At 55.9% G+C, this 129,104-nt stretch overlaps 2 protein-coding genes and 1 long non-coding RNA gene across 11 annotated transcripts; 2 read left to right on the top strand and 1 right to left on the bottom strand.

Annotated features, from left to right (window-relative positions):
* The first annotated feature begins 30,925 nt into the window (after positions 1-30,925).
* On the top strand, positions 30,926-97,551 carry SFSWAP (splicing factor SWAP). 5 transcript variants are annotated; one of them, XM_032471730.1, is made up of 18 exons: positions 30,926-31,293; positions 33,845-34,014; positions 34,596-34,727; positions 38,702-38,787; positions 44,099-44,324; positions 45,274-45,386; positions 46,346-46,481; positions 59,693-59,933; positions 60,926-61,057; positions 61,611-61,704; positions 62,500-62,671; positions 69,440-69,670; positions 70,710-70,900; positions 81,283-81,548; positions 87,287-87,412; positions 95,493-95,645; positions 96,757-96,829; positions 97,191-97,551. In XM_032471730.1, the coding sequence occupies exons 1-18, from the start codon at positions 31,076-31,078 to the stop codon at positions 97,254-97,256; spliced, it is 2,826 nt and encodes a 941-aa protein (XP_032327621.1). In that variant the 5' UTR covers positions 30,926-31,075; the 3' UTR covers positions 97,257-97,551. The 5 variants fall into 5 exon arrangements, with proteins under 5 accessions (XP_032327621.1, XP_032327619.1, XP_032327622.1 ...); XM_032471728.1 differs by having other exon boundaries at positions 95,490-95,645; XM_032471729.1 differs by having other exon boundaries at positions 30,927-31,293; positions 59,696-59,933; positions 95,490-95,645.
* A 5,938-nt stretch (positions 97,552-103,489) lies between these two features.
* Positions 103,490-123,478, top strand: MMP17 (matrix metallopeptidase 17). 5 transcript variants are annotated; one of them, XM_032471473.1, is made up of 10 exons: positions 103,490-103,697; positions 112,779-112,911; positions 113,622-113,751; positions 114,261-114,544; positions 115,445-115,621; positions 116,666-116,765; positions 118,281-118,363; positions 118,472-118,624; positions 119,518-119,775; positions 120,543-123,478. In XM_032471473.1, the coding sequence occupies exons 1-10, from the start codon at positions 103,554-103,556 to the stop codon at positions 120,866-120,868; spliced, it is 1,788 nt and encodes a 595-aa protein (XP_032327364.1). In that variant the 5' UTR covers positions 103,490-103,553; the 3' UTR covers positions 120,869-123,478. The 5 variants fall into 5 exon arrangements, with proteins under 5 accessions (XP_032327364.1, XP_032327365.1, XP_032327367.1 ...); XM_032471474.1 differs by lacking the exon at positions 103,490-103,697 and adding an exon at positions 104,995-106,271; XM_032471476.1 differs by lacking the exon at positions 103,490-103,697 and adding an exon at positions 105,002-106,275.
* Positions 123,479-123,616: 138 nt separating this feature from the next.
* On the bottom strand, positions 123,617-128,903 carry LOC116660905. The gene is made up of 2 exons (XR_004316552.1): positions 128,514-128,903; positions 123,617-128,095 (listed from the first exon to the last, which is right to left on the bottom strand). It is a non-coding gene; the product is annotated as an uncharacterized LOC116660905 (long non-coding RNA).
* Between the last annotated feature and the right edge of the window lie 201 nt (positions 128,904-129,104).

Genomic DNA, 129,104 nt, shown 5'->3' with positions numbered 1-129,104 from the left:
AAGAAGAGCTAATTCCTATCCTGCTCAAACTATTTCCAAAAAAAAATTGCAGGGGTAGTAGCATGCAGCTGCCCCCTCATTAAGATGCACTGAGATTGGTAAGGGGGGTGTGTAAATCCTCCAAGGCAGTAACCACAGGGTGGACAGTAAAATCTCAGGGAAGTGTCACCCGTCCTTCCCTGGCTCGGGCGGAGCAGCCCGGTGGGCAGTGCCTCAACGTGTCAGTGTTTGCACAATACTGACTCTTACCGAATCAGGTTTACGGCGCTCTCTCATCCTTCATGGGGATTAGCTGACGTTTGACCTCAGGGACGAGTCGGGGGACGTGGGCCAGAGGCCATGGCAATGCGGCTCCTGACTCCCCGATGAAAGTGTCCTGCCCACGGGGGCTGCAGCTCAGTCACCACAGTCCCCCGCCCATATCGCCTGCACGCTGAGGACACGCATCCCTGCCCCAGAAGCCACAGGGGTCCCCTCCCCTTGGCTGGAGTCTCGGTGTCTCCTCATGCCACCCCCGGGCCCCACACACACTCCCCTCTGAAGTTGGAGACAAAGAGGCCCTTGGTGGGGATTCTTAGGTTCCCGTCCCTGAACGCAGTTGAACGTCTAAGGAGCAGGCTTGGCGATGCACCAGGTATGTTGATGTCGCAGGAGAAATTACCCCCCTGCTCAGCCAGCTCTTTGCCTCCATTGCCCGCGTCAGATCAAGGCTGGGCAAACAGAGCAGGCGCCAGGCGTCCCAGGGACAGTCCTGGTGGAGAACCCACCACAAGAAATGCTGCGCCAACTGACAGAGGAGCCAGGAAGGCCCGTCCTCAGAGGCCCGTCAGGAGGCTCTGCAGAGAGGATTCTGGGCTGAATGGAGCCTCCATGGCCCTGAGCAGGTGCCCCACAGGGAAAGACACGGGGCGACTGAGCCCCACGCTTTGCTCCTCAGCCTGGGTCTCCGCATTCCCAACAGCTCGTCATAAACGCAGACTCCCAGGCTCCTCCCTCCACTTCTGCCCCTCCAGTGGGTCGGAGCCTCCAGTGGGATCAGGCACGTGGCTGCAAAGACTGCAGTTCCCAGCCTCCCGTGCAGCCTCGGGGACCTCGTGACCAATGGACTTGAGTTCTGACCAGCGCACGGTGAGCCGAGACCAGGAGAGCAACTTCTGGGTCTGACAGGATGGAGGGGACCCCTCGTCTCCCATTTATCCCACCCACTGGCTGAGTGCAGCCTGGTCAGCTTCAGTCAGCTGCTTCCAGGAGGACCCGAGGGAAAAGGGAACTTGTGCGCTTAGGAGAAATTTAATCTCTTTTTCATGTGGTCATCGCTTAGCGCCCAGTGGCTGAGTTTCTTCAGCTGTGAAATAGGGATGCTGGTGACGACGGTGGTGTTGATGCTGGTGATGAGGGTCACGAAGAAGATGGTGATGCTGATCTTGTGAGAGTCAGTGCGGTGGTGATTATGTTCATGACGATGATGATGAAGGTGAAGGTGACGATGGTGGTGATGGTGATGAAGGTGATGGGGATCTTGTGAGCATCAGCCGAGCGATGGCAGAGATGCAGGTGACGATGACGGCGGTGGTGATGGTGGTGATGACAGCGGTGCCTCCTTCCAGGGAGAGGAGGGTGTGGGGAGGTGAGGGCAGGGCTGGGCGCAGCCCCAGGCTCGCGGCAGATCGCAGTAAACCGTGCCTGCGGCTACTAGTGTCATCACTATTGAGCTCTCCTGTTCTTGCTGAGGTACAGGCGCCCCCCTCCTGTCCTGAGCCCCTCATTACAAGGCAGGAAGTGAGTTCCCCTTTAGAAACCCTCCCTTCCCAGCTTGCCCTCAGCGGGAGTCCCCTGCAGAGGCATAAATGTCCCCCCAGACAAGGAGGGGACACAGGTGGGCCCCCCAGACCTGTACCAAGGGCCCACCCTGCCCAGCGCCCTGAACGTCTCACTGACATAACACAGCCTGCCTCCTGCATCAGCACGGTGACCAGTGGTGCTCCCACCGGAGTGGCTCAGGGGACTCGGGAACGGACAGCGGAGGACAGGCGCCGGGTCACCTTGCCGACGAAGCTGGGGTGCCCCCTCCCGGGACTTTCCAGGGGAGGCCCTGGCGCGGCCGCAGCGAGGAGGTGGGGCGGGGGTCCCGGGCTGCTGTCTACACTCCAAAGCAGGGCAGCATGGACCGGGAGGCGGGAAACGTGCCAGATCTGCCGCGCTCAGTGTCTGGCTGACCAGTGGGTCGGGACGTCTGTGCTCGTGTTTCATTGGGGTTTTCCATCCTTTTCTGTGAACGCCTGTTCCTACAACTGCCCACTCTCCTGCCGGGTTTTCTCTGCTGACTGCTGACTTGGGAAGCCCCTTAGATGTTCCAGACACCAAACCTTTGTCTACTGGGCGCGAGGCTAACGCCCTCCCCCGCCTGCCCTCTGCCTCCTCCTCGCGTGTGCTGGTCGGCGTGTTCGCTCACTTCTGCAGTTGGTCGCGGGGCTCTCGGAAATGAGTTTTCTCACCTAAATCTGCACCCTGCTCTCTCCAGCGACCGGCGGAGATTTCTCCACTAAGCTGAATTCAGGGCAAGGCTTAGTAACAGCAGAGACCCTTCAGGAGAAAGAAGGCCTAAATACAGAAAATCCCCTGGCAGAGTTTCTGTTTTGACACATCCCCCTCGCCGCCCCCGAGACAGAGTCAAGCTGGAGGCGCTCAGAAGGAGGCTGACTTTGCCCGGAGGCTGGGAGGGGTCTGCCCCGCTGGGGTCACTGGGGCCCTTCCCAGTGAGGAGGAACGGCTGGAGCTCGGGGAAGTCTTGGAAGGACCCTCAGGCACACAGGCTCTGGGAAGGCCAGAGGGGGCATTTGGAGGGAGCCCCGCAGACCCCGGCTGCCTTCTGGGCAGTGGCCTCCCTGCTCTGGGCTGCCCTCCGCTGAGCCCCTGCCGCTGGGCTCCGGGTCTGGGGGTGCGGCCCCTGGACACGTGTGGATCCTGGAGGGGCTCAGCGCTCGGGTTGCTCCTGGGGAACCCAGGCGGCAGCAGCCTTTCCCCTCCCGCCTGGGCCACTGTCTCTGTGGGATGAAGAGAGCTCTTCTCTAAAGCCCGAGATGGAGGGTGAAGGCGGAGCGTGTCCCGGGCTGGGAGCAGACCCCCTCCCCCACGTGCCCACCGCGAGCCCTGGGTGAGCAGCTGTGACTGGGCTCCCTGTGGGCTGGGGGAGGAGGGGAGGGCCAGGGCCCCAGAGTCCACGCAGAGCAGGGAGCTGGTGGCCTCCTAGCGCGTGTGGGTGTCCCCTGAGGGCTGCTCTCGCCCTGAGGGTCCCTGTGCCCCCGAGCGCTCCGGTTCCACACCCGGGGACCCCCTGCCTCCACCTGCCCCGGGCCGCCCCCCGCAGGCCCCCTCCAGGGGAGCCGCAGACAAGATGTGTGCCTTTCCGCTGACTTCCCACCCGAGTTAGATGTTCACGTCTGCATTTAAACCGTTGTTGTAAATATAAAAACGAGCGGTAAAACTTACGCCAACAACTTGAAATTTTAATTTTATTCACATAGAACAATAAAATAAAATAAATGGCAAATACAAGCGCCCACGGCACGCCTGGAGACACCAAGGGAGAGGGAGGAGCTCATATTTCAGTGCCGTTCACAGCACTTTTCCCTGATTTTGGAACAAGGGGCCCTGAATTTCCTTTTGTGCTGCCCCACAAATCACTCGACCTGAGAGGCCCTGTGGGGTGTGTCCTGTCCCCAGGCTCACCCTCACCCCCAGGCCTGCGCTGGGCTCTCAGGCGGGGGTCAGCCAGTCCATGCTTGAACAGTGTCCTGGACACCCCACTTCTCCGAGGCCCCCTCTGCTGGCGCTGGGGGTGGGGGAAGGAGGCCCGTCCAGGCTGCTGGGGAGGAGCTCTGCTGTTTGGGGCAGGTGAGACCCCAGGGAGGCCGAGGGGCTGAGGGTGGATTGCTGGGGGTGTCTTGGGGGCCCCTCCAGCCGCCACTCCTCACACTGAGGTCTCTGTGGGGTCCCGGGACTGCAGGTTCCTGGATGTCAGGCGGTTCCTGCAGGAGGTTGAGGAGGCCCTTGGGGGCCCTTGGAGCCAAGGGCAGTGCTGAGCCCAGGGCCGTGGACACAGGTGAGCAGAGAAGCTGGCAGCCTCCACCCCAGGGTTCGGGCTGTCCTGTCCCAGGATGGACACTCAGGGACATCATTTGGGACGAATCACCCAAAGGTATTCTCAGGAGGGGGGCCCTCCCAAGTTCCTGCCAATCCCGCACTTTAAAAAAAACAAATTCATGAATTAAAACATTTTGACAAGCGGAGGAGTAATGCACATGGTGCCCGATGAATTAGAAAAGAAACTGGAAAACGCACGCCTTATTTCCTTCTGTATCACGAAAATGAATGTGCTGCTCAGGCTCATAAATTTTAGAACGGGATTTTTATCATAGAAATGCCAGCTTCAGAAACGTTCTCTGGCCCCACCGCTGGGACACGACATCACAGCCTCCTCCATCAGGGAGAAAGTCCACGCGGCCCCCGGAGACACCTTCACCCGTGGAGCCGTGTGTCCGGTGGCCCCAGTGCTGGGACGGATTGAGTTTAAGAGGTTTCCTGGAATCCTACAATTCATAGACAAGCTCGTTCAGCGGGGGGAGCCGGAGGAGAAATGGTAGGAAAACTGGGGGTGCTGATAGGTGACAGAGGGGCTCACACTGCAGGTAAGCCGTCCTAGGAGAGTCAGGAAGGCGGGGCTGCCCCGGTGTCCCTGCTCTGAGTCCTTCCCACCCCCACGTGCGTCCTAGGCCTCCCTGCACCCTCCCAGGGCCCCCACATCAGTTCTGGGGTCCTCCTAAGAGCCAAAAAGGCTCACACTCAGGACCTGTGTTAGTCAGGGTTCTGCAGAGCCACAGAACCAAGAGGTCATGTATCTGTGGGAAGGTTTATCATAAACCGTTGGCGCATGTGATTGTGGAGGCTGGTGTGTCCAAAATCTGCAGGGTGGGCTGTCTGGCTGCAGACCCAGGAGAGTCACTGGTGCCATTCAGCCTGAAGGCTGTCTGCTGCAGAATTCCCCCTTGACCCTGGGGAGGTCAGTCTTTTGCTCTATTCAGGACATCACCTGATTGGACGAGGCCCACCCACCCTAGGGAGGGCAATCTGCTTTACTCAGAGTCCACTGAGTTAAATGTCAACCTCACCTAGAACCACCCTCACAGAATATGGATCAAAGACCTGGGCGCCGTAGCCCAGCCAGGTTGACACTCAGAACTGCCCCTCCCAGACCCCTCCCTCACATGTGCAGTAACCACCCGTGTCTGATGTCTCTGCTGGGGAACCCACTCCCGATGTGAACAGCAGGACCAGGAGTCAGGAGGGAGGCAGGGACTGGGGACGGTGGGGGGCAGGACTGTTCCTGGCGTCAGGGTGCGGGCAAAGCCACGCTATGTCCTGGGTCTGCAGGAGGGGAGAGGTGAACCAGGCCAGGGAGAGGGCCGGGTGCAGATGTGGGAGGAAGCTCGTGGGTGGGGGTCCGTGTGGACGTCTGCACCTGCGGCGGCCGAGCAGAGGGGCCCCTTTCCAGGTGCTGTTCTCATTCCCACCCCCCACTCCCCATTCATGGTGGACGTTGGTTCTTCCTGTCCACCCAACCCCGTGTGACTCAGGTCTGAGCACAGGGCTCACCCTCCTGCCACAAGGATGGTTTCCAGTGGGACCAGGTGACCCAGCTGAGCCCATCAGTTTCAGGCAACATTCACATTGGAACCTGCGGACCCAGGTGAGCTCTCGCCCGAACACTCGGGAACCTGGAGGCTGTGGCTGGAGCTGCTGCCACCACCTCATCACCTCGTGAATTTTTCAAACTCATTAATAAGTTTTGGGCGAGAAATTGTGTTTCCTTTTGTACTGACAATAAACACGAGTCCTTTAAAGCCCATTATCAGATTAGAGTAGAGACAACCTCCCATCATGAGGACAAAAAAGATGGCAGTTAGATTTTCTACACTACCAAGTGTGTAAACAAATGTGATGATCATCATGTTGTACCAAGACTGTTGCTTATTTCCCGCCATGGCTGTTCACTTACAAGGGAAACACCCCCTCCCCGCCCTGTAACTGGCTGCAGAGGAGACGCCTGCGGTCTCTGCCTGAGAACTTGCAACGTTGTTGTCACAAGGTGTCGGTCTGCCTCATGGTGCAGACACTGGACTCAGAGTGAACGGCTTCATGTCCACCATATATGATCAGCTGGCTCTGTATCGCTTGCCTTGGAGGAATTTTAACAGTGGTAACACAAGTGGAGAAATGAGATGCTTCCTGCCCTGCCCCCACCGCCTATTGCCTCCCACTGTAGCACTGAAGTCTCTACTTAAATCAGTAGCCGCTCCTGGAGGACCCGCATCCTCCCCACCTACCCTGGCTGTGAGCCCAGGAGATGGCTTTGGGTAAATTAGAAATGGACCCCTCCTTAGACATGTTACTGCCATCTGCTGGGAGACTATCCCGGTGACTGCAGTAACTCTAGAATGACTGTGATGCAAACTGGGCTCCTAGCTTTGGACAGTGCACAACCTGGACAACCACACCTGGCAGCCCTGCTGCCTCCTCCTCGGCCCTCCGTGCTCCTTCATCCTCCCCTAGAGCTCCAATCATCAGCCAACGTTGTATATTTTATCTAATAATGTCTGTGTCACCCTTTGAATATATCCTCCCTGAGGGCTGGGAGTTGGACCTGTTTTATTCAAAGTTGTGTTTCTAGTGTACGGAACTGTCCATCACTAAGTAGGGACTCATGGAACATGTGTTGAACGAATGAACAAATGAAGAAACGGCTTCTCCTTCCTTCCGCCCCCTCTACACTGCCGCAGTCACCAGGAGAGCCGTGGGCAGGGATCACGGAGCTACGTGCTGCCCAACTAGACTCAGGGATCTCGGGCTTGGTCCAGGGGAGATGCTGCGAGCAGGTTTCAGTTCGATTCCGCTATTTCCAGAGGCTGCGTCTGGGCACAGCTGCCGGGTGCTGTTAAGTGACACCTAAGAAAGCGAGTCGAGTTAGGTCATCCCATCAACGTCTGAACAACTGCCCAGGTGCCGGCAGGCCGCCGGTGACAATTCAAGCTTTGCCGCAAGTTTTGACTTCTGCAGAATTAAATGTTTGCTCTGAATATTAAATTTCAGCAGAGGCAGGCGAGGAGCGGTGACGTCCAAGGCAGGAGATCCTTTCTTAATCAGAGGGAGGGAGTGCTGGTTCCACCTCGTGGGACCGGACTCTGAGAACTCAGTTTCTCCCCTGTGACCTGGTGGCTGTGCAGACCTCCTGAGGCAGCTGCTGTCTAGCTCCCTTGTTTTAAAGATGATAAAATGTATGAAAGAGCCCCCTCTGGCTCTCTGAGCAAAGGGTCCGTCCCCTCCTCCCAGGTTTATCTGTAGGGTTTTGCACACACGGCGGCGGGGGCTGTGAACCCTCTGCTCGCCAGTGCTCCATCGTGAGCCACAGCAAATCACACCCAAAGTGACGTCAGCCCCGAGGAGAGCTCTGTCCCATGAGCGGAGCTGCAGGGGCTCATGGGCAGGACCTGGGGCTCCAGAGGATGCCGTTAGCTGGCCTTTCTCTGTACCAGACACTCTCTCTTGTCTGTGTGTCCTCATCTCAGGAGCCCCTCCCCCCGGAGCACAACGTCCACTCCCAGCTGAGGACTCACCTGCGCTCTGCTGCCCAAGCCTCTGATTGTCCCAGATCCTGGAATCCTACCTCCCAGCCGGACCTGGATGGTGTCCCCTCCCCGCCGAGCCCCTCCCTGCGACCTGGGCCCTGGGCCACCTTGTAGCCTGGCAGCAGGCGTGCGGGTGCGATGCTCAGCCCCCCCCCCAGCCCACGTACCCAAGGGAGGGTCCCGCAGGGACAATGAGAGTGGACGGCAGTCACAAACCAGGAGACGCCAGCACAACCCCAATCCCAGGTGAGCAAACAGAGCTCTGAACAGGTGACTGAACTGCTGGGCCCTCGGCTGGTAGGAAGCAGAGTCGGGGTTCCCACCAGGGCTTCTGCAGTCTGTCTGTCTGTCTGTGTGTCTGTGCGCTCCCCAGGCTGCATGTAGAGCAGCCGGTCCCGCTGAGCACCTGTCCTGCTCCCTGGGCTGGAGGTAAGAAGTCTCATTGACATTCTGCGTGTGTGAAGGTAAATGATTACATAGACCCAGGAGGAGCTGGGCGGGCTGCTTCTCAGAGATAATGAAACGACATCTGATCACAGAGAGAAATGGACACACGGCGCCTGGGTCAGTGCAGGGACCCGCCGGCCGCAGTCCTCTGTCTCAGCTGGACCTGTACCCCCCGTCTCCTGGGGTGCAAGGCTCTGAGGGGGGACATTTTTCTGGTAGAGAAATGACAGCTCCTCACTGTCTGTGGAGGCAGAGAGGAGGCAGAAGCCACGGCAGGACTTGAAAAACAGAAATTCAATAAGGACGCTGATAATAAAGGTGTGAGGTAGCTGAGAGCCGGGGAGGGACGCCCTGAGTTTGGCAACATTGGGAAGCTGCTGCCACCCCAGGACTGGGGGAGGAGTGGGCAGAGCCGGGGCTGGGCCACCTCTCGAGTCCAGAGCACCAGGCACAGGCATCCAGACTTCTCCCCTGGAGTCATGCAGGATGCTCTGAGCTCCCCAGCAGGTCGTGACAACACCTGTGATGTGCTGTCACCAGGGACAGTCACCAGAGACTCTCTCGGTGCCAGAGTTTCTCTGGGGGCTGGTCCGGTAACCACCCTCTGCCCGGCACGTGCCCAGATCTCAGACTCTGAGAGGGAAGCAGGTGTCCAGCATCAACCACGTCATCCATACAAGCGGCTTGGACGCGGGAGCCCTCTCAGCACTGAGGGAAAGTTCCAAGCAGTGTGGGGAACTGCCTGCAGCCAAGCTCCCAGACCCTCACCCAGCGACAGCCTTGACAGCAGCCTTTCTAAGACTCGTGGTTCACCAGCCAGGGTGACCCTCTCTGCATACTTTCTCACAGGGATGCTCAGGCAGCAGGACTGAGGTCCAGTGTGCTCAGGGGCCACCCCACGAGGTGATCCTGGTTGAGAGTTAGGGCGTCCCAAGGTGAGGGCAAGAAGACGGAAGAGGTGGACCCTGCCCTCGCTCCCCACAGAAAAGTCAGCTTGACAACAGCACACGGGCCACAGCCTTTGTGAGACAATTATTACTGTGCAAATGGACACAAAGTATAAAGAGATGTCACTGTAACATCGATGATATAAAGTAGGAGGGGTGTAAAAATGTAGGACTTTTGTAGGTGACGGAAGCTAAGTTGTTATCAGCTTAAAATAGATGGTTCTATATACGAGCTGTTTTTTGTAATCCCCTCAGTAACCACAGAGAAGATACCTATGGAGGATACATAAAAGGAAATGAGAAATAAATCAAACTCATCACTACAAAAAAAACCCAAAACACAACAAGCAAGAGGAGAAAACAACTAAAGACACAGAAAACGAGCAGAGGCACTAGGAAGTCCTTCCCCGTCGGTAATTGCTTTAAGTGTAGATGGATTCACCTCCCAGTCAGAAGACAGTGAGTGGCTGGTGGATGAAGAAACAAGCTCCAACTGTACGCTGCCTGTGAGACTCTCACTTAAGACACTAGGTCGGACACAGGCTGTATGCAAAGGAAGGAAACAGACCTTCCAAGCAAACGGCGACCAGAACGGAGCAGGGGAGGCTACACTTGTATCTGACCTGACAAGCTAGACTTTAAGTCAACCACTGTCACAAGAGACAGAGAAGAACCTCATAGGATGAAAGAGGGGTCAATTCAGGCAGAGAGAACAATTTTAAATATTCATGCACCTGACAACATAGCTCCAAATTCCAGGAAGCAAATGTGACAGCACTGAGGGGATACAGACGGTAACACACGGATGGAGGAGACGCAATACCCACTTACACTAGGGGCTGGATCCGGCAGACGAGTTCCAGAAGGAAACCCAGGGCTCACACGATGCAGCAGCCGCCCCCAGAGCACTGCGCCCAGCCACAGCGGGCACACTCTCCTCCAGCTCACAGGGGGCATGCGCCAGCAGAGACCACGTGTTAGAGCGCAAAGCAAGTGTTAACAAACGTAAGAAGACTGAGATCATGCCAAGTGTCTTCTCCGGCCAAAATGGAAAGGAGCTAGAAAGCAGTAGCAAAGAAAAGCCAGGAACTCACAAATACAGGGAAACTAAGCCAGTCTCTTGAACAATCAGTGGGTAAGGAAGAAATCACGGGGGAAATTAGAAAATGTCTTGAGAGAAATGCAAATGGAAGACCCCATTCCAAAACTTACGCGATCCAGCAAAAGCAGGGCTAAGAGGGAAGATTATAGCAATAAATGCCTGCATTTAAGAAGAAAGCTCTCAAATGAACAGCCTAACTTACACCTCAAGGAAACGAATAGAAAAAAAAAAATCAATGAAATTCACATTGTTTTTTTAAGGATTAATAAAATTGACAAACTCTTAGCTAGACCAAGAAGAAAAAGACTCAAAAATCACAAATGAAGCAGGAGATATTAGAATTGACGCCATAGAAAGAGCCATGATCGTTAAGAGACTTCCTTGAACAATTACACCCACAAATTGGACAACTGGGAAGAGATGGATACATTCCTAGAAACACACAAGCTACCAAGACTGAATCAGGAAGAAACAGGAAATCTGAACAGACCTGCGAGGAGTAAGGAGACTGAGTCACTCACCAAGCCTCCCGACAAAGGGAAGTCCAGGCCCCGGTGGCTTCACTGGTGAATTCTACCAAACAGCTGAAGACTTAGGGCCAGTCGCTCTTAAACTGTCCCAGAAAATTCTGGAAGAGGAGAGAGCACTTCCAACTCATTCCGTGAGCTCAGGGTTACCCTGCTACCCAAACCAGACACAGATGCTTTAAGGCAAGAAAACCAGAGACCAATATCCCTGAGGAACACTGATGCAAAAATTCCTGCAGCCCCTCTGACCCCCCAGACCCCTCAGAGAGAGAGGCCGGCAGTGAGATGTCTAGGACTGTCCAGCAGGAGCCTTCGGCCCCCTCCCCTGACCTCACAGGACCCCGAGGGCCCCTCGTGTTTGGTCAAGAGCCTGGCGTCTGAGGCTGATCAGGGCAATCATGCCGCTGGAAAGAGTCTGATCAACTGACGAGGGTGCGGGCCCACACCTCCCTTCTCATTAGCGGGCTTGACGAACCTGCGCCCGGGGAAGTCCATTTCAGCGAATGGTCAGAACTAATCAAAAGGACGAATCACCGAGGCCACCGGACACGCAGCATCGGGGGGGGGGGCCTCCCTCGGCACCGTGGGGACGTCTCAGATGTGATTAAGCAAACGCTCGGGGACAGACAGGGTGGCTGTCCTTTCCCTCCCCCATCTGGTCTTCCAGAGCTGGGGTGTCCACAGAAGTGCCCGCGTCCGCTGGTGCTGGACTTGGCCTGAAAAGGCAGGGCTGGGAGGCGGGTGGTTTCAAAGATCGTGTCAGCTCCCTGCCCAAAGCCCTCCAGGGCTTTCCCAGCATCCTCAGGACAAAATCCAGGCCTGCGCCTGGTCTTCCAGGACACACAAAGGGCCCTCTGACTCCCCCAGTTTACTTCCCTACCCCCACCCCACCCCTGTGGTGCCTCCACCTCAGGGCCTTTGCACCTGCTGTGCCCTCCTCTGGGAAGGCCCTTCTCCATGTCCTTATGCGACTCTGTCTTCTCCCAGGCGTCTGCCTAGTGCCGTCTCTCAGAGGGCTCTGCCCTGACCCTCCGTGGACACAAGGCCCTGCCCTCACACCCAAGGCGCGGTCACCTGGCCCCTTCCCGATTTATCTCTGTTCTCTCTCAAGTGAGTGTATCGCTCTGTCTGCTCCCTGATAGGGCAGCTGTCGTCTCCAAGGTTCCTGGGGTTTCTCAAGATCACCCTCGGGAGCTCTGGCACCAGCACCATGGTCACTGTAGTCCTTTTCTGACCATGGGCCTGGGGGCCTTCCCTCCAGCCTCCTCAGGCTCCCAATCAGCAGGGTCTCCTGTCTCCCCTGCCACCTGCCTCGGGGCTTTTCCATCCCGGCTGCAGGAGCCAGGGCTCACCCTGCACCTCAGCCTCTCCTGCCTCCCTGGGTCCCAGCCACGATCAGGTCTGCGCTGTGGTCTCTCCCCTAGTGTGCTGGCCCTCAGCCCAGGTGGCAGACCCAGCAGACACCTCCTCTCTTCTCTGTCACTTGGAGACGGGTGAGCCCTCCCACCTGGCTGGGCCTTGTTCTTCCGTTGCTGGGAGATCATGCAGAGATGCTGAAAAAAAACGCAGCAGCGTGGAGATGGCCTGACTGTGTAGGCTAAGATGCTGACGCCAGCGGTGGCCTTTGATGGTGTTTGATGTCCATAAACGTTCGTTTGGCACAAGGGGCCAGGCAAGGCCTGTGTCCCCTCACAGCCAGGCCCAGGGTCGTCCCCCTGCTCTAAGAGCCCACACAGAGTCTGCCCTCCTGGGAGGGCTGTCACCAGGGCCGTATACCCTGTCCTTAAAGAGCTGGAACCCTGCCCGCCCCTGCCCGGGCCAGCACAGGGACAGTGCCGTGCACACCTCCAGGGGGCGCCATTCACACGCTCATCCCTCTGCTCTCGAGATTCCTCCCTTCTCGGTGGAGAAAGGACCACAGGGCGAGCTCCCACTGCGCCTGCATTAATGCTTGTTCATGCCCTCACTTTGAAATTGTAACACGTACTCGTCTTACTGCTCTGCGTCCATTCCTGGTTTCCAAATTACTCTTCAGAAACTCCCCATCCTGTCATTTCCCTGCCCCGCTGTTCTGCATTAACGACCGCCCACAATTACAGAGCGACGCTGGATTAAAGTCGTAAGGAGCGGAGCTGGTGTGACTGGATCCCAGAGGAGCTGTTCGGTGAGTGGACGGAGCAGCTCAGGGAAGGGCTCTCGGTACCGGGCTTCTATGTGGGGAGGTTCAGTCGGCTGGTGGAGGCGCCGTTTCTGGAACTCACAGTTCTCACGTGGGTACCCAGGGGTCTCTTCAAGGATGGTTCTGGATGCGGGGGCCTCCGCAGCCCCTCTGCCCAGCTGGCAGACTGTAAGCTCGGGGTCCCAGGACTGCCCTACAGGCCGCCCCCCAGCTCCTGGCGCCCAGCCAGCTCGCAGCAGGTGACGGGGGCTCGCGGGGAGGCCGGGCCCCGAGGCTGCTCCTGGCTGGCCCCGCTCCCCGACCAGAGCTCAGCTGACCCGGCAGAGGCTCCTCGGACACCCTGTGACCCCACCCACTCTCACAGGCGGGGCGGACACATGGCCTGGGTTCGGCCACGCGCAGGGCATGTTCCCGGGTCATCATCAGTCTTCTGTCCCGGGCTGTACACAGGACCAAGTCAGAGCCGTGAGACCCTGTGCGGAAACGTTTGCTGATCTCCCGTTGCGTGGAGGCTTTGCTTTCCGCAGGACTGGAAGCTGCCCGGATGCCAGCCCAGAGCCGCAGCGTCCACTCACCCCGGGGTCGGCGCAGGCGGCCTGCGCACAGAGACGAGGGGGTCAGCCCGAGCTCAGCCCGAGCCTCAGTCCAAGGCCGCTGTGTCCGTGAGCTGGTTGTTATGAGACAGCGCTCGCTCCCTCTGGACTGAGCTAGTGTGAGATGCGATTCCGTGACTTGCAACCAAAAACTCCTGACACTTTACCATTTTTAACTTTAACAATAATATAAGCTCTACCTGAGCCAGGAGAATGGAGCTGAGACCAAAACGAGGAGGGAAAGCCCTTCCCATCCCCCAACCCCACCCTGTGAGCCAACCCCCCGGGCCCCCCTCCACGCACTCTGGCGTGTCTCTGCTTTCAGGCAGCAGCAGAGACAAGAAATGCCTCTTCTCCAGATCCTCTTCCCAGCCCGTCACCCCTCAGCTGGCCCGAGGCAGACCTTCCCGACTCCCTCGCTCACTGTCACGGCAGGTCAGCCTTCTCGTGAGAGTTGCCAAGCTTAGAGGAGGGACAGGTTCCCGGGGGGGCCGGCTCTGACCCCGCCTTAGAGAGAGGCTGCCAAGGAGGGCCTTGCACGGGGCCAGATGCGCACCCAGCGCGGGGGCTCCCACCAGCCTGATTATTAGTGTCCTTGCTTGGACCGGGGATCCCGCCTCTTCACAAGTGAACCACCCGTGTTCCTTTTAAAAAGGACTGAAGCATCAGAAAGGAAGAGGCGACCACAGGAAAGGGGAGTGTGGTTCAGGACGACTTGGTCAGACCCACTGCTGTTCCTTCCGGCTGTGGCCCTTCCTGGCCTGAACTAGTGGCATTTGGAGATCAAAGAAAATGAGACGGAATCTGGGTCACAGAACCAGAGCCGGGACACAGGGCAGTTGAAGGCTTTTCCTGTTCAAGTCACCGAAGCCAGAGCCACTCTTGGAAGAATGGAATTCACTGATCTCTTCTATGGTTTATCTGATAAGGCTTGTAAGTGTTTGAGTGAGAATTTCATCAAGTATTAAAAGAAAGAGATCAAATTTAATACAGTTTAAATCAAAAAGGGCAAGAGAGGAGGGCAGAGCTCAGTGGTGGAGCGCCTGCTTGGCATGCACAAGGTCCTGGGCTCAATCCCCAGTACCTCTGTTAAAAATAAATAAAAACCTAATTACCCCCAAAAAGATTTTTTAAAAACTTCCTAGCCATTTCATTTTTTTAAAAAGTGTCTTAATGGGAAGATCCTGTGCCCCCTCCCCTCACCTTTTGGTTATGACATACGTGTAAAGGCTGGCGCCCCAGAAGCTCCCTTGGATGGTGACGGTAGGGCCATAACCCAGGCTGGCAGAGGGGAGATTCGGAAGACCTGCGTCCTTGACGACTGAGCCTACCCGACATCTTTTCTGTGAATTAATTTCTGCTTTAGGTCGCCCACGCCCATTTCCGGTGCTTCCCACCAAGGTGCGGTAACCCGCACACCTGGGTTCATCGCCTGGGAGGTGAGCCCCGTGGCACCTGCAGGGGGTCTGGATGCAGCCGGACGGAGCAGTTGTTAAGTCCTCTGGTTAATTCAACACCTGGAGCTGCATCGTTCAACAAGGGGTCATTAAGATGGGGGGCAGGGGGAGGAGGACGGGGGAGGGGAGGGGAGGGGGTTGCAGGGGCAGCAGGAGCCTCCTCCCCTCCCTGCAAGGGGAGCACGGAGACAGCTCACGGCGGGTATGTCCTCACGGCCCTTTCTGCCCTGTGAACGCAGAAGCTATGTTCAGCTATATTGCACTTTAAATAGAGCTTGAAATGTGCCCAATTGAGGAAATGTTTACACATGATCAAGGAAATGTCGCCGGAAAAGATGTTCAGTTGCAGAAAATGGCCCTCTCCTTGGAACGGGACCCAGACGGGAGAGGAGGCGCGGAGTAATGAAGCCGTTACAGAGTCTCCATCTGACACCCTCCCTCCCCTGCCTCTGAAGCCAGGTCCTCAGGAGCCTGCTTCCTTCCCTCGGGGTGGAAGCCTGGCTGCATGATGGAAGAGAGAAACAGACCCGGGAGACGTGGCCACAAAGCCCCTCCCTGACGTGCCCTCTGTTTCCCTGAATGCCCAGCAGGCGTGCACCGGCCCCGCCCTCGGGAGCCCCAGCCGAGGACGGAACACAGCCTGGTAGGCGTTCTGTCTGGGACCCTGCCAGGTGAGGGGTGAGGGGCAGCGTGGGGATGGGTAGGGGGTGCTGCAGGCCAGGACCCTTGTGTGGGAGGAAGCTCTCCCCTCCACTTTGCCCAGTTATCAAATCTGCGCAAGAAAACCCCTGTGCCCTTCCCAAGACCTGCCATGGGTCATGGAACCACGGCTTTCCCCAGGCGTGCTGGTGACACCAGACGCCTCGTTTATGCCTGCAGATCTGCCCACGTCTCGTGGTGAGCTGGCCAGTGCACCCTCCCCGTGTCTAGAGGACATGAGGCAGCTCTCATTGGAATCACAGGTACAGGAGATGTCAGGTATGCAGGACCAGATGTGCCCCGAGGGGAATCGGAGCAGGACTCACATCACGGACCTCCCAGGACCCCAGGGGTGGCCCCTGCGGGTTGACACGGCCAGAGCATACAGGAGGTGGAAGTGAGCCTGGACCCCAGGCGGTGACGGGGAGGGAGGACCAGGGAGTGGAGGCATGGACGAAATTCCTGGGAGGGAGCGCTCCCAGCCCCAAGCTCAGGGGGCAAGATCTAATGCACCTTTTCTTTTCTGTCACCTGATTTAATTTCTATTGCAGCCCAGTGCAGCAGGGGGCACTCTCTGGGCCAGTGTCCTTTGGGTCCTGTATCACATGACAACCTCCCTACAAACCAGGAGACGAAGCCCGCGGCTCACGGGGATGGAGGGGGCTTGGCCTCGGTCTCTCTGACCCTAAAGTCCCTGAGGTGCCACTTCCCTCTCCGGGCAGGGGAGGAGGGACTGGACGTGGTGGGTCCATCTGTCTATGCGGATAACTGGCCAGGGCTCCTGGGGAAACGTGGGGCACGCACAGGTGAGTGGGGAGCACCTGGCCGTACAGAGATTGAACACACGCACACACATGCACGCACGCACGCAGGCACACGCACCCGTGTGCGCTATCACAGGACAGGACACATGGTCCCTGAGAAAGCACTCCAGTGGCCAACGTGGCACAATTTGAGTGACAAAATAAAGTCGTGTTGCCTCATAACTCAAAGGACGAAGGGCACGTCACCTCTGTAAACCCATCTCCCCGGTCGAATCATGATGGAAACATCAGACAAATCCCACTGCGGGACACCCTGCAAAACACCGACAGCGCTCCTCGAAACTGCCCGAGTCATCACCGAAACAAGGAGAGCGAGGAACCGTCTCGGCCCAAATAAACCTTAAGGAGCCACGATGCCCGGACGTAGTGTGGCCCCCGGATGGGGGCCTGGAACAGACAAGGGACATTGGGGGAAGTGAGGGGCCTGAGTTAACAACATACCGGTGTTGGTTCATGGATGGTGACCACTGAGAGATGCCGACGTGTGCAGAAGCTGGGTTTGGAATACAGGGGAACCAGCTTTGCAGTAATGCTGTAAATCTAAGACAATACTAGAATTTCAAGTTTATGAAAACTGATATGAATGTACCCAGGGCGGGCACTGGGACTGTGGAAACAGGGTGCAGACCCACGACCCTCAAATTTCATATCAGCATATGAATGCTCAATATCCAGCAGCTGGATATTGGCTGAGAACCCCAGGGCCCCACGGAGCTGCTCACCTCCCCAGGGCAACCGGGTGCTCTCAGCACATCTCACTCACTCGTATATTAGTTGAGGCTTCGTTTACTTCCTCCCTGAATTAAGGCTCGTGCAACGGTTTTAAAGTGTAGAGTACAAAACAGGATCTAGCCGGGGGGGTGGAACTCAGCAGTAGAGCGCGAGCTCAGCGTGCACGAGGTCCTGGGTTCCATCCCCAGTCCCTCCATTAAAAAAATAAATAAAATGGAATCCAGTTGGGGGAGTTCCTTCTTTGTTACTTTGGCCACAAGGCCTCCTACCGGCCTCACTGGAGGAGGTCTGAACGCCAGCAGTTTTATATATACATATGTGTATCGGTACGCACGGCTTGTCCACAAGGGGCAGCACACTTACATACTTTTTTTTATAGCTTACCACCTTCTTTATCAATGAAAAAAGATCTCAGAGACTCTTCCAAATCATTGGAACTGCAGCACCCTCACGGTGGTTGAAGGCCCCGAGTGTCCCGTGTACAGACGCCCACAAGTCAGTGAAGCGGTTCCCTCTCGCAGACGTTTATCTCAGTCTTCCGTTACAACAGACAAGCCTGCAGTGAGCACCCTTGCCCAGACACCCTTGTGCGCATCACGGCGTCGCTTTTAATGCCTGCTTGGAGAGCTGGGAAAATATTACACGACAGTTTATTTATGGGCCCCTATTTTTAAACATTTAGATTGTCTCCAATTTTTCCATCATTATAAACAGCACTGCTAGGATCATAATCATGGCACATACCCCTGAATACTTCCCTGGAATGAATTTCTAGAGGGAAGTGCTGGGCAGACACATTTTAACCTCAAATCTGCTTCAAGCTCACTTCTCGAGGCCTGGGTCAGGGCTGCCCTGCCTGGTGGTGCAGGTTGCGCACTGCTCAGAGGTCCCAGAAGGGGCAGGAGGGGGCTGAGAAGGAGCCTGTGGTCCACCCACCAGGTACCCAGGTGTCCCCTGGAGCCGGTAACTGTTTCTAGTCTGCACAAATGTTACAGAACGCAAGTCTGTGCACTTAACATACAGTGAGGTCATACAAACCAAAACATCAGAGTTTGGAGCAGAGAAAGGTTTATTGCAAGGCAAACGGGTGGCTCATCCCCTCAAAAAACCCGAACTCCCCCAAAGGCTTCAGCAAAGCGATATTAAAGGCCAGTGTGTGGTCCGCTGGTGCACAATTCTCTGATTGGTTGGTGATCAGTCCTTATGCGCCAGGTCTGCTCATGACCATCAGGTAATCAGCTTCTTCCACCTGGTCGTGGTTTTTGGCACCTGACTCAGGTACTGTATCTGGGTACTTCAGAGAGGAGCTACAGCAGAGGACCTGGGGGGAGGGAAGGCCCCGTAGGCACTGGAGGTGCCAGCAGGTACTAGCTGAACTGCCAGAGGAAGAGTCTGGGGTCAAAGGAGCCCCCCACCCAAGTGAGACCACACACCTGGGGCCCCAGACCCCGAGAAGTGGGGTCGGTGCCAGCACCATCCGGTCTCAATCAGGTGACCCCGTGCATAGCCCAGGCTGAGGGGCAGTAGGATCTTCCTCCTGTTGACAGCCAGGGGACCTTCCACCACCAGCAGGCACTGATTCCCCGGCTGGTCACAGCTGAGTGATGCCCGTCTGGGTCCTGAGCCCCCGTAGATTACCCCCCAGGGACCATCCCTGTCCCCTGGCCCTGGGAGCCCGTTAACCCCCAATGGAGGGCAGGGATGGTGGTGGGAAAGGCTGAGGAGGTCCCCGCACCTGACAAGGGGGTCGGGTGGACCAGCCGGGGGCCCCTCCATCCGCATCCATGGGCCCCCTGGCTGTGCCCAGCACAGGGCGGGATGTCGGCGTCTGGACAGAGTGTGTGGGAGGAGAGACACGGCTGTGAGGGAGCCGCCTCAGCCGTGGGAGCTCACACCCCTCTCTGGGGACGTTCGCGGTCCCTGTGAAATCCTCGGTCCCCAGGCCCGGGAGCAGCTCTGCCCCCGAGCGCGGCCTGGGGCTGAGCAGAGAGGAGCCCCCTGGTTGCCCCCGCGCCTCCGTGTGGGGAGGGGGTTTGAGCTGAACTCTCCCCAGGTTTCCCCAATTACACTTGACTGTGAGATCCTGGCAAGTGACAGCCTCCGGCCACAATGAATGACAGCTGTCCCCTCGGAGCACGCGGGGACCTTAGCGGGTGGAAACACACTCAGAGTGACTCTCCTGCGACAGCGTCCCAGGCAGAGGGTCGCCCTGTCTGAGCGGAAGCGGCCCCTCGCGGGGACCCTGCGGCGGGAGAGTCAGAGGCGGCTTCACCGCAGGGACAGCAGGGGGTCTGAGGGCGCCCAGCCGCCTTTGTCTGCGGGGCTAATGCGCTGACCTCCGGCAATTTCAATTTCAAAACCCCGTTTGGGTACAAAAGCAGCTCTTTTGAGATGATGGACTTTTAATGAGCACGCTTGACCCCGTCAGCTCAGGGACTAAACCTACGAGAGAGACAGAGACAGAGAGAGACGGAGAGACAGAGACAGGAAGACAGAGAGACACAGGGAGACAGAGACAGAAAGAGACAGGGAGACAGAGACAGAAAGAGACAGGGAGACAGAGACAGAAAGAGACAGGGAGACAGAGAGAGACAGGGAGACGGGGGAGGAAGCGGTGTCAGGCCGCCCCCGGAGGCTAAGGCTGGCCCTGGGGGACCCTGCTCTCCTGTCCTGTGAGGTGGGGGCCGGGCAGGCGGTTGGCGCTGGGTTCCCTATTTCCTTCCTCTGCAAAGAGACGTGGAGCCAAAGCAGAGGAGGGGGGAGGGGGGGAGGGAGGAAACGACACGTGTCTGCTCGGTGACTGGAAGCCCTGCTCCCAGCGGACACGTCCGCGTGATGGTGTCAGACCCGCTCCGGGAGAGGCGGGAGCAGCTGTGGGGGCTCGGGACGCGGTCAGCCACCCTCCCCACCCGCCCCACCTGGTGGCTCTGAGCTCACGGTGGCCCTAACAGTCCTTAGTGTTTAAGTATGAGAAACATGTCTGTAACCGTGGTGAGCAGGCACCACCCAAGTCCCTAAGTGTCCGACCCTCTCCTAGGCTCCCCCACAGACCCTCAGGACCCGGTGACTAAGGTATTAGCGCCTGGCAAGGCTCAGTCGGGGGGTGGGACGGGAGAGGGACATGCTGAGTCCTCAGGGACAGCCACTCCTGGCCCCAGGACAGCATCTCCATGCCAGAATCCCAGAATCATGACCCAAAGGCCCAGACATTCCAATTCTTCAAGAGAAGTATCCAAACATGTAAATATTGCTTCGGATTTTTTAAAAGCCCTCAGCGGACCACACTTGACTCATCCCAGACTGAATGGAAATACATCCCACAGGTGGCAAGGAGAACTTCCCAGTCCAGAACCCACCTCTGTCCATGCCCCCCAAATTCCGCAAATCTGCAGGGCCCGTAAATCCACTAATTTTCATTTATTTACACATGGGGCACCAGGGGATTCGGCCCTGGAAGCTGGGTGGAGCTCAGGCCCTTGGCGACACTGACCAGGGAGCACTCAGGTGGGCTTTGTCCCGGTGCCTACCCCCTCACCCCGACGACCCTGACTCAGGCTCCCAGAGCCCGGAGTGGACAGATTGATCCAGCACTTGGACGGAGTGAAAATGCTCCCTGAGGTCTAACTCTCTGGGAACAAAACAGATCCTCGGCACAGAAAACACCACTTGCCAGCGCCATTTGTATGCTCATCACTCACCAGCCATCATTTAAATGCGAATCAGCTCCTCTAGCCGGTTAGACTCAAGAGGACTGCTCCCCGCACTTGCGTGTCTGGCCCCAGCACTGAAGTCGCAAGGCCCCTCCAATCAGATTCTCCTGATTCAGCCCACGCCCCGCTGCTCTTTCCCACCGCGAGGTCAACCTGTCGGGGTGCCCCACGGAACCCCCGGCCGCCAGCGCCCTAGGAGGGTGGAAGGTGCTTCCCTCTGCGCCCACCCGACCCCAGGCCCCGGGAAGCCGGAAGCAGGAGCCCGAGCTCTGTGGACTGGGGCCGGACTGCGGAGGCCGCCCTGCATGCGGCGGCCCGCCACCTCCTCTGCTCAAATGCGTCCCTCGGATCGTTCCCAGCCGTCAAAGGGACTCTCTAACGGGTTCTCCTAACCGTAGAACCATACAGCTCTGCCGGGTGCCGAAAGGGAGTGACGCTGCCCGTAATGCAAAGCGCCAGAGTGAGTTTCAGCGGGATCGGGGAGTTAAATTTAGAAAGAACCGTGCATTCGGATGTGGACGCACTATCCAGCGAGCGGGGCCCACAGTCGGAGGCAGCCATGCTGGGGGGGTGGACATGCTCCCTACAGGGCACGTCTGTGGGGACCGTCACCCGGCAGAGGCTCGGGATTTTCCCGGGGTCTGAGAAGCCCTGTGCTCCCCAGGCCCCCCTGCCAAAGCCCCCCCATTAAAGTATTACTTTGCTGGCTCACATCACATTTAAAAGCACACAGAGCAGAGACTGCAACATGCTGGCCTGAGGGAAGGATGGTTTATTTGGGCTGCTGCTTCCAAATTTAAAAAGGGGGAAACGAGGTTCACGGGAAAACCCAGACTTCCACAGACATGCAGAGAAAGCTATCCAATGACGTCACTTACACTTGGAATCTCATTTTCAAAAATGATACAAATTCTATTTACAAACCAAAACCAGACTCACGGACACAGAAAACAAACTATGGTTACCAAAGAGGAAAGGGCGTGGAGGGACAAATTAGGGGCTGGGGATTAACAGACACACACTACTATATATAAAATAGATAAACAACAAGGACCTACTGTACAGCACAGGGAACTATGTTCAATTTCTTGTAATAACATATAATGGGAAAGAATCTGGTAAGAAAAAATATATATATATGGATGCGTATAACTGAATCACTTGGCTGTACACCTGAAACTAACATTGCAAATCAACTACACTTCAATTTTAAAAAGTTCTTTTCCTTTGGAAAACCCACACCTTCAGCTTCTCATCTGTGCCCCCAGGCTGGGGTCCCTGTGGGGCGTGGTCGTGTCCCCTTCCAGCACTGCACCGTCCTCATTGGCATTACATGCCTGGCCCCTTTAAGCTTCCTGATTTAGAGGAAAAGACTGTTTGTGGACTCTTAGAGGGTCAGGTTGCTCTTAGGAGGATGTAAGAATTCTGAAGCTTAGGAAAGGGAAGTTTAACACAGGGCAGGTCAGCGGGTTGCCAAGACCACCGGCTGCTCCTGTGAGGAAATCCACCGAGAGCCGGGCTCCACCTCTCCAGGAAGAAAACGATTTCCTGCTTCGTTTCTGCCTCTGGTTGGGAGAATCTTGGGTGTAGGACAGGGTCATTTGAAGACGCCCTGGATGAGGACAGTTTGATGCCACCATTTCCATTCTGAGTCCATTCCGCGCTCATTTGACAGATGGTAAAGGATGTAACTTGGCAACAGCCAAAAATACTAAATGCTCTCGCACCTGTTTCACAAATCCCCAGTGCAGCCGCACACACTTAAATCACGGTGTGCGCCCCCCAGTTAAATCCCCCACACGCAGTTGGATGCCTTCTGCAGTGGTACTGGGCGCAGAATAGGGACTCAGCAGACACTCGCTAACTCGTCTCTGCACCAGCTCTGGTCTCTCTTCCCAAACCTGGTCCTGGTTTCCCAGTCTCGGCACTCACCTGTGCTTCCACAGCTCAGATGACAGCGTCGGCCGCACTGATTGGCATCAGTGTCACCTGGGAAAGGCTCGGGGACTAAACAACCTGGCCCAGATCCGTACACCCCAGTGGAAATGCCTGGAGCACCCACTCAAGCTTAGCGCTCTACAACCCATCACAGACATCCCCAGGAATACACCTGCCACGTGAGTGCCGGAGTCTGTAACCATGGGCGCCTAAAGGCACACACCAGCACGGTCATGGCAACACTAATCTCAGCAGCCCCAGACTGAAACTACTCAAGTGCCACGAGAGCACAGCGGAGCACTCGGGATCCTTACCTCAACCCCATCTGCAAAGCCCCTCTGGCCGCACGAGGCCACAATCGCAATGTGTGTGTGCAGGTTTGGATGTCCGGAGGCACCTACGAGGATGTTCCAGACAAACGGAGGCAGGTGACGGCCCGGGATCAGCCATCAGTGGATTGGACACAGGGAGCGAATTTCCTCCTTCTTAGCTCACACGGAGCACCTCAAGTTCCGACCCCCAATTTATCACAATGGCTCAAGTGAGATGAAGCGGTTTGTGAATGGTCCTTGACAATTAAACCAGAACGTAACATGCAGGGGTGAAATGACGGCAGGGAACAGTTCGGTCTATTTATTTATTTATTTAGGGGTTTTTTTGCGGGGAGGGGATAATTACGTTTATTTACTTTTTTTTTTTTTTTTAAAACAGAAGATACTAGGGATTGAACCCAGGACCTCATGCATGCTAAGCACACACTCCACCACGTGAGCTGGACCCTCCTCTCCCCAGTTTGGTCTATTTAAAATATTCTCATTTCTTTTAACTGAAGTATAGGCAGTTACAGTGTGCCCATTTCTGCTGTACAGCATAACATCCCAGTCATGCATATACATACATATATTTGTTTTTGTATTTTCATTAAAGGTTATTACACGATATTGAATAGAGCTCCCTGTGCTATATAGAAGAAATGTTTTATCTATTTTTATATACAGTAGTTAGCATTTGGCAAATCTCAAACTCCCAAATTTATCCCTTCCCAACTCCTTTTCCCTAGGAACCGTAAGATTATTTACTACGTCTGCACGTCTGTTTCCGTTTTGTAGATGAGTTCATAGCGTCTTTTCTTTTTTTTTTTTTTTAGATTCCAACATATAAGTGATATATGCTTTCTTTCTTTCTCTTTCTGGATTATTTCACTTAGAATGACATTCTCCAGGTCCATCCATGTTGCTGCAAATGGCATTATTTTATTTTTATGGCTGAGTAGTATTCCATTGTATAATTACAGCACAACCTCTTTATCTAGCCATCTGTCGATGAATATTTAGGTTGTTTCCATGTCTTGGCTGTTGTATATAGTGCTGCTATGAACACTGGGGTACATGGATCTTTTTGAATTAGAGTTCCCTCTGGATACATGCCTAGAAGTGGGATTGCTGGATCATAGGGTAAATCTATTCTTATTTTTAAATGGTGAAACTGTGCAGCTGATAAATGAAGGCGACCAGTGTGGGGTGTGACTTGGCTGAGTCGCACAAGGTCCAAGAACCTATCCGTCCGGGGTACTGCTGTCAGGATTACAGAATGCCAGTTACACATCTGCGCCGAGCGCTGGCCGAAGCAGGGGAGAAATATGAAGCTGTTTCCAAAAATGCTCCATAACTCTTCAGAGGTTTTCACTCTGAAAAAATTAGATTTCAAAGAAATTTAGGAGAAAGGCTGGATTAACAGATATATTAGATATGAAATAGGGCAGGAAAAATTGGGAAATTGGGGAATGTATTGCTTATCTTGTTACTGTATTTTTGTAGTTGTTTCTGAATCTTGAAAATATTACTGGTGAGGGGAGAAGAAAGAAAAAGCAGAGATGTTTGGTGGGAGTTTGGGTTTTTGTTGTTGTTGTTATTCTTGTGCTGAGAAAGTGCTTCGCTTCCTGAGGTTCCAAAGTTTCTAGAAATAACAAAATGGGAGGCGGGTGAGGAGGAAGATAAAAAGGCACGCGTTAAGGATGAAATGTATGGTATCTTTTCATCTTTACCGTAAACACAAAATGCCCTTTACCAACCGACGCACACACTACTGTGTTTGGTACAACTCGATTTTTTTCCATCTTCAAACTAGGCTGTTAAAATACCGAGTTGAGGGCAACAAGCCCCTGTCACCCTGCAGCTGAGGTGATTTTATGTTGAGAACATAACAGCATAGGTGGGCTGGGGAAGGCCGCGTTCGCAGCGTACAGGCTGAGAAAACGTCCTAAAAAATTGCTACTTACAAAATATCCCAACAGAACAGATTTATTTTTCGACGTCTGTCTCCCCAACTTGACCCTGAGCTTCTCAAAGACAGGGACCAGCAACTCGTTTCCGGCGCTGAGCACCGCGCACCCAGCCGGGGGCAGGATGGCTGCCCTGGTGGGCAGCACAGACCTGGCGGCAGGCAGCCAGGGCCGGTGACCTTGCACAAGCCCCCAAGTGAGATTGCAATCCCAGAGCATCTTCACGAAGGGGCTGTCAAAAACCAGACTCCAAGTGAGCAGACCTTGAAGACCTTACTGGTTTTTAATTCAACAACTCGTGACTCCAGTGTAGCATCTAATCTAGCAGACAGAAAGAAGCTCCAAGGAGCTGTGCAACATGGACGTCTTGTAGGCAGGCGGGAGCGGGAACAAGGAAGTTAGACAAGAGGCTGATTTCCTCTAGGAGGTGGCAGGGGTCTACCAGGCAGATGGCTTAACTGGCACTGGATCCTGATTCAGCAGTTTAAGATTCCGTCCCTGGGACAGCCAAAGCTCTGAGTTAGGTGGTGCGGGGCTCAGCACAGTCAGCGCCAGCTGGGGTGTGCTGCCTTTCAGCGGGGCCCCGCGTGGACTAACTGGGTGACACCTGTGCTCGGGGGCACCGATGCCCCTCACACCCGCCGCACCGTCCTTGCTCTCCTAACTGGACCCTGACTGAGTGTCGATGCTGTGAGCCATTATTCTTAAGTTACGCATTTTCAGATGCATAGGTCCACAGATCTCGTGCCCCTTCAGTAATCACGTCTTTCCATGCCTCCCCCCACCATCTGGTTGTGTATTAAGAGTAGGAACGACGTGCACTGCAGCAGACATTGCTAGCTGGCCCACAGTGCCCTCTCTCCCTTCTTCGTTCGCAAGACCGTATTTTATTCAAGGAGACAACGCATCCCACTAAAACCGCAATACCCTCCAGTCTGTCTCGCTGCTAAGGGGCCCCCACGTTACTTGCCACTGGACGGAATTTCCAAATGACAGACAGGGCACTGTCACTCATTTCTGTCCACCTGGGGATACAGATACAAGTTTTCCACCACCCAGGGTTTCAGTCCTATGAGAGGCATTCAAGTGGCTGAGCTGCAGCAGGTGTTCAGGCGAGGTGGGTCGACCGACGGGCTTTTTCATAACCCTGAACCCAAGCTGGGACCCGTGGCTCAACAGAGGTTTTTTCCTCATTCACTGTATCATTCATAGGAACTCCTGCAAATGTGTAAAAATCAAATGACATTTGGTTGAAAAGGGCAAACTGTATGATGGACCTAGAAATCTAGACCACGTAGACCCATCCTCTCTATTTATGTCCAAAAACAGACCACCTGTCACAGCCTCTGCCTGCCAACGTGGGGTGATCCTAGGAGAGGCGTTTCCTCTGTGCCCTCCCCCAATTCCACTGACTAGTTAGCGTTCACAGTGGGGACCTGGCTAGGTTCTCAAGCCCCACTGCACAGGCGAAATAACTGGAGGTCAGAGAGCTCAGGTTTGACTGGACAGAGCCATTGACCCGACATGAAAAGGGCTGGCGGGCCTACGCGTCACCTCCGCCTGAAGCCACCAGCACGTTAACACTCCAGTTGCATTAAGAAGCATACATTCCTGTGTGGGAAGGATGCTCATGATGGGAGCTACTGGCCATTTCAAACTACAGACTAGGGAGGAATCTTCCATCTAACACAAGCAGCTTTCAAACTTTTTTTTTTTTTTACTGTGATCCACAATAAGAAATGCATCTTATATGATGACCATGTGCGTGTGACTGAAATAAAAATATCAGAAAATAGGACCAACTTACACCTGAGGTGCCCTTTTCCCTTTTTAGAAACATTAAAGAGAAACGCACCCAACAGTGATGAACACCCTTGTAACTGTCACCCAGCTCAGCGAACAGAATGTCTGCAGCGTCCTCAAGGCCCCTCGGCGGCCTCTGCCTTTCCCCCTCCATCCCCAGGTCACCCCTTTTATCAACATTGCTCTGCTTTTGTTTGGACTTCACCCCCTGAACATTATAGCTTCGTCGTTCCTGTCTGAATTCTAGGATCGGAATCACAAAAGCTCAGAAGCTCCATTTGCACATTTCCGCCTTGCTTCCTTTGCTCCAGATTACTTAGGGTTCAGCCACGCTCTCGCTTGTACCGCGGCCCAGCCCCTTCCACTGCACTGCGTTCCGCTGTGCGTACACATACTGCGGTGTTTATTCTGTTGTTGATGGGCTCCTGGGCTGTTTCCGGCTTGCGGCCATTCAACTAACGACGCTACGACACTTGTGTCCAGGTCTCCTGTGACACTTGGGGCATCATGGGAGGGTGTCCAGCGACAGGTGGAGCTGCTGGGTATTGGTCAGTATGTCGAACTTTACTAGATAGTGACAGTTTTCGAAAGTGGTTGTACCAATAAACAAACTAGATAAACAGAATAAGTAAAACAAACCAAAAAGTGGTCGTGCCGATTAACAGCCCGCTAGCAGCTTTCAAGGGTGCACACCGCCCCAGATCCTCACCCGCTCTTACTGATGCTGAACTTAACATCTGTGTCCATTCAGCTGGTGTCAAAATGGTATCCCCCTGTAGTTTCCTTTTTTTTCAATTTTTTTTTAATTTTGGGTTTTTTTCTTTGTTGTTATTGCTATAAAATTTTTTTTCCTTCCGTTGCAGTTTTAATTTTCATTTTGCAAATAATAAAGTTAAACTCCTTTCCAAATGTTTATTACCATTTACGTTTCCTTTTTTTCATGAGAAGTCTGTTTATCTTTTACCAATTTTTAAATCAGTCTTTTTCTTACTGGTCCGTACAAACTTGTTAAGTGTCCCGGCTGGCTGACTTCTGCCAACTACCCACGTCTGCTCCTGCTCTGTAGTTTTGTCTTTTGCTGTCTTCCATGAAATATTTTGGTGAACAACAAAAAAGTCCTAAACAAGACATTGGCCAGTCAAATCCTGCAATGCACGTAAAAACTAAAATACCATGACCAAGGTGGGATGACCTTGAACACCTGGCAAAGGGATCCTCCAAGAACTGACACCACACACCACGCCCAATGGTGGAGGTGGGGCCTTTACTCTGAGACCAGGAAAACGTCTGCACATGTCAGAAACCCAAACCAACCTGCAGATAAATAACTAGAAATAATGAAGCTGAGCAAGGCAACTGAATACAAAATGGTTTTTGAAATTGTATCCCTAACAACAAACAACTTGCAAATGGAATTTTAAAAGGGGGTAATAATGGCATCAAAAAGTGAACTGTCTGGAATAAATCTAATGAAAGACGTACAATCTTTACAAGGAAAATTAGAAACCTTTATGAGAGGCTTTAATATAGCGGAAGAGCAAATTCTGCAAAGATGTCAACTCTCCCCAAGTGACCCCAGCCAAAACACATGCGGGCTGGTGGGAATAACTCGCCGTGCTAATTCTAAAACTCACCTGACAGGCAAAGAACCAGCTGGGAACATCTCTCTTCCTTTCAGGTTTTCATGCTGGTTGTGAGCCTCGAAACTGACTTCATAACCACTAGTGGACTGCAAACCACAGTCCAAAACACACTGAGCTAGTTCAACATCTGCCCCCCTCCCTATCTCCCCAACGTACACGCTCCAAGGGTTCCCACTGCCCTTAGAATTCAGTCCACCCTCCTTCCCAAAGTCTACAAGCTTCCAGCCTTAATTCTTGCCACGGCTTCCCTACTTGGCCACATCCTGGGCTGCGGCCACACTGCACTGAATCTATCACTCCTTGAAAATGCTCTGGTCTGTCTCACCCCAAGACCTCTACTTAGGATTCAGCCCGCCTCTGGCCTGGCTCCCTCCTCTCCTGGCTGCTTAAACACCATCTCACCCGCTCAGCACCCACTGTCTTGAGATCAGACTTACTCCTTCCTTTATCCTTCCCCAGCCGTCGTCTAAAAACACACCCGGGGCAGAACAACGGACACCCTTGAGTATCGACTCCAAGATCTCCATCAGCTTTCTGAAGAAGGTCGTGTCCTCGCTTTACTATCCTCACTTTACAGATGAGAAAACTCAGCCTCCGAAAGAGCACAGGACCAACGCAAAAGCTCCACTGGAACTGAAACCAGTCAGGAGTGCAAAGTCAGTCTTTTCAGTCTCAAGCCGGGCGGAAGGGATGCTCTCTCAGAACCCCTCTGAGGAGTCGCAGCAGCAGGTGGGGGTTGACTAGGAACGCTGGGCCTCACTCCACTCCCTGAACCCAAGGGAAAGCTTGAAACCAGCCAAGCACCTCAACAGACCAGCACGTGCCCAGAGGCAACCAATGTGGGACCAACCGAGTAACCAACAGAGACACCCCGTACCCGCTCTGGCGTAGCGGGCCGCCATGCAGAGCCGGACAGGAAGCTGCCTGCCCCCTCATTCAACAGACAGTGACCAATCCGTGGCCCACAGTGCGCCGGGCGCTATTCTAGACACTGAGGATGCTCCAGGGAACCCAACAAAACCCCTGCTCCCCTGAAGCCGATCCTGGTGAGGGCTACACGCAGGGTGGTGGTGGTAGGGCAGCAAAGACAGTGCAGCTGGGTCACACAAGCTCAGTGAGAAACTCTCCCAGCCTGGACAGCTAGAACCAGGCCGAGACCGGGACGGGGCTGGACCAGGACGGGGCTGGACCAGGGGCCTCCCACACGAAAAGCCAGAGAAATCGGAAGACGCGAAGGCCCTTGGGTGGGAACCTCCTGCAGCTTCATCTTTTTAAACCTACTCATGTTCATGTACATGATCTGATTTCAACCTTACTAGCAGAGAAAAACGTATCACTGATTTACAGACAAGTAATGCGGCCCAGAAAGGAGACTGTCTGCCTCACGGCCCAGTTTCCAGTCCCGGGGCGGAAGGGGAGCTCCGGTCCCCAAGCCAGGGCGTTGCAGGCCACCCCGTGACTGGGGCTGAAAGCTATAGGCTGGGCGAGAAGGCCCGTTAGCTCCTAGTGGAACCACAGGTGGGAAACCGGCCGTGAGGAGCTATTTAGCAAAGTCACCTCGCATCCAAGTGACTGGTCTCCAAAAGCGGGTCCCCAGCCCCGCCCTCGGTCACTTCTCCCACAGGGGCCCCAGGACCCCCCAAGTCCCGTAGCCGTGAGGAGCCTCACAGCTTCCTCTGACATACGCCAAGGAAACCCTCCAAGGTAGGCGAGACGAGGGCCGTGAACCCCAGGACCGAGGAGATATCAGGGCTGCAGAAAAGCCACAAGACCCGTCCCCTGAGCACCGGCCCCCACGACCCAGGACCCCACAGCTCCACAGCCCAAGGCTCCCGACCCCACGGCCCCCTGCCTCTGACCCCAGAGCCCCCAACCCCAGAGCCCCCGGCCCCACGGCCCCCGGCCCCAGAGCACCGGACCCCACAGACCCCAACCCCAGAACCCACGGCCCCCGACCCCACGGCCCCCAGCTCCACAGCCCCCGGCCCCAGATTGCACGGTCCCGGGCCCTGGCGGCGTCGGACAGGAAACGTCGCCCAGGCGCGGAGAGCACCCGCCCCGCCGACCGCGCACTCGGCCCAGACAGCTACCGCCCTCCTTCCGCGCAGCTCTCGGACCCGCCCGGGCGCAGGTAGCGCGCGATCCGGCGCCGCGCTTTCGCAGCTGCTCTGGACGGCCGCCGGAGAGAACCAACGCTAAAAACGCGCTCTCCCCGGAAAACGACAGCCCCAAACGTGGTGGCGCCTCCGAACGCGAAAAGTCAAAGCCAAGTATTTTCTACCGGCTTAGACGGCACGGAGCGGTAGCGAATCTGCCGCATCCGCTCGCCGGAAGTAGGGCCGCCCCTCACCGGAAGTGGCGCTTCCTCCATTTTGTTGCCCGCTATGGCGGCGGTGTCGAGGTTGGGCTCGGGATACGGCGCTTTTGACTGAGGGGGTAAGGCCAGGCGGAGGCGTCGGGGACATCGGCGTGGCTCAGAAGAGGACCAGCCTGGACGCCGGGGACGCTGTCATGTACGGCGCGAGCAGCGGCCGCGCCAAAACCGAGAGGAAAAGCGGCGCGAAGGAGGAGGCCGGGCCCGGCGGTGCCGGCGGTGGGGGGAACCGAGTGGAGCTGCTGGTCTTCGGCTATGCCTGCAAGCTGTTCCGGGACGACGAACGGGCCTTGGCCCAGGAACAGGGACAGCACCTCATCCCCTGGATGGGGGACCACAAGATCCTCATCGACAGGTCGGTTCCTCCCCCCACCCGCCGGTCCTCCCCTTCCCTCGCCCGCTTGATTTCGTCTGATGTTGACTTGATGGCCAGGACTGAAAAGGGGTTTTCTGGAGTCATCGGGGATCCGGGGGAAACCCTCCTCCCCCGTCCGCACCCCCTGTTGTTTTGGGGGGAGGGGGACGGTGAAACCTGCCCTAAGTCTCTGGCTGGAGCTGCGTGCCGCGTCTGTCGCCGGAGGGATCGTCTCTGCTCCTGCAGCCCCTCTCGCGACCCCTCACCCCTGTCGCTGGGTTGCAGTTGCCACTACGGGCGGCGGAAGCTGCCCGCGCCCTGGGCCTCTCCAGACCGGCGTTCTGGGGCCCTCCGTCCCACGGCTGGGTGTGGTGGGAGGGCAGCCCGAAACGCTGCACGCTGATGCCGCAGTTAGAACCCTCTTGGACCGCATGAGTTGGCCTTGTATCTTTCATGCCCCAGCGCTCACTGTGGAGCGCCCGTATTTTGCCGGGATGACATTTGACTCCCCCCGACTCCTCCCCCATCCTGTGTTAATGCGATAAGTTTGACAGGTTCAGGCCGAGGGTGAAGTTGCCCCTCAGCTGGAGGCCAGTTGACTTCCTGCAGACACTGGCCTTGCTCTTAGAGGTAGCGTTCTTAGGGCTGGTTTCACTGTCTCTTAAAGCCAAAGGGTGGGCCAGGGATACAGATGTGTTCTTTTCAGATCAAACACGCTGGAGGTAATCACCCTAGAGTATGTTTAGCCACTTTGGGTAGGGAGCGGGGTCCCGGGGCCTGGAATTTCTAAAGGTGTTTGATTTGAAAAGGATGACATTACATGATGTAGGACGTTTGCTCCCCTCCCTTCCCGTGTTCTCAGTCCCTCCTTCCTTCTCCTTGGGATTTTTGTTTGTTGGTTTGGTTTTTACCGGTTTGGCAACTCTACTTCTGGGGCCCGGACTGAAAAGTAAGAGTGACCAACCATTAAACCGTGGAGTAGTCTCTCCGAGCGAAGGAAGGCCATCGTTTGAGACAATTAAAACTGGATTCTGCAAAGCCCTGGAACGTGACTGTAGGGATGACCTCTGAGCTGACCAGAATGGACACATTAATGACCAAACGTCTTTTTCCATCCCCAACGTTTCCATTTGGAGTTAGATCTAGACAAGAAGGACTCGTGCAGGGAGGGCTGCCCTCTCAGGTCTGGACCCGACAGCCCCGCTCTCTGCTCAAGCACGCTGTACTTTTAAACCGTGGTTTCTATTGAATGATGCTGCCTGAGTTGTCAGCGAGCTTCCTTTTCCAAAGTGTTACTTGTGGTATTTGTTATTATTAAAGTTTGGTAAGCGAGAAAGTCTGAGCTTTTTATGCAATTTCCAATATCATTCTGTACATGATGTGAGTTAGGTCTTCCAAACTAGTGGGGAGCAAACGCCACACATGTACATGTGCGATATTTTAAAATAATGATCTGCATTTGTAAGTTAAGGAGGTTTACATCAAAGTAAAAATAATTCTGAAATTAAATAAAATGCAATAACTTGGCTACCCTGAAATTTTTGGCCTTTTTTCTTATAATTGTCTTTTTTTTTCTGTAGTATTTTTTGGTCCTCATGACAAAAGTCAGCATTTAAAAATTAGGCAGACTTTTGTTTGTCTCTCTCTATTGGTTTTTGCAACCCTAAATCTGAGTGCTTTGAGTAAAATTCTCTAATTCACTCGTTATCTGAGAGTTGCACATTGACAGCATCTACACTGAATCTTTTATGTTAAAAGCATGGCAGAAAGTGCTCTTCTTATTCTAAATTTGCCTAACGTACCTGTTGGTCCATGCTGGGACACATGGATGTGTCTTCGTGTATGTGATCTCCTGGGGGTGTGAAGTTTAAAGGAAAAGGTTGACACTGCGTCTTCTAATAGTTTTACTCTGTTTCCAGTGAACCTCCTTAAACTGCACGTATATGTCACTGTTCCTATGTATGTGTGTCTCTCTATCACATAACCCAGCACTTATTTCCTCAGCCAAGTGGCTAGGGGGCCAGCCTAGCCACGATTTTACCTCCAATGGACGCAAGTTTCTTTGGTGAAGATCTCTCCTGAGAGTTCGGGACTAGCAGAGAGGAGCGAGGAAATTTCGACCGTTTGGTTCTTACGGATAGGTATTTATGTATTCGGTTTGTGTGAATGTAAGCTATGATATTTGACTTTTCAGAAAAAAAAATTTTTCTTTTAATTTTTTTTTTTGGCAAATGGCATTGAATGGTTAACGAAACCATGAACGGTAAGAACTGCCACCGAGGTGGACACCATTTATGCTATTAGAGGAGTGCTTACCTTTAATTATAAGTTTTGTCATAGTGTGGAAAGGAGTGAGACTTTGTTAAGATAACTGAAGTTTAAAAGTAGGTGAGCTTTGACTAGCCAAATTAAGTATAAATCTGGGAAGAGTTTTTATGTTTGCTTTATTATTTGATTCCTTTGTTTTACTCGGTAAGTATACACGTGAAGCCTCGCACACAGCACCGCAGAGGGTGATTCCTTGCCGCTGACCAGCGCGTTCACATTGCAGATACGATGGGCGCGGTCACCTGCATGACCTGTCTGAGTACGATGCTGAGTACTCGACGTGGAACAGAGACCACCAGCTCTCCGAAGAGGAGGCCCGCGTCGAGGCCCTGTGTGATGAGGAGAGGTATTTAGCCTTGCATACGGACTTGCTTGAGGAGGAGGCAAGGCAAGGTACTGCTCAAGACAAACTTACTTAAGCAACAAACTTTTAAAATTTTTTTAAGTATATTAAAAGTTACTCCCATTCATTTTTTTATACTCACTCTTTCTGATATTATCTTGACAGTACCCAGTGGATTGGAAAAACAGGAGTCTTTGCGTTCTGAGAGGACCTCAGGATAGTTTATATATAGAGCCACAGAGAATTTTCCCAGCTTTTGAGGGCAGACTGGGATTTGACAAAACAAAAACCAAACTCTTTAACTGTTCTTCTTTAACAGTATCGTATAAATTAAAATTGATGTTCTTGTCTTTGCCTTAACAATCTTTCATGCAGTTCTTAATCCCCAAGTTTCTCAGCAGGAAGAAATTGTCCACAAAATCGCGTGTTCTGCTGTCTGTGGTAAACACGTGCTGGCAGAAGTGTACACTGATAGATGTGAAGTGTGAATTTTTAAACTGTCTTTGCCTCAAAAAGAGGTTGGAGAAATTGTGTTGTATGCTTTACCGATAGCTACAACTTTAGAAATATGTATAAAATTTTTCTCAGTAAGTTTCTGTTTTTGTTAATAAAATTCTCGTTTTTATTCAAGAGGAAGAATACAAGCGTTTGAGCGCAGCCCTGGCCGAGGACGGCAGCTACCGTGCTGTGGGGCTCACGTACGGCGGTGCCTACTATGACCCGTCCGAGCCCACGGAGGAGGAGGAGCCCTGCAGGCAGAGAGGTGAGGGCCTCCCGGGCGGCGGCGCGGGGGGCGGCCACAGTCACCGCGGCATCGCCGCGGGGCAGGGACAGAATGTCGCTGGTGCTCCTTCTCAGGGCGAAAACAGCTGAGAGCAGGGAAGTGACTTGTTCGTAGAGACGAGAGTGAGTTCAGGCGAGTGGTCTGCCTGGGATCTCGTTGTCTTTTCCTTTATTTCTCTTGGGTTCAGGGAGCAGGAAGTTACCCCCTCTGGATGCTGGTTCTAGACTGACAGCACGTCTGTTGAAATCTCAGTGACTCATTCTTGGGGCGTTGAAGGGACAGGCATTAGCCACCCTCCTGCTAACCTGCTTCTTCACATCCCTCCACGACTGAACTATGGCAGCTGTCCAGTGGAGGGACACCTGGGGGTCGGTTCTTACTGAATAGAAAAAGCACAAGGCCCTGGTTATGCTTGATAGGCCCTGGGACGTATGCTGACCACAGTATTTTAAAATAATATTTACATAAAATTAAAGATTTTAAGTTAATGCCTTTCTGGATTAACTCTGAGAACTTTGAATATTTTTTTGAAAAAATAGTGCTACTGAAAAATCTGGACTCGCATCCACAGGACCAAACATACGAGGTCACTTTGATCGGCCCTGGGAGCATCTTTATTACCGCCCTGCGTGCTGATCGGTCATGAATTGTCAGTAACAGTAAAATGAACCTGAAACACTGAGGTTGCATCACTGGACTCAGGATATTCTGCCTGAAGAGAAGGGCAGCTTTAGAAGCCTGTTCTCATGTTCAGAATAATAAACTGGAGTCATATACAGAGGGATTTAATTTTAGAGCTAACTGAACCTGTGATTTGGGACTTAATTGGCTTCTCCGTCAGTAACAAGCCTGTTAACAAGTATGAAGGAATTGTAACAGTGTAACATTAAAATGCCATCCGCCTGCATGGGGCAGCCGCCCGGGAGCTCCCCCATCCCCTTTACCAAGGGGCGCGTCACGTGGAGCCGTGGGGTGTGGGGGCAGACGTGTGCGAGCACTCTCCTCGCCGCCCTTCCTTTCTTTCTGCTCGTGACTTTGTGGGCGTAAAAATCCCTGCTGCACAGCTCTGTTCTGTGAGCTTCTACCAAGATTTTCCAGGTGTGATTTTAACCGTGTTGAGTTAAAGCCCGGGTAAGGTAGTAAACACCTCTTGCACGGACTTCTGGATCCAAGCGTATCTCAGAGGTTATGATGCGGTGGCCGTGTTCTTGCAGGTTTAAGAAGTAACCACTCACCCCTTTATCCAGAGTAAGTTATCCATTTTAGGATTCTAGACAGTTCATATTTTATTGTCTCATCTCTGAACCACATGCACTGAATCTGCTTTAAACATGTGGCGTCTGATCAGAAGGGAGGAGTGCTCATTGTCACCACTTTACAATCGAAGATTTGAGATTTCCAAAGGCCAGTGCCTTTTGCAAGATCAATCGACTGTCTTTGAAAAATCTAGAATAATTCCTTAACATTTTAGATTAGGCTCAGCAGACTATGACCGAAGGCCCAGTTGGCCTGTGACGGTGAAGTTCTGTCGTGGGAGCGCCGCGCTTGTCTGTCCGTGTGTTGTCTGTGCGGCTCCTGGAGTCGCACAGAGGCAGACCGCGGGCCCAGGGAGCCAGAAGTACGTGGCGTCCGGCACTTTGCAGAGGGACGTTGCCAAGCCCTGTTCTAGGAGTTGAACAGTCGTCCCAGTGTCACTACTGGACTAACTGATGTTAAGCTTGGTTGTGATTATTGGATTTTAGGAACTTTAATGTGACTTCGTTCTCTTTTCCAACTTCTAGTGTACTTTCTCTGTAACATGAAGTCCTCAGTGTTTGAAATGTGTCACGTTTTAAAATGGAGCCACATTCTCAGAGCTTTGCTTTATGTGCCGATTAATTTTATAGAAGTTGGGCCCATATAAAGCTTACAGCTTGACTTTTTATGTTTAACTCATATTAATATAAATTAAATGCCATTTCTAGAAAAAGGAACATAAACACATGTGCACACAAGCACATGTAAACACTTTTTTAATAGAATTCAGTTTGGTACCCGGTACCACTGACAACCACATTTTACTTTAATGTTGTATTATCTTAAAATTAAAAAATTTTTTGTTTGTTTTCCTGAGTCACCAACACATCTGAATATTCCTTGGTTTTAAAAGCTGATGCACAGTTGACCCTTGAGCACACAGCAGTGAACGGTGCAGTCCACTTTTTCTCGGGTTTTTGAGTAATTATGGTCCTGCACTGCCGGGAAACCATGGGCGTGGAGCCCCAGGCGCAGGGCCAGCCTCAGGTCATGAGCGTCCAGGAATCTGGGTTTCCCCTGCGGATACCGAGGGACAGCCGCGCTGTCGTACGTGTTTTAATACTTCAGAACCTTGTGCTGGTGTCCAGAAGCGGCTGATGGCGCCTTTCCTCTGTGTGACTTCACTCCTCGCTGCCTTCTTGCAGCTGTTTTCAGGCCAATTCCTAGCCTTTAGATTTTCGTAGTTTTTCATCGTTGTTCCTTATCTTTTTAACGAGAAAAACTCATTAAGTTTACTTGAGTCTGAGCTAACAGTGCAGTGGTTGGTTTTTATTGGGCGCTACGAAGCCATTTTTCTGTAAATAAAGGTGTGTGTGAGGACAGAGGGAATCTGCGCAGCCCACCTGTGCACAAAGCCCTTTGGATTCAGACGCCTTTGTTTCTGTGGGCGGCTTAGTGCCAAGGCAGGCTGTTGGAACAAAGCTCCCACCACTGTGTCATTTTAGGGAGCTGCAGTAAACATGCTTTCTGCGCACACCTTTGGCCTCATTCTTGGCATGTTGCAAACCGGTGTTCCTAACATTTACTGGTTCTGCTGTGTCATTTGTTTGCTGGAACAGAACGGGGTTGCTGATTACAGCAGTTTCTGGGCCATAGTAAATCTTCAGTTCTTGGGCGGAGAGCAGGGTGTGTGAGCTGAGGGGGCGGCGTTAAGTGCTGACTCTTTATAGGAACCTCCCGTCAACCTGTGTCGTTGGAATGCAGTCCTCAGGTGGTTATGGACGATGAGGCCTGCTCAGAGCTCCCCCTTGGCTTCACAGAATTAGGTTTGATAGGAGACTTTGAAATGGTTCGTCTGTTTTAGGAGAGTCCATCATGTATGCGGGAAACGTTTGTTTGTTTTGATGATGATTTCGTATTTCTTTAATGTCATCTTTTTTGAAAGAAAAACCTAAGATGCTGAAATCCTTTAAACTGATAGCTTCTATGTGTTTTCTACCATGTTTTTTGTGTGTTTCTCTGTGTCCTTTGAGATTGATCATCTGACAGTGTGCAGGGGGCACCTTGGAGTTCAGAGTTACAACGTTTAGTACTTTGTGTGACGTGCAGCAGACAAATGTTTACTGAATGAGCCACTAAAGAATAAATGGAAATGGAAAAAAGTGCACTTGACTATTTGTGAGAGAGGTGGTCTGCTTGAGTAGAGAAGTCTTGGCAGTTGGGTGCAAGGGCTTTGCAGTTCAGCAATGAAAAGTGGTCGTCTTGGAATTGAGCACCTTGCACTGTGCCTGCCACTCGGTGGGGTCCACAGAGACAGTCGGGAGGAGTGCCCAGCAGGCCAGGGGTTGGGGGGAGGAGAACTGGACGCTGTCGGGCGCCTGCTCAGCGCCGAGCGTTGGGGTGGAGGCCCACACGCGAGTTGTCTCAGCCTCCGGCCCCAGGTCCATGCTGCCACCACGTTTGTACAAGGGAGAGGCTGAGACGGAGAGCGGGGGGCACCACGTCCCGCTGCAGCTCCCCGCCTCTCTGGGGTTCGGCGTGGGGGTTTTACCCCCACGTGGTGGGAAGAACAGAAAACAGGGCGCGTTCCTGGAGCAGCGGGCCCGGGAGAACCGTCAGGAGCCGGCTGCCGCCTCCCCTCCTAGTCGCCTGCTGTTGCCGGGTGCCTTCTTTCCAGGTCGTTGCTCTGAAGTTTTTTGTGTTTTCTTTTCATACAGAAAAAAATGAGGCTGAAAATGTAGAGGAAAACGAGGAGCCTTTCGTCGCACCCTTCGGGTTGAACGTGCCGCCGGACGTGGAGCTGGTAGGTGTCCTTCGGCTCCCGATGCTGGCAGCCCTGTCACTGTGTGCTCCCAAGTCTAGTGTGAGACCGTCACGGTGGCGGCTCTTGGTAGTGTAGGTGAGTGACGCTTTAAAGGTATTTGTGAGTTAATGGAGAGGAAAATCACATGCCACCTACTTTCCTCTAGAGAGGAAGGGGGAGTCAGGGCAGGGTCCCTGGACCAGAGCATCGGGGGTGGGGGAGCGCTCGCTCTCAGAGCTCCCGGGTTGACTCCCCAGGTGCTCCCAGCGTGCAAAATCCGAGTCGAAGTTAGCGGTGTGGCCGTTGGCCACGGTTAGACGCCAGAACGCCCTGCCCAAGGCATCGTGGCTCTCGGCAAAGTTGCTTGGCTCTGGCTTTTCCTAGGGTGGTTTCTGTGGGCAGGTAAGATGTGTATCTTTGCTGTAACGCCTTCCTGGCGCTCCTCCACCCAGTTGTCCTCCCCGCGGTGAGTAGGCCCCTTGGTGTCTCCCGGCGGCGGCCTTGCTGGTGGCCTGAGCTCCTGGCAGAGCCGGGACTCTAGCACGTGATCTCACCCCACTCTTTGAGCACAGCGGCTTGGGGTTGCGTCGCAGGGCCTCTCTGAGGGCTTTCTGCGTGCCCTCTGGTTTAATGCTCATAACCCTGCGAGGGAGCTTATGGTTACTATCTCCCCTTCACAAATGAAGGAAAGGGAAGATTTGGGTCACTGACAGCACACAGGACCTCTAGCCCGTGGTCTTAACTGTCATGCCGTCACAAGTCACCACGCTTCGTGGGATTTTTATTTGTTAATGTACGTACTTGAGAGGGGGATTTGTGCTCAGCATAAGCCTTTTCCTCTGGCGTTTTCCTGACTGGATTGCAGGCCCCGTGGGCAGGGGTGTTCTAGATTCCTGTCTGTGTCCTGCTGGGGTCACTAGAGATGTGGTGGATGCTGGAATCTGCCCAGAAAGCCTCCTCCGTGCTCCACATGGCGCTCCTCCCTGCCTCAGCTCGGTGGCGTGTGCTTCATGTGTGTACAGGCGATGGGGGATGCCAGCCCAGCCCTCTAATGCCCGCCCCCACCCCCCCCAATTCCTCTGTTACCAGGCCTCCCTCTCGCTCTCACGCGCATGCGCGCGCTCTCTCTCTCTCTCTCTCTCTCTCTCTCTCTCTCTCTCTCTCTCTCTCGTGCTCTCTCTCTCTCTCTCTCTTGCAAATATGGGTAAAAATGTCTGAATTTTGCAAAGTGAAATTGTGACTTATGTTTGATTCCTTGTTTCTACCGTGGATCAATTTGCTGTAGTTAAAACTGAAAATGTTATCTGAAGATTTGGCATCCTGAGGCTGGTATTAATTTTTTCGTTTGTTTTCTTTATTTGGTTAGGGGAGGTAGTTAGGTGTGTGTATGTCTGTATGTGTTTAATGGGTTCAATCCCCAGGACCTCATGCGTGTTAACTAAGCATGCGCTCTACCACTGAGCCGCACCGCCCCCTGACCCCAGCATTAATACATTTCTGTGGATTGTTACATGTCATGGTCCTATTTGTTCTGAAATAACGCTGTTCACCATGAAAAACCCGTTAAAAATGGGTTGCCCCCCAACCCATATTCAATGCTAAAAGCTTCTGTTTGAGGTTGACTATGTGGAATTTGTTTGATATGAAAGATCATTTTTGACCTTTTATGCAAATATGAATATGGAGGTATAATAGGTTTCATTGCCTTGTTTAATTTCTATTAAAATGTTTAATGGCTGTATGGTCCCGAAGAACATCACTGAGCTATTTAATGTTCTCCCAAAACTAAGAATATTTACTGCCCGTCGGGGAGCAAAGTAAGCCGTGTGGTATAGTGATTTGCTCTCTCAATGTAGAGCTCTTTCTGGTGTTACTACAAAAAGGAGGAAGTCGTCTTGATTATGTGGAAATCGTGTTTCTGTGCAGGTCGCTGGCGGAGGGACAGCTTGCTTTTCCTTTATGGTGGTGTCAGTGTTTCATTCTTCATAGTTACTGTGGTTTGGGACAGTGATTCACTGTGCAAACCGTACACTGTCATGCCCAGGCTCGTGGGGAAAATGTCGGAAGGCAGAGGGGTCTGCATCACGCGCTCCCCTTGGGGACAGCGCCGAGGCTGCCAGCTCGCGTTTCGGCGGACGCCTGCTGCCTGGGTGCGTGGCTTGCTCTGGCTGCGGCCGTGGTGGGTGGGGGGCCCTCTTAGTTAAGACAGCAGGTGCTTCAGAGGAGTCTCGGTTTTTAAACCAGGCTTTAGGCTTAGAACCTACCCACTGCGGGCCCTCTGCGATTTTGTGTGAGGGGCAAGGAGCAGTCAGGGATCGCAGGGCCCTGGGAGCCCGTGCTGGTGCCTGCCCAAGACTGGTCACCGCAGACGCTGCCCGCCCGGGTCCAGGCCCCGCCAGGCCTCGAGACTCCAGCCCCTAGGGCACCTCACGGCCTTACTTCAGTTTTCCGTGGTGACTCTGTGTGCGATTCTTATGTTTCTTGGGATGTAGGACCTGTTTTGCCCGGAATGCGCAGCCCAGCGTCATTTGTCCTGACGTGTGTTCAGTCACCCACCCTTTCCCGGGGACCTGGAGGTCACTTTCGTCACTCCCAAGTGCTCTGCAGCCCCGGCCAGTCTCTGCCTGTGCTGTGCGGTGCTGCTCTGCGGGGAAGGTGGACAGCGGGCCACTTGGCCTGTTCTCTCGTGCCCCTGAGAGGCAACAGACGGCACAGGTCGAGCTCTGAGCCCAAACGATGTCCCGCAAATAACGGCGGCAGGTGCACGAGGTCACAGGGACCCACGTGTTCCCTAAGACCGCGCGTTTCACTGCTGCCCAGCAGGCCTCTGTCTGAATGCACTTCCAGGGGAGCTGTGCTTGTCTGAGCGTATCTTATGGACAAAAGGAAAAGGGGGAAGGGGCAGTGCACGGTCGCGGCAGGCGCCGCGCTTCCGTCTGCTGGGTTGGTGACAACATCAGGTGGTAACCGTGCGTGGACCATGCGCCGGGCGCGGCGCTGGGCTTTCCACTGAAGTGAGGCTCTATTGGATACTGTTGTGATTAGAGCCTGATTCTTGTCGTAAATTCGGCTGCTCTTGCCACAGGAGCGGTGGGAAGAAAAGAAACGTGAGTGACCCTGTGTTCCTGCGGAGCGAGAGCGCTCGCCTTCCCCCAGGGTCTGTGACGGACGACGAGTGTTCCCCTGGCGCAGGACGTGTCGTGCGCCTCTGCCCTCCGGGCGCTTTGTTAACTGTCTGTCTGTCTGTGCGGAACCTAAATGGGTTTACGAAGTTGTATGTGTCGCTGTATTCCTTTACAGCTTCAGGGTTTTGAATCTTGTTTTGGAAGCCCTTTCCACCCTAAAATTTTAGACATTTTCCTGTATTTCCTGGTATTACTTCCACAGTTTCGTTTGTACAGCTGACTTGTGGCTCGATCTGGTGTCTGTCTGGGACTCTGAGTGAAGGCGGTGTCTAACTTCTCTCCCTGGCCGTGGAGGAAGAGAGGGCAGCCCGCTGCCCTCGGGGGCCCCCCTCACCCGCCCCACCTGCCCCCCGTCCTGCTCCAGGCGTCTGCGCTCCCGCGGTTCCCGAGGCTCGTTGGGAGTCTCCCCTGGTGCGGGTTCTCTGACCTCGCGCGCCGTCCCCCCGCTCCCCGGGGCCCGCTGCAGAGTTCTCGGGGCCACGTGAGTGGAGCTTGGGAGGAGCTGGGAGGTGTTAGCTGCCCTCTTGGGCCCAGTCGCTTCTTAAAAGCAGCTCTCCCCTGTGTCCGTCAGTCCTCGTGACACACACGTATCTGTGTGCTGGTTATCTCCTAAAGCCTACTCTGCGGTAGGAATAATCATGACATTCTTCACGAGAAGAGGTTTTCCCCTGAAACTAACGTGACGCTGACGGTGGAGGAGGACTTTCTCCGCTCCGGGTGTTGACCCTGCACCAGCCCCTGGTGGCAGGCCTGAAGGATGTTCACAAGGAGCTTTGCTCTCCGCCGTCACTGTCTAGTCTGGAAGTCACCTGTACACTGCCTTTTGACCACTGTAGCCATAATGCTATTTCCTAAGTAGGCCTACTTTTAAGAAACTTTAGACCGTTAGGTTGATGTGGTCAACAGAGGACACCTCCACTCGGAGGGCAAGGGATTGTGTTTCCTTTAAGGACAATCGCTGTGAAGTGATCGTTCGTAATCGTCGTGTGCATGGGCTGCACTGATTCAAAAGCCAGTCTCCCTGTTGAACCAGAGCCCGTGGAAATGCACATCAGGGTCTGCGCTTCCACGCCTTTGACGTGGACTCTAGCTTCTGTGGGGGTCAGTAAACACCTTTACTTGTGGATGTTTATCCTGTGTGAGTGTGGAGAGCGTTATTAGTTCAAGAATTAAATTTGAGAATTAAGGCATTTATATTTGATGAAGGATTCAACCTTGAAATTACAGTATAAATGTTTTTAATTAACTGCCCATTTTTAGTGAGAATAATTTCCCACTTTATTTGCGTGCAATTTCCTAGCATCAATCTCTTCATTGATACTAGAAGAATTTTAGATGTATGGCTTCCAGCTCTTGGGCTGAGGGCTCCATGTGTGGATAGGAATTGCTGGCTCGAGACGCGGTGGGCGTGACTCAGCATTGGTTTGGAACTCCGTACTTTAAGTGGGAGTGTGGCTGATCGGGGGCCGGAGCCCCGCCTTACAGGGAGCAGGAAGGAGGAGCTGGTGAGGAGGGTGGGTGCAGGAGAGGCTTGGCCTGAGCGCGTGCTTTCTCTGGCTGTACAGATGGGTGTTTTCCAAGCGATAAAGAGGAGTACCAGCTGCGAAAAAGGGAAGAGAAGGGGTTCTTAGGTCCTTGAGAAACTTGTAGGAACGTGTGCCTCTCCCTAGAAAAATGTTCGTGTGTGTGTAAACTCGCATGCCCCTTTCCCAGGGGCTTCCCGAGCCCCTGGCCCCTGGTGTGGAAACCCGCTGAGTAGTGCAGGAAGCCTGCCTCTGGGCAGTTCGGTGCGAAGCTGGAGTAGCACCGAGGTGGGTGCCTCGTCTCCCCACAGAATGCTGCGTGTTCAGAAAGTGACCAGGTGCTTCCAAAGGAAATCACTTCTTCTTCTTTTTTTTTTTTTTTTCACTTATTTTTTGATGGGGGGAGGTAATTAGGTTTATTTAGTATTTATTCTTTGAGGAAGTAGTGGGAGTTGAACCCAGGACCTCCCGCATGCTAATCGTTGCTCTGCTGCTTGAGCTGTGCCCTCCCCCAGAAGTGACCTCGTACGGTCGACAGTGAGACAGGGCTATGTCTGTTGAGCCACGCGGCCGCGGGTGACGTGGGTGTGTGCTCTCTCGCAGCCCCCGACGGCCAAGATGCACGCCATCATCGAGCGCACGGCCAGCTTCGTGTGCAGGCAGGGCGCGCAGTTTGAGATCATGCTGAAGGCCAAGCAGGCCCGGAACTCCCAGTTTGACTTCCTGCGCTTTGACCACTACCTCAACCCCTACTACAAATTCATCCAGAAAGCTATGAAGGAAGGACGGTATACGGTACTGGCAGAAAACAGGAATGAAGAGAAAAAGAGTACGTGACCCTGTTTCTGTCCTGGGCTGGGCTGGGGGCAGGGTCGCCCTGGGAGGGTTGGAGAGGGTCGAGCTTACTCACAGATGCCTGGCTGAAAGGTGTCTGTGAAACCCTGCCCCTAAGGCGCGGTGGTCAAGCCTGCGGGCGCTGTACGCGTGACGCCCATCTTGATAAGCCTTGAAAATATATCAGGTTCTCAATTCGTGCTCTTATAGATGGTTGAAGTAGACGTAAACACTGATGCTGTCAGAGCACAGCCATCCAGGCTGGGAGGGTGCCCTCTCGTTGGGGCTGCTCGACAGACATGGTGCAGAGAAGGCAGCGAGCCTTGTGCTACCAGATCGTTCTAACACACACTCTGCGAGGGCCTGAGCTCCAGTCCACAGGCCCCTGAAAGCGAAATGGTTACCCTTCCTCTGCCTTGTTTTTACTCATCTCTCCTTAAGCTATTTTCATAAGAGTCTAAATTTAGAATTCTTACTGCAAAGGGTTTCGCATTGAGTTCAGAGACAGCAGTCCGTGTGAACCTGCCGTGAGAGCGCGCTCTCCACCGAGACATGGTTTTCACAGCCAGTGGTGTGCGTCTCACCGCACATCTCGTCTTCTCCGTGTCTGTTCGCTGGAGTTTTAAAAAATAGTCCTTGCTGTTGTTTTGCCTTCATAAAGCAGTGAGATTTTTGCCTTTTTTCTAACAAATTTAAAGACAGAGAGGCCCTGGACTAGTAAATGCCAGAGGGAAGGTGCCAGCCGGGCGAGGTCTTGCTCCTTCCACACCTGCGTGGCCTTCTGCTGAACAGCCTGGGTGGCGACAGTGCAGAGAATAATTTCCGAGGGTGTTTTTGGGCAGGTGACCAAGGAGTGACTGCACGTAGCCCTGCCTTTGTCTGCACCTGAGTTCTTGCATGACGTATTGGTGCCTTGAGATCTCGTACCCTACTTTTGCTTTCAGAGGCGGGGGCCGGCTCCGACCACGAGGAGGACGAGGAGGAGGAGGACGGGAGTTACCTGCACCCGTCCCTCTTCGCTTCCAAGAAGTGCAGCCGCCTGGAGGAGCTGATGAAGGTTCTTATCGCCTTGTGGGCCGTGTGTCGCCGTAGCAAAGCTGCTGGCTTCACCTTGGAAATTACTAAGCAGGCGTTTCTTTTGTCCAACAGCTGTATTGTATTTTGGTATCATTGAGGTACATTTTGCCTTTTGGTTTTGCCGTCGTGGCAGAGATCTGCTTCCTGTATTTTTTTGTGTCCCATTTTGTAAAACCACAGGGGAATTGTCTTCATTTTATTGTAGTTTTTACTCTGGGATATTTAGAGTAAGTAGAATGTTGGTTAAGACTTGGAAACTGTTTTTTCATGCAGATTTCATCATAACAGGATTAGATTTTATAGCTGTCCAGAGTACGTGCTGCTTGAAATTGTCTGTTACCGTCACAGGCACCATAATCTGTTACCTAAAGATATAAATTTTTTTTCTGACCTTCCCTCATCCTTATTATAAAAGAGTCACTCGGCGTTGTCACGCAGTTAGTCCGTGCTGCTCAGTCTGCCATCTGCAATGGAAAAGCAGGGGTCTGTGAGACCCAAGCACACCATTTCGCATCTCACAGGGTGGCTCATCCCTTGAGGGGAGGATTGTAGATTCATTTGACTTGGTGATTCAGAATCAGAAGTTGCTTTAAGGATGGACAAAGTTTCAAGTTTTGAGCAAGTCTGGCGGCTCGCACTTGCATCAGAAGCCGTCCAGTCCTGACCATCACTCCTTCCTTTCCTTAGTGTTGTCAGGAAGGTGGAAGCAGTTCATTTATTCAGTTCCTCTGGAACTCCCGACCGGCCAGAGCTCTCAGACACAGCAGTCAGGCCCTCCGTGCGTGCACGTGTGTGTGGCAATGGTGCGCACGCACGTGCTGAGGTGTTCCTGAAGCACAGATGCTGCTCTGAAGTTGAGCTGAGCCTTCCTGCCACAGGAGGGTTCTGCGTGACGTAGATACAGGAAGCGGTGTGACCTCGCGTCCTCTCTGTCTGCAGCCTTTGAAGGTGGTGGACCCGGATCACCCCCTGGCGGCGCTGGTCCGCAAAGCGCAGGCCGACAGCCCCGCCCCCACCCCGCCCACGGCAGACGGCGCGGCGGGGCAGCCCTCCCGGGTGGAGTACGCCTCTGACTGTGAGTACCTCGCTGTGCGCCTCCCGGCCCACAGCAGCAGCAAGGCTTACCCAGCAGGGTGTTGGGGCGGCGTGGAGGCAGGCCTGGTAGGGGTGCCATGAGGAACCCCCTGCTCAGCCGTCCTTAGGCTTGAGCGCGTAGCTTCAGCCCTCGGCCACCTGTGTTGGCAAGACGGCTGCTGTCACCAGCATCAGCCCTACACTCCGGGCGGAAGGCTGAAGAGGAGGGGCAGGGGCAGACAGGAGGTGCTAGCGACTCTGCCCCTCCTCAGAGACCTCCCCGAAGCCGTGCCTGGCGACCTTCTTTAACCTCGTGGGCCTGACGGTGTCACGTGAGAGGCCGGGAAATGGGCTTCCAGTTCGGTGGGACACATTGCTGCCCTAAACAGAATCAGAGCTCTGTTAAGAAGAGCGGAGAGCGTGGACGGTGGTGGACGTGTGCTGTCAGCCACAGTGGTCTTCCCGAGAAAGACACAGCCTGAGACAGCACGTGGCGCGCGCTCGGGCCTGGTCGCAGCTCCTGGGCACTCTCGCTGATTGCCATCTTCTTTTTAATTACTTAAGGTTATTCATAGAAGGCAAATCTTGAAGTTCTATTCAGGAAATCATTTGAAAGTATTTAACCTCTGCCTCACCGTTATCAGGTCTTTTAAAAATTATCTTATTCAGAGGCGAGATGTAGAAAGAGAGAATAGCCCTTGGCAAAGCTGTGGGGCTTGCGTGCTCGGCCTGCGTCGTGGGCACTGTGACGCCGTGAGCCCGTCCAGAGCCGTTCACTCCCAGCAGCGGCTGGAGACTCGGCCTGAGTTTGATTCTCCCTCAGGGTCGCTGCTTGTTATTTGGAGGCCAAGCCTTTGTGGAGGGCGACACCTGCGCCCTTCACACCCCCGTCTCTCGTGCTTTGACACGCTCAGTTCACATTTTTAGACTTCAAAAGTCAGTTGCTTGAGTGAACTTGATGCGTGTGTCCTAAAAACTCTTGGAGAATTTAGGTAATTTACTTAACTATTAAATCAAGTTGGTTCAAATTTCACTGAGTGCTCAAGTCCAGGAGCAGATCTGGCACGGCTCCCCCTCACCTGGTGCTTAGGTTCCGGGCGGTGGGTGGTGAGCTCGGCATTCGAGGCCACGGTCTCTGCGGCACTGAGTCACTGAGAGCACGGAGGGAGTGAGCCGAGCGTCTGCCCCACCTCATGTCGGTCCAGGAACATCACTGAGGGGACATCTCTTGGCTTCCTTGTTTCCTTTACAAACCTGTCATTGATGTTCGTCAAGTTCAGTGCAGTGCCTGTACACCTCCCCGGCCTCCTGACCCTGAGACGAGGAGAAAATCCGAGCTGAGCGGCCATTTGCACCGCTCACCGCTGGTGTACGTGCAGCCGAGTGCTGGGGTCCTTCCTGGCACAGGGCATCCACAGACTCTGCAGGCCTGGACAGGGCAGTGGCGAGAGAGGCTGCCTGTGACTCGTGGTCCTACTGTGAGATCCCACGGTCTGGCTTTTGACCTTGGGCTGGGCTGAGCAACGCCAGGCGGAAGATGAGAGGGGTGGCCAGGTTCCCGGGAGCTCGCTGCAGTGCCCGGAGCCCGCTGACTCCCTCCTGCGGCCCATCAGGGGCCCACAGGCCACGCTGGCTGTAGCAGCCTCCACCCATCCTTGCTCTGTGCAGACTCTGCTGGCCAGTCCACGGGCATGACCCTTGACCCCAGCCGGAGATGCTCCAGTGAGGGGGGCACCAGTTAGTAACCACCTCTTCCCTCAATAAAATAGTCATTTGACAGCCATCTTCCCCTCCACACTTGCAAGAGTGACAGCCTGAGCAGGACAGGGCATTTGGGGGTCATGCCTGGTGTGGACACACACCCCGCGTGAAGGGCCAGCCCCCCGTCTGCCTGTCCAGCCCAGCAGGGATGAAGGAGCGAATACTGACAGAGCGTGTGGCTGACTAGACATGGATTCCAGCCGTGCCAGAGGGCTGGGGCCAAGTTCTAGGTTTTCCAGAGAAGCAAGGAATCTAGAATGTTTAGGGGAGACATCTCAACTCACAGATCTCAGCAGTGACTTCACATTTTGTCAAAATATGAGGCGGTCTACCAGAACACATGGTAAAGCTGATGCTGCTCTTAGGCACCCGTGTCCCACCTCTGGGTCCAGGGGGGGTCACGGGCATGGGACGGGGACGTCACAGTTTCTCTGCGGAGACAGTCCCCAGCAGCAGTCAGCTCTGCCCAGAGGCTAGGGAAGGGGGCTGAAAGTGTCCTTCAGAGTTCACTGTAAACGCATCACTCCCAGAAGTGAGAGCATTTTCATTAAAATGGGGAGGACAAAGCCAGACTCCACCTGGGTGGGAAGCGCTGGGGGGCCTAGAAGTGGAGGCCTGGACACAGACCCTTTGTGACCAGCCGGGAAGAGGGCAGGGACTAGTGGGGAAAAATGTTCCCGTAAGAGCCCCCTTCGAGCATGGCTCCTTGGGTTGCCATGACAACTGCCCGCCCAGCCTGCAGGGGCCATAGTGGGGAGGTGGCCTGGATGTTCCCGGGAAGAGCCATGGGCCTTTGGGTCCAGATCAGAAGAACACCTAGAAGACATAAACCCAAACACCTGGACTCAGGCTCTCAATGGTGATTGTCCTCGTTTGTGGTTAGATGCTATGGTTATCTTAAAAAACAACAAGCAAGAATATGAAAAATTTGAAAAAGAAGCACAGTTAAGGGAGATGTGGCCCATAAAATAACGAAATGAGATGTTACAGTAGAAGTCCTTTAGAGCCTAATGACTGGTGGCTTAAACCAAGTGTGTGGTTAAAACAATGCTACGTACAGGCCTGAAGTATCTTTTAACTTGGAAGGTGCAGGTGTGCCCTCGGCCCGTTTGATGGGGGCCACGGCCCTGCCTTTGGTGGGTGTCCTCACTGAGCCCAGCCAGGTGCTGTGAGTGAGCGGAACCCCAGGCTCACAGCCTGTTACCTCAGGGCTCTTCCTCCTCCGGTTCCACAGCAGGTTTTTGTTTTTGTTTTTTTTTAAGCAACTGGCATTTTATCCGATCTTTCCAAAGGATTCAGTTTTCACAGAAACTGTAAGTCTCTTTTCTCATTCAGATTTCATCTGTTTGCACAAATTTTAATTAAATACATAATTACAGTATGTTTAACTGGAGAAAGTTTAAGTGGAAAAACTGCTGGTAAAATCAGAAAGGCCCAGCCTTCTGAGGAGCTGCGTCCCGGCCTGGTGTGTTAGTGCCTCCAGGCGCCTTCCCCAGCACAGCCCCAGAAGTTCCTCAGAGAGAAAGGTTGGAGGGGCCCTGGAGACGGATTTAAACCAGGAAGGGCTGTCTTAGGAGAAGCTCAGTGATGGGAAAAGCTGTTTGGAGAACAGATCACATTAGAGCCTCACTTTCTATCCAGCAGCAGAACCACTTCCAGATGTGAGTGTTCTCGGAAAGTGAGGGTACTTTAGCAGATCAAGAATCATGTATTTTAAGCCAACAGACATATTTAGCTAATGGAAAAAATAAAATTGTTGAGAAAGCAGAAAAAAACTAACATACAAACAGCTTGTACAGTCAAATAGGAAAAAGAAGCTAATGGTCCAGTGGAAAAGTGAACTTTATTATGCATAATTTACAAAGATAAAAATGGCCAATTTTTTTAAAAAGTTTATCCTTGCTATGCACTCAGATGGCACTGTATCTGCTTACTTTAGAACATTACTTCCAGAGAAAATAAAATCCAGTGTTTCACTTACGTCAGTGTGCAGGAAATGTATGAAGAATATGGGACTTTTTGGTCCAGTGGAAAGGTGTTCAGGAGTGGGAGGAGGGCATAGCTCAGCAGCAGGGCGCTTAGCATGCACGGGGTCCTGGTTTCAATCCCCAGTACCACCTCAAAACTAAATAAACCTAATTACCCTCAGAAAAAAAAAAAGGAAAGAAAAGTTGCACTTGCAGGCACACAAGAACACTTTGGATTTAAGTCTTCAGATAAAATTTCTGGGCCGTGGAAAATTTATTCATGCGTACATGTTTGAATTTCTTAGTAATTGTAGGGATTATGTGAAAGAAATAGAGACCACGCCTCCAGGGGTGTGCCATCTTCAGCTGTCACGTAAGCAGAGAAGGACAAGGTGGACAGGTGCTCCCGCCTTGCCAGTGGGAGCGTAGACTTGCGCACGGTGGCAGGTGGGCAAGCCAGCGGTGCAGACTGGAAGCCAAAATGCGCAGAATTGCACTGACCCAGAACTTCTCCTTCAGTCTCCACACATAGGTGTAAAGACTGAGCTACAGGAGTGTTCCTTGTGAGTAAGATTTTTACTGCTCGCTAAGGACTGAGATGCCCTCTGTTCTTCGGGGGGGGGACTGAGGGAGTGAGTGTCCGCGCCTGTGAGCTCAGGCAGAGTGGGCTGCCGGGGTCAGAGAGGGAGCCCCTCGTCGGGGAGGGCGAGGGCAGAAGGGGAAGGGTAGGTTTGGGGTGAGGCCGTTGGGGTCCGTTCAGAAGAGGGGTCGGGTGAGAGGCCGGTGCCGGCGGTGTGCTCCGAAGAGGACCCAGGAGAACAAGGTGCAGGGCAGGGGAGCCATCGCTCCCTGCCTGCTTGTACTGCTTAGAGCCTCCCCAGAAAAGGCAGAGATGCGAGCTGCTCGCTCGGCAGCGCGGCCGGAGTTAACCCCACGCAGGTCTGCGGTTTTAACGACCGGCCTGTTTTCAGTCCCCGGTACTCTGCCGAGGCTGGAGCCGAGGCCGGGCGCCCGCCTGCGGGTCCTGCAGGGGGCTGCAGTCCCCAGGCTCTTCCGTCTGCTTGTGTTACTCGGTGTTTAGTCATCACCTAGAATGCGCTCGGGCATCCCCTGTTGCTTACTTTCTGCCCATCAGAGATCTCCCTAGATTTTAGCAACCTGGGGAAAAAGCGCCTCTTTTTGTTTTACAGTTAGAAACTCCTTAAATGTGAATGTGTAGAACAGTTTCTTTCACTTACTGGCCCGACCGTGGGCTCTTTCACGCTGTTTTCTGTTATCATTTACTTGTCTTCTGCCGTTTAGCGATTAATCCTTGCGGAAGCGCATAATAAATAAAATTAATGATGCAGGAAGCAGTCATGCTGAGATGCTAGCCACCATTGTAGCATGCACGGTTGCTTTTTAAATAAAATGCCAGCTCCGTTTTTTAATGTTTCTATAAATAGCTTAAGTGAGGTTGAACCACGTGGGGCCATGGTGGGTACTTTCTTGCTGCTGCCCATTTATTTAAGTGTGGTTTTGGCGTTTTTTTTTTTTCCTGCTAAGTCATGACCTTGAAGTGCTTTAATTTACCTGGCAGACTAATTAGAAACGGCTTTATTGTAATTCAGGAGAAGTAGAAGGGAAAAAGTAAAAGGATTACCCAAGACGCCGCCCTCTAGCAATGGCCATTTTTATCATTAGGTGGAAACGCCACTGACACAGTGGGAAAGACTGAGATGATGTAGTAAATAAAGGAGCCAAAGCAGCTCGTAGCTGCAGGACGCAAAGACGATGCTCACGCAAAGACAGGGAGTAAAGACTGACGTATGGGGCGGGGGAGCAGCTCGGTGGCAGAGCGCGTACTTACTAGCACGCGTGAGGTCCTGGGTTCAGTCCCCAGTCCCTCCGTTAAAAAAAATTTGTTTAAGTTCATTATAAATAGAAATGTTTGTGTTAAAGTAGGAATAAGCTTTATAATTTTACTTGAATTTAACTGGAAAGCCTACAATCAAAATCAAAGTAATTCCTGAATTTCAGATAGAGGTTTCTTCTGTACCTCAGGAGTTCAGTTCTGCAGGTTAGGGGAACATCGAAGAGGTTGAATTGTAGGGTTTGTTTTTTTAAGCTGTGTGTTTGTCATCTTATTTGTTATTAATCAGCTAGGAAACTAGAGGAAATTAAGTGCTCATGAAGTACCTTCCTTCACCCCTCCCCTAACGGTTGGTTTTTGAGAGAAACACTATGTTTACGTTGTGGAGTTAGAAGTAATATTTACCTTCTGTAAGTGTGAGTCCCTGGTTGGTTGGTCTTAGTTCCATGGATTCGTATTTTTTCACCAGAGCGTCTCCGTTGGAGTTCTTGGTCGTTTGAATTTCATAAACAGGTTTTACAAGGATTCTGTTTCATGACTTCTTCCACACTTGAAAAGTACCTACCTTCAGCCCTTGTGCAGAGGAAAGCTTGTCTGGGTATGAAACTCGTGGGCTGCACTTTCTGTCCCGAGATCTTTGTGCCCCAGAGGTCACGTGGTCCCTCCCGCCGGGGAACCCCGGTCGCTGGCTTTGGCCACCGCTAGGTGAGTGGGTTCGTCAGCAGCAGGTCCCCCTCAGTTGTTCTGGGCGCTGCTCTCTGAGGTCTCTCACTTTTGAAAATGTCCGTATTGCCTTCGGACATAAATAGCAGCCGGGCAGAGAGTTACGTGCTGCTGCGTCACAGCTGCCTGAGCTCGGGCGAGGCAGGGCTTCCCGTCCTCACCCCCCCCCCCCCCCCGGAGCTGTTTCCCCGACGGAATGCCTCAACAAGTCTTTCTTACATCTTAAAAACTTACTCGGCATACAGCCCCAGCTTTCCCACGATAAATCCTTCCAGTCAAAGACTCAGTTCCCATTACTGGGAAGTGACTTCCTGTTGTACCTCTGAGCGTCTTTTAAAAGACGCCAGCTTCCTTACCTCACGTCATCGTTTTCTTCTGCGCGTCTTTCCTCTTCTGGTTTTTGCTTTCGTCTGTTTCTCGTGCGCACTCAGCACGGTGGCGTCCACCGTCCGTCCCTCTTCTCCTGTGCTGGTGACCTGGTTGTTTTCACCTGCATCTGGTCTGTTCCTTACAGTTTAAGATTCACGGGCTCAGCGGCCGTGGTGCCGGGTCCTGTCTCTGTGCTGAGCTCTGCGGCCCGGGCCGCCTTCCCTTGCAGGTCCGGGTGTGGCAGCGCCTGGCCTCTGCAGTTGCAGCGCGAAAGCCACACAGGCCGTCGGCGTCGAGGCTGTGCCTGGACCCCGGAGAGCTTAATTTCGGGACAGTGAACGTGCATTTCATAGAGTATTTCCATCATGACTTCTTGTTCGGTTTTGTTGTTGTTCCGTTTAAAAACGTGAAGCCCTCCCAGCCCTCCAGGCCGTGCTGGGCCGGCTCAGGCCCGGCAGCTGAGCCTGCTCGGCAGGGTCCCTTCCGGCTCGCTGCTCGTTGTGTTTCCTTTTCTTTGTCCTCAGTTGAAGTCCTGTCTCTCCAGATTCACCTATGGCCCCCAAAAATCTCAGAGGCTCATGGATTCACTTCCTTCCAGCCTGGGCTCTCTGCCGCCCGTGTGGCATGTTCCCCGCTGGGTTCCCTGTGCTGTGCCTTCTCCCTCCTGGCTTCCCCGACAGGTCGGCAGCTCTGGGCTTCGCTGTCTCCCCTCTGGGCGCGGCCTCGCTGCGGAGTTCACTCCTTCTCTGCTCTCTCCTGAGACCCTGCCACGCCCCAGGGCAGAGGTTCTTCCCCAGTCGGGGGTCCGTGGGGGGCATCCTAACCTTGCAGAGCCCCCAGCCCCGTCGGGGTGGGGGGCCCGCGACCGCTCCCAGGCCTCCCCACGCCCCTGTGGCTTCGCCCCTCCTCGAGGTCCCGGCCTCAAGCCTGGGCCATCTCTTTCTCACCCGGGCTCTCCTGGACCTGTTTTTTTTACTAACCTGCCTCCAGAAACTCGATACAGTATTAAAAATTCAAAACTTTTTGCTTTTAGGGGTCACTGCTGAAGACTTTAAGTAATGGTTAGAGACAAGGCTTTTCGAGAAGTAAGCTTCATTTGCAAAAAAGAGCGGTCACTTTTAAACACTGGCCTTTAGGTTGCAGGGTCACACGTCCGTGCGTCTAAAGCTGATTTGTTTGGGGGGCTTTCCCGCTTCACACGTGTCACCGTCTTGCGTGGCTGCAGAAGTCACTTGGATTTCCCTCTTCCCGCTTGGTGATGGCAAAACAAGTCCACTTGTGCCGGGGACTTTTCTTCCTGAAACACTGAGCTGTCGGGAGGTGGCAGAGGACTAAACAAACAGGATGGGCGCGGTGAGCCGCGTGGGAAGCTCCCACCTTCCAGCCCCTTGGCAGCCACCAGCCCTCGCTCTTGGCTGCGGCACCTCTTGGCTGCGGCACGTGCGGATGGTCCCGAGGCTTAGTCTCCATCTGAAAATACTTAGACACAGGGTGTGGTGATCCAAATATAAATGCTTCAGAGTATTTGCGGGGTGGGGCGGGCAATCATATTTTTGCCTAAGAGCTGTGGGTGTAGCATTTTAAGGAGTTTTGGTTGGGCTGTGTTTTTTCCTTTCGATACAAGATTGCAAGTGAGAGGGCACTGATAGTTGAGTACCCCGCCTAAAACAAACCATGGCCAGGAGGGGTCTTTTAGGAATTCTTGAAAATTATCTGGTAAAGCCAGAAACCTTGAGAAAGGAGATCGAGAGACAATTGAGGGGTAAGGGAATCTTAAGGAAAGGGGCAGAGAGAGAGAGAGGTTTCAGCTTTGAGTTCTCTCCTACTTCTCAAGCACCACGAGGTTTAAAATAGCCCTGGGCTTAGCGGGCACTTTGCTCAGCCTTGAAGATGCAGAGTTCAGTGATCAGTGCTCACCACTGAGCTGTGTTCTTCGTGCCTGATGTGTAAGCTCCTGGGACTGACGTCTCCTGAGGGAAGGGTCTTCGGTGTGAGTGAGGAGAGCACAACTCTCAGGGCAGGCAGGGGGAAATTCTCAAGGCAAGGAGGCTTGTCCGAAAGGCCTGTGAAATGAGTACCAGGTTCAGGGGCCTGAGTCTTTGGACACTAATAAAAACTTTACTAAGCTCTATTTTCAGCAAAGGAGTAGAACTGTGGGATTTTACATTAGACAGTGAAATTACCCTGAATGTAACTCATTCTGACGTTGGTCTGCCAGCCAAGGACGGAAGAGGCAGCACCCGGCCAGCCCCGCAAGGTAGCAGTTCTGGGATCATGGGTCCTAAAAAGGATTTAAGGCCGTTGAACTTATTAGAAAAGTCCGGGGATGCAGGTGGTGGAGAGCATTGGCCTCCCGGGGAGGGGCCGGGCCTGGGCCCCAGAGAGCAGCGGGCTCTCGGGTTCACTCCGCTGCTGACACGGTGCTCGTGTGAATAAAATCAATCAGTTTTTTAAGAATATACTTACTTTTCGCTGCACAACTCAGTAAAGCTATTTTCATTTTTAGTACAGACACATGTTTGTCTTCCCGGAACTGAAAGAAGGGATTGCTCACCAGCCCTCCGAGGACCCTTTCCGTGCTCATGTTCTGTTCTGAGAGTTAAATTTATATGAGATTAAGATCACATAGAAATATCAGTAAATTGGCCCTGAGTTTAGCAAGAAGCCGGTTGAGCAGAAGGGCTTTGGGAGGTGATTAGGCAGGCTCGTCTGGCCTCGCATGGCGAGCCTCTGCACGTCTCTGAGCACGCGCAGGATCGGAGCACGCGCCAGGACGTGCCTCCCGCCCCGAAGCGAAGAGGCTTGGCGTCTCCGCCCAGCTGTACTGCCCTTAGGGAGTGCAGGTCCCCGTGAGGTTCCTCCCTGGGCTTCATTTGTAGTAGGCACTTCCGCTACTCGTGGTGTTCATTAAATCACGCGGCATTTAACTTGGGGTGAAACCCAACCCCTCCTGGAAAATTCAGCGTGAAATCCTGAGAACAACGACAGACCGGGGCGGGGGCGTGCGTCAGGTCGTGGAAGCACAGTGGGGAGCGGCAGGCGCCCCGGAACCCCGCGCACCCTGCCGTGTCTCGGACGTGGTGCCGAGGCCCAGGATCGAGGCCGCGGCCTGGCCTGGCCTCCGTCACTCCAGGGGTTCTCGGAGCTTAGTGTTCTTGAGAATTTCTGCGTTGGGGCTGGACATGTGTGCTCTGGTTGCTGGTCACTTTGAAGGGTTTTGAGGGCTGTGTGGCCCCGCTGCTGCGACAAGTGTGTGTCTCCAGAGAGCGTCCGTGATGGGGTGATGTCTGTGCACCTAGCTTCTTGTTCTTGGGGGTGTCTCGGCATGAGGGTGGTTAGAGGGCACGGGGGCCTTGCCATCGGCTGGCTTTGCTCATTAAATGCTGGCCTAGTGCCCGCCGTACACAAGAGCTGTGAAGCTGCCGTTGCTGCTTTTAAGATGCTTCGCCCTCAGGGCAGTAGCTGTGCCAACAGCCCTGATGGCAGGGAACTGCCCCGGGGGTGTGTGCACAGCCCCCAGGAGGGCAGAGCAGCGGCCCCTGAGCCGGCCTGCGGTGGGAGATGGTACTGGAAGTAAAAACTTTTTTTTTAATTGAAATAGAGTTGAGTTGACAATCTCTCGGTCCATCCATGTGGCTGCAAATGGCAGTATTTTGTTCTTTTTATGGCTGAGTAGTATTCCATTGTATAAATACACCACTTCTTTATCCAGTCATCTGTCGATGGACACTGAAGTTGCTTCCATATCTTGGTAAAATAGTGCTGCTGTGAACATTGGGGTGCATGTGTCTTTTCAAATTGGTGTTTTCATTTTCTTCGGATAAATACCCAGGAGTGGAATTGCTGTGTCATTTGGTAGTTCCTTTAGTTTTTTGAAAGATCTCCATACTGTTTTCCACAATGGCTGCACCAGTTTGCATTCCCACCGATAGGGTACGAGGGTTCCCTCTTCTCCACACCCTTGCCAGCGTTTGCTGTTTTTCAGAGGTGAGCTTTAGAAGGGGCTTCACGGCAGGAAAAGACACCGCATGGAGGTGCCAGGGTCAGGAATGGGCCTCAGTGTCCACGAGAGAAAGTCCAGGAAGGACTCCCTAAGATCTTCTCATGTGCGACGTCCCAGGCACGAAGTGAGAGCCGGGGAGGAACAGGGAGCTCCTCGCCCACCGCCGGCACGCGCCGTGCGGTGGAGCGTCCGCCTTCCCCGCTCTCAAGCGGTGGTCTCGCTGCCATCAGGGTGATTCGGGGGTACACGTGGATTTCCACATTCCTCTTCACCTTGGCTCCGTGTGACTAGAATTTGTTGGAAAGGACTCAAGGGTGCGTGGGAAGAGAGGAGAGAGGGCACCGCAGTGCGTCTTCTTTAGGGTTCTCCTTCGAGTCGCTCCTCTGCAAGACCCCCTGGCGCGGTCCCGAGGGGCCCCCAGGGTGTGCGGCCGGTGCCCCGTTCCCAGCGTGTGAATCCTGTCTGGGGTGAGACACGGCTCGGGGCTCGGAGATGCCTGTAGGTGTTGGTTGGAGTTTTGTTTGGTCTTCATACCTGGAAACAGAACCTTTCTCTTTGTGAGCTCGGCTATGCATTTTTTAATTTTCCTTATATTTTAGCAAACATTTTAAAATACTTATAATGGGTGCGTTCCTGAGTTAAGTTAACCTGCTGTTTTGCTGACAGGGCTGTTTTCAGCCCTTTGTTTTGATTTCACTTGACGAATGGCACAGGACAGTCGTGTAGACTGCTGGTCAGTCTGCGTTTTCGTACTGCGCAGGAAGGATGCTCGGTTTTGAAAATAGTTCATTCACCTCTGTTACGTGAAGAATGCATTAAATTGCCATTGCATAGCACATACTGTTACTTGAAACTCAATTGTAAACTGTTTTTGTTTTTTAATTCACATGTCTCGTTGGTTGTGGCTTCGATTTTCTAATGCGTTTGGGGTGTTTTTAGGCAAGAGGCTGGTTGTCCAGGACAGGACACAGTGTCTGTCCTCTCCATGAGATGTGACCCTTTGGGTGGTAGCAGGACTTGCTGTTCCCTCTCCCAGAGACCTGGGGCTGCCCTGGGGAGGGTCTTTGCAGGAAGTGCGGGTTCTCTGGGGGGAGTTCACTGTGGCCTCACTGATGCCACCTCACTTCCTCCTCCCCCTGCAGTGGCCCTGCCTGGGGAGGGTGAGGAGGAGGAGCCCAGTAGCTTGATGTCTGCAGAGGAAGAGTGGGGATGGTGATTCTGTCCTTTCAAGGGTGATGTTGTATCTCACGGAAGCCTGGAAGCCTCCGTCCGTATTCAAATGCCTCATTTGGTTGGTTGGGAAAAGCTTGTATTTGCACTCTGCCCGCCCCCTTCAGAGATGTCATTCGAATGTTTCTGTGCTGAAGATCTCAGTGAGAGGGCTTTGAGGCCACACATCTTAGTTTGAAACTGTAGCGTTTGTGTTAATGTGTAACACGGCTGGTGCGCCGCGCAGGGCTGGAACGTCACAGCCTGGGAGTTCAGACTTGTATAATCAATAAAAAGTAAGTCGTTAACAGCTGCGGATGTGCCGGGCACATATAAGTTATGCAGCGGTTCCAGCCTGAGATGGGAGGGCTGCGATCGAGCTGCTAGTAAGGGGCTTGCAAGTCGCTGTACCGCAGATGTCTCTCCCCCGCTCAGCACGCATTGCTGCAGGCCATAGGCAGTGTAAAGCTTTCGCTGTTGGTAAATGTTTTTGTTTTAAAGTAGCCTAGTGGAAGACCAAAATCGAATTCTTCTATTAGAACAGTCTTTCCACCATCCTCCAATAAAGAAGAAATTAAACCTCCGTGTAGTCAGAACCAGTTGCTTATCTACAACAAGGTTAGAAATTTAAGTCCTTAAATAGATCATTGAATCATCTCCAATTTTTCTGGTTTTGAATATTCCCCACCCCCCAAAAAAAATAAACTTACAGAACTATTAATTGTTTTAAAAAATGGGCTCTATCCTCTAGATATTTGTTTATGTGTCCAAAGTATAGAGGAGGATAATATCCTTCCCTGTTTATGAGAACAAGGCCCCGGGGCGATCTCAGCGTCCATCAGGACTGCTTAGGTAAACCGCAGTCCGTCCGTGTCCTGGGGTAGGGCTTCCACCACGGGTGTTTATATGAGAAGAGTGAGGCGCTTAGAGAACAGAGAGTTGGGGCCAAACAGGGAAACCAGCAAAGGGTGTGTGGTCCCCAGCACGGGTCGGCCCCCGGGCCACACAGGAGGGGCGCTGGCGCTGCGGACTGGGGACTGTGTCCTCAGCTGCACGTTCTGCGCTTGGCGAAAGCGGCCGTTTGTCTAGGCAGGCCCACGTTTGGCTGCTTTGAATGTCCCGTGCCTGCTCACTTTCCCTTGTCCCTGGGTGTGTCCGGACACTACCTGGTTCTTCTCCATTACCTGTCACGTGGGTGGCCTTTCTAGGATCAGAAAAATAAAGAGGGCAGTGTGGTTGGCAACGGGCGAGGGGGACGTGGCACTGGGGAAGGTGCCCCTCCCGCTGCGCCGGGGACTCTTGGCTCACGCCGAACGTGTCTCCCCCAGCAGCGGTGGCGGCCGTGTACTACAGCTACTACATGCTGCCCGACGGCTCCTACTGCCTGGCCCCGCCCCCGCCCGGCGTGGACGTGGCCGCCTACTACGGCTCCCTGCCGGCGGGGGCCGCGCCCGGCTCCGCCCCCGGGGCCGCCGCCGCCGCCCCGCCCCCTCCAGGGACCACGCCCCCGCCTCCCCCGGCCTCGGCGGAGACCAGCAGCGCGGGGACCTCCACCGCCATCGCCACAAGGTAGGCTCTGGCTTCTGCGGGTCCCGCGGCGCGCCTGTGCTCTCGGTCCGCGCTCCTTTACATCGGGGTTTCGTGGAGGGGCTCCGTTGTCTGAGTATTCATTACCTAGATCCCCAGGGTGCAGGGTCAGCAGCGCAACGGAAACTGTCATAGACACGCACAGCGGTGAGGTCTCACCGCTTAGAAGCTCCTACGTGGCGTCCCACGCCGGCCCCCTTAACCCTGCCTCTCATGGGCTGACAGCTCAGTTGGGCCATACTAGGCAAGTCAGTGGGAAGTGAAGCCAGATTTTTTGCAAAAAATTCAGGATTTCACAAAGCTGGTGCAAGCGAATCTCTCACAAGCTGTTGGCAAATGGGGATCTGGCCTGCAATCCAGCGAACCGCTGAGTAACAGAGCCAGCGAGGCTGGGACCGGAGCCCCAGCAGCTGTCACGGGCGGCGTGGAGTGGGGCGCCGAGGTCTGGAGGGAGCAGGCACTTTCTAAGAGGCACTGGAGTGTCTCAGGCTGAAAAGCGGTGCTCTGGAAATTTGATGGACACTTTGGTGTTTCTGCAGAAATGACCCACTTTCTGATCGTGCTAAGAAAGTCAAACATGAAGAGTGATGAGTCATGCTAGCCTGCGTTTTTTGTTTTCTGTTGTTAATATAGCAAAACTCCACACTTGACTTCTTGGTTGCTTCTAAGAATTAGCAGTTGGAGGGAGATTTGAGGAGGGAGAAAATGAACCTATTTTTATGACCTGTGGTGTCATTAGTAACAACCCTGTTTTCATCTTTGGCAATGGTGTCTCGGCCCCTGTTGAAAAGATTGACTGATGGGTTTCCTGTCGTACAAGTCACCGCGGGCAGAAGGCCTCCCTGTCTGTGTGTAACTTACCTGTTGGGGGGCCTGAGCCAGGGGAGCCCCTCCAGCAGTCGTGTGGACCCTCCCACCCGCGGCGATCTGGAGGAGGGCCCGGGCTGTGGATGTGACCGAGCTCTTCTCTGCAGCACACTGGCTCCGGTGGCCGCCATCATCCCTCCACCCCCCGACATTCAGCCTGTGATCGACAAGCTGGCAGAGTACGTGGCCCGGAACGGCCTCAAGTTCGAGACCAGCGTTCGTGCCAAGAACGATCAGAGGTGCGGTGCGGGGCTCTGTGGGCTGGATAGGTGGTGTCGGGTTTAGGTCAGCTTCTTTGTGAATCTAGCTGCGTTAAATGTATTTATTTTTTAATCTTTTTCTTCTTATTTACATAAATATATCTTGTTTAATTACTTAAAGTTGGGGTAGTGGCTTTTTAAATTATTCTCTGGATTTTTGTTTAGTTTGTTTTGCTTTGTCTTTTAAAAATACTGAAGCTACCTAAAATAAAAGGCTGGAATTCATGCTTTTCAAGAATCCACTGTGAAAATTTAGACACACACTGCAGTTTGTTTTGTTTAAGCAGATAGTGTTCCGTGCCTCTGGTGGTAAACTGAAAACAGGGCTTGTGGTTGCAGCGTGGTCTGCGTGACCGCGGACAGGCCCTCCAGTGCCGGCCCATCTCCGGGTCTGTTGGGGGCCGAGGCCACTCGGCTCAGCCTCTGGGGCGTTGGGAGCCCGGGGCTCAAGCAGGCCGGTCAGTTGGGGCTGGGTGGGCTGCTGTCGCAGCGAGCGTGCCTTGTTGAGCGCCTGTCCCCCTTCTGCTCCTAGGTTTGAGTTCCTGCAGCCCTGGCACCAGTACAATGCCTACTACGAGTTTAAGAAGCAGTTCTTCCTCCAGAAGGAAGGGGGCGACAGCGCACAGGTGCGTGAAGCCTGGGGCTGCCTTGGCCTCACACATGCTTTCAGGTGCAGTGTGTCTCGCATGTGCTGGATTTGACTTCTCTCGCCTCTCGCCTTAGGTCTGCTGAAATCTTTGACCCATGTTCATAGTCATTGATGATCATTTGTCCAGCACGTTCTAAGCAAAACATCCCTGTTTCTTCGAGCCTTTGATGTTTGGTCGGCTTATTTTTGACCGTGTTTGCTGGAAGCCGTGCCCTGTACTGCTGTCGGGTTGATGTGCGCCTAGCGCACGAGACGTGGACCCAGGGGCACCAGCACGTGCGGGGGCTGCCGGCGGCTCCCTCGGGACTCCCCAGCGCGTGTGCCCATGCCTGGTTCCTGTGCACCTGTCGGGAGCAGTTGTCCCCACCGTTGTCGCCTTTCCTTCCTCTTCCCTGCCCTCCTCAGCTGGACACCTCATGTTTTCCAGAAACCTGCTTTGGTGGAGAGACGACATAGGTTTGCCTGTCAGTGATCTCTGCACCTCGTGTCTCTGATTGCTCACGCTGAAGAGCGCGGCCTCAGCAGTGGGCACCGGGCACGACTGGTGCCTGGATGTAGCCTCGGTGACCAGCGAGCGCTGGTTCCCAAGACGGTGTAAGAGGGGTGGTCCCCCCTCCCGCCCTCCTTTAACGCTGCTGTGTCAGGAATAGTCCATCTGGGCTGAAGACGTGTTCCTTACAGTTATGCAGGCGATGCCCCACATCCTCGTGTCCTTTCTGACACCCCGTGTCTGTCCTGTGGAGCCGTTCACGGTCACGTTTCCCCTCCGCAGGCCGCATCCACACCTGAGGAGGCTCCTGCAGAGTCTGCTCCTGACACGCCAAGTGACACCGCCGGGGAGGGCACCGTGTCCGAAGACGCGGCTGACGTGGGAAGGGGCAGCTCCTCGGGGAAGAAGGAGGCGCCACCCAGCAAAGCCGTCCCAGACGGGAAGCTGGTGAAAGGTACGCTGTCCTCGCCGCCGGGAGGCCCAGTCTTGACCTTGGCCTTGGAGACGTCACTTGATGTTAGCAAGGAGGAGCCTGGACCACTGACGGTCCGCTGCCGTTGACTGCGGCTCGGGAGGGAACTGGCGCCCCGTTACGTTGCTCCAGCAGAGCTTGCTTATGGCGGAGGGCTTTCCTGGGGTCCAGCTGAGAGTCGTCTGGATACAGGCTTGTCTTAGGTGCACGTTTATGTAACAGCCTGTTGCAGTGATTAACGGGAATGTTTCGAATATTTCAAATAACGTTTGGTGCCCACTCAGTCTTCTGAAACTCTGTGCAAACTGTTGCACCAGCGGAGTTCGTTTTCTTGGGTTGTGAAGGCAAGTCCCTAGAGGATCTCTGCTGGGCAGGGCTCCGCTCGCTCCATCCTGGTGCCTCGTGTGGAGGAATGCCTAAGGAGGAGTGGTCTCTGCCGGGACAAATGTGCTCGAAAAGAGCACATGTAGATAAACAGGGAAATGAAAAGCGGGCATGGCTCGTGGCAGAGAACTCTGCAGTGGAGCCCCACCTGCGGGGAGGCAGGGCCAGAGGGAGGGAGGGAGGCTGTGCCGGGAGAGGGCATCAGGCCGGGGCGGAGCGCGGAGCGGGGCTCCCAGAGGCAGAGCAGGTGTTCAGAGGTGAGAAGTGGTCCAGGCAAGCGTGTCGTTCCCCGCCGGTGTGTGGGCCTCTGCTCTGCCCCCACAGCGGGCGCAGGGCCTTCCCCAGGGGCAGCTGCACACCTTACAGGTCGGAGCAGAAGAAATCACGTCTCCAGTTTGGGAGTTTGTGAAGAGGTTGCGGCAGAGAAGTCACTGGGAGGTTGTGGGTGGAGCTGATGGTGGGAAACAGGACTGCGTGAGGTGGGTAGGGAGCACTGTGAGGAGGGTAGGGAGCATTGTGGGGGTGCAGGGAGCAGAGGGGGTGCCGAATGGAGCGGGAAGGGCTGGGGTGGCAGGAGGCATTTTCTTTGCAGCGGGATGCCTTCTGTGATAGGCTGGTGATCGAGAGTGACCAGAGTGACCCGGGTGAGTGGCTGGGAAAATTCAGTGACTGAGGAAAGCGTAAACGTACCTTTGAGTTTGCCTGAGTGCTGGGGCTGCAGCTCTCCGCAGGGAGAGCTCCCGCACCACGGGCCTGCCCTTACTTGCTCCATTCGCAGTCGCTCTTCGTTTCTTCAGTCACACAGAGTGAGGGCACGTCTTAATGATCTTCAGTCACAGGTATGACTAATTGTAAAGAGAAGCTTTAAAATGTTGCTGTTATAATCGCTAAGGAGAAAGTACTGTTCTCTGCCTTTAGTTTAAATCTGGACATGCTGGTCAATAGTCAAGCATTATGATTCTTTAAATACCACGAGAAGGTAACAGTTCCTGGGTAAGTGAAATGAGATCGACAGCTCCCCCCACAGAAGTGTCTCCTAGCCTCTCAGCCCAGGACGCTCCCTGAGCGCGCACTCTTCCTCTCTCACCCTCCCCAGCCACCTGCAGACGCTCGCCAAAATAAGCGGAAGATTATAATAAAGCAAAGACTGAGAACGGTTATTGCTCCAGAAACAGGAGAAGGTAGTGGTCATGTTTCAGGAGGGCGGGCCAGCCACCCTGGAATTCATAGGGAAGAGAAGGACATTTGGGGGCTCAGTGGTAGTGACCCTCGGGAGAGCCCAGTGTCAGCCAAAGCAGGGGGCGGGCAGCAGAGAGAGCCACCAGGAGCATCCGAGGCCCCAGCAGGGGTGGCCTGGGTGCCAGGGGCCACAGTGAGCTCTGTCCTCACTCCCACGGTTGTCCGGTGACTTGGCGGATGACATAGCACTTAGGGCCCCCTTCCTGCTCCCTGAGCCTGAGGTACCTGAGAGCTAGAACCCACCCCGCCCTCAACTCTGGAAAACACAGGCCTGCCCCTCCCTGTTGGGATGAGAAAACAGGTCACGGCACCTGCAGCGAGGCAGGACCGCAAAGGGACGGGGAGCGGTGACCGAGTCATGGGAGGCCTTTCTAGCCTCTGATTTGTATTCTCTGAGAATTAACTATAAAACTAGTGCAACCCGATAAGCTGACATCTGGGAAAGATTGTTCAGTAACAGGTTGCCAAAGCCTACAATATAATGAAAGCACTAGGATTCACACTGGGTGAGAAGACAAGTTTGCAGCTTTCCTCAAATCTCCCAAGGGAAAGGATAGAGGTGGAAGAGGAAGCGTCCAGACAGGAAAACAGGCAGGTTGTCCTCCACGGGGGCGAGGAAGCAGCTGGCACCTCGGACTCGCATCTGCAGCATTAAAGCCAGCGGTCAAGGTGCGTCTGAACTTTTGAATGAACAGTGTTCTGAATGCTGGAGTAGACATACCCTTACCGACGTGTCAGCACTCGGAAGTAATTAGTCAGAGATAGGGAGGACAATGAGAATGTTTCTTATCAAAAAGTTATCAAATGCAGTGAAAACTTAAAAGAGAAACCTGTAGCCCTATATGCTTCTGTTGGTAAAGAAAAAATAAAACAGTCCTTCAACTCAGGAACCTAGGAAGAAACTATAAAGTGCACATAAGGAGGCAGGAAAGGACAGTTAATAAAAACCAAAGCAGAAATCAGTGAGAAGATGATAGAAGACCCGTAAAACTTACAGTTGTTGTGTCAGTTTAATGCAGGGGAAAAAAGCAAACGGAGATGCACAACATAATGAGGGAGAGAAAAAGCACAGGTATGTTTTAAATACACAAGAGTAAGGTGTGTAACTGAATCCAAATAAATTTGAAAATAACTGAAGAAATTGTCCAAGAAAATAAATTGCTAAAGTTGTCTCAAGAAGACAAACACCCCGTCCATAGCCATGAGAGAAAGCACCTGTCGACGAAACTCCTCTAAACCACGCAGGCTGGGACAGAGCCAGGTCAGGGCACCTCCCTCCGGAAGAGAAAAGCCTGCATGGGGACGCTGCCCCAGAGCACCGGGAAGGGAAGTTAGGAAGCCCTCAAGCCCCCGTCCGCTCGCCCCACACGGCTTGGCAGTCCGTAGCCCACAGTCCCCGAGAAATCGCGATGGCACACCTCAGGCTGAAGCCAGCCAGAAGTGGCAGTGACAGCAGGTATGCGCAGGTGGGGTTCGTCCCAGCAGTCCCCCCAGAAAGCCTCCCGTGGCACTTCACCGTATTTACGGACAGGCACTGAGGAAGCGCCGGCACCTCCTGACGTTTGTGTGGCAAAGCCTCTGTGGTGTGACAGAAATTGATGTTGGAAAACAGGCTTTCCGATTTGAAAGATACTGTATTACCACATCTGACAATGATAGTGGTTCCAGATAATTTATGACCACATCTGACAATGATAGTGGTTCCAGGCAGATTAGGTGCTTAAATGTGAAAAATAAAGCCATAAAAGTGGAAGGAAATAAAGTAGCGTTGTTCTAGTTTAGAGTTGGAAAGGACTTTTTAAGAATCAAAGTCATAAATGATAAAGGAAGACGACTGGGTCTGTTGGGAGCTGGGCCTGTGCAAAGTTGTGAGACAAATACCAGAATGGTGGTGGTCGCTCACATGACAAGATGAAATGCTGAAATCCTTGGGGGGAGGGTATAGTTCAGGTGGTAGAGCGCGTGCGTAGCGTACACGAGGTCCTGCGTTCAGTCCCCGGTTTCTCCATTAAAATAAGTAAATAAGCCTAATTACCTCCCCCTGCCAAGAAAATGAAAGAAAGAAAGAAAAACTAAACTAAAAAAAAAAAACAAACTTAAAAAATGTTGAAATCCTTGCTATGGAAAGAACTCTCACAAATCAGTAAGAAAAGACAGTCATTGCTGTAGAAAAGCAAAGGACATGAAAAGATGGTTCACAAAGAAGAAAAACAGGCGGTCAGTGAGGAAGCATTTAAAGTATGTGCTCATTAGCAGCGCTCTCTCCTGTGCCTCTGCCCTGGGAAAGTTAGACAGTAACGGAGAGGGTGTGGGGCAGCCGGACACCCACGTTGTCCCCGGCGCGACGCGTCGTCAGGAGGAGGCAGTCCCCAACTCTCACTGTGGCTGCCCTCCCCCCACAGACACCCCGCTCACCAGGGTGTGGCGACAAGGCTTGTGAGCTGTCAAAGGTGAAAAATGGAGGACAGTCGTGGGAGACTGAAGTAAATCGACGTGCCCCTGCTGAGAAACAATACTGCCGTTTTTTAAACGGTCGATGCTGACGTGGAAACGCGTCTCTGTGCCGTTGCTTACTAAGTGTGTGAGGCTGCACTTCCTGCGCGTTTAAGCACGCACGCACATACTCAGCCCTGGGAACCATCCGCTGCTTATGTTCAGACGGCTTTTTCCCCAGGTCTGAACTGCTGTTGGCCTTTTATTTTGTCCACCCCTGCTCTTAAAGTATCCCACAGAGAATAGAGAATATATATTACTTTGGAAAGTAAAAGCGGTAAAACTTGATACCTCAAGAATGGGCGCATATTTGATGCAGAGGATGGAGGACTGGGGACTGGGGATTCATTCTCCAGTGTTTACTGAGCCTCTGCGGCCCTGGGCCTGGCTCCCAGCCAGTCCTGCAGGCCCGCCCTCTCCAGGCCCGGAGAAAGCAGACCACACACGGCACAACAGGGGGAAGGGAGGCGTGGAGGGGAGAGCCGGGCAGGGCCGGGCCACCGGGCAGAAGGGCCGTGCAGAGGGGAGCGGGAGAGGTGGCCCTGGCGGCCTTCGGAGGAGCTCGGGCTTTGTCCTGACCCGGCGGGGAGCCGTGGAGGTGCCTTTCACGTGCTGCGATGGGCTTTGCAAGCAGGAGTCTGGGTGGAAGCAGTCACCAGGTGACTGACTAATTCCGGGAAGGACATCATTCCCGACCCCCTGCCTTCCAGCAGGGCTACAGTGGGAAAGCTGCCTGACCTTCCTGGCCTCAGTTTCCTGCTCTGTAAGCGTGGGGGTCTCTCCTCGGCTTGCGGCTGTTACGTGCGGGGAGGCCTGTCCACTCTGCGTGCTGACTAGTCGGTTCTTCTGCTGAACCGCTTGGAAGCGTGTACGGAATGCTGGTGCTGTCTGGCACTGGATGTGGCACGCATTACACTGTGTTCCAGAGGCTTTTGTTTCAATATATTTGTTGATTGCTTTTGTAATTTGGAGGAAGAGATTGTTTGGGAGTAATTGGTTTAAAAATAATTTTGTGATGCAATACTTTAGCCCCAAGTTAACTTGAGTAATTTTGATCAACTTTTAAGTGAAGTTTTCTCTCCTTTTAAATGTTTCTTTGACTCTAGTTTATTAAAGAAATTGTATTACTAGAGGCAGTAAAGAATTAATATTGTGAGGGTTTCTTCTTACGGAAAACTGGAAGCAAGCGCAGAAACGGAGCACGGTGTAATAGTCGCGCCCCGCACCCCGCACAAGCTTGGCATCCCGCTCCCGGGCCAGCTGCAGGACTGACCTTCCTCTGTAACCCTCAGGGCAGCCCAGCCCCAGAATGTTCTGAAGCGTGTCCCCAGCACCGTAGCACTGTACCCATCCCACGTTGTAGCACACGTGTCTCCAAAAGAGAAGGACGGTTACCGTAGCCACAGTAAAGTGGTCCGGGTCGACTCTCCCGGCAGAGCAGAGTTTTAATCCCACATTAGATCTTCGTTTCGGGGTGGTTATGGAGGTAGACCCCATGACCAGGGTCAGTGCGAGTGAGTAACGTCGCGGAGTCACCACGGAGACTCATTTTGCCCCCTCTTCGTTTTGACTTATAAAATATCACTTTAACAGCCTGGGGGTGCTGTGTAGCTTGGGGTGATTATTGACGGAAGATGGCTCTATGTCAGAGATCCGGGTTATTTAACACGCTTCAGGTCGCACTTGGGCTTGGAATCGTGGGGCACTGAAGGTGAGGAAGCTGTAGGGCAGCTGGGCAGCCTCGCCCGCAGGCGCTTCTGGAACCTGCCTTTCCTAGCCCAGAACCCACGTCCCTCTCTGAGTCAGCTGCACTTAAAAAGCGCCTTCGTTGTGGTTTGCTTGAGTATTTTTCATAAATAGTAATTCATGGTTTTTAAAAATACAGTGTCTTCCTGTGACCAGTTAGGTGTTGTTAAGAGCCATTTACCACGTGTCTGGGGAGGCAGGTGAGCGATGCTGAGTGGATGGGAGGGTGGGGAAGAAGACCGTTTCCTTTTGAGCCTTTGTATTTTGCTTAAAATCTCCAAATATTCTAGGGGAGAAAAATTGAACCACCTGAATTTTTATTGCACTAGGTTTAAGTTTTTCTTACAGGTGCAGAGAACAGTGTGACATAGCGCCTAGCACAAAGCGGGCACCTGGTCAGGTGTTGGCTGAGTAAAGGAGCAGATTCTGTAACTTCTGCTGTGTAAGAAAAGGCTCCTTTATGTCGTTGGGGTTTTTTTGAAAGCTCCTTTTAATAGTGGAGTCGCATCTTGTGCATACCTACGCAAACTCAGCCGTCTGCTGAGCCCAGAGAACAAGGAAAACACCAATGAAAACTGACCGTTTACCACTGTGGCAACACCAGCTTGCGCTCAGCGCGGGCACCCTTGACACGGCCCAAGGTGGAGCCAGCCCCGTGCGGGTCCCTGTGTCGGGCTTGGCGCACGTGATCTGCTTCTGAACAGCCCCTCTTTGACGTCCCGGGCACTCCTTGCTGCCCCAGGACCTCCCTCTGCGTAAGATGTGGCTCCACTTGAGACGCTACCCCACCAGCTGACGCTCGCATGGACAGCGGGGCCCGTGGGGGTCTCTGCCCTGGGCTTCCAGACGCCTAAAGCTGTTACCACCATTCTCCCCTTTTCTCAATAGCTTCGTTTGCTCCAATAAGCTTTGCAATCAAGGCCAAAGAAAATGATCTGCTTCCCCTGGAAAAAAACCGAGTTAAGCTGGACGATGACAGTGATGATGATGAAGAAAGCAAAGAAGGCCAGGAAAGTTCTAGCGGCGCTGCAAACACGAGCCCGGCAGTTGCCCCGCCCTGTGTGGTTGCCGAGGAGAAGCGGCCTCAGCTCACCCAGGAGGAGCTGGAGGCAAAGCAAGGTTTGTCAGTATGTTTTAACTGCTTGAAAGAAAAAAGTGCGTAAATACAAGGTTAACCTAGTAAGCCGGAGCTGAGGCTGCCGGTAGACTCCAGCCTTTGCGTGCAGAAGCACGGGGCTTGTCCTCTGCTGGCCTGGTGAGCACCGCCCTCCACTGAGCTTGGGCGCAGTGCCCTGGGCAGTCTGCTTTCAGAGGATGAGTTGGGAGTTGGCCGAGAGTGCTTTAATGGCAGCCTTGGGGCAAATGCTGGGTTAATGTACCGGGCTAGGAGGTGCCCTTTTGTGAGGCTGTCTCCCTGCCGGGGCCCAAGCTGGCTTCCAGGCTGCGGCTGATCTTCTTGGGTCACGGCGGCGTCCCCGCTCGCCTCTGACGCACGGCCAGCAGCGTTCGTGGGGACTGTCTTGTGTTCTATACCTGCTCCAAAATAAGTCATGTTCTGCAGTAAAGCAGCCAATTAACAGTTGCATTTGCAGTTTTTAATCTGTTCTAACTGGTTTTTGAGATTTGCTTTTTCTGTATATACAACAAACAGATCAGGCAACACTTTTAAAAGGTAGTCAATTCTTGGACCACAGCCTTGCCCTGGAGAGCGAGCGCCGTGCTGCATGCCTCTCCCTCAGCACACCTGTGTCCGCGCGCGTGCATCTGCGTGTGCACTTACTGTGCGTGAGCTCAGCCTGTGTCCGAGCATTTGGGAGAAAGCGCTTGTCCTGGTGTGTCCACTGCCTGCTGTGACTCGTAGGCACGTGGCCTGAGGTTTTCACCCTTCCGGGTTCCACTGGTATGGAATCCCGTCAGCCTTTGGGCTCTGATTTTGAAAGTGCAATTTGGAGAATACTGTTAATAAGCCGTATAAACCAATTCAGAATTGCTTTTGCCCAACCCGTTCACCTGCCCTGGAGTCTGCATCGTGTCCGTCTCTTAGAGTAACTGCATCACACCTCGTGACCCTTTTCCCGCCTGTGAAAGTTAAGATAGCAAGATAGTGATAAAATACTGTGTGCTTTGAACGTCATCTTATCTTTGTTTATTCCTTAAGCAAAGCAAAAGCTGGAGGACCGGCTCGCGGCTGCCGCCAGGGAAAAGCTGGCCCAAGCGTCTAAGGAATCAAAGGAGAAACAACTCCAGGCGGAACGTAAAAGGAAAGCAGCCTTATTTTTACAGACCTTAAAGAACCCCCTGCCGGAGGCGGAAGCCGGGAAGGCTGAGGAGAGTGCTTTCACTGTGGAGGTAAGGCCAAAGGGTCCCCGCTAGCGTTCAGGGCAGAGCGCGGTTGGTGGCGGTACCTGAGGGCAGAGTCCCCGTCCGGTCAGCTCCGCGGCCCGCCTGGAGGCCGAGCGCTCCCCGCTGCTCTCCCGGCTCCCTTCTGCAGACCCCTGCTGTGCGGTGTTCCAGGCCAACCTCGGAGATGCCGTGGGCTCCGCTCCGGACCGCAGCAGCAGAGCAAGTCACGTGCATTTTTTGGTTTCCCAGTGCACGTAAAAGTTGTATTTACGCTATACTGCGGTCTGTTAAATGTGCAGTAGCATTAACGTCTAAAAAAAGTTACGTGTCTTAATTTTAAAATCTTTTATTGCTAAAAAAAAAAGTGCTAACCAGCATCTGAGCCTTCAGCAAGTCATGATCCTTTAGCACTGATCACATCACCGATCACAGATCTAATCGTGAAAAAGTTTGAAATATTGCAAGATTTACCAGAATGCGACACGGGAGACGTGAAGTGGAGCAAATGCTGTGGGGAAGACGTGCCAATAGACTTTGTCAACGCAGAGCTGCCGCAGGCCTTCAGTCTGTAGGAGCGCAGTGTCTGAAGTGCGCTAGGGTGAGGCTTGCCCGTGCCGTGCGGCTGGCTCAGTGAGAATCTGGTGAAAACGCCCCGTAATGCACGTCCACGCCGAACACCGGCTTGCAGCCTCAGAGACACGGGCCTTGGGCCCCGGGCCCCGGTCGGGAACCCCTGCTCTGTGGCGGCCCTCGTGGGAGCTGGAGGGCAGCCTGGCCTGAGGGGTGTGCTCCGCGCCCGGACCAGGCTGGCCGCTGCCCTGAGGTTTGAGAATCTTGCTGGGGAGTCTGTGTTCATACCAGCACTGTAATTTTTTAAAAAGTAAGGTATGGTCACCGTCATCTTCTCTTGAAGGGGTCCAGTCCTCACAATTCTTTCCTAGGCTGTAGGACCAGAACATGGCCCCTCTGGCCCATTTCCTCCCTTCAGATGTGGCTGGGACACTCAGAACAGTGCCTGCGCCATTTCTCCAAGTGTCCCCAACACGTCTCCTGCAGCTGCCTTCTCCCCAAAACACAGAACAGGCCCTGCACTTTTTCACTGTAATTACCTTGGCATTCCTGAGAGTCTAGAACCATTCTTGCTGCCTGTAGCCACTTGGTTTATTTGGTTTTTCTGTGGAAACAGCTTTCTGAGCTCAGATTTTCAGCATTCTTACCTCAGAAATCAGTCTGAAATTCTCTCAGATCTGGCCTCAAGTAATAGCAGGAGTAGACCGGGGAGAGCAGGGAGCATCTGTTCCTGCGCGAGCTTGCCCACAGTGGGCTGCGCCGTCCGGGGTGCCCCGGGCGCCTCGCCAGCTCCAGCTGCAGGAGCTGCTCTCAGGCCAGTGCTCTGCCCGGCCTGAGTGGGGCTCCCCCAGGGTGCGGTGGTGTCCCCCACTCTCCCCGAGGCCCTTCCAGAGGCAGCCCCGCCTGGGAGGGCCTCGCAGCCAGTCAAGGCAAAAGCAGGTGTGCCCAGACAGCACCCGCAGCCCCCCCCCGGCTCCGGAAGGGCGCGTGTGCCAGCACAGGGAGGAAGCATGCAGCAACTAAACCCGTCAGTAGCAGGAACGCTTGAGATGGGCGCAGGGTGGGGGGATGTAAAGGAGCCCCACTTTCAAGGCTGCAGCTGTAAACCTCACACGCGCGGCAGGGCGGGGGCCAGGAGCAGGCTGTCTTCATTTCCTTTACTGTTTCCATGTCGCTTGTGCAGTGAGTGAAGGGCTTAATTAAAAGACATCTGCGTGTACGGATCCTGTCGCCTATTGTCTTCAGTGGCTGCATCTATACTTTCTAATAAAAGTGCACTTTAATGAAACTCCATCGCAGCCAGAATCGTCAGTCTCTAACCCAGTTTTCTCACTTTGCCGCGTTGCCTCGTCGCAGGCGCCAGGTCACTTCCTTACAGCAGAGTCGGCTGCGACTCACCTTGTTGTGTGTGTGTGTGTGTTCGTCTCCCGCCTTCCTCTTCCCGAGCTTGCACGTGGGGTCTGTGATCCACGCCAGTGAGTGTTTGTGCTTCTTGTTCAAGTCACTGGGCGCATCTTCACAGATTTCTAGTGGGAGGATCGCAGCTACTGAACTGTTTCTGCAAAAATATAATAATGGTGGTGGCAGATGACGATGAATGTCTTTAATTGCTTTGAAACAGAAATACAGGAATTAAATTGGCAGTTGTCGTCAATGAGATTCACACTTGGAAATACTTCCAGCCAAAGCTGCTTCTGGAGACAGGTTACCCTGGCTCCGTCCACTGTTCTGTGCGCACTTGACTCACAGGGCTGGCCCGGCTGGCCCCACCGCACAGGTGTGCGGCTTCAGCGTCCGGGGGAGCTTGAAGTGCGATGGGGTCGGCCCCGTGGGTTTGGCAGGGTTTTCTGTCATCTTGCGGCTTAGGGAGGGGAACTTTGTGTTTTCACTTTGCTTTCTACAAGAGCAGTGTCTGTGTGATTTTAGAAGTTCAAATGCCAGAGAAAAGTGTAAAATGAAGAGTAGAAGTTTTTTCCTTCTTTTGCTTTTTTTAAATCCCTGTGGAAGTTTCCATCTGCAGTTTATTTTTTATCGTGTAAAACACACATGCTACTTACATGTCACCCGTTCTTAAGCCTCGAGTACCTCACACTGCTATGAGGCCGTCACCACCGCCAACAACAGGACCTCCTCTTCCCAAACTGAAACTCCACCCCACTGAACACCAGCCCCACCCACCCCTCCCCCAGCGTGGGCCCCACCGCCCTCCTTCTGTCTGATTTGATCGCTCTGGGAGCCTCAGGAGTGGAATCGTGCAGGATTTGTTCATTTCTGACCCGCTTAGCTCATGTTGCAGGATGTCCTTCCTTTTGAAGGTGACAAATGTGCCATTGAATACATATACACACACCACATTTTGTGTCTTTTGTTTTCTCCAGGGGAAAAAAATCTGTGTCTAGATTTTAAATATTACGTGTGCTTCATTGGACCAGACCCTGTGCATTATTCTCGTGTCTTGATTTTTTCACTTGCTACCCCCTTGCTCTTTCCCTGTCGGAGCAGTGCTTGGTGTGTAGCAGACACTCGGTGAGCGTTTACTGGCTGAGTGGCTGTCAGTCCTTCCCTGTATCGGCCCGTGAATCACCCCGAGGGCACGTGCCGCGGCGCTGTCCTGGGGTTTTGCCGCTGGAGCAGGTGCTGCTCTGAGTCTTGCCCGCTCGCTGCAGTGAGTAGGTCCGCAGGGTAAATCCCTGACCCTGGAATTGCTGCTCAAACTTAGATACTGCGAATCTCACCCCTCGCACGATTCCTGCAGGGGGCTTGGGGCTGGGTTTTTTGTTGTGTGTTTGTCTCTGTGGTGCGTGAAAATAGCTTCCTTCACGCCCCTGCCAGCATCATCAGCCTTTAGATCTTGTCAGCCTGGTGGGTGGTATCTGTTTGGTTTAACTCACGTATTTGAGTCCCGGTTGACGCTGAGTCACTTTTCACGTGTCTCCTGCCTTTGTGTCCCCGGCAGGAGCCTTTGCTCTCCTCCCGGCTGCCTTGTCTGTCTTTGTCTCTCCTGCTTTGTGTCAGCTCTGTGTCGCCAGTATCGACAGCATTTTCCTCTTTGTCCTTTTAATCTGCACCCGTGGAATGTGTTTCAGTTGGAGGAGCGCGTGGCTGGCGCAGCGCAGCTCGCTGAGCCGCCCGTCGTCTCCGCCAACCTAAGGGGCCGCCTCCGCCGTGCGCCCGCTCCCGGGTGCACCTGCTCTGCACCTGCACCTGCATCCCCGTCCGTTCGGTTCCGTCCACCTGTTTGTTAGGAGAGGTGGTTTTCCACACGCAGGTCTGACTTTAAATGAGGTCTTCGAAGTGTGTTTCACGACACGGGTAAGTGTGAACAGTGCGCTGCACGTCTGAGCAGTGTGTGAAATACCTGAAACACCAGGGAGCACTTAGAAATTCACTAAGGCACCGCCCCGCTGTTGGTGGGCGTTTTGTGTGTGTGAGGTCTTAGTGCAAAAGGAAGACTTCAGGCCTTGAGTTGAGCCATGCCATCACTTCCATGTGAAAACAGACTTCAAGGTAATTTCTAGGTAACGGTCACTTTTTCAAGTTCACGATCCTGCCACATTACAGGTCCAGCTGGAGTTTGAAAAGGAAATGGGAACAAAAGTCAAGCCGTGTTTGTTGAGCCTCTGTTCTAATTCAGGGTGCCTTGGGATGTGAATTAGAAGCCTGTTTCTTATCCCGTGACTGCAGAATCACACGTGTGTGGGTGACCTCTGCACGTGAACGTCTCCCCCAGGACATCTCTGCCAGGCACCGAGCAGCTCTTGAGTGTGTGGTCAGGCCCCAGGCCCCAGGCCCCAGGCGGGCAGAGAGGGCATGGGGCCCTGCCGCCCTGCCTCCCAGAGGAGAGGGGTCTGCCGAGTGCTTGGGGGCTGGGCGGGGCCTGGGGGAGCCAGGACAGTTTGGAGAGGTGACAGCAGTAAGGGCACTCCAGGCCAAAGACCCCCGTGGTGGAGGCAGGGAGGCTGGCATAACCCAAACCCAGACGGCGCTGCAGGCGGGTCTGGGAGGGGTGGAGCCGCTGCAGGACAAGCGGGGACGCTGAGGAGACGGGCAGCGCTTCCCCGCCTCCCTCCACGTGGACGGGTGGAGGCGGACAGGCCAGCGCCCCTGAGTTGGGCCCAGCTGGTTAGATGGAGGGAGAGGGTGCCAGCGGAGGGGGGAAATGCAGAGTCATCCTGGAAGGAACCTCAGCAGTCAGGCCCGGGCTGGCGGTGGGACCGCTGCCGAAGGTTGAAGGTCGTGCCTGGTGACTCTTGAGTGATAATCAGGTGCAGGTTTGAGAGTGCAGATTTAGAGGCCGCATCGCCAAGTCTGGTTTCAAACGTATTTTAAAAACTTGAGTCTTTTATATACGTATCCCAATTCGTTGTTAGTGTGGTGTTACTTCAGAAATAAGATTCTGTTTTGAAATGTATGTTAGCCTGCTTTTGCGCAGTTCCTTTCCCACAGCAGGAAGTAGCAGCCGCTGGCTGTGAGCTGGTTTGCAGGTAAACGCACTTTGTGGTTACAAGGAGGATCGATAGTGTTTTCTAGCGTCACCAATGCTAGATGCTTTTATAAGTGACTCATTTTCCTAAAGTTCCTCCTTGATTCCACCCCGTCACTGCTCAGACCAGCCCGTGTCCTGCCCTCCCCCATGATGGTTCGTGCTTTGATCTCTTTGCTGGAATATTAGCACTCTGTCCCAAAAAGGCCGCCTGTGTGTTTGACCCTGGTCGACAGCGCAGATCTGTTCTGCCCCCCTGCAGGCATCGCAGGCCGCCTCTCACGGGTCACCGCGTGCAGAGGCTCAGCCAGTGCCTTCAGAAACCAGGCGAGGAGGGTGTGGAACTGGAGGGAGGGTCTTGACTCAGCAGTGTCTTTAAGTGTCTTCCAGGTTATTTATAAAACTTAGGATATAAATTAGTGAAGCAGTTGACTCTGGTTAAGCCAGAAAGAGCATCTGTAGTGAAGGTTGTGGTTTTTCAGGAAATGCCCTGTGCAGTAGAGGGGCCACTAGCCACATGTGGCAGTTTCAGTTTAGCTTCATCGCTGTTCAGAATTCAGGTCCTTGATCGCACCAGCCACCTTTCAGGTGCTCAGCAGGCGTCCGTGGCCAGGAGCTCACCGCAGCGGACGGTGCAGAAACAGGGCGCTCCCTCCCGCAGGTCTGGATTCAGTAGCCAGGTAGGGGTTCATTCTCCTTCTCCCAGTGGTTTGAAAGCCCAGATTGCTGTCAACAGTCAGGGCTGTGATTACACCTGTTAGAAACCTACCCCACTGCCCCTAAGTGGCTTAAGCAAGACCAGTAACTAGTCGGGCTCATGTGCTGAGCCGTGAGGGAGGCGCAGCCCTTTTGGCGGTGTCTCGAGGATTCGCCTCCAGGCTCAGCTTCCCCCGGCGGTCCGCATTCTCCAGCTCTGCCTCCTGCAGCCCCGGCTCACCTCGCCCTCCACAGCCCCTCTGGGCTCAGCAGGAGCCCCGGGGTTGCAGCTTCCTGACCTTGGCCAGCCAGATTGGGGTCCTGAGCTTCTCCCTCAGCATAGCGTGATGCCCGGGGAGAGAGCAGTGTTCTGGTCCAGCTCCTGCTTCAGGTGGCGTGAGCTTCGTCCAGAATTCACGCACCAAGAGGGCGGGGTGGGGGGTGCTGGGCTGTGGGGGAGCAGAATCCAGTGCACTTCTCTGAACAGCCTACTTATGTGTCCCTGAAATGGCTCCACGGCACGTGTCATAAATATCCCTGAAAAACAGTCTGCAGTTGAGCCTGTTCCTCTGTGTTGACTGAGTCGTCCCTGCGCCCCCGCCCCCGCCAGCTGTGTACACAGAAGTGCCTTTGGTGTCGCTGCAGAGGTGGGGGCACGCCTGCCCTTCAGTGTCCGGGTGCTGCTGGTGCCAGAGCACGTGATGTCCGGGCCTGGCAGGGCGGTGGGCTGCTGGCGACCCTGCCTTTGGGCCTGAGCTGCGCCTGTGTCCTCCCCACAAAACGCGTGTCACCCTGGCACTGACGCCCTGGGTCGCGGGACGCGTGCTGAAGTGCCCCACTCTCAGGAGTGGCGGCTGGCAGGCCCCCGAGACGCGTCGGCGCAGGCCGCCCTGGGCCGCGGTTGTTGGGGGCTGCGACTGGGCGTGTGCGATCGGTTACCTTTTTCTTTTCAATTCTCAAGTCTCTGTAACTGCTGGGGTTTTTAATATCCTCTTAGTACTTTTAAGCTGGGGGGAGAGCAGTGAGCTCATCACAGCGCATCACCCGAGTTCAGCCTGGCCAAGCCCCTACGCCAAGCTGCTGACTTTCGCCTTAATGGTGAAGGATCATCGATCATTTGATCTGAATCACTAGACCCCATGACATGATTACAGGCTGTATTTTTAAAGCACCAGTTCAGTTAGCCCCTTGCCTTTAGACAGGGTGCTAAACTACAACCACAGCGGAGAAGCAGGTGTTCCTAGTGACGGGCTTTAGGATGAAGGCCGAAGCGGCAGTCATGGGGTCCAGAGATAACCAGGTGTCGGTTGGCAGGGAAGCGTGAGCAGGAGCTCATCTGATGAGCCGCCACTCGCCCTGTGCAGTTCTCCCGGGCCGGCGCCTGCGGCGCGGCGTCCGCCTGGCTCTTGTGCCCCTCGGAGGATGTCCACGGGGGGACATGTTTCCCTCTCTCTCCTCTAAAGTGCACAGCGTCGTGACTCCACGCCGTGGTTCTGTCCGAGTGTGCAGTGAAGGAGAACGCTGAGAAAGGCGGCCATCCTGGGTTTGTGTCCCCTTACCCAGAACAGACCACTTCCATAAAGGACGGAGAGCACGGCGCAGTCCTCCTGAAATGGGCTCTGTGTCCGTTTCCCTGGCAAGTCCCCATGCCCGGCCTCAGGAGGGACCCGCAGCAGCCTTGACTGCCCTGTGGTGCCCGGCGCCCTGAGCCCTCGCTCACGGAAATGCTTAGTGGTGGCCTCTGCCCCAGTCGCATCTCCTTTTCTGTGCAGTGTATGTCCCTAGTGTTACGGGGGGTTAATGCACTAAAAGCTGGTTTTTTCAGCAGCAGCAGCAGAGCTCTCTATCAGCCAAACGCCTGGGGCTGGCGGGGAGGGAGGTGAGCAGCCAGCACTTCCCTTCCTCCAGCCACTGAAGTTAGAAAGCTCGCGGTGTTTTATTTATTTTTGTCTTAATTTAAAATATCATTTAGTACGCATGCTTACAGAGTGCCTGAGTAGAAATTAGGTGTTCTTAGATGATAAAGGTTGGTGTCATGTTAGAATTGTTTTAACAGCAACCAATTATTTTAGAATTTAACCTGAAGACTCTTACTGCTCTAGAAGAATTTGAAGCGAGAAAGGCCTGTTTGCTAACAAGAACTGCCCCACGACGAAGCGGGTTCCCCGGAGAAGGTGTGGACAGAGCCTTAGAAAGGAAGTGGCAGTGAAGGAGGGGAGGCCCCTCCCCGGGAGCCCGTGCCTAGGGCGTCTGAGCGGGAATAAATTGCGGTGGGAACAGGGCACATTGTTCTCCAGCGACTCTCAGGCCTGCTGCCCCTCCACTCGCGGTGGGTGGACGGCGGGGAAGGCGGGCAGTGCCTGTGAACGGCAGGAGGCTGCGACGTTGCCATCAGGCCGGGGCCCCCACCTGGCAGCATCCCCCTCTGGTGCCGGCCCTGCGACAGCGCCGTGGTCTCCTCTCAGAGCCCCTGGCAGACGCGTGACTGTGGGGGGGGGTCATCTGCCCAGAGTGTGGGTCCCGGCGGACCCAGGGAGAGGAGCGGGAGGCCAGGCCCGCCGCCCGCAGCAGCAGCAGCCGCGCTGCCTGCGAGACCCCCTCCCCCTGCCCCGGGGTCGCCCTCCATAAACCTTGCAGCTCAGCCCTCTGGGTCACAGGATGATAAACTGCAGGTTTCTCGGTGTATCTCGAAAGTGTGTGGTGTTCCCTGGCTGCAGTTAAAATTCATTTCAAGCGAGCTGGGGAAACGGCCTTTCTGAGTCTGAGGGGCAGGGCTGGCGGTGGGCGCCGTGGCTGCGACGGGGAGCATGGCGGCTGGGCTTGCTGGGTCGCTCCTGGGCAGGTTGTGTGTGGCGGCAGGGAGGGAACTCGTTTCTTCACTTTGCAGTGTGACGTGGACAGATGTTAGTGTTGACAAAAATAGGGTTACCGTGGCATTTTTATTTTTTGTTGGTTTTGGGGGATGATTGAGTTTATATATATATATATATATACACATTTAAATGGTGGGACTGGGGATTGAACCCAGGACCTCGTGCATGCTAAGCATGCGCTCTGCCCCTGCACTATGCCCTGCCCGCTACCATGTCATTTTTAAAAGCTGAATACTAACTCGCTGCCTGGAATTGTTCACTGTATTGAACCAGTAGCCTCCTTTTGATGGTCATCCAGGGTCATTGTAAGGTGGTGTGACGTGGTCCTTAGGTGTGCGTCCTGCACACTTAGGGGACTGTCTCTTTAGAACGAATTCCTAGAAATGGGATTGCTCTGGATGGCACAGTGCTGAGGGTGGCGGTTCCTTGACCTGTGTGCTGGTGATCCTGTTGTGAAAATTCAGCAGGCAGTGCCCTTAAGATCCGTGTACCCCTCTGTGTGTCTGGCGCACTTGGCTGCAGAGCCTTTGAACGATGAATGCTGACTCGCCAAGCGCAGTGCTGTGCTGAGTTAATGCACATGGGATGAGGCTGACTTGTGCTTAACAGCTTATCTTCTGTGGGATTCCTGTCCGTGGCTTTATTTTTTCCCTTCAGTTCTGCTGAGACACATAACTGTGTTGACTGAAAAATAAAAAGCACGATGTGAGAGTTGTGGGTTAGGTTTCATTTGGGGCAAAATGAGGACCGTAGCCCAGGAGACAGACTCTTCAGATTGCTCTGAGGATCTGCTCCAAAGAGGTGGGGGAGGTCTGTATATGCGTGATTTTAGTGAAGGGGGCACGTGCAGTCAGGCTCACAGTTGGGCAGATGGTTGCTGGGCACGAGGAGCAGGTGTCACCGTTGATGATGTTAGTGCTTTTCCAGAAATGAGGAATGCAAGCGTTTGGGCTCCTAAAACCTCCTGAAAATGTCCCACTGTCTAGGGCCCGTTCTGCCAGTTTTCCCAGAGCACTGATCGCCCCGTTCCTGATCTCCACCCTGAACTCCCTTCAGGGTGTGTTGAAGGTCAGTGACCGTGGTGGCTCATGACCTCATCTTTGCAGAACTAGGTGGCTAGTGACAATTTTCTGTTTAGCAGTTGGCCCACAACACCGTGTGTATAAGGTGTGTAGCGAGATTTGACTTACATATATTGCAAAATAACCACCACAGTAACTTCAGTTTACATCCATCAGCTCATGTAGATACAAAAAAAGAAAGAACCGTGTTTTCCTTCTGACAAAGGGTTTTTTTTCATTCTTTTTCTGTTGAAGTGTAGTCAGTTAACAAAGAGTTTTTTAAAACAGAGAGGAACCTCTTCTAGTTCAGGCGAAGCAGAGTCATAAAAACCTAGTGCTCAGGTGTGAGAAATCCCCTCTTCAGTGGGAGTCGCAGCTGTTTGTGGAAGGGCGAGCATGGTGCCCTCCGTGCCCTGGTTCCCCCAACCCGTGCCCTGCCCCCCCCCCAGCGCCACTGCAGCCCGGTGCGCTTGGAAAGGAGCCGTGCGCGGGGAGCTCGCAGGCAGAGGCGGGCCTTCGTTCTCCTGGCCTCTGAGGAGCCGTCAGTCTCCCTGAGACGCCCGGCGATGTTTTTAGAGCCCCTGGGAGAGACGTGGTCCGCTCTGAGAGGTGTTGGTGCCTTACTGGTGAGAGGGCCCCAGAGCTGAAATTTTATAAATGCACATGTTACATGTTACATTTTCCCGGGTTTGCTTCCGTCCCCAGGAAGCCAGCGCTGCGTCCTGTCCCCTGCTGACCGGAGGCAGGCCTCTGCCGACTTCAGACGTTAAAGCCCCAGATGGGCCCCCGAGCAGAAGCAGAGACCCCCCGAGGGAAGAGGAGAGGGAGAAGAAGAAGAAGAAGCACAGAAAGCGGTCGCGGACCCGCTCGCGGTCTCCCAAGTACCACTCGTCGTCCAAGTCCCGGTCCAGGTCCCACTCAAAAGCAAAGCATTGTCTTCCCAGTGCCTATCGGACGGCCCGGCGCTCCAGGTGGGTGTGCAGGGCGCGGCTCCCCAGCCCGGACCCAGCCCGCGCGTCTGTGCGGGGACGCGTCCTGCCCGCTCGAGCAAGGGCCTTTCTGAAGCTCCTCAGCTACTGCTGGCTGTTTTTGAAAATAGATTTAAATTTTTAACAGATCTTGGAAGCAGGCCTAGCATGTTTGCTGAAATGTGTGGCCAACTTCACCGGGTTGGGGGTCTGTGGTTAGGTTGGAGCAGGTGGACTTAGCCGGGCCGGTTCCTTTTGAACGTGTAAAGCCGGAGCAGAAGGCCCCCTGCTGCGGCGGCGGGCACCTCCGCGCGGCGTGCGCGTGGGCACGGGGAGAAGGGCGCGCGGGGCGCACGTCCGTTCTCTCAGTTAAGCTGCCTCTGCACGTCTCCCACTCGCAGCCACTGTGTCACCAAAAGCCACCTTCACCGGGAGCCAGCTTTTGAGAAAGCAGCTTCACATTTCAGGCAGCAGGAGTAATACGTATGAAAACCTGTAAGATCACAGAATTTACTGCTTCATGAGGCACTTCTGTTTTGTTTTGTTCTGTTTTAAGCAACTGGCTCACAGGAGGTTCAGAAAAGCAGATTTCTGGTTTTAAAACTCCCATCGTACATTCTGGTTTGTTCCTGAGTGTTAGTTGGACCTCCCTGAGTTTCCCTTCAGCACAGCGCTTGCTTGCACGGCTGTGAACCAGCTTTTCCAACACAGTCGATGTTAGTTCCTTCCTCTCCGTGGGAAGAATGCGGACGCCCTGTGCTTTTTGCTTTCTGTGTTTGAAGAAATATGCTCACGTACACATGCGCCTCTCTGAATATGCCCCGAACAAGGTGCTTTTCCTGTTTCATCCAGACCAAGCCTTAAAGGCTTGCCTAGGGTCTACACTTACCTCCGGTGATAACGGGATTTGCCTCCGTGACGAGTAAATTTGATCTTTGGCGCCCTGCATCTTTGCTGGTCCTTCAGGAGTTCTGTCAGTCCTCACACACACACCCCCTTCATTGCTGTTCAATTAAAAGAACGGCTTTGCTGATGCATTTGCAGGTTTTGAAGGCCCCCAGACACGTGTGTGTATGTGCCAAGACTTCTTAAAGTTCCTTATGTGAGAAAACTTGTGACATCAAATAGTGGAAATAAATCACGCAGGCCTGCGCAAGCCCTCTGAGTACTAACACACCCAGTGGAGCTGACGCGTAAGCCCCCAGCTGGGGGGCGGGTAACTCCGGGCTCCTAGGGGGCTCTGTGGTCTGCGGCCTGCGCCTCCGCGTTGAGTGTCCGGCCAGCACAGTAGGCGCTGGTGCGTAGTATTGAAACGCGGCCCGTCTGCTCGGTTGTCAGGAGGGACGGTGTAATGGCCACGAGCTTTTCCCCAGACTGGTCTGTTCAGAACTGAAAGTGTTCGTGAAACATTTGGGATTACAAGTTTCTAGGTTTTTGTGCTTTTTATTAACCATCTGTAGTAGAATAAGTCATTTTATGTATAATGTTAATGCTCTTGAAGTAGCTTTTATTCTAGAACAGACTGAGTTACGTATGTTGTGTACGAGTACATGCTACGTTGTGAGCACGTTCAGTGCCGGCAAGTGCGAGGGGCACAGCCCTAACCCTGAGTTTGTGATTTTCAGTTAAAAGAAAACGGCGCCTCACGGTTTCAGTGTGAGCTCTGAGCCGACGGGCGGCCGACCTCACCCTCATTTGACCTACAGGTAAAATGGTTCGTGTGTAAACAGAGTGTTTCCGTAACTCGCGAACTTCTTTTCCAACCTCAGCGGCATCTGTGATACTTCGTTAGTGCTGGTCACGGCAGCTGGCTTCAGCTCACCAAGTCAGTCGGGTCTTCGGTGTTTGGTTTTGCAGTTCACAGCAAATACCAAGGCAAAGTGCAGCTGTATCATAAAAAAATTCTTTAATGGTTTTGTAAAACGGAACCTTCCGACTGTTTGTCCAGGAAGTTTTGCTCTGAAAGCTTGTGCGTGACAGTGATGCTCCCTGAAACCAGGGCCCTGCGGCGGGCTGGAGGTCTTGGCGGCGAAGCGGGGAGACCAGCTGTCCTGTGGGTGGGGCCTGAGCCCTGGGGACCCGAGTCAGATGAGTCACCTTCACCTTGAAGAATCCTGCCTCAGCTCTAATTTCTGAGACGAGTGTATCGTTCACTAACACTGCATTTTTTCCTAAGCTGGTTGCAGACCTGCTGTCTCAGTCCAGGCTCACACTGATCACCCAGCCAACAGCGACCGGGTCCAGGGATCCAGCTGGGTCTAGAATGCAGCGCTTACCAGACGGAGAGGCGCGTGTTCTCAGTCACGCGAACTGTTGACGTGTCAAAACAATTGTATTTTAACCAAAAAGTTGACGTTGTTAACCGTACTGTCATAATTCCTTCTTTAACTGTCCGTCTTTTCAGACAGACTAACTCGCTGCAGACGAAATGCCTACATAGTACGCAGCAGCCCTGCGTCTCGGGCCTGGCACGGCCTAGTCCGTTGTTCTGTGAAGGCGACTGCCAGCCCTGAGTGGGAGGGCGCGTGTTAGTGTTTCTGCTTGTGGTGGGGTTCCACAGTGGAAGTGGATTTCCCTTTGTATGCTAAATTGTCAACACCCTACGTAAATGTAGAAAGTTTGTTAACGTTAGAAAGCTCTTCTACATCGTGAGTGATTTTTATGTTAACATATTAACGTTCCTTATGGTTGAAGTCCCGTTTATCCAGCTGGTCTGAATTAGAGATAGCTGGGTCTCCAAGGTGAATCCGTCGTAGAAAAGTCTTCCGTTTTGGAAATTGGTCTGTTGCTTCTCAGAAGGAGCAGTAATTACCACAAGAAACCAGCACTGATTAAAGGCCGAGACGTTTGTCTCTGTCATTGTCCGCTCTCACATGACAGCAGGTTTATATTTTACTGGGATGAAGACGTACACATGGAGTTTACTGCCTAAAATTAAAATTTGGCTTTAGCGGCTTTAGGTGATTTAAAACTAACCTTAGTGAGACTGAAGCTTGAAGTTCAGTTTATTCTTGAAGCCTTTGATAAGCTCGCCTTTGGTGTCGTTTCACTGGTTAGTCGGCGTCTGCGGGGGGAGGTTCTCGGGAGGTTCGCAGCCTGCGTTTTGAGGCGCTCTGTGTGGGGGGGCTGCGTGGCTCCCCGTGCCGCGTCCAGAAGTGAAGCCCCCCGGGACTCTGTCTTGGCGGGGGGGTGGCTAGGACTTAATGTGGCTTTTTTTAACAATTATATTTACCGTTCAAAAAGGACTCAAGGAGGCAAAACTGGGGTCGTGTTTGGTTTGAAGTATGTAATTCCTCAGTTTCCCCATGATAAACTGCGTGGCAAACCCGTGAGGGTAACTGGTTTAACCTCCTGATCCTCATCCTTAAAGGAAGCTTGGGGCACTTGGCATCCCCACAAGCTGACGGCCCGCGTGCTGGTGTTCCGGGAAGCAAATTGAGAGCCACGGGCCGGCCCGCTGTGTTAATAGCAGTGTCAGGAGGGACGGGGGCGCGCTGGCCCCGGGAGGGGTTTGTTGGGTCCGCAGTTCAAACGTGAGAAGAGCCAAGGCTTGGGGGGCTCTTGGTTGCTCAGGCTGGTTGTCGGCACCAGGTCCTTGCTGCCGGCCCCAGTCCACTCGGTCAGCCCCGCGGGGACCTTGAGCGGTGAAGCAGCAGGACTGGAGGGGGTGGGGGAGATGAAACGGTTAAATGCTGGGGAAGGGGGGCCGTTTATAAATACCGCTGTCATTCAAACTGAAAGTTCCCTTGTGCCTTTATTTGAAACGAAACCATTATTATCCAAGGGAAAAAAAATCTGAGTAGCGTCATGCTTGAAATTTTTTGGATTCAGACTAGTTCATCTTTATGAGGCCTCTGGTCACACTGTACAGATGATTTACTTGCAAAGTGGAATTCCTGTTCCGTGCACTGTGTCATGGTAGCAATATTAAAAGCCTAATTAACAGAATAAAAGCATTGGAGCTTCTTTAATTAAAATAAAGCCTGGGTATTATCTGATACAGCTCACGGCCCTCAATTCTGAAATGGGCTTCTTTCCCAGGTAACTCGAAGTCCACCGGTAGTAGCCGCCGCCCTTTAGAGAAATCTAATACCGTTAGCTACCACAAAACGGCATTGTATTTCAAAGTTATGAATCTGCAGGCATTAAAAACAAATTCGTTGTTCCTGGTTGCTGAGTTTATTGTAGGATTCTGCGTGTAAGCGTTCCACAGGGTCTGTGGCTTTGATTAAGCTGAGCTTTCCCAGGGTTCTGCTTCCGCCCCGCCCAGCCTGTTCCGAATGGGAGGTGTGTGCCTCCTTCCGTGTCACAGGCCCACAGCCTCCCAGGCACGTGGGGCCCGGGCCCCGTCAGAGCAGCCGGCCGTGGCGGCGGCAGAGAGGACAGTTCCCAGGCAGCCTGGACCTCGGGCACATTCATCTCCTGGAGCTCTTTTGAGGGAAAACCTGCTAAAATGTCAGGGTGTCTGACCGACCTCACCTTTGTGATCTGTTACCTGAATCTCAGGAAGGGTCTGGCGGAGAAGAGGTGAAAACCGTCCTTTATATAAGCTGCAAGACGCTGTGTTAAGAGCTGTCCTGAGGCCGAGGCCGAGGCCGTGCGTCCCCGCGCCGGGCCGTTCCGGGGCCACGGTGCCGCACGTGTCAGGGGTGACTCGGGGCTCTCTCTGCGACCCGGCGCGGGGAGTGTGGTTACGGGCTTTGCGTCTGCAGGGTGTGTTGTTCGGGGGCGGTTCCTGGGACTGAGGCAACTCCGTGTGGGATTTCCTTGGACGGCAGAAGCAGACATCTCTTCTTTACATTGTTTTTGAGTGGGTTGTCATAGAGACGGAACGGAAAGAAATTGTTTTTTCCAGATTTCTGCTTACTTTAGGTCTTCCCTAAACAGTAATTTCACCAAAGGAACAAAAAACTAAAATAAGAGTCCTAAACCCATTGTTAAGCAGCGCTGCGCTGAGGACGTTGACCCTGCGGGTGAGGGTCTCACGCTGGAGTGCTGCATGCCGGGGTCCGTGGGGGTGCGGCTGCCCTGCGTGAATACGATGGTCCTTGTCTGGCACGTGAAAAGGAAGAATAAAATACTAGTGGGTAATTTTGTATCCAGGAAGCCTCATAAGCAGCTGTTCAGCTGGGACGCTCATGAGGAGGGCCTGGTGTGAACTGGACTGAAGGTCCGGGCGTCGCGCCGGCAGACGTGGAGGCCAGCAGGCCGTGAGACGAGTGTGAGTGAGAGAGGTCACCAGGTCCTCCTCTGACTTCATGACGCTCTGGTTTCTTCCTCTTGCCAGTGTTCAAAACAGGTAGAAACAGCTCACTTGAATCTCAGAGCCTTTCCTTTACCTAATTTGGTAGCAACATCCATGAGCTGGGGATTTCTTAAAGCGATCAGGTGGGCAAAGGCAAGAGGAAGGAAGAGAAAAGGCCCGTGAGCCGCGAGCCGCAGGGGGACATCCGGCCCTAGGGCGACCGTTTGGACCGGCAGCACGGAGCTCGCCTCCAGTGCCCCGGGTAGAGGGTTGGCGTCCGTGTGACAAGCGTCCTACAACGGGAGAGGGGAGCATCTCCGCCTCCAAGCGCGGACGCAGTGCTGCGTCAGCAGAGGAGTGAGGCTGGGGCGGGCCTCCGAAGGGCAGGCGGGGCCCCCGCGGGCTCGTTCTAGGGCTGACGGCTGCCTCAGTGGTGGACGTGCTCCCCTGCCCCCCCCCAAACACAGGACTGAAACGCCTGTCCTCCTCCGCACAGGTCCCGGTCCCGGTCCCCTCGGAGAAGAGCGCACTCTCCCGAGAGACGGCGGGAGGACAGAAGTGTCCCCACCGCCTACCGGATGAGCAACAGCCCCGGAGTCAGCAGGAAGCGGACCCGGTCCAGGTAGGCATCGGGTTCTCACGGACGCAGATCTGCTGGAAGGGACGGGGGAGACCTGGCGCACACGTTTCTAACACAGAGATGTAGGTCGTCGGGAAGTGGCGCTCTGGCCAGCCTGAGTGGTCCTGGCAGGGTGGTCCTGGCTCTGGAACTCAGATGCAGAGGGAGCTCTCCCGTGCTGGAACTGGGTGCCCTTTGGACCCCCACACACAGGGACGAGTGACAAGGAAAACCAGAAGTTTGAGTCTCAGGTGGATCCCTGCTGCTGCCCGGTGTCCAGGCCACAGCTTCCAGGAAAGGGCCGCAGTGTCCTCACGGGGCCTGAGAGCAGGGAGAGAGGGTCCATCCTCTGACGCTTTGACCACTGGGAGAGCCCTGTGTAGTTGAGAGCGAGGCCGGCTCCCATGTCTCTCGGGGAAGAAGCCCCAGCCATTGTGCCACATCCGGGCCCCCAGCTGTCCCTCCCGAGAGAGAGCTCGGGGCGGACCTCGCACATGGAGGCCTCGACACCCCCACTCAGCTAGGGGGGGCACGAGGACCTTGAGCCGGGGTCACAGTCAGCAGACCAGTGGGCATGTCCTCTCGGCCGAGGGGCGTGGTCTGAGCATTGTCCCGTCCAGCCTGAGCGATGGCACCTGCATGCTTTACGCGTCTTGGCGTCTGTGTTTCCATTGTACCCGAAAATGAGGGCGTCTCTGTTTTTGTGTCCCTGCCTGGGGTCAGCGCAGGCCCTGGCTCTTGGTGGGTGGACGAGGAGGGCTGAGGTGCCCAGAAAAGGCAGGTGCAGGTGTTGCACAGTGTAGTCCCGGATTTCATAATACTGTGCAGCTGAATGTGTGCATCGGACACGCAGGGTTCCAGAACCTTCCAAAGGACAGATCCGAGTTACAGGTGTCCCAGCTGTCACCAGACGAGCTCGTGCACAGCCTCTGAGACGCCCCTTCATCAGCAAGAGCCTGGCAACAGCGGGAGCAGTTCTGAGAGGCGTTGCTGCCTGAAAAACATCCCTGCAGTCTGGCTAGTTATGCGCTAGGCCCGTCAGCTGATAAAATGTCATCCCTCTTTCAACAGAAACATCAGCAAAGGAGCTATGAAGCTGGTAGATTTCAGCAAGGCTTCCTGTACAAACTCGCTCTGTTTATAAATTACACTTTGTGCCTTAGAACTCCCACGCTAAGCGTACGTGACTATGCCAGGATAATATGGTGAAGATTGAAGTCCATTTTAAATTTTATTCCTTATGCAAGTAATTGATATTTGAAATTTATCATCACCTTTGGTGTAGGTTAAGGGCTTGATCTAAAATTAATTCCTTATAAAAAAATTTTTTAAGTAAAAGTAATTCCTTATAGCAGAAGATGTAACGTAAGAGTTCTTGCTTTGCCCTCAGATTAACCTTTGCATGAAAAGAGACATCACTGGGGAAGGCGGTGATGTGTTAGGATTCCTCAGAACTTGCGTTGCCACCAGGACTTTAGTAAGCGTGCAAAAGAAGTTAAGGTCCGACTCACTGATAGACAGGATTAAAGCTGTGGCCTGACTCGGGGGAGCCGTGAGCCGCAGGGCAATGTGTGTGCTGTTAGTGGTCTTGATTATAAACCCGAGCCGTCTGTAGGGCCAGGGTGTGCTCTGTCACCAGGCGAGCTGTGCTAGCCAGAGGTCAGACCCCGGTGCCCCTCCACCCTTCTGCCCAGAGTAGGGGTGGGGTCTCTGTGCTGGTGTGGCAGCGGGTGACGGACTCGCCCACCAGGGCAGGGTCACGTGACCCCGACTGGGGGAGGCGCCTCCTGCCAGGCCCGAGGGAGTATTCCTACAAACTGATCGCTGAGTGCTTCCTTCACTGCCTTGTTTTTCCCGCAGGTCTCTTTCCTTACTAGAAGATGTTACTTGGTGTTTAAAATAGTGCGTGAACCAGCACGTGCCTCTGGCTCCACCCACAGTGTTAACATTTTGCCACGTGCACTTTTCTCGCTGGCTCCCTCTCCCTCCCTCGGTCCCCACTCCTTTACTGCTCCTTCCTTTGTGTGTGTGTGTGTGTGTGTGTGTGTGTGTGTGTGTGTGTGTGTGTGTGTGTGTGTGTGTGTTTCAGGACTCTGACAAGTCTGGGCTGGCTATGTCCTTGAAGGTCCCACATTGCACGTGTCGCACTGTGTCCTCTTGGCTACTTTCATGCTAACACTTTTGTCCGGACACTGATGTCCTGTGACCTCCCGTTGCATCACACCAGGGGACACACGGTGTCCCTTTGCCCCATGGCCAGCGGTGCTGAGTTCGAGCGCTTGGTTAAGGCTGCGTCTGCCGTGTGATCGTACCTTCCCCCTGTGAACTAACAGGTACCCTGCGGGGGGCCCTGGGGCAGGGTGAACGTCATGTTGCCGGCAGCTCTCTCCTCACTCCTTCTCTGAAGACCACCCCTCTTCGTTTCAGTGTCACTGTGGACTTGGGCTTTGATTTGCTGTGTGACAGTCCATTTGCACCACCACGTGCTGTTTGGCGGTGACACTGTCTCGCATTTGGCCCCACACCTGGGCTCAGCCGTGTCTCCTAGGAATCCTGGCTCCTTTTAGTGAGTGTTGAGAAATCTAGTTCTGGGCATGGTGAATGTTTTTAAAAGTAAAATTCATGCGAGTGTTTAGCCAAATCGTATCACAGTGCACTCCAACACGGTGTCCCAGTTACTTTACGACAGCAAGTAACAAGTGATTGGCTGTGGGGGGCTTGCCTTGAATTCCCAGTGCTCAGCACTGCGCTGAGCACGTCAGTCAGCGCCCGAGTGAGTGAACGGGAACGTGCTGCTGCTACACGGCTCTTACGTTATACGTGAAGGGGTGTTAATTCACAGACTTTGACAATTAAAGGATGCATATCGTAATTCCCTAGAGCAACCACTTAAAAAATAGCCAGAAATCCAATAGGGTATGTTAAGGAGAACCTTGAAGTGCTTTATTAATGCAAAAGAAAGCAGGAAAGTGGGGAGAGGGAAAAGGAACAGATGGACAAGTAGAAGACTTGAAGGTCGGTTCACCATCCATACAAGTAGCACACTAAGTGCAAGCAGACTAAAACTCTAGTTAAAAGGCAGAGATTTTGGATTGCCTTATAAGGCAAAAACCTAACACTAAGCTGCTTGCAAGGACACTTTAAATACACACATAGGTTAAAATATAAAAGATAGGAAAAGATACACCATACAGCGCTAGTAAGAAAGGTGGCGTGGCTGTATCAACAGGAAACCACGTAGACGTGAAGAAGTGGTGCAGAGGTGAGGACGGCCATTTCCTAATGACACAGGGTCAGCTCCTCACGGGCGTAATGTTTTACACGTGCTCGTCGAGTGAAAGCGCTTTACAATACTTGAGACAAAAGCTGACAGGACCGAAGGGAGACAGCAGACCAGCACTGTTGACCCACTAAGACCGCCGCCTGCGGCGCAGTGTGCGCGTCCCTGCGGAGGGCGCCTGGGACGGGCCGGCCTCCAGGCTGGGTCAGGTCAGGCCCATGTCCCGAGTGGGCCCGGGGCGCCCCGAGAGCTTCAGAGGGTGCGGGGCGGCTCCCTTACCACGTGGCTTTAGGGACAAAGGTCTACAAAGATGTCTGGAAAATGCCCAAATACTTGGAAGTTAACACATTTTAAATTGCTCATAGGTCAAAGAAGAACTCACAAGAGGAAGTAGAAAATACTCTGAAATGAAAGTGTGACATACTCAGATCTGTGGGTGCAGCTGTGCTCAGAAGGAAGTCAGTGGCTTCAGATGTTTATAGAAAACAGAAAGGTCTGAAACCTGTGCTCTATTCTTCCATCTTAAGAAGCTAGAAAAGGAGGCACATGGTAAGCCCAAAGCAAGTAGAAGCAAGGAAATAAGAAAAGATCAGAAATCAGCAGAACAGAAAACAGACCAAAGAGGGAAGTAGTCAGACCGAATGGTGGTTCTTTGAAAATGATCAAAAAGTGGTAAATCCTAGACCGATCAGGAGTGAAAGACCCTACAGACGTGGAAAGGACGGTAAGGGAGCAAACCTCATTCCAGGGAGTTTGACCACTTAGGGGACGGTGGAAATGGCTTGAAAGAAACAAACCACCAAGCTGACAGCAGCAGAAATAGGGAGTGTGCATAGCTCATGTCTGCTAAAACCGTTCCGCAGAACTCTAGACCCAGATGGCTTTTATCAGTAAAGTCCAACAAACATTCAAGGAAAGGGGGATCCAACTTTATAGACACTTCAAAGGAGACGGGAGAGGGAAGCCTTCTCAGCTGACCTCCCGAGAGCAGCCTGGAGCCGTGTGCAGGTGCGTGTGCGTGCGTGGTGTGTGTTTGCCGTGGGCAAGGGGGTGTGAGCGTGTGTGCAGTGCGGCGTGTCTGCGCTGGGGGGACGTGGATGCGTGTGCTCACACACGTGTGTGTTCACAGACTAACGCCCTCAAGAGCATAAATGCAAAAGTCTGTAGCAAAATATTAGCTGGTTTCAGTCCAGCAGCTTCCTACAAGGGTGATACGTCCGGACCAAGTGGGGTCTGCCTCAGGAATGAAGGTTCTTTACCATCAAAACCAACCGTTGCAACTCCCGGTATCCACAGAGTAAAGGAAGAAAGCGTGTGACATCTCAGCAGAAACAGAAAAGGTACTTGACACGGTTCACCCCCCGCAAGGGAAACGTCCTCCCTCAGAGACAGGGCATCTCTGAACGCCCCACGGCTAACGCCGCCCTTGCTGGTGGAAGACCGAGGGCTCCCCCGCCAGCCGGAAACAAGGCCAGGGCATCTGCTCCGCGATGCAATGGGAGGAAAGGAAATAGAGGCAAACGGTCGCACAGGGAAAAAGGAAGTGGCCTTTCTGCACAACTACGGAACATCCTAAGACTTCGGTAAAGTTTATTTCTATATACTGGCCCAGAACAATTGAGCAGTGAAGTTGAAGACGATGCCGTTCATGACGGTCTCGACGAAACAAGCTACTTACGGGTGAATGTGAGGAAAGAGATGCAGGCTCTCCCTGCGCTGAGCCACGAAGCCGTTCGAGAGTGTGTTCAAGAAACTTCAGTAAATGGAGAGAAAGCCCACATTCTTGGCTTCTCGGGACAGAAGGCTGAGCATTGCTTACGTGGCCCTTCTCCGCCGACTGACCTGCAGAGCCCGTGCGGTCCCGGTCGGCGCTCCCTGGGCCTTTCCACAGAAACCGGCAAACTGACTGCAGTCAGAACAGCCTCGGGGACTCCATTGGAGGACTTGTCCTGCCAACTGCAGACGCCTGAGGACGCTGGAGTGAGCCGCGTGCCCGGTACACCTGAAACAGGCGCGGAGTCCAGACGATGAGTGAGGAAGGGAAGTCTTCTCGGCAGAACTGGACTGAACAACTGGGCGTCAAAACGGAAGGGAAACAGTGCCGTGTACCCCGGACGCCGGGCGGGACTCACGACGGATCACGGGCCTGAATGTGGAGGCTGGAGCCGTCCAGTCTCTGAAGGAAACGAGGAGAGACGTTCATGACCTTGGAGGGGGCAGAGATTCCCAAGGGCATAGAAAGCCCCGCCTTAAGAGAAAAACATAATAAATTTGACTTTGTTGACATTTAAAACTGCATTTAAAAGGCCCAGTTAAGGAAGTGCAGGCCCCAGACTGGGAGAAATCTCTGACACAGGCCTGCATCAGTTCCAGGCAGACAACCCAGTTAGACAAGGGGCAGATGACTTGCAAGGAAGACATTGCGTAGAAGAGTATGCAGGTCGGCAGCGCGGCCAGCACAGGACCGGGTGCTCAGCACCGTCAGAGTCTCGGGGAAATGCAGGTTAAACGCCAGTGGGGTGCTGCTTCACGCGGGAAGAAGGGCTGGAAGCAAGACTGGACGTTTCTAAGCGTGGACAGGCGTGTGAGCGGCTGCGATGCGGCGGGGGCGGGGACGGCGCCACGCGGGGAGCCGCTCAGTCTGGTGAAGTTAGACACACGCTGCCCCGTGGCCCGGCTGCGCCCGTCTGAGCTGTTCACACACCATCAGCACTTGACCACAAAAGCAACTTGATTGCAGTCGCCAAAAACTGGGAACAACCCCAGTGTCTGTGGACAGGAGAGAGGCTGAACACAGGACGGCAGATCCAGAGTGTGGTCCTCCCCACAGCGCAGAGACCGAGCCCCTCCCGGGGAGCCACAGGGACACCACTGGGCAGAAGCTCCCGTTTACCCACAGGCTTCAGCTACGTGAGAGACGTCACAGCAGCGGGCCCCGTCGCGGTGCGGAAGGGGGAGCAGGCGACTGAAAGCAGCAGCGGGGGCCCTCCTGGGGCGCTCCCGAACATGACGGGTCTGCATCTCACTGCGTCTGCGACCTCGCCAGAGCCCAGCGGACAGCACGTGAGACCTTTGTGTTTTGCTGGATGTACAGCGCACCTCGGTTTTAAAAAACAAAAAAAAGGATCACTTAATTCCTTAAGCAAATGCTTAGAAAGTTTTGTCACATGAGGTCAGGCTGTCGTGCTCGTGAACCTGGTTCCCCGTTCGGGAGGGCTCGCCTGCCTTTTATGACGTCAGCCACGGCAGCTTGGCCAGACTGGGGGCTTAGATCATTCGGACGGACTTCACATGCTGCTAAATAGTTTATTTTTGTGAATGCTGCTTCCTGTGAAATCCCAGCCATGAGTTTACAGACACTAGAAGTCACCTGATCTCCGCAGTTTAGGAAGTAGGCCTGCTCTGTGAGTCTCCCCCGCACCCAGCCCAGGCACAGCCTCTCCTGCCTGGCCTGCCCGGTCCTGGCTGTCCAGGGACGCGCTTCCTGGGGCGGGGCCTTCTGGTCCTTGATGCAGATCCGGGAGGCCACGCCCCGCCGGGGGTGGGACCAGCCTGCGCCCCTCCATCCTTCGTCGTCAGAGGCCCTGGAGCTGGACCCGCACTCCGCAGACTGAGGGGCGGGGGCACCAAGGACATGCCCTGGTGCGCGGCAGGGCAGGGTGACAGGTGAACTGGTCCAGGGGGTGAGGAGGCGTGTGGACAGGCCCTGGGTGCCTCCGGGTCAGGAGGGGCTGTGAGCCACCCCAGTCCTGTGGAGCCAAGAGGGGTCTGAGCCGAGCAGGCAGTGACCCCAGGGCTTCTGTATTAATGCTGCTGGCACTGGAGCACTGGTGAGAGCGCTGCCCGCGAGGGCGCGGGCAGGTGGGGGACATGAAGCGGGCCTTCCAAGGTCCCGTTCCTGTCCCCTCACCCAGCAGCTCACGGCTGGGGATTTCCCTGGAGGGGGAAGGGAGGGGAGACAACAGAAACTGTCAGTGATGACATTTCCCTGCAAAGAGCCGCCCAGCTGTTCTGCGCGGGGCTCCTAGAGGGCGGGTGACCAGGGCCTGTCCCAGGAGGAATAGGGCGGGGGGCTGGGCTCGGCGCTCTCACCGCCCACACGTATCCTCTTCTCTTTCTCGCTGTGTTTAGTGGGTGGGAAGGGGGTCCCAGGGCAGGCTGTGGGATGGAGTCAGACCTGCAGGAAGCTCAGGGGCCACTGTCTGGGCAGGAGAGCAGAATGGGCTCGGTGAGCGCAGGCCGTGGGTCCCCAGGGGGAGGAGGACCTGGGGGCGTTTCTGCTGTGAGACCGGCAGGCCTTGGAGAGGGGAGGCCGTGAGCGAGGCAGGGCTGTGGAGGGAGAAGGGCCCTAACCTGGCGGCCCGGGGCAGCGTGCCCAGCGCTCTGCCATCAGCCTGTCCCCTGCGCACCAGGAGGGCAGACACGCTGGGCTCCGTGCGTTCGGGGCTTTTAACAACTCCCCATTTCTCACTGGAAATCCCGGTTTGCTCAGCGTAAAAGAGCAAGCAGCACGAACAGCGCTTGGTTACTGGATCGTAAACGCAGATAAAGTGCTGGCTGTGTTTTAAGCCCCACAGGCACCAGCTTCAGGACTGGCAGGCGGGGAAGGTGGTCTGCGTTTCACTCCTGCACAGCTTTTATTTTGCTGCATCCATCAGTTTCTAGTTAAATAAATCATGTATGGTTTTTAAAAGGAGTTAACGTGTAGAGAAAGGTGAAATTGTCCAGCCGTCCTTGGGAAGCCCCCAGAACTCGTTCAGAGCCAGCGTGTGCCTTTGTCTAAATCTGCGTTCCTTCCAGAAGCCCCCACGAGAAGAAGAAGAAGAGACGCTCGCGGTCCCGGACCAAGTCCAAGGCCGGGTCTCAGCCAGCCTCCCCCAGCAAGCAGGCCACGCGCCGGCACTCAGCCAGCATCTCTCCCGTGGAGAGTCGGGGTTCCAGCCAGGAGCGCTCCAGGTAACACCCCAGCCCCAATGGCTGGGCCACAGGGCACTTCTCGTGGGGTGCAGGGAGGAGCGGGCTGCAGTCCCCCACATCCTCCTCCAGTGTCCCCCAGGCTCTGAGTGAGCAGAAGGTGGGCACTGAGGACCCCAGAACCAGGGCCCAGCCCCGGCAGCACCCTTACAGAAGCGGCCTCCCGTGCCCCTGCCCCCTGCCCCCTGCCCGGGGCAGAGGGAGCCTGGGAGCGGGTGTGGGGCAGGCCCCTCCCGTGAGCGGGCTTCCTGTTGTCCAGGCAGCTGGGAAACCATGCGGCGGAGTCAGCAGCCATTCCCCCAGCCAGCATTTCTCATCACCCTGATGATGGCTGCGGCGTCCTCACTGGGCCACAGAGCCCAGTGTGGTCAGAGCCGGGCGCAAGCCCCGGGGTCCAGGTCATGGGGACACAGAACCACCTGTCCACCCATCGCTCACTCAGCCAGAGCGGGCGGGGGCCAAGCCGTCCCTTCTGACGTGCAGGCTGCAGGGATGTCGGATCCCGTGCTGACTGTCACAGGGTCACCCTGGTCAGCCGCGGAGACACGGGCGTCCCCCGGCCGGCGCGAGTGGCTCCCCCTGACCGGCCACCCTTGGTTGTCGGGAGGCGTTCGCCAGACAGCCCTGTTCACGAAGCCAGGGCCCCACCCAGAGCCGGGGCGGGGTCGGCGTCCTCAGGGACCCGTTCTCCCATCCCTGCTCGTAGACCTGTCGCTTCCGTAAGTGTGGATCCCAGGCACCCCCAAAACCAGAACTTGCAGCGGATCAGAATCTAAGCTGTAGCTTCTTTAAAGGCAGGACGTGAGTGAGCGCAGGCCCAGCCCACGGTTGTGTCACCTCCCACCGGGGGTCCGGGCGGCGGCCCCTGGCGCCTGCTGCTTCTGTCCTTTCCTCCATATTTTTGTCAGTTTGTTTCTTATGTAATGTTCATATGAAAATACTTTTGAGTTAGGTTGCATTTTATAAAATATTTCGAATGTATGTTACGTAAAATATAAAGGTAAAATACATGTATATAATGTTGATTTTTTAAGATACTGGAAACAAAGTCAAGTGGCTTTTTAGGCCTCTGACCTCTCTCTACTCGCATTAGGGGAGTTTCTCAGGAAAAAGACGGTCAGATCTCCTCGGCAATCGTCTCCTCCGTACAGAGCAAAATCACTCAGGTGAGGCGGGGTGGTCTCTCGTCCCCCCGTGTCTGTGTGAGGGGCTGGTTCTCACGGTCTGTCTCCTAGTTTCAGGGGGACTGACGGGGTCCTGGGCTGGTCGCCCGGAGGCGGGTGGTGTCGCCATTGTCCCTGACCCTCCCTTCCCGGGGCAGCTGTGTGGCCTGTGAGCCAGCCTCAGGACCCAGCGGTGGGGGGGACAGCGCCCTGCCCCTGGATGTGTTCACAGCCACCAGCACGTCTCCCCAAGCCTCCTCGGGGTCCTTACCCATTAACACTTTCATAAACGGCTTCACCGTGTGGACCGTCCTTCCCGAGTCCTGACGGAGCCCACAGACATCCCCCGTCTCTCCCCGCGCAGGACCTCATGGCCAAAGTAAGAGCGATGCTCGCGGCTTCCAAAAACATGCAGACCAGTGCCTCCTGAGACGCCCGGGCCGTGGCAGTGGGCAGCCGTGGCACAGAGCCCGGGGCTCCCGCGTCGGGGAGCCCAGAGCCGGCAGAGCCGCGGTGCCCGCTCCCGCAGGCCCGTCGCAGGCCCGTGCGCGCCCCCCCAGGGCCCCTGGACAGCTGGCGGGTTCTGTAAATTAACTTTTGATGACATTTTCAGCTTAAGATTTTTGACCAGCAGTCTCTTACCTGTATATTTGTAAATAATATCATGTTTCTGTGAAAATGTATTATCAAATAAAATGGGAGGAAAACACCTTTTCTAGCCAGTAGCTGTGGCCGTTTCTTCCTTGTTTGGCCTGTGAGTTTTACTGCTTGTCCCCTGTCCTTGGCCCCAATGCTTGCCGCGTGGACGTCGTAGCGACGTGGCTGTGGGCGCAGCTGTACCCCTGGCTGCAGTCCGAGCGCGGTGCTCCCTGCCGTCTGAACGTGCACGTCAGCTTGTCACCTGAGCCGTCGAACCTGCTCGCCGGGCTTGCTCAGACCCCGGGCCCCAGAGTCCCGTGGGGACAGGCCCCAGGTACACGTGGCATCGTCGGCAGGACACCTGGTGGGCGCCGTCCGACCGCAGGGCCCCCCGCCACGCTCCGGAGCTCATCTTCCAGAGCGTCCTGTGAACTGACAGAAGACCGTTTCCTCCGCAGCAGACAGAGCTGGAACCAGGGCCCCTCACACTAGCAAGGGAGGTGTTTGTTGACTTCAATAAAATCAGGACGTCAAGATGCATTTCCTTCCCCCGTTATCGGTAACAGACTTGTTCAGGATGAGCACTTCAGGGTTGGAGACACATTAAGCTGTTCTACAGAAATTATAATGACGCCTGGTTTCCAGGCTGGGCCTCGAGGTTCACGCTTACCCCCGCTGTGGAGTCGGGGAGCAGGGGGGGGCAGGGGTGGGGAGGCGATGCTGGGGTTGCAGACACAGGATCTGCCTGCCTGGCTGAGCCTTGGGAACGTCCAGGGAGGAGGCAGGTGGCCAAAGGAGTCAGAGACCAGAGGGAATGGCCCGGGACCAGGTGCTGGGGACCCCCGCACTGAGGGGCTGGGCGGCTGAGCGGGGCGCTGAGGGGCCACAGGGACCAGGAGTCACCGGGCATCCACAGCCCCCGCGGTGGTCAGTCCAGGGGCCGCCTGGAGGGCGGGAGGAATCAGCCTCCCCTCAAAGGGGGAGGGTTCTTTCTGAGACCGTCTGGTGCTGCTGGGGAGACGGCACCGGCCTTGCGTCTTCACAGAAACATACTATTTACAAATATACAGATGCGAACACACCTGAAGGCAGGTGGTCACAACTGCATGGAGGAAAAGACAAAAGTGGGAGTGGAGGCGAGGGCAGAGGGCGCAGCAAGCCGACATCTCTAAGGAGGTGATGTGGGGCCAAGACCTACAAGGAGTAAAGAGGTGTGGCAGGGAGCTGTGGGGCTGTGGGGACCGCAGGGAGCAGGTGCAAAGGTCCTGAGGCAGGAGTGTGCCTGGAGTGGTGGAGACAGAGCCGGAGGTCAGGGGCTCTAGCAGGCCAGGGTGCGGAGCAGGACTTGTGCCCCCAACAGCGTGGGGCAGGTGGTGCCACCCATTCTCCGGTTTAGGATCAGCGTGTAGGAGGCAGGGTGGGCACAGGACAGCCAGGTGTGTCAGTGTCCTGCACGGCCACCCAAACTACCACCAGCAGGGGCCGAAAGCGCTAGAGTTTATCCTCTCAGTTGTAGCGGCAAGAAGTCTGAGACCCAGGTGTGGTCCAGCTGGTTCCTCCTGGAGGCGCTGAGGGCAGATCTGCTGCTGCTGCTCGGCTCCTGGTGCTGCCAGCATCCCGGCCGCTCCACGGTGTCCTTGGCTTGTGGCTGCGCAGCTCCCATCTCTGCCTGCACCCCTCTGTGTGCTTCCCCCCTTCCCACCCCTCTGAGGACACTCGTCATTGGACTCAGCCCCACCTGGACAGTCCAAGGCGGCCTCGTCTCCAGCGCCTTAACCGTGTTTCCACCTGCAACAGCTTCTTTCCAGATCAGCTCACGTTCTCAGCTTCCTGCTGGACATGAATTTGGGGGGGACATCATTCAAGCCCATCACCGTGTGCGTGGGGGCCTGTCCCCTTCTCAGCACTCTGCGAAATCACAGTCCAGCCTAGATTCGATGACGCACAGTAACTTGGCTTTTCCTCAGCTTCACAATGTGCCAACCGCTGCGAGTAGCTGTGAACTACGCAGTGGGGCCAGAGAGCAGCGGCCGCACGGCCAGACGCGAGCGGGCAGGGCAGACCTGCCGGCGCTCCACTGGCTCTGTGCCTGGAGCAGACCCCTAAACCTGCATCCCTGCACTTGCTCCCTTCCTTTAAGGCTGTGCCTCCCGCCCAGACAATACACCCTTTTAAAGCATACTGTGCAATCATCAACCACGCTCTAATTCCAGAACATTCCCATCACCCCAAAATAAACCACTGACTCCTTACCCATCAGCCCTCCCCTCCCTCTCCCCCAGCCCCTGGCAACCACCAACCCTGCTTCCCGTCTCTCTGGATTTGCCAGTTCTGGACGTTTCCTATAAACAGAATCATACACTATGTGGCCTTTTGTTCCTGATTTTTCCCCTTACGTAGTACTTTCCAGGCCCTCCCAATGCCACAGCATGCACCAGAACTTCACCTTTTTTAGGGCTGAATGATACTCCACTGTATGGACACAAAACTGTTCATTCATCAGTCGATGGACAATTTGGGCTGTTTCCACTTTGGGGCCATTATGAATAATATGCAAGTTTTTGTGTAGACGTAGGTTTTCAGCTTCGGTTCATTTTTAAACTGGGAGAAGCTACACACCTCCACACAGGGATGCCACTAGACTAGCGCCCAGCACACAGGAACTGGATGACAAGCCTGGAAGGGGGTGCAGGGCGTCTCCCGAAAACTCCCCCTTCCAGCACCTGCACCCCAATTTTCCTCTGGAGAGCCACCCCTCCCCACCTTGGGGGTGGAGGTGGGGCTGACAGACCCTCAGCCCAAGACGCAGGCCGGCCGATCAGAACTCACCTCCACTCAGCCTGGTGATGGGCCTCCTCTTCTGGGCAGGAGTTGGGAGCAGGCAAGGTCAGCCTCATGGAAGAACACAGCCAAAGGGAGGAAGTGGAGCCCAGAAAAGGAGTCTCTGAGTCCAGAGCCCCTGGAACCAGCCATGCCTGAAGCCAGTATCCTAGTTTTCCCTTTTAGTCTGGGTTTCTCTGAGGCACCTGAATTGACCACGGGGCCAAGGGGCCAGAGACCCATTCTGGACAGAAGATGAAACTCAGCCTGAATGTCTCAAAGCACATCCCACAGACAACTGCAACAGTTAGAATGTCTCCTCTTCAAATACCGAGAGATGAATACAAGGGATGGGGTCCACATCACTAAACCCCCTGGACTGACAGAGACAGAGGGGGGTTTTTCTGTAGGAGGCGCTGAAGTCCAAGAAGGGGAGAGTGGATGGCAGGCAAGGCTGGATCAAGGGGCTCAGCAGAGATGACATCCGTGTGTCTCTGTGTACACGTGGTAAATGGAAAAACATATTTGTTTTATGGGGGCTTTCTGCTTTCTGCTTTTTGTTTCCCAGAATTCGTTTTCACTTAACAATATGTCTGAGTAGCCACGCTGTTACACCTGGATCCAGTCCGTTCTTTCCCACTTCAATATAGTGGTCCATCTTTGCAGTATATCTGGGTATGTTCAGCCCAGGGCAGCCACCGGCTTATACAGCACCTGTGGGTCTCAGAAAAGGTGCCCATTTCTCCAGAGGGCCATGGCCCCACTCCAAGAAACACAGGCCAGCAAACAGGGTGCAGGGGGGCCTCCCAGGGTCACCCTGGTCCTTGACCACAGGTAGCCCCATCATACGGTTAGACAGTTTTTGATTTTACTATTACATCCTGCATTAGCTTTCTTGTGCAAAGACGAGAGTGTTTTTCTGGGGCAGACACCAAGAATGCTGGGCCATAGAAAATGTACTTTTTAAATTTTAATAGCTGCTCCCTGATGGCCTTCCAGCAAGGCTGTACCAGCTGGCAGTCCCTCCAGCAGCACCAAAGCCCCCACTTCCCTCCTCAGCGCATGATGATATACGACTTTCTCAACATTGCCCATCTGATGGGTGAAAAGTGGCTTTTCCTCAGTGCTTGGATTCTGGCCACGTTCAAATGCCAGAACTCAGTGGCAGGCTTGAAGAGAAAACAGCTTCATGGTATCACATAGCCCCCACCATGAAGTGACGTGTCCCCGGATGTCTAGCCAACCATGGTTCCCGCACCGTTCACCAGCCACCATCTGGACCTATCTGGGGAGAACCAGGTCCGTCTGGAGGCCCTTCTTATGTTTGTGACCCTAAGACACTGTCTCTTCACCACCTTCCATGTTAATGCCTCCTACAGCCCCTCAGCCAGCACTCCCCCTCCAAGTCCTCAAATGCAGGAAGAACTCTGTTACACGATGGGGTCGACAGCTCCAGCATCTCTTCTGAGCCCCTTGATCCAGCCCTGCCTGCCATCCACATGCCTTTACTCTGACGTCAGCATCTCCAGCTTCCTTCAGAAAACCCTTCCCACCATCAGCGCAGGCAGTTCAGCTAATGTCCATCCCCTGGCCACACGGTTGGTTCAGGGATGGACACACGATTCACAGCATCCAATGAGAGACAGCCCTGGGACTGTGGCTTGAGAAACTGTCTACTGGGTTTCCTAAGCTGGAAGAGTGTGGGGCGCAGCTGCTCGCCCTGTGTTTGCTGCCATTTCGAGAAATCTTGCCCGAGGATGAAGCCAACACAGAGATGGAGAGAGAGACCGTATTCCAGTCACATTCTTGTGCAACTTGATCCAGCCTTGCCTGACGTCAGTGTGCTCTAAGATGCCCCAGTTTAACGAGCCCATAAATTTCCTTTCCTTGTCTAGAGCCAGTCTGAGCTAGGTTTCTGCCACTGGCACTTGAGCAAAGTTGGGGGATGTGCCTGTGAAGGGTCACCGTATGCAGGCTGCCTCACTGCCCGCAGTCTCGACATGCCAGTACAATGGTCTTCTAAGCAGACGCAGAATCTCCATGCTCAGAAGGGGCCACTGAGGCTCTGAGACAAACAGGAATAGGAGGAGCAAGACCCCAGCTGGCGGAGGACAGTGGGGAGGGGGCTCTGCCTGGAACCCAGTCCTCATCTGGGTAGAAGGGACCCCTGTCTTGGCAGCACCAGCCGTGATTGGGGGGGGGGGGTGAAGTGGTGGGGGAGGGGAGCAGTTGTAGCCCAGTAGGGTGAGGGGTATTTGCATTTCAATCTCAGCCCCGCCCACCACCACTCCCACCTCCACCCGCCACCCCTGTGCCCTGTCCAATATCCTTTGGCTCTGTGGCCTTCCAAGTCCCTCTGGGCCTCACTTTCCTCATCTGAAAAATGGGAATGATAGTTTCTGTCTCAAAAGATGTGAGAAGTGAATGAGATTAAATACAGTAGGCGCTGAGCACGTGCCGGGCACACACTAACCTCCCAAGAGGCGTCATCATTCCCCTTCCCAACTCCACAGTGACCACAGACCCCGGCCCTCGCTGACTCCCAACTGCGCCCAGACCCCACCAGGGTCAGTGCCGCCCCCGCGCCCCGCGCCCTTCTTATTCTCTCGCCCCACCCCCACCCACCCACCCTGGCCCGGCTCCTCCCACTGCCCCACTCCCAGCCCCTCCCTGCTCTCACCCCACCCCCCGACCCCTCCCACGCTCCCACCTCACCCTCCACCCGGCCCCCACCTCTCACTCCCATTTAGCCCCCACCTCCTTTCTATCGCGGTGCTAGGGCTCCACCAAGCGTCCGCCCGGCCCGCTGAGGAAGCCGCTCAGGGTCCCCAGCAGTGACCGCAAATCCCGGCTCGGCCGGGGTCCGCGTGCGCGCGGGCGGGCGGGAGGGGGGTTCGTTCCCTGGGGGACGGCCGGGACCCCCGGACTGTGCGCCGGCCTGCACGCCTCTACCGTCCCGGGGCCGTCTGGGGACACTCGGGAAGCGCCTTTCTTCGAGCCGCCGCAGCCCAGGTCCCCTTGTGGACGCGCGAGGCGGAGCGTGGGTGGGGTCTGAGTATCCTCCCGGGGGCGCGGGACTCGGGCCCTTTAAGGCGGGGGCGGAGCGAGCGCAGGCGGCCGTCGTTAGCATATATTAGCATGCCCCGCCCCGGCGCTGGGAGGCGGTGCGGGGTTCAGTCGGGCCAGGAGCAGGAGCGGGAGCGGGAGCGGGCGCGGGGCGCACGGGCGCGGGGACTGCCACCGCCGCGCCGCCCGCCCTAGGAACGCGATGCGGCGCCGCGCCGCCCGGGGGCCTGGCCCGCCGCCCCCCTGGGCCTGGGTCCCGCCGCTGCCGCTGCTGCTGCTCGCGCTGGCCGCCCGTGGGGGCCGCGCGGCGCCCGCGCCCCGGGCCGAGGACCTCAGCCTGGGAGTGGTGAGTGCGCGGCCGGGATGCGAGGCTTCCGCGGGCCGGGGAGACCCCATCAGGGCGCTTCGGCGCCTGCGGGAACCCGGACGCCCTGGACCCATTTCCTGGGCAGGAAAGCTGAGGCTGGGGTGCAGGCTGTATCTGACGCGCGCGCACCAGAGTCTGGGAAAGAGGCACCGGGTCCCTTCCCGGCTCCGTGCGCTGAGAGCCCGCCGCAGCCGCAGGAGCCCGCGGAGGTTGGGGGTTCACCTGGCCGGAGCCCCGACTCCGGCTTGGAGCAGCCCCAAAAGGGACCCCGAGGCGGACGGGACGGCAGTCGTAGCCGCCCAGAACAGTGCTTCCCGCGTGCGTTCCCAGTGGGAGTGGCGAGGGACGGGAGAGGGTGCGCACCCACAACCGAGGAAAGGCCGGGACTGCGGAGTGTGGGCGCCCCGTAAGCGGTGGTTTCGAGTTTGCTCCGTTGAGGGTGTTGAGGGCAAGGGAGCCAGCCTCCCAGTTCGCATTAGGCATGAATCTTGGCCCTGTTCCGTGACCCCTTCCCACTGCCAGGGTGGCCAGCCTTGCCTCCCTTTGACCCTGTCCTGAGCCTGATGGGGTCCCCCTGCCGTTCCCAGGCTCGGATGTAGCTCGACCGCCTTCCCCTGCAAACCCTTCCCTCAGTATCAGCTGTTCACTGGCTAGGAAACCATACTGAGAGGTGGCGGCAGTGGCCTCTTCCCACAACCCCTCCCCTGGGCAGCCCACCAGGCTTGGAGCCTCCTCCTCTGGACCTGGAAGATTTAGATCAGACTTTCTGGGTATTGCCACTCCCAGGACCCCAGGAAGCCAGACGAGGGTGCGAGGGGACCAGTAGATTAAGCAGATTGCTTCTGAGGCTTCCGCCCCTGCAGTTGCCCTCACTTGCTCAGAGGAAGGGATGGGGCCAGGGTGCTCGGCTCCCTGCCCCACACCCAGCCCGCTGCCTTCTCCTAAAGGGGTGCTGGTGGGGCCCCTCTCCCAGGCCGCTGGCATTCGGGAGTTCCGGTGGATTTCAGGCCGGTGCAGGGATTTGGACGGCATGCGCAGCCCCATGGTTGGCAGGACTTGGCCACGGGTTCTGGATGAGAAACAGGCTCGGGCCGCCCCCGCCCAGCTGCCCCAGCCCTCACAGCCATCTGGGCGGGCACAACCACAGCCCCTGCTTCCTGCATGGAGACGCCTGGGGACCCTACTGCCACTTCCTCCCAGCCAGACTGCTCTGAAGTTAGGGTGTCTGTGTCCACCTCCTCCGGGCCCTGGGGTTTCCTGGATCCCCTCCTGAGGTCATTAAGTCTCTAGGTCTGGGCTAAGTGGCCGTAGAGCCAGGCCCCCACCTTCAGCTTTGAGGGGCCCAGGTCGAGGATTAATGGGGCTCAGGTCCGCACAGCCAGGCTGTGGAGTTCCCAGCCCAGCCAAGTTCATTTATCAGACCCTGTGCTGTTCTGAAGTTTCCTGCTGCCCACCCAGAGTAAACGGGTCAGGCACACTCCTCCCAGCTCGGACCTCCATGCCTCCTCCTCTCCCTGCTCCCCTGTGGTCCGCCGGCCCTCAGGAGGGTCACCCGGCCCCACACCCTGTGAAGGCACTGGGCAGGGGACGTGGGTCCCCAGCCTGGAGCCCCCAGAGACAGCCGATCCCTGTTGTCCGGCTCAGTAGGTGAAGAGCAGAGGATGCTGCCCCGGCCCCAAGAGATCCCCCCACCCAGGGAAGGCCAGGACCCCTCCTCCCTTGTGCAGGAGAAGCCTTCCTGCCTCCTGTCCCCAGTTTGCAGGCAGAGGGCGGTCTCTGGTGGCCTTTGGAGGAATGACACCCTGGAGCATCACACCGGAGGTGCGGGAAGGCCGCGAGACCAACAGGGATTTGTGGAGAGGAGGGGGGGACTCCCTTGTGCCCCACTCTGCAGACCGCCTCGGAGGCCCACTGACGCTGGATATTCAGATCCAGGGCTGCCAGTGAGGAGAAGGGCCCCTTTGTAAGTGTGACCCAGCTTCTGCCAGACAGACCCGGGAGGGGCTCGCCCAGCGCAGCCCGCCAGAGCATTAGCGCGTGAACAAAGCACCGGATTGAGGCCCGCTGCGCCTCCCTGATGGTGGGCTTTCCAGCGCGGTGGAGTGGGACAAAAGAACCGCCGTGCCCTCCGGGGGGCTGAGCCTCCAGGCCTGAGCCCGCTTTCGTTCTTTTATTTTTGAGTAGCCAATACCCACAGGAAGATACTCAGGCCGTGCAGAAGCAGACGCAGGGGCCATCAGCGCCCTGATTTCCTGAGGAAACTTGCAGAGGCTGTCTGGGCACAGAAAAGGGCAGGGGACCGCGGACCCTTATTCTTGTGGATGGCAACCTGCTGCCCAGTGTCGTGGGCCGTGCTGTTTTCACTTCGCCGTCTGTGCTGGAAGATGGTCTGTGTTGGAACATCCAGACTTACCTGGCTCTTTCTGTCCACCGTCACCTTTTATTGCAAGGATGCCACATCCATTAGCCAGACCCCGGCACCGACGGACGTGCGGGCTGTTCCTAATACTTGGCCATAGCCAGGAGCTGCCAGGGCCGCCTGGGTACTGTGGCGTGAGTATGTGCGGGACCCAGCCCCAGAGAGCACCTAAGGCGTCGTGTGTTGGCAGATTTGCCGGCCTGTCCTCTAAAGCTTCTCCTCCGGCTTCTGTCCCAGCCTCAACGTCTGTGTGTCCTTGTGCCTCGTACCTCATGTGTTGGCAGATCTTTTGATCTCCAGCACCCAGGCAGTGGCGGTGGTTTGTGGCTGAGGTTGTGTGAGGGTGGCTGGGGATAAGCCGGGTCCTCAGTGGCCCAGGGGGCTGGGCAGAGGCTGGGTGATGGGTGGGGGGTGGGGGCAAGGGGAGCCAGGACCTTGGAGCACCTGTGAGCACGTGTTCTCTCCTGGGGATGGAGAGAGGGTGGCAGGGGTGACAGTCACCCTGGCCTCAGCCAGTGCCTCTAGGTCCCTGCTCCTGAGCGCCAGTGCCCAAGCCTCCAGGCCCTCCGTGCACTCAGGACCCGTGTCAGGCCTGGCCTGGGGCCAGGAATATCCCTCCTGGCTGCAGGCAGAGAAGCCGACCGAGCGCACGGCCTCAGCCAAGACCAGGGGAGCTTGAACTTAGCGTGAAGGTCCTAGGACCCAGCCAGCCCCCTCCCCGCTTCCCCCACCCCAGAGGCATGTTGTCAACAAGCAAGTTCACTTCCAGGACACTCACTGCCTTCAGCGTCTGGAGGACTGAGAAGTCTTTGTGGCGCCTTTGTGTGGGGGCCCGTGCGGCTTGGGCATAACCACGCTGGGCGCCTGTGGGGTGAGCCCCAGGAGTGCGGGCTCTGACTAACAGGCCAGCGGCCAGCCTGGCGGCGTAGGAGGTGTCGTTTCTCCTCCATGTGGAGCCCAGGCCTCTGCTCCCAGCCTGGGCTCCGAGTGCTGGCCTCCATCTCCTCACCTGTGAAATGGGACCATGAGAACAGGGCAGTTGGGATGTCAGCTGAGTGATGCCCCTGAATTGCGCACATCCTGCCGGACATAGGCTGCCTTCACGGTCTGAGGCCGGGGTGTGGGGAGGAGACTGGGAGGATTCAGGGGCCCATCAGAGTGCTCCCTGACTCAGTACCTTCCTCGGGATTTCTCGGGGTGCTTTGAACATACATGGCTTTTGTCTCTTGCTTAACGGTGGCTCTGAGCTTCCGGTGCAGCGCTCCAGGTGCAGGGTCTGTGCCACACGTGAAGGGTGACAGACGCATCTGCCATGTTGTAGCCGACAGCCTGCTCTGTCTCTCCCAGGCCCCTCCCAGCTCTCAGGAGGAATGAGGCAGTGGTCTGAGCAGGATGCCGAGCCCACCGTCCCGCCTTACCTGGCCGCCCACCCACCCTTCCCGTCCTCTCATCCCTCTGTGCTCCAGCCTCACCACCTCCTTTCCCAGGCTCCCTGAACTTCGCAAGTCGGTTCCTGCCACAGGGCCTTTGCACCTGCTGTTCCCACTGCCATGATTTCTCATCTCAGCTCATCACCTGGTCAGGTCCTTCTCATGTTTCAGGTCCCTGGGTGATACCACCTCCCAACACCTTTTTAAGGAGCCCTCCACCCCATCTCACGTTCCTGGTAGCACAGTGGTCATGGGAACAGGCCCGGCAGCCAGCCAGCCTGGGTTCCAAGCCCGGCTCTGCCCATGCTGGCTGTGTGACTGTGGCAAGTGTCCTGACCTCTCTGGGCCTCAGGTTCCTCGTCAGGACCCACCGCGTTACTTATTAGGTGCCTACTGCATGCCAAGTGTGGACTGAGCCCTGCAGACCGCGCGCCCCGTCCTCACGGCCTTGCCCTGAGGGGCAGGTGGGTGACTGGGCAGCCTTCAGTGATGCTGACTGTTGGCATCACTCGTCACAGTCATTAACCCTGACATCACCCACGTCTCGCGGCACCTACTTCCAGGTTCACTTGCTTACCACTGGATCTTCCTTACAAGACCGTCCCCGGCGTGGTGGATAGCAGGGCGGGGTCTCCCTGGATCTTCACTGACCCCTCAGCACACGGCACAGCGAGCCCTGGGTGGGATGTGGGGTGGACAGACGATGCTGGACAGGAAGATGCTGGGCGTGAGGTTACCCCAACCGCCAGCAGCCCCCAGGGGAAGACCCGCCCTGCGGGGGTTCCATAGCTCCTTTTCCTCTGGATCTTTAGAGCCCAGACCCCCAAGAGGGCCAGACACAGCCGGCAGCCAGAGCCGCGCTCTGTGAGGTGGCCATGGGCCCTCTTCCTCATCTACACGGGAGGTGATGGTGAGCCCGGCCTTGTGGGTGCTGAGGAGTGAGCGAGTGAAGGAGCAGGGGCGTGTGCAGTGGGCGCTGTTGGGACTGTTACTTGGGCCCAGGGGCAGGTGCTCTAAAGCCACCCACCCCCCGATGCACTCGGCCGTGCCCCAACAGTGGCCCTGGGCCTGTTTCCTCATCTGTGCGGTGGGACTGATGACACCTGTGTCCAGACCCACCGTGAGGCCAGAGGTGTCCAGTTAGAGCTAGAACGTGAAGGGGGAGGGCCGGCAGTTCAGCCTTCTGTCCCCGCGGTCCTTGCAGAGCTGGCTCCACGCTGGCCCCTCAAGATGCATCAGGGACCATGGAATGTGCCCTCCACCCAGTGCCAGCGGGCGGACAGCTGTCCGGGGTCACAGCTGGCTTCACTCCAGTCCTGCTCCCGCTGCCAGCACGTCGAGCTGACCCTTCTGTGCCTCCACTTCCCCACCTGTCAAAGGGGACTGCAGTGCCAGGCCTGGGGCCATGGGGAGGACCGGAGGAGACACGGCGCACAGTCGGCGGCACAGCCTCCCCTCAGCCCACGGGTCCGCCCGTCAGCAGAAGGCTTGCTGAGCGCCCTTGGAGCCTGGACCGGGGCTGCAGCGGCGAAACAAAGCAGGCGCCTGCCCTTGGACGGCTGCCCTGCTGGGGCGGCCCCAGTGCGAGGCGGCTCCGCGGGGCAACGGCCCCTCCCCGAGCTCTGCGCAAGTCACGAGGGAGTTTTACGGTGTGCAGGTTAAACATTGTTAAGCAGCGTGAGCGCTGTAAACAGATGGACATTGTACCAACCAGCGATAAAGGATGCGGAGGAAAGCAAGACCCAGCGGGCGCGGGCCAGGCCTCCGTGGGCAGGGCCAGTGCCCCCACTTCCCGCCAGGGCCTGGGGCAAGGCACCCATCTCTCTGGGCCTCAGTTTCCCATCTGCAGTAATGGCTCAGCTCACGGGGGTCCTTGGAATTATCCATGGTGCGGCAGCCCTGTGGGTTTGGGGCTCCCCTCCCATTCTCACCCCTGTCCGCCTCCCTTCCACCTCCTGGAAGGTTCACCCTTCTCCCACACAGCCTCGTTGCCCCGGAGACACAGTCGCCATGGCGATGGCGGAGGGAGGACGGGTGTGTGCGCACAGGAAGGGGCTGGCCCGGGCGACCCGTGGGCTCTGTAGGTGCTGGGGGCTGGGGCAGGGCTGAGGACACCTGGGGAGCAGGAGTTCTGGGCCCCCACCCCAGGGGCCATCCTGCTGCGTTAACACTTCCACCCCCTCCCACCCTGTTGGCCCCTCTAATGTTCCAAAGTGTATTAACTACCAGGAAAATCATTCCACCCTGGCCACTGGGAGTTTGCATGTCTCCTCTGAAGACTGGCATGCGCTGGCGAGTCGAGGGAGAGACAGGCAGGCAGACGCACGCCTACACCACTCCGTGGCTCGAGGGCTGATGGCTCCTCCCCGGCGGGGATGAGGGCTTCTTGTTGTGGACACTTGTGTTTCCACCAGACTTGGGACAACAGGGTGCCTCAGGGCTGGGCGAAGGTCCCTGTGGGCTCTTCAGGCCCACCTGCCAGCACCCTCCCCAACCCACCAGGGGCAGGTCCTTGTCAGACACCTCCTGAGGGTTTCCCTGATGCATTGGGGCCCCCCACTCCAGCTTGTCCTGGAATCGATGCAGAAGCCCGCCCCGGGAAGGAGCCGGGCTGGGCAGGGGCGTGAGTGGTGGAGACTGGCTTTGTGCCGGGGAGCAGGGCGTCTGCACTGGGGGCAGGTGGGATGTCTGAGACTGAGGACAGACCCCCAAGCCCAAGCCTGAGGGGAGGTGGGCCCTTCCCTCCCCTGTCAGCCCCCCAGATTTGGTCCCATTCTTACGGTCCTGTCTGGCAGGGGCTGCGAGCTACAGTGCTCCCAGGGCCCGGGCAGGAGTGTCTGTCCCCAGGCAGCCCATGCCCTCAGCCCTGCCCTTGTCCTACAAGTTGACACAGAGCCTGGCCACTCAGACCTGCGCTAAAACCCCCAGCTTCTCGATGTGGGCACACATTTCAAAACCACCTCAAGTGCTCTTGAGGCCTGAAGCCCAGAGACGTGTGTGGCCTCCCGGCTGGGCTGCCCAAAAACCAGAGGGAGCAGCTCCTCCGTGAACCCCGTGGAGCCCCACGAGGGATGGGAGCAAGGGACTGCTCAGGCCAGACACCCAACTGTTACCATAGCCTTCAGGGGACAACCGGGAGGTAGGTGGTTCTCCAGCGGTATCTGAGCCCTGGCCTGCCCAAAGCAACTGGCCTGCGTGGGGACAGGCTCCCGTCTGGGTGAGCCATTACCTGGTTAGAGGGGATGGGGACCAGCATCCCCCAGCTTCATCTATGGTCTGAGGAAATCCCTGAGGACTTCCCAGAGGAAGCAGCCATGGTGCTGGGAGGCAGCAGCCACGGTGGTGGGAGGCAGGCCTGCTATAACTACAAGGCTCTGGGCCTGTGATCTTAACAAAGAGTTGTGAAATGTGTGCGTGTGTGTGTGTGTTCTGACTTTCGGAAAGAAAACTGCAGAATTAGAACTTTCAGATGCCTGTAAAACTTGAAAGAAAAAAGCATAGCCACAAATACACATTTTAACACGAATGCTCTTGGGCATCTCCAGTGCCCGGACAGTGAATAGCCATGGGACATGCTCTGTAAGTCCTGTTGATGGCTGCCATGTTTGTAGTGACATGAAGGGGGCCTCCCAAAAAGAAGGGCCCTCAGGATGGCAGAGCCCAGAGGAAAGGGCATCTCCAGCCAGTGTCCCCCTTCTTCTGAGCAGTGTGTCACCTGCCCCCTGGGAGGAGCTGCCCCTCTGATCAGCAGTGTCCACTGGGAGCTTCCCCGGTTGCTGGTCACTGAGTAGTCATGTCCAGCTGCCAGTCCTGCCCAACAGCCTTTCAGGGGTCCCTAGACCCGAGGGGGTCTCCAAATTCTGCATATTCTGGTGGGCCTCCTGTCAGAACATGGGGAGGAGGTAAAGGAACAAAGAGAACCCCAGGAAGGACTCAGGGTTTCCTGGAAAGGGAGGAAGCTAGCTGAGTCTCTGTGGGCATATGCAAATTATATGCAAATCACCAAGCCCCCTCCTGATCAGTTGAGGCCCCTGGGAATTCCTGGGTTGGGAATTTACAGGCAGGGGCTGCAAACTCGAAAGCTTCTGGGGGCCCTGCAGGTAGCATAAATGAATCAAGAGGATTTTATAAATGTCCACAAAAACAAAAAAAGGCCTGCGTGTTGGTACATTTCTTGAAGCCTGGCCTGGGAGGGGGCGTGGCTCAGAATGTCCTGAAAACCCTGCCTTCCAGCCTCCTGTGGGTCCTCCCCAGGCTGGCTGGTGAGCCCACCCCTGGCACCATGTCCATGTGGCTGAGTGCTTTTCATGGGGTTGTCACACAGCCTGAGAAGTGGCCGTGAGCGCCATCTGGCGCCCCGCCGGGGTCCCCACGGATGGCATTGGTGCCTCCCCGTCCCCGGGGCCCCACATAGCTGGTGAAGGTGACTGGGGCTTGGGAATAGGGCTCTCTGTGCCCAAGGTTGCCCTCCACTCCTGCTTCCTGTTTGGCTCAGGGGATCCCCGCGGGAGCACTTTTCAGCAGAGCTATCCCCTGACAGTGCCACATGCGCTTTATAGAGAGAGCACCTGTGCCGGGGCTGGTGGGAGCACTTCCACATTGTCACCCACATGTGTCCTCACAGCCTCTCGACATCCACAGGTGAGGCAACAGCCCAGAGGGGCGAGGGGCTTACCTCAGCTGCAGCAAGGAGGTGGCTAGGTGGGACTTGGACCCAGGCAGCCTGGCTCCAGACTCCAGACTACGTGAACATGCAGCTCATGACCAGATGCCGTTGCCCTACTCAGCGTGGGTTTCAGACCTCGGGTCGTCAACTGCTGCCTCACAGGCCAGCTCAGGACCTGAATTTGGCACTCCAAATGTTTAATAAATAACCTTACTAAAATTTCACTTTCTTAAGTGTCCCCTGGGCACTCTGCTGCCTCAGGAGGAGTGAGGCGGGCAGGCTGCCATGAGCAGTTGTACAGGTTGTGCACTGCTCAAGCTCACCCCACCTGAAGGGCATTAGGTTTATGAAGACATTTCAGCAACCAACTGTAAAGTAACTGAAGGGAGGGGCAAGAGATGCCCTGTGGGCCAAGGGGCTGGGGCGGGGGTGGTGCTGATCGGGGATGGGAGAGACCTGCCCCTCACAGGGATGGGCCCTGGGCAGGGGGCTCTTCTGTGGGGCCCAGTCCCCACCTCCACCCTCACTCTGCTCTCTGCCCGCAGGAGTGGCTGAGCAAGTTCGGCTACCTGCCCCCAGCGGACCCCACGACGGGGCAGCTGCAGACACAGGAGGAGCTGTCCAAGGCCATTGCCGCCATGCAGCGGTTTGGAGGCCTGGAGGCCACTGGCGTCCTGGGTCAGTCCTTGGGGTGCAGTGGGAGACGGGTGCTGCGCCTGGGTCCTCCTGACCCTGCCTCCAGCCTGCCGTGGTGGGTGGGGTTAGGGCCAGGATGGAGGATTCCTGCCACGTGGGGACCCCTGCGTCGTCCCTTCCCCATCCCGCAGTGTGGGCACAGTGGTAGGTGAGTGTGTGCCAGCGCCCAGACCCCATCTCCACACTCACAGCCAGGTCTCAGTGCCATGGCCACAGGCCAGCTGTGGGGTGGGGGAGGTCTGGCCACCCACGCCCCAGGTGACTCTTGCCCTTGTGGGAGTGCCAGCCCTGTGCTGTCAAAACCCCAGCTTTCCAAGAGAAACCAGAAATCTGGGGTGTTTCTGTGAGCACCCCACTTTATTTTTGTAAAGACCCTCTGCAAGGCTGGCTGATTGAGACCCATCTGTTCCCAGGCCTCCCAGGAGTGTCACACACAGAGCTGGTCAGGTGTGTGTCCCGTGAGACACAGGAAGCATTGGCTACACGGGCCCAAGCTGGGGTCGTGTCCCTCTGGCTGCTCAGGGCCATCAGTTAGTCGATGCTCTGAATGACCCCACCCTGGTCCGTGGACATCCCCCCACAGTGTGGCCTGAGGCAGCTGGAGGCCCGGGCCTCGCCCCCCGACCCCTAGACCTGGTGCGTGGAGTCCCAGGTGAGCTGGGCCTGGCTCCTGACCCCCACCCGCCTTGCAGATGAGGCCACCCTGGCACTGATGAAAACCCCGCGCTGTTCCCTCCCTGACCTCCCAGCGGCGGCCCCGGCTCGAAGGAGGCGCCAGGCTCCAGCCCCGACCAAGTGGAACAAAAGAAACCTGTCGTGGAGGTGGGTGGGTGGGCTCCCCCAGACAGGTCCTTCCCAGGGGCCTGAACTTTGGGGTGAGGAGGGGAAGCTGAAATAAACACCCACAGACGAGGGTTTAAGAGACGGGAATTGGTCTGCTCAGCTCTGGAGACCAGAAGTCTGAGATCCGTGGTCGCAGGGCTGGTCCCCTAGAGGCTCAAAGGGAGAGTCTGGCCCTGGCCTCTGCCCAGATGCTGCCGGCAACCCTGGGCCCTGTGGCTCCAGTCCCCGTTCCCGTCTTCACGTGACCTTCTCCTTTCATGTCTGTGTCCTCTTCTGTCTCTTATAAGGACACTCACTCTGTTTAGGGGCCACCCTAACCCAGGACACCTCATCTCCACCCTCGCCTTAATTGTATCTGCAAACATACTTACAAATAAGGTCCCCAGTGCCCGGGGTGTTCCAGAAGCATAGCTTAGCCCGGGGCGGGGGCACTGGACCCATCCCCGTGACCCACCCCCATCTCTGGCCCTGCCTGCCCCCTGCCCCAGGGTCCGCACATTCCCGCGGGACTCGCCCCTGGGCCGCGACACGGTGCGGGCGCTCATGCACTACGCGCTCAAAGTCTGGAGCGACATCACGCCCCTGAACTTCCACGAGGTGGCGGGCAGTGCCGCCGACATCCAGATCGACTTCTCCAAGGCCGACCACAACGACCGTTACCCCTTCGATGGCCCGGGCGGCACGGTGGCCCATGCCTTCTTCCCGGGGGACCACCACACCGCAGGGGACACCCACTTCGACGATGACGAGGCCTGGACGTTCCGCTCCTCAGGTGCGTCCTGCTGAGCGGGGGCGGTGCCAGGGACCCTGTGTAGCCCTGGGCCCCCCACAGACCCCACGAGGCTGTCGGGAGCCCCCCAGGATGAGGAAGCCGCCGTAACCTCCCTCCGGTCCAGGTGCCCTGGCCCAGAGCCCTGGGCCTCTGTCTAGCTCAGGAGGTCAGCTCTGCCATTTAGTTTAGGCTGACGTCCCCAGCTGTCTCTGCCTGGCTGGGCTCGTGGGCCTGGGACAGCAGGGCGACCTGACTCCATGGGGCGGGCCTGTCCTCATCCCGGCCTCTGCTTCCAAGAGGGAGCAGAAGCGTGCAAGGTCTCTGTAGGCCTGGGCGCGTCATCACCTCTGCTAAGTCCCACTGGCCAAGGAAGTCGCAGGCCCCCAGGTTCAGGTGGGGGGGTGGTCAGAGCCACGTGGCATTGGGCAGGGGAGACAGGAGCCCTCGTGGAGCTGGTCTGCATGGCAGCCCGGGGAGCCCAGCCCAGGTGGAGAGACCAGGTCTCTCGGCCAGGATGGGAGACCAGGTCCCTCCTACAGGGCCTGGGGGATCTGTTCAACACTGTGAGGTTCAGGGCTCCCTGTGACGTGGGGTCCCGATGGACTGGAAGGCCTGAGATATTACCATGTGGCCTGTACAGAAAAGTTTACCAAGTTTACCGTGAGCAGCAGCTGTAGTTGGCAGGGGCGCCAAGAGACCCCAGGACCAGAGAAGCCCCTGGAGGCCCCATAGGGCCTCATGGGAACCAGACAAGCCCTGAGTGACTACAGAACCTGCTGGTCCAGAACCAGGGTCTCCTGTGTGACCCACACAGCACACCACCACACCCCACCCCACAGGTCCCCGCCCCAGCCAGGGCTGGAGGTCGTTCCCATGGCTCACTGGCGCCTGTGTCCCCAGATACCCACGGTGTGGACCTGTTCGCGGTGGCTGTCCATGAGTTCGGCCACGCTATCGGGCTGGGCCACGTGGCGGCCACGCGCTCCATCATGCAGCCATACTACCAGGGCCCGGTGGGCGACCCGCTGCGCTACGGGCTCCCCTATGCGGACAGGGTGCGCATCTGGCAGCTGTACGGTGAGTCACCCCCCCCCCAAAGCCAGGTACAGGTCGCTCGGGGCGGGGCAGTGGTGCTGGGGACCCCCGGAGCACAGAACCCCACGTTCAGCACCGCGCGCTCAGCATCTCGAACCCACCTGGCGACACCCTGCTCCGTAGCACGGGTGGACTGAGTTAGTGGGTGAGTTCTGTCACCAGGGGTCCCTGGGAGCTGGGGCCCCGCTGGCCTTTACCCAGATCTCTCAGAGCCGTGGACGAGATCCCACATTCAGCCCCCAAGTCGTTTCTGGTTGTGACAGCCGGCGTTGGTGGCCCGGTGCCCAGCACTTACAAGTATTAAGTCGTCCAGTCCTTACCACCTGTGAAGTGGGTCCTACAGCCCCCAGACCTCACCACCCTCCGACATCTGTCGGCTTTTCTTATTGTAGTAAAATTGCCTTTTTAACCATTCGAAAGCGAATGATTCCATGACATCTGGCACACTCATAGCACTGTGCAACCACCACCTCCAGAACTGTTTCATCACCGCCTCCCCGCCATCCATCAGCAGTCACTCCCCACCTCCCGCCCCTGGTAAACACTCATCTCCTGACTCTTTGGATCTCCTATTCCAGACGTCTTGTGTAAATGGAATCATACAATGGGTGGCCTTTTGTGTCGGCCTCTTCCAGTTAGCGTGTGTTTTCAAGGGCCATCCCTGTCACGGTTGGATGCGTCAGTAATTCGTTCCTTTTTACGGCTGGATCATTGTATTTATCCATTCTTCCGCTGATGGACATTTGGGTTGTTTCCACCTTTGGGCCATTCTCAATAATGCCATGATGCACAGTCACGTGCAAGTTTCTGTTTGAACACCTGTTTTCTGTTCTCTTGGGTCTGTACCCAGCAGCCGAGCTGGGGGGCTGTGTAAACACTCCTTTGAGTCATTGAGGCACCTGTGTCTTCTACTCACCCCCCCCCCAGCCCGGTGCCCGCCCATCCAGTAGCCTCGGGGCCACCCTGGGGGGTCCAGGAGGGGTGGTGGGACTTGCCAGCTTTGATTCAGCCTCTTTGTCTCCACAGGTGTGCGGGAGTCCGTGTCCCCCACGGCACAGCCGGGCACCCCAGAGCCTGAGGAACCCCCCCTCCTGCCGGAGCCCCCCGACAATCGGTCCAGCATCTTGTAAGCTGTGGGCCCCTTGTCTCCACACCAGCACCACCCCAGCAGTGGCCCAGAGCCCTGAGCTCCGGGCTCTTCTGGGCCAGCTGAGTGCTGAGTGACACTGGCTTTTCTTCTGTCCTTCAGACAGCACAGGGGATGCTTGCTCACCGCAGCCCAGAACCAGATTTCAAATGCATGATTCCTCTCCCTTTGTCCTAGCCATCTACTGCTGTGTAACAAACACCCCAGTCTCGTGGCATCAACCACGGTGGAATTAGGTGCCCGCGTTCTGTGCGTCAGAGGTTTGGACAGCACAGTGCGGGGCTGGTCTCCACTCTGCAGCGTCGGGGACAGTAGCTGGAATCGTCCAGGGGCATCTTGACTCAGATCCAGTGCCTGGGCTGGGCTGACAGCGGGTGCTCCGCCAGGGCACCCATCTGTGGCCTGGGCTCAAGGCTGGATGCCGAGACTGAGGGTCCCAAGGGAGCATCCGTCCGCAGGGCTGGCATTGCGGGACACCAGGTGGAAGCTGCCCCCCGCCTTTTAAGGCCCTGCCTCAGCAGTTTCTTCAGTGAGCCCTTTGGTTAAGCAGTCGGAGCCCGCCCGCTCTCAGGGGGCCGGACATTGAGCCCCCAACCAACACAACAAGTGTCACAGAACCCGGGGAGGGGCGTCCCTGTCCACCCCCACCTCTGCACTCAGCCTGGCACGCCTCCTTGCTACGTTCACATCACACAAAAGCCTAAACACAGACAGAAATCTATGGCTTCTGTGACTTGCTGTGGTTTGGTTTGGGGTTTGGTTTTCCGAAAGTGGAATGGCTTCACACTTCCCTCACTTAGCTGTACGTGGTGAATTTCCACCGAGGGCGACAGATGTCGCCCCGGCTTCTGTTTATTGCGTTTATTTATTGAGTAAGTAAGTAGTACGCGTCAGTGGGACGCGGTGCCTGCGGTGAGAAGTTAGTCCCCACCCCGACCTCCCAGCCCCGCCCCGGGCAATGTGCGTCTTCCCAGAGAGGCTCCGCGCGCGCGCGTGTGTGAGGACGCTGCGCGTGTGTGAACGCGGCGGGGCCGTCGCGCGCGGCTGTGCGCCCGGGTTCTCGCCGGGTCGGCGGCGGCCTCCGCGTCTATGTGAAGACGCCTGGTTCTCTGAGCTGTGCCGGTACCGCGGTGCGCTGGCGCCCTGCCCCGGGCTTAGCATTTAAGTTGTTCCTGATCCTTCGCCGTCACAAGGGGTGTGCGCGCCGTGCAGCGCTGCCGGGGCCAGCGCCCAGCGGGCTCCTCGGGGCCTCGCGGGGTCCCCCCCCCCCCGCCGGCAGCGTTGAGCTCCCTGCCGCTCGCTGGCTCGGTGTTCCGTCTTCGCCGGCCTGAACGGCGAGAATGGGGCCCACTTCCTCACGCCTCTCCCTTGACTAAACTGCTGTGTTCGCCGAGCCTGCAGGCAGTGACGTGAGGACCCTTTGGGGACGCTGGTCCCCTGGGCGGCTCGGGAGTGGGGCTGCCTCCCAGCCCAGCCCCCTCTCTCTGCACCCAGGCCCAGGAAGGACGTGCCCCACCGGTGCAGCGCCCACTTCGACGCGGTGGCCCAGATCCGCGGCGAGGCCTTCTTCTTCAAAGGTAACCGCCCCCCCGCCGCCCCCACCGCTGGACCCCGTGGCCGGTGGACTGACGGGCGGGCGGGCCCCAGCCCCACCCCTTGAAGCTCCACCCCCTCTGTCTCCCTAGGCAAGTACTTCTGGCGGCTGACCCGGGACCGCCACCTGGTGTCGCTGCAGCCGGCCCAGATGCACCGCTTCTGGCGGGGCCTGCCGCTGCACCTGGACAGCGTGGATGCCGTGTATGAGCGCACCAGTGACCACAAGATCGTCTTCTTCAAAGGTGGGCAGGCCCCCACCCGGGTGCCTGCCGGGCATCGCTGGCGGGGAGCCGCAGCCTGCAGCCCTCAGGACCCCCAAAGCTTGTGTCTGCACGGGAGGCCAGTCCTGTGGTTGGCTCTGTGGGTCTAGAGCACAGAGCAGAGAGTAGCCGGTTCATCTGTGCGCCCAACCGGTTCGTACCGACTGAGCACCTGCCCCGTGCCCCGCGCTGCGGGAGGCTCGCAGCCCGCAGAACACTTTAAGTGCTTACTGACCCTTCCAATATCTCCCTTGGATTCCGGCCAAGGATTTGTAAACGTGTTGCTTCTTTGTTTTCTAAACGGGGTTGATGGTTGCTAAGCCCTGGTGAGGGTGGGCGTAGACATGGCAACCCCTCCCAGAGCGTAATGTCACACTCCCACCCTTCCGTGGCAGAGCAACCAAGGATGTTTCCAGAACACCAAGTCAAGGATATACCCAACAAGCCCTTGATCACACCATGTTTGGAAAGTTTTGCATTCAGATTGGAAGTTCTTGGTGATTTCTAACCGCTCTGTCCTTGTCTGCCTGACGAGGGTGCACACGCGCGCGCACGTGCGGTCAGGCCTCCACCCATGCCCTTCCTGCTTTGCGCGTGAGCTTGCTCAGCAGTGGTCAAGGCAGCGCGGAGCGAAGTGGCTTCTCGCGGGCTAGGCTCACCCCGGGTCTGTGAAGGGGCCGCCTTATCAGAAGCCGCGTCCTGGGCTGCTGTCCGGTGCAGGGCCCTGAGCCAGGCACGGAGCAGGTGCTCAGGGGTTACTCCTGCAGGCTGCCGGCGATGGCATCCGGGCGTCTACCTGGGGGAGGAGCAAGGGCTGGGGCCCCGCCCGGCGGGCTGGGCGAGCCCCAGCCCACGGCTCTTTCTCTCGCCCCCAGGAGACAGATACTGGGTGTTTAAGGACAATAACGTAGAGGAAGGATACCCGCGGCCCATCTCGGACTTTGGCCTCCCGCCGGGCGGCGTCGATGCCGCCTTCTCCTGGGCCCACAATGACAAGACTTATTTCTTTAAGGACCAGCTGCACTGGCGCTACGATGAGCACACGCGTCGCATGGACCCCGGCCACCCCGCCCGGAGCCCCCCGTGGAGGGGCGTGCCCAGCACTCTCGACGACGCCATGCGCTGGTCCGACGGTGAGCCCGGTGGCCAGAGGGAAGGGCGAGCCCCGGGCGGCCTCAGAATCCCCGCCTGTGGAGTGGGGGTCGCGAGAGGGTCGTTGTGGGGTGCAGGGGCAGATGTGCGCGCCTGTTCGGCCCGTCTGCCGCGGACCCTCGGGGGCCCCACCCTGCGTCGGGGCCCCGCCCCCTTTCGCTCTTGTTTACCTCCCCCCGCATCTCTTCCTCGACGCGAGTCCCTCCTCCAGCCTCTGCCTCCCGCTGCCACACACACACACACGCACACACGCACGCACGCACGCACGCACACCAGGGCCTTTGCACCTGCCCTGCGTCCTCCCAGAACACTTTCCCCACGCACCCACGCCGCCCCTCCCTCCGTGCTTCAGCCCCGCATGGCAGGAGTGAGAACACACCCTCCCACGGGGAGGGTCTACCCCTACAGGAAGCTTCCTTTGTTCTGCTTTCAAAGGGTGTCCTCAGTACCTGGAACAGCCCGCCACAGAGTAGGCCCTCCGTAAACCTCCAACATGGAAAGAAGCAGTCCATCTCAGCCATCCCCCTGCCTCCAGGCTGCTCCTTGAGCTTTCCCCGGCCTGGGAGGCTCTAGGGCCCACCGATGGGCTTCCCGGGCTGAGACAAAGACTTTTGACTCTCGCATTAGACATTCTCCACCCTCCCTGCTGGCCCCACAGTTCTTGGCTGCCCTGTCCTCCTGCTGTCTGGCCTGAATCCCACATGCTGCAGGGGCCCAGAGCTCAACAGTCTTTTCTCTTCTCCCCCAGGTGCCGCCTACTTCTTCCGCGGCAAGGAGTACTGGAAGGTGCTGGACAGCGAGCTGGAGGTGGCGCCCGGGTACCCGCAGTCCACGGCCCGGGACTGGCTGGTGTGCAGAGACCTGCCGGCCGACCCCTCCGAGGGCGGGGACGGAGAGGCCGGGGCCCACGCCCCGCCGGGACAGCACGACCAGAGCCGCTCAGGGGACGGCTACGAGGTCTGCTCCTGCACCTCCCTCGCTGGCCCTCCCCCGCGGGCCTCGGGCCCGCTGCTGGCCACACTGCTCCCGCCGCTGAGCGTGCTGTGGACGGCGGCCCGGGCCCCAGCGCTATGACAGCCGCGCCGGCCTGCGAGAGGACAGATGGGACCACAGCCGGGGCCACAAAGTGCAAGGACTAGCGCCGGCCGCTCTGGCGCCAGAGGCAAGCGTCCCTGCAGGACCTCGCCTCGTATATGGGGACCGGCCGCCGCCAGCCCCGGGCACAGTCCGCCGGGCCCAGCCTCCCTGCCGGGCAGAGACCAGCAGAGGGCGCTGCTCGCCGGGCGCCGGCCGCGGACACCACAGGAGCGCCGAGCTCTCCCCTCCCCTCGGCCCGGAGACGGCGCCAAGGCCGGGGTCGGGGGCCGGGGCCGCCTTTCCAGCGGGCGAGTGGCTGCCTCTCACGGAACTTCCTCGAGGATCCGGGGGTGGGCCGAGCCGGGGACGTGACTTCAGGCCACCAGGTCTGCGGACTCTGGAAAGTACAGCTCCGAGGGCACCTCTTCCCCACCCCGTGTCCACATTATCGCCCCTGGTGCTTCCGCCCACCCCTGGGGCTTCGTCTCCAGTCCCCTGACTTGATCAGGGCAGCCCCGAACGCACAGGCGAGCCCCGCAAGCTGGGGCCACAGCAGTCTTCCCTTGTGACGCATTTCAGACAAACATGACCTCTCCCTGCTTCTTCATGGTTCAGGCGTGGCTCCCTGACCCACCTCAGGAGGGGCGAGGGTCGCATCCTCTGCGGCCAGGAGGGGCTCTGAGGCCCCTGACCCCAGACCACCTGCCCTTCGGGTGATGGGGGACTTCCAGGAAGGCCTACAGCGGTCACCAACACCTCCCTGTCCATGCCTCCTTGACTTCTCCTTGACCACAGGGTCCTTACACCCATTTGGCAGATGGGCAAGCTGAGGCTCAGCTCAGGGAAAGAAGTCTCCTGCCCTCAGGCAGGGGTCGGGCCGCGTCAGTCTCAGAACCCAAGGTTCTGGCACATTCACACAACCCTCCCTGATGGACAGAGTGCCTACCTGCACGGGCAGGTACTGCGCTCAGCACAGGACGTGCAGAACGAGACAAGTTCTCAGGTGAGGCACCTGGGACACTGCCACCCAACAGGAAGTGCAGGGAGGTGGCTCGGCTGGCCAGTCCGGGGACAGCTGCCCGTCCCGTTGCTCCTTCTGCTCCTGGCTTTGAATCCAGGATGGCAGCCGCCGCTCTCCCACCCAGAGAGGCAGAGAGTGGGGGCTGTACCCCCTTCACTCAGGAGAGGTGGCCTTTCCCGGAAGCCCTGGCTGCCTGGCCACACTCAGTGGCAGCGAGCGATTTATCAGTGCTCTTCCTGGGGGCACGTGGACTTTGGGGGTGGGACATTCCTTATATATCACTGTAGCAGCCATAGATGTCCGTGGTGGGTAGGGCCACCTAGATCGAGAACCTCTGGTCTAGAGGAATCACCATCCCCTGCCTGGGGCTGCGGAAGGGCCTTCAAACGCCTGCAGCAAAACGGGGTTCATTAGGAAGAGGATAGTAGGTGGGGGTGACCAACAGGCTGGAAGGCGGTGCAAAGAGGGCCTGCAGGGGCCACATCACAGTAGAGGTTCTCCAGCGGGTACCCCGCCAGCGGCATCAGCATCGCCTGAACCTGGTGGAAATGCAGGTTCCTGGGTCCGCCCCGACCTGGTCATCAGTAGGCTAAGGTTGGGGCCGGCCATCTGTGGTATCTCCCTCCTCCTCCCCTGTAAGTGTGATGCACAGGAGGGTTTGTGAACCGCTGCTTTCCAGAGGGCTCCAGAAAGGCCACTCTGAGCAGGGAATGAGTAGAAACAGGAGGAGGAGATGATTTTGCAGCCATCAGAGAGACCAGGGAGGGGAGCAGCCGGTGCACCGTCCTGGTGTGCAATGGGCCCACTCGAGCAGAGGACCCTGCATCCTTTGGCCGAAGAGTTTCAAGGAGGAGGAGGTTGGGGGGAGCCCAGGAGGGCAGGGCCAGCCCACATGGGGGCCTGCAGGCTGCTGTAAGGCAATGGGATATACTCCTGCATAATGGGAAGTTATCACCCCCAGCTCTGGAGTAGGGCAGAAATGTGCCCATTTCTCTGGTGCAAGCAGCACAGACTCCCACAGCTCCAGTGCCTCCACCCCTACCTGACGCCCAGGTAGCAAGGCAGGCCCAGGAACCCGGCCAGGCTCAGGGCCCATCTTCCCTGGATGTGGATGCCACGGCCAGTCAGGCAGTCTCCAGGCCAGGCTCTGTGCTCACTGAGCCAAGCCAGGCCACATCCCACGTCCGTCTGTCCACCATCTGGTCCCTGGGCCTGGGAAAGGCCTCTGCCCATCAGACCGGACCAGATGGACCAAAGGTCCCTCCTCGGGGAACAGGCTGCCTCCGCTCCTCAAGGATGCCCCGCGTGGTCCCACCTAATTCTCCAGGGACCTGCAGGGGGGAGCCTGTCCTAGGCCCTCATGTAGCTGGGGAAAGGGCCCAGCTCGGGCCCCCAGGCACAGAGCCTGTGGACCCGGTCTGCAAGAACCCAGGCTCTGTCATAGTGGGTGACGGTCTCACTACTGTGTGACAGCCTCACACTGTCTTATAAAACTCTCCCACCAATTTGATCTCCTTTGAAGTAAATAGACACAGAAGTGGTGAACCTCTGTTCGTTCAGTCGTAAGAGACAAATTGCAGGAAAAACTAAAGCAGCAGGAGGTGCTCCCACCAGGGGCTGCAGACCAGGGACCCAGGCACTGGGAAGCCTGCAGAAATGCTTGCTTTGATCTCATCTTTTTATAAACATAGGTTTTTTAAATTTTGAAATCATCTTATATTTACAGAGGAGATGCAGGGAGATGGGCAGACCTTTTTTTTTTTTAACCTAAATTATTTGGGAGCACACTGATGACCCGGCACCTTTCTGTGTATTTCCTGCAAACCAGGCCTTTCCTTCACATCTCTTTAAAATCAGGAAATACGACGACATCAGAGTCCACTCGGGGCCCCAGCAGCATCCCCTGCTGACAGGACCCACCCCAGCACCTTGGTCCTTCCTTGGCCTCCCCGACTTGGCACCCGTGAAGGCCACAGGCCGGCTGTCCTGTCGACGGTCCCTCAATGCCAGCGGCCTCAGGTGTCCTCACAGTTCCATTCCGGACCTGCATCTTCAGCAGGGATGTCCCAGAATATTATGCTCACCAGAAGTTTTCAGTGTTATGTGAGTCACCGTGTAAACACCTGGAGTTCCAGGTGCCACCTGACCGCAGCACGGCTCGGCCTTGCGCGCAAACGCTCACATCCCTGTGTGCGTGGGTGTCAAGTTTACAAAACACATCGACACAGGTGGCCTCTGGGGCCAGAATGCCCCCGCTCCAGCTCCCGTTTTACAGGTGGGGAAGCCGAGGCGCTGGTCTTAGCGCCAGCTGGCGTGACGAACGCCACAGTGTGGGCTGAAATAGCACACATTTGTTCCTTAGGGCCCTGGAAGCTGGAAGTCCACGGCCAAGGTGACGGCAGATTTGGTTCCAGTGAGAGCCTGCTTCCTGCTGGCAGACAGCCGCCTTCTGGCTGTGTGTTCACAAGGCAGCGAGAGCCAGTCCAGTCCCTTCTTCTCACAAGGCCACTAATTCCATCATGAGGGTCCCACCTTCATGGCCTCCTCTTCTCACCTCCCGGAGGTCCCACTGCCAAGTACCGCCACCCTGGGGCCTTGGGCCTCAAGGTAAAACTTTGTGGGGGCACATTCACAGTCCATAATACGTGGGGAGAGAGGACCCCTGGGACAGGACTGAGTCCAGACCCAGCCTCCAGCCACACCTTCCGCCTCCTGCCCCCTCTCCTGGGAGTGAGTGGGGGGGGGTGCTCAGGGGGCTCTGGGTGACTCGCCCCGAAGAACACTCAGGCCTAGACGGTCACTGCCCTGTTCTGCACATCACAAAGACAAGCTCATTTTAATCCTCCCCACAGTACAGGGAGGGAAGGTGTTTACTTCCATTTTCCAGATGAGGAAACTGAGGCTGGGAGGCAGACAGTGAGTTTGAAAGATCAGGCACTTGGTGGGTGGGGGGCTGGAAGCAAACCCCAGCTGGCCCCGCTCTGAGGGCCCTGGGGAGGCTCCCCTGTGCCGAGGGCGGGCTGATTAGGGGACAGCAGGGTGGGTGCTCCACGTTAGAAGCCCAGAGAGGGTGAGCGGCTCTTCCTCCAGGGTTCTGGGGCTGAGGCAGGGCCAGGCCGGCATCCTTCAGCTCCCAGGCTTCCCTAGTGGCTCTGTGCCCATGGGCCCCCCACCCGTGCTGGGCATTGGGCACCTGCTGGCTCTGTAGTCGGTCCCTGCCCCTCTCTGAGTCGGTAAAGGGTGACAGGACGCCGGTGTGTCCAAGGGAAACCAAAGTAGATGGGCCCCAGCACGACCGCCTGCTCCCCGCCACCTGCCCCCCAACAAGCTGGTGCTCACCCGGGGCCATCGAGGACTCGCAGCCAGGTGTGGCCAGGGCTGCGTCCTCCTCACCCACAAGGCTGTCACTGGAGCCCCGCCTGGCCTGGGCTTCCTCACTCTGGGGCCAGTGCCAAGAGTGAGAGTCCCAGGAGACCAGGCAGAAGCCACGGGTCACTTGTGTGGGTCTCAAGCCCGCCTGCCCCAGGGGAAGGGGACAGACCACACCTTGTAATGGTGACGCGTGTCAGTTCACATTCTAAGAAACCATATGAGATTCAAGGACTTGTTTGCCCATCTTGGAAGACCCGACAGGCTACACAGCTCCAACCTCACATGGGAAAAACCAAAGGCCCGAGCACCCTGCACCCGCTCCTCCCTGGACAGGCAGCTGCCACCCCCATCGCTCAGGCGGAGACCTCATCGTGCATCTCTGCCCTCTTGCTCAGCTCAGGCCATCCTGTTGGCTCTGCCTTCAAGACACAACCAGAACGTGCCACTTCTGACCCCCGTCCAAGCCACGTCCACTTCACCTTCTAACTGGTCCCCTATATCCGCATGGCCCCCTCCCATCTGTTCTCCGCATGGCAGCTGCAGGATCCTGGGGAAAACTTCATCAGACCAGAAACCCTCCCATGGATCCCTTGACCTAGGGGGGATGGGGGGGTGGGGTAAAAACCCAGTCCTCACTGTGGCCTAGAACCAGCCCCACTGCCCTGCCCCCCACCCACCTCTCCTGCCTGATTCCCTCCAGCCACTCCCCAGACCACGGCTCCTGCCTCAGGGCCTTTGCACATGCAGGTCCCCAGGCCTGTCTCCGGTGCCACCTCACAGCAACGCCTCTCTGACCACCCGCCTGAAATCACAAACAGCGCTCCCTCCCCACAAACACAGCCAAACCCCCCCTTCCCTCTGTTACTTTTCTCCACGGCCCTTACTGCCATCCGACTTACGATATAGTCAGTTTATGTGTTCAACTTGTATTTTTCCAGCTGTCTTTCCTCTCCACTAGACTATCAAGATTTGGCCTATTTTGTTCAATGCTATGGTCCTGGCTTACTGAATGTTTGTTGAGTGAATAAATGACTGACAGGCGTGCTCAGGTAGACTCAGGCCCCCCGCTGGCATCTGGTCCAGGCCTTATTTCCCCTGTACCATCTCAGGAGCCGCTCCTCTTCCTCCTGGCCCAGGAAGCAGCCCTGGGGAGAGCGGATGTTCAATTTGGATGAAAACCAGGGCTGTCACCGACAGACCTGGACAACTGGCCCCCACGTTGTACGCCAGACCAGGGGTGCTGGTCTGCAGGATAAGACCCCCTGGGACTTACACAAGCTCCCTGCCTGGGTCCTCCCTCCGGTGGTGACTCCATCCTGGTGTCGAGGGTGTTTGGATCTCTCTCCACCCCAGTGATGGTTGCAGAGGGGAGAAGCGAGCCCTTTGCGGCCAGCTAGGGGGAGAACCGAGGACGGGGCAGCAGTGGCCACCGACATGGTGGGTAGACCCCGGAGCAGCGCCAGGGGAGCCGCGGAGCCGCGGAGCGAGACAGGCAGGCTCCGCGAACAGAGGCCGCCCGGCGGCCCACTTGGTTACGAGGTCTCCTGGCTGTTTGTTTAGTGATAACACAGGCGACATAAACCGGTGAGACCTCAACAATATGGCTGCTTTCTGCCGAGCAGAGTCCGTGTCACAGAGACCTAGTGACACAGAAAGTACTGGCTGTGCCCGCAGAGGACGCTGGCAGGCCCCGGGACAGGTGACGCCACGGCGTTTGCCCTCAAACCCATTTCACAGTGGCACCCGGCGCCGCCAGGTGACTGTAGGAAGGGTGTTCTGTGCGGCGGGGCCCAGGTGGAGGCTGCCCGTGCGGGAGGCGAGCGAACAGCCGAGAAAACGGGTGGTAACCGCGAGCTGCGGCGAGCCAGGGCGCCAGTTCCGGAAAGAGCGGAGCCCCGGGGGTCGAGGCGGGGCAGCAGGGGCTGAGAGCCGCGGGGCCGCCCAGGGCGTCTTCGGGGGGGCGCTCCCCGGCCGGCCCCCTCGCGGTCATGGCCAGGGTTGCATCGCCGCAGCAAGGCCCCGGGAAGTCCAGCGTGGGCCCTGACGCATCCTCTGCCCTGCGCGGCCTGGCTCTGCCCTGCGCGGCCTGGCTCTGCCCTCCCTGCCCGACCCCCCCCCCCCCCGCCACCCAGCCTGCAGCTGCCCCCCTCCCAGGTTCCCCTGAGGAGCGCCCGGGGTTACCGCTGTGTGGCGCCAAGCAAGTGCGGGTCTCTGAGCCTTCCTTTCCCACCTCGCAGGCGGCCCTGGGGTCTGAGAAGCCAGGTGTGCGCTCAAAGTGGGCGTGGGCTCCCCAGGCAGGCCCCCGTTCACATCTGCTCCGATCCCTAGCAGTGTGATGCGGACAGATTACTCTGTTGCTTCAACTGTGAACTGGGGACGCACGCGCCTGCCTGGCGGGCTGGGCTAACGGAGCACCCACGCCCGGAGGAGAGGCCCGGGCCAGGGGCCCAGGGCGAGCCCGGGGTCTGAGTCCTCGATGAACCCTCTTCCACCAGAAGCCAGGTTGTGTCTTCAGTTGATGGAGGACGAAAATACAGCCCACAGCATTTTGTTCCTGCTCGTGGCACGTGAATTAACGGGGGTCTTTCCACCAGCGGCCTTCAGACTGGACGGAAGACAGAAGTGTTTCTAAGCTCGACAGCCCGGGGTGTCGCAAAGCCCCAGGGCGGGAAAAGGCGGGGCAGCGCTCTGTGCGTCAGGAGTGTCGCTAACGATGCTGGGGCTTGGGGACCCCAGGCTGCTGGAGGACTGCCTTTTCCTGGGGTCTCTGGGGCTGCACGATGCCAGCAGACGGTCATGAGCTCTCATTCCAGAGGCGGAAGTGAGTGCCACTGTCAACGAAAGGAGAGATTTTCAGTGGCGAAGGCAGTGACCAGGATCCAGATGGCTGTGGGGCATTTTAGATCAGGTGGCCCCAGAGGACCTCTTGGAGGAGGTGACATTTGAGTGAGACCAGCATAATGGGAAGGAGCCAGCCTCAGGGAGGCCTGGGGGGAGCGTTCGGGGAGCGGTGGTGGGTGGGGGAACAGCCGGTGCAAAGGCCTTAGGCTGGGGCCAGCTTGAGAGGTGGGGGAAAAACCAAAAGGTCAAAGACCAGGGTAGCTGGCCCCGGTCCCCCGGCTCTAATTGGTGGACTTGAACCCTGGGCCCAGGTGCCTCCTACTGCACCTGCTTACCACGTTATTGGCGGCAGGACAAAGAGGAGGAGAGGGGGCAGCTCTGGGCAAGGGCAGGTGGGCTGTTGCCCACCTTTTGGCGACTGTGAACGGCGCTTCTGTGCAGGCGGCTGTGGGAGTGTTTGCTGAACCCTGGTTTCGGCTCACCGGGGCGGATAGCAGGAGCAGCAGCACTGGCTTTACCGAGGGGCCCACGTGGACTTCCAGGAGCACCCTGGGGGTTTGGGGGATATGTTGACTCACCCAGCCTGATTGGACCAAGCTCCTCACCCTCCCACGTGCTCCTCACCCTCCCACGTGCTCCTCTGCCCAACCAACCCCGCACTTGTGCCTGGGGAGGTGGGGGCTGAACAGGTCTGACCTCCGGACTGGAGCCCAGGAGTTCCAACTCACCAGCTGCTCAACAGCACAAATGCATGTAATGCCTTTGCCCGGGGCATGTGCAAATTCCCTGCAATCTCCATCTTCCTACAGAAGCTCTGTCCTGTCCCTGAAGGCATCTGGGTTGGAGACCCCAGGCCTTCCAGGGAAAGGGAGGGGTTCCCACAAAGGCCCACTGGCTGGGGCCTGGAGGGTGAGTCCAGGTATCCCCAGGTCTGGGCTCTGCAGCGCGGCTGGACTGGACCGACTCCTCGCAGACACCTGCAGGGACTTTGGGGTGATT

The sequence above is a fragment of the Camelus ferus genome, chromosome 32 (assembly GCF_009834535.1).
Source record: "Camelus ferus isolate YT-003-E chromosome 32, BCGSAC_Cfer_1.0, whole genome shotgun sequence".
In the NCBI taxonomy this organism is placed as follows: domain Eukaryota; kingdom Metazoa; phylum Chordata; class Mammalia; order Artiodactyla; family Camelidae; genus Camelus; species Camelus ferus.
The sequence above is the reverse complement of the archived record's forward strand: the minus strand, read 5'-3'. Positions and strand labels throughout refer to the sequence as shown.

Bases quoted from the DNA above. Each gene is read 5' to 3' on its own strand.
- SFSWAP (XM_032471728.1), top strand. From the start codon at position 31,076: ATGTACGGCGCGAGCAGCGGCCGCGCCAAAACCGAGAGGAAAAGCGGC. The intron at 44,325-45,273 runs GTACGTGACCCT...TTTTGCTTTCAG, and splicing joins CAGGAATGAAGAGAAAAAGA to AGGCGGGGGCCGGCTCCGAC. The intron at 61,705-62,499 runs GTGCGTGAAGCC...TCCCCTCCGCAG, and splicing joins AAGGGGGCGACAGCGCACAG to GCCGCATCCACACCTGAGGA.
- MMP17 (XM_032471471.1), top strand. From the start codon at position 112,632: ATGCCCTGTGGGCCAAGGGGCTGGGGCGGGGGTGGTGCTGATCGGGGA. The intron at 112,912-113,621 runs GTCAGTCCTTGG...CCCGCCTTGCAG, and splicing joins GGAGGCCACTGGCGTCCTGG to ATGAGGCCACCCTGGCACTG. The intron at 114,545-115,444 runs GTGCGTCCTGCT...CTGTGTCCCCAG, and splicing joins CTGGACGTTCCGCTCCTCAG to ATACCCACGGTGTGGACCTG.